The sequence below is a fragment of the Pleurodeles waltl genome, chromosome 5 (genome assembly GCF_031143425.1).
Source record: "Pleurodeles waltl isolate 20211129_DDA chromosome 5, aPleWal1.hap1.20221129, whole genome shotgun sequence".
NCBI classification, from domain to species: Eukaryota; Metazoa; Chordata; class Amphibia; order Caudata; family Salamandridae; genus Pleurodeles; species Pleurodeles waltl.
The window spans coordinates 1,858,691,271-1,858,835,449 of NC_090444.1; the positions used below are offsets into that span (position 1 = coordinate 1,858,691,271).

Sequence of the window (144,179 nt, forward strand, 5' to 3'; positions counted from 1 at the left end):
GCTGCATGACCATGGTTGGTGGTGGGGGCTCAGTCACAGTTCCTGGTCCAGGCTCCTTGCTCTTCCAGCCTGCTGGCCCAGGCTCCTTGATCTTCCTGCCTTCTGGTGAAGACTCCTTGCTCCTCCTGCCTGCTGGTGCGGGCACCTTGGGCTTTCGGGTGGCAGGTGCAGGCTCCTTGCCCTTCTTGCCTGCTGGGGCAGTCTCCCTCCCCTTTAGGCTGGGTGGTGCAGGCTCCTTCCCCCTCTGTGTATGTGGCCTGGATCCCTTTCCACCACGAGTGGGTGCGGTTAGGACTGGGCCCGTGGACTGTGTGGCTGAGGTTCTTTGCTGGGTTTGTTATACCCTGCCCATACGTGCAGGATGAGGAGGAGGGATAGGGAAAAGGTCAAGCGTGGATAGGAACAGTTTTTTAGGCACATATGGGTGGGAAGAGGGAGAAGGAATGGGAGTGGAGGATGAGGGAGTGGATGTTGGAGGTGTCTGTCTGCTGCTTTTGGGTGCAGGTGCATGGCCTGTATGCTGTTGTGAGGTGGATGGCTGTTGGGCGTCTGAGTGCTTGCGTTTGTATACTTTAGGAGGGGGGACAGACACAGTGGTAAAGGACACAGGGGATGTGTGCATGGCTGTTTTGGAGGTGTCTGCCAGTGAGGTGTGTGTTCTGCTTGGTGTGGTGATAATGCTGGTAGTGGATGATGATGTAGTGCATGCAGGTGTGAGTGTAGGCGTGGCTGGGAGGGAGGTGGGGGAGGGGGAGGAGAGAGAGACAGTGGAAATAGTGGATGTTGTTGTGCCTGCAACTGGATGGTGTTTGCAACAGTGCCTGTGGGATGAAGTGTGGTGCTTGCGTTTACCCGTGACACTTTTGGGTGTTGTCTTGTGTGCTTGGGATAGGTTGGGGTTGAGGAGAATGCGACTGAGCAGTGGACGTTGGAGGGGGGATGGTAGACAGAGGGACAATGGCTGCCATCAGAGAGGAGGCCAGAGCCTGAATCGATGACTGCCCTATAGAGATGGATCTCAGGAGGTCAATAGCCTCCTCACTCAGGGCAGCAGGGCTCACTGGGGCATGGCCTGAGGTGCCGGGGCGAAGGAGATGCCCACACTCCTGGGTGAGCGGGCACGGGCAAATCGCTGAGGGGCTGCTGGGAGGGCAGTGCTGGTACGGGGTGGCGGCTGTACCTGTAGCTGGGGTGGGCACAGAAGTGTCCACCACCACCAGGGAGCTTCCATCGGAGGAGGTATCTGTGTCAGAACTGTCCCCTCCAGTCTCTGCCATGGTGCTCCCCTCATTCTCCATCCCACTGGTGCCCTCAGCGTCGGTGGACTCTGCCTCCTGGGTCCTGTGGGATGCAACTCCCTCTGTCGCTGGTGCCTCTGCTCCTCCGCCAGATGTTGCTAATGCACATAAGGACAGGATGACAAAACAAAAAAGGGGGGAAGAGACAAAGCATACACTGGGTCAATGGCTGCGCCAACACCATCGTTGGAATACACAGCACCCTCACACACAGGGAACAGGCCTACGCAATATGCATTGCACTACCAGAGAAATGGTTAGCCACCAAGTCATGGGGAGGGGAACACACCGCCAAATGAAGCACACCTGGGACCCACGCAGCCCTGACCAGTAGTGGATGCCTACGAGCTAGGTAGCAAGATTTTCTCTACTGAACCCTAGCCACCAGGGGACCTACACTGCAAAGTCAGACCTGGCCTAGGGGCACCCACTGACACACATCCCCCTCCCAGATACCACCCAACCATGCGTAAATTGTAATGATGGGCATTGTACTCACCCCTTTGTGGCTGCAGTGATGCCCTCAAGCGCCCATCCAGCATAGGATAGGCCACCGCCAGTATGCTGGCCATCAGGGGGGTCAGGGTTCGACGGGCACCTCTTCCTCGTTGGGAGGCCATCCCCAGCTGGGCCTCTGTGGTCTTCTGTGCCCAGCATCTCAGGTCCTCCCACCATTTGTGACAGTGGGTGCTCCGACTGCCATAGACCCCCAAGGTCCGCACGCCATATGCCCTTCTTTTGATGGGCGCTGACCTCCAGAGGCAATACACACAGGAAAATAGAATTAAACAAACAGTCCTGCCTGTTACACATATGGATCACCATACCCCTTCACATCACCATTTACACACTCATGGCCCAGCAAACAACCTGTACTCCACCAAGAGGACATCCACCCATCCCCCTTACACGAGGCCTACACACACACAACTCCATGCATTCATGCTACATGCATCGTGCTCACAGTGTACTCACCTATTGGTCTGGAGGCCCATACATCACTTCGCACTGGGGTAGGACCCATCCACCAGTCTCTCCAACTCCTCCTAAGTGAAGGCTGGGGCCCTTTCCCCGGTTACACAGGCCATGGTAGGTTCCAGACACAGTTCACAGCAGCACATGCAGTGTAGGTCCTCTCCTATGGAAGGTCAGGTAGCAAGTGAGGAATATAATAGAAAATGGCAGTCACGTCCGTGGCGGTGCATACCGTCACTGCCGGCGTAGATCACCTTTGGCCACTGTAACCCATAGGGCCCAATGTGAGTTGCATGGTGGTTCCCGACCACCTCCTGCAACGGCGCACAATGTCAGCAGAATTACCTCATTTCCATCTGCCGCTCTACACAGGAGAGGCCGATGCCATTTCAGGGTGGGGGGGGCAGGCCCTGGAATAATGCTGCATCACAGGAGATATTAGCACATACTGGACAAATCACAATGACCCATTACATGTTTACAGGATGCAAAGTTCTGTTGTCGCTCCATTGTTCAGTTTGTGACCAGATCCTCACTCTTGTGTCCCTGAAATTCCTACCGCTGCAGATGAATAGGAGATGGAGACATACCCCAGTGTACAGACACCTGGTGGACTTGGCAACACTGGAGGACAGGCACATTATCCTCACCTACAGACTTGACAGGGCTACAATCACAGAGCTGTGTGACCAATTGGAGCCTGACCTGATATCTGCTATCCGTCACCCCACTGGAATCCCCCCTCTTGTGCAAGTGCTATCTGTACTCCATTTCCTGGCAACTGGTTCTTTCCAAGTTACAGTGGGCTTGGCAGCGGAATGTCACAGCCAGTGTCCACATTAGTGCTGACAAGAGTGTTGTCTGCCCTGATAAAACACATGTGCAGCTACATTATTTTCCCCCAGGTTGAAGATTTGACCACAGTGAAGGCTGAGTGTTATGCAATGGGACATATCCCCAACATAATTGGGGTGATTGATGGAACACATGTTGCATTTGTCCCCCCGCCAGAATGAACAGGTGTTCAGGAATCATAAGAGTTTCCACTCTATGAATGTGCAGATGGTTTGCTTGGCGGACCAGTGCATCTCCTTGTCAATGCTAAGTATCCTGGGTTGGTGCATGATGCCTTTGCCCTAAGGAATAGCAGCATCCCAAATGTGATGGCCCAACTACAGAGGCACAGGGTGTGGCTAATAGGTGAGCCTTGGTTCCAAGCCAGTATATGTTGGTGTATGGGTATGGTGTGGACCATATAGGGTAGTGTGTGGCTAAATATTGTCCCTCAATATTTGCAGGTGACTCTGGTTACCCAAACCTATCATGGCTGCTGACCCCTGTGAGGAATGCCAGGACAAGGGCAGAAGAACGTTATAATGAGGCACATGGGCGAACCAGAAAGGATAATTGAAAGGACCTTTGGCCTCCTGAAGGCCAGGTTCTGGTGTCTCCATCTAACAGGTGGATCCCTGTGCTGCTCACCAAAGAAGGTCTGCCAGATAGTGGTGGCATGCTGCATGTTGCATAACCTGGCCCTGAGACGCCATGTCCCATTCCTGCAGGAGGAGGAGGCTGGAGATCAGCAGCAGTAGACCCTGTGGACAGTGAGGATGAGGAGGCAGAGGATGAGGATGAGGATGAGGACAACAGAACATTTGTGATCCAACAATACTTCCAATGACACACAGGTAAGACAGTGTTACTTCACATTTCAATGACATTTGTTTTAATTTGTGTGTCAATGTCATGCTGATATTTTCAACTTCTATGTCCACTTACTGTTCCCTCTGGCACTTCATTTTGCAGATGTTGGTGACCTGACATATACTCCTGGTGTGATCACTACAGCCAGCTACACGTCATTAATCTATGCTCATTCTCTGTACAGTTGATTTGCAATGTTTGTACCTGTTACAATGAATACATATTTGATATACATGGCATACTCCGAAATTGTTTCTTTTCAAAGGGTGTTTTTTGAAGTGCTAATATATAGCGGGGCAAGTGCAATCAGATGGGGTGATGATGGAGGAAAGTCCAGGGTATTGTTTCAGTCTGTTTGTAGCACAGGTGCATTGCCCAAAGGGACATAGGAAGGGGAGCAATGGCAGTTCAAGGCAGACAGGGTGACAGAGTGGGACACAAGAATGACAATCAGGGGACCCTCATTTCCTGGGGGGTCTTCAATCAATCAATCAATCATTAAATTTATAAAGCGCGCTATGTACCCGTTAGGGTTTCAAGGCGCTGGGGGGGGGCGGGGAAGCTGCTATCGGTCGAAGAGCCATGTTTTGAGGAGTCTCCTGAAGGTGAGGAGGTCCTGGGTCTGGCGCAGGGAGGTCGGGAGTGAGTTCCAGGTCTTGGCGGCGAGGTAGGAGAAGGATCTGCCGCCGGAGGTCTTGCGTTGAATTCGGGGAACAATGGCGAGGGAGAGGTTGGCAGAGCGGAGTTGACGGGAGGGTACGTAGAAGTTGAGTCTGTTGTTCAGGTAGGAGGGTCCGGCGTCGTGTAGTGCTTTGTGTGTGTGGGTGAGAAGTTTAAAGGTGATCCTCTTGTCCACGGGGATCCAGTGGAGGTCCTTCAGGTGGTGGGAGATGTGGCATCGGCGGGGTATGTCGAGGATCAGGCTGGCGGATGCGTTCTGGATGCGTTGGAGTTGTTGGATGTCTTTTGCTGGGATGCCTGTGTAGAGTGCGTTGCCTTAGTCAAGTCTGCTACTGACGAGGGCCTGGGTCACCGTTTTTCTGGTTTCCGTCGGGATCCACTTGTAGATTCTACAGAGAATGCGGAGGGTGTTGAAGCAGGAGGAGGAGACTGCGTTGATCTGTTTGGACATGGTGAGAGCGGAGTCGAGGATGAAGCCGAGGTTGCGTGCGTGGTTGGCTGGAGTAGGTGGGCCACCAGGAGTCATCCCAGGCCGAGGGGGAGCGTCCGAGGATGAGGACTTCCGTCTTATCGGAGTTTAATTTCAGGTGGCTGTTTCTCATCCATTCGGCGATGGATTTCAGTCCCTCGTGGAGGTTGGCTTTGGCGGTGTGTGGATCTTTAGTAAGGGAGAGGATGAGCGGGGTGTCGTCGGCGTAGAAGAGGATGCTGAGGTTGTGCTGATGGGCCAGATGTGCGAGGGGTGCCATGTAGACGTTGAACAGCGTTGGGCTTAGCGAGGAGCCTTGGGGGACGCCGCAGATAAGGTTGGTTGCTTCGGAGCGGAAGGGTGAGAGTCGGACTCTCTGGGTTCTGCCAGAGAGAAAAGAGGAGATTCAGTTGAGGGCTTTGTCTTGTATTCCGGCTTCGTGGAGACAAGTTAGTAGGTGCGGTGGCAGACCGTATCGAAGGCGGCGGATAGGTCTAGGAGGATGAGGGCTGAAGTTTCGCCGTTGTCCATTTGCTGTCTGATGTCGTCTGTGGCGGCGAGGAGTGCAGTCTTGGTGCTGTGGTTGCGTCTGAATCCGGATTGGGAGGGGTCTAGGATGGAGTTGTCTTCGAGGTAGTGGGTGAGCTGTGCGTTGACGATCTTCTCGATGACCTTCGCTGGGAAGGGGAGGAGGGAGATCGGGCGAAAGTTTTTGAGGTCGTTGAGGTCAGCCTTGGGTTTCTTGAGGAGGGCTTGGATATCGGCGTGCTTCCAGCTGTCCGGAAGGGTTGCGGTGTCGAAGGATAGGTGTGGGCAGGGGTCAGAGGGGGATCCTAAGTGGATGGAGTTCATGGTCTTTCGGGTTTCGGCGTCATCAACGTGGGTCCAGGTGGTGAGGCGGTTGGGGGTGGGGTCTGGCGGGGGTGTGGTGTTGAGGCTGTCGTGGATGGCGGCGATTTTCTGGTAGAAAAAGGTGGAGAGTGCGTCGCAGAGTTTCTGGGATGGTAGGACGTCATTGACGTTGGCGCTGGGGTTGGAGAGCTCTTTCACGATGCAGAAGAGCTCCTTGCTGTCGTGTGCGTTGTTGTTTAGGCGTTCTGTGAAGTGGGAGCGTTTGGCGAATCAGATAAGTTGGTGGTGCTTGCGGGTGGCTTCCTTGTGGGTTTCTAGGCTGTCGGGTGTGCGCTCGAGAAGTCATTTTTTCTTGAGTTTCCGGCAGGTGCGTTTGGAGGTGATCAGTTCGTCTGTGAACCAGGCTGATTTTTTCTTTTCTTGGTTGACGGTGGGCCTCTTGAGTGGTGCAAGGGTGTTGGCGCAGTTGAGGATCCACTGTTGGAGGTTGATGGCGGCGGAGTCCGGGTCGGTGGGGTCGGTCGGCGGGTTCTTGGCGAGGGTGCTGGTTAGTTTGTTCTTCGGTGACTTTGCCCCAGCAGCGGTAATGGGGTGCGGTGGTGTTCAGTGTTTTTCTTGAATGTGAAGTGGACGCAGTGGTGGTTGGTCCAGTGGAGTTCGGAGGTGTGGCTGAAGGAGATGTGGTTGCTTGCAGTGAAGAGTGGGTCTAGGGTGTGACAGGCAATGTGGGTGGGTGTGTTGACCAGTTGTCTGAGTCCGAGGTTGGAGAGGTTGGTGGTCAGCGATGCGGTGTTGGCATCGTTGATGTTCTCCAGGTGGAAAATGAGGTCTCCAAGGAGGATGTAGTCCATTGAGGTGAGGGCGTGGGTGCTTGCGAGGTCGGAAATGGTGTCACTGAAGGGGGCTCTTGGTCCTGGAGGTCGGTATATGAGAGTTCCTCTGAGGGTAGTGTTGGGGTCCGTGTGGATCTGGAAGTGAAGGTGTTCAGCTGTTTTGAGGGTGTTGTCCGTGTGGGTGTGGATCTTGAGGGTGGATTTGTGGACGATGGCTATTCCTCCACCGATTCCGTTGGTGCGATCTCTTCTGGTGATCTTGTAGCCGTCAGGGATGGCGATGGTGATGTCTGGGGCCGAGGAGTCGTTCCACCAGGTTTCGGTCAGGAAGGCTACGTCTGGGGCGGTGGTGTCGAGCAGGTCCCAGAGCTCGATGGCGTGCTTTCATGCGGAGCGTGTGTTGAGGAGGATGCAGTGGAGGTGGTTGGTGTTGGTTGTTGCAGGCTTTGTTGTTCTGTTGCAGGTGAAGTTGCAGGTGCGGCAGGAGAAGGGTCCTTTGGTGTGCTTCGGAGTGGCCTGGAAGCAGGCTGTGGAGGAGCCAGGTTTAAGGGCGAGGAGTTCGCTGGCCGAGTAGCGAAGGCTGGTGGTGCAGGGGCGTGCGGACCAGGGGGGGTGGCGCTGGGCACGGTCCAGGTGCGGACGGGCGCAGACGGGCTTGCCTCTGGCGCGCCCGCTGCGCGGACGCGCACCGCCAGCCATTAAGAAGGGAGGGGGAGGGAGGAGCAGCTGGGAGGCGGGAGGCGGGAGGGAGCGGTGAATGGGGGCGTGAGGGGGTGGGGCCGTGGGAAGGCAGCGGCATGGAGAAAATGTCAAGGGGGAGCGCACAAGGGGTGAAAACCAGGAAAAACAAGGCACAATAACAAAAGTAAGGCACAAGTCAAAAACAGTCACAAAATACGATAAATGGCACAAAATACAATCGGAATACAGCAATCAGAAGGGGCACAAATGGGGGCAAGAGCGCAAGGAGGCAAGGCGCTGAAAAGTGGAAAAACACTTACAGATACGGCAAAAAGCGGCAGAGAACACACGGGTCTAGCGAAGCTTACCAGAGCCCACTAGACACCAGGGATGAGGCGCAGGAGGATGCCTGCGGGTGGAGGAGGGCCTCGAACACGCTAGCAGCAGCGTGGGCGGGGGTCAGGGGCACGAGACAGCAAGGTGGTGCTGCGGACGTGGGGGCGAGCTCTAGACCAAAACAGGTCAGAGGTAGCTCACTTGCGACGCACAGCGCCAGCCATTAAGAAGGGAGGGGGGAAGGAGGAGCAGCTGGGAGGTGGGAGGGAGCGGCGAATGGGGGCGGGAGGGGGGTGGGGCCGCGGGGAGGCAGCGGCAGGGAGAAAACGGCAAGGGGAGCGCACAAGGGGCGAAAACCAGGAAAAACAAGGTACAATAACAAAAGTAAGGCACAAGTCAAAAACAGTCACAAAATACGATAAATGGCACAAAATACAATCGGAATACAGCAATTTAGAAGGGGCACAAATGGGGGCAAGAGCGCAAGGAGGCAAGGCGCTGAAAATTGGAAAAACACTTACAGATACGGCGAAAAGCAGCAGAGAGCACACGGGTCTAGCGAAGCTTACCAGAGCCCACTAGACACCAGGGATGAGGCGCAGGAGGATGCCTGCGGGTGGAGGAGGGCCTCGAACACGCTAGCAGCAGCGTGGGCGGGGGTCAGGGGCACGAGACAGCAAGGTGGTGCTGCGGACGTGGGGGGCGAGCTCTAGACCAAAAACAGGTCAGAGGTCGCTCACTCGCGACGCGCAGCGCCACCCATTAAGAAGGGAGGGGGGAGGGAGGAGCAGCTGGGAGGCGGGAGGAGGGAGGGAGCGGCGAATGGGGGCGCGAGGGGGGCGGGGCAGCGGGGAGGCAGCGGCAGGGAGAAAACGGCAAGGGGGAGCGCACAAGGGGCGAAAACCAGGAAAAACAAGGCACAATAACAAAAGTAAGGCACAAGTCAAAAACAGTCACAAAATACGATAAATGGCACAAAATACAATCGGAATACAGCAATCAGAAGGGGCACAAATGGGGGCAAGAGCGCAAGGAGGCAAGGTGCTGAAAAGTGGAAAAACACTTACAGATAAGGCGAAAAACGGCAGAGAGCACACGGGTCTAGCGAAGCTTACCAGAGCCCACTAGACACCAGGGATGAGGCGCAGGAGGATGCCTGCGGGTGGAGGAGGGCCTCGAACACGCTAGCAGCAGCATGGGCGGGAGTCAGGGGCACGAGACAGGAAGGTGGTGCTGCGGACGTGGGGGAGAGCTCTAGACCAAAAAAAAGGTCAGAGGTCGCTCACTCGCGACGCGCAGCGCCAGCCATTAAGAAGGGAGGGGGGAAGGAGGAGCAGCGGGGAGGTGGGAGGGAGCGGCGAATGGGGGCGCGAGGGGGGTGGGCCGCGGGGAGGCTGCGGCAGGGAGAAAACCGCAAGGGGGAGCGCACAAGGGGCGAAAACCAGGAAAAACAAGGCACAATCACAAAAGTAAGGCACAAGTCAAAAACAGTCACAAAATACGATAAATGGCACAAAATACAATCGGAATACAGCAATCAGAAGGGGCACAAATGAGGGCAAGAGCGCAAGGAGGCAAGGTGCTGAAAAGTGGAAAAACACTTACAGATACGACGAAAAGCGGCAGAGAGCACACGGGTCTAGCGAAGCTTACAAGAGCCCACTAGACACCAGGGATGAGGCGCAGGAGGATGCCTGCGGGTGGAGGAGGGCCTCGAACACGCTAGCAGCAGCGTGGGCGGGGGTCAGGGGCACGAGACATCAAGGTGGTGCTGCGGACTTGGGGGGCGAGCTCTAGACCAAAAACAGGTCAGAGGTCGCTCACTCGCGACGCGCAGCGCCAGCCATTAAGAAGGGAGGGGGGAGGGAGGAGCAGCTGGGAGGTGGGAGAGAGCGACGAATGGGGGCGCGAGGGGGGCGGGCCACGGGGAGGCAGCGGCAGGGAGAAAACGGCAAGGGGGAGCGCACAAGGGGCGAAAACCAGGAAAAACAAGGCACAATAACAAAAGTAAGGCACAAGTCAAAAACAGTCACAAAATACGATAAATGGCACAAAATACATTTGGAATACAGCAATCAGAAGGGGCACAAATGGGGGCAAGAGCGCAAGGAGGCAAGGTGCTGAAAAGTTTAAAAACACTTACAGATACGACGAAAAGCGGCAGAGAGCACACGGGTCTAGCGAAGCTTACAAGAGCCCACTAGACACCAGGGATGAGGCGCAGGAGGATGCCTGCGGGTGGAGGAGGGCCTCGAACACGCTAGCAGCAGCGTGTCTTGGCAAGTGTCTCTGGCTTCTGTCTGGATCGTAGGGAACGTTTGTGGGGTGGTTCACCTTCTGCAGGGGCAGGGGTGCTAGTGGCCTATGAGTCCTGTGGCGGGGCCTCCTGGCCACTAGCGGCAGCGGAGGTGGAAGGCTGTTCAGATGTCTGGCTAGTAGCAGGGGCCCCTGGTGTGAGACTGCCTCCCTCATAATGTTGGCCATGTCTGCCAGCACCCCTGCAATGGAGATCAGGGTGTTGTTGATGGCCTGCAAGTCCTCCCTGATCCCCTGGTACTGTCCCTCCTGCAACCGCCTGTTTTCCTGCACATTGTCCAGGATCTGGCCCATTGTGTCCTGGGAATGTTGATAAGCTCCCAGGATCTCTGCGAGTGCCTCCTGGAGAGTAAGTTCCCTGGGCCTGTCCTCCCTCTGGCGCACAGCAGTCCTCCCAGTTTCCCTGTTAGTCTGTGCCTCTGTCCCCTGAACCGTGTGCCCACTGCCACTGACTCCAGGTCCCTGATTGTCTTGTGGGCGAGGTGCCTGGGGTCCCTGTAGAGGTGGACACACTGCTGATTGATGTGTCCTGGGGACAGAGGTATGGGTACGCTGGGTGGGTGCTGCGGTGGTGTTTCCTGATGGGGAAGGTGTGTGACTGGGCCTGGGTAACCGGTTGTCCAGAGGTCCCTGATGGGCAAGGTAGGTCATCCAGATCCTGAAGACCAGAGTTGCTGTCATCACTGTGGGCCTCTTCAGCTGAGGGACTGGACATTGCTGGCACCTCCTCTCCGGTGTCATTGGCTGGGGTACCTGTGGGGATATAAATGATGTTTTATGGTTTCTGTGTCTGACATATTGTACATCTGTGGCTTCCCCTCTTTGGTTGGATTTGCCCTGGCAGCTTTCACTTGTGTATGTTAGTGTATGCTGGGATAGTTAATTCTCTATAGTGTGCATGCTTTATTGGTGAGTGTCCCTGCAGGGCTGTGAGTGGTGTCCATGCATTGGTACAGCATGCAGGGCTTGGCATTGGGATGAGTGAGATGTGAAGGTGGGGTGTGTGGGAAGTGGTGGAATTATGGGAGTGAGGGTGAGGGTATGTGATGGCATGCAGGTATGGGGGTGATAATAATAGAGAGTTAACTTACCAGAGTCTAGTCCTCCTCCGACTCCGGCCAGGCTCTCATGATGCAGTATTGCCAAGACTTGCTCCTCCTATGCTGTGAGTTGTGGGGGAGGAGGTGGGGGTCCACCGACAGTCCTCTAGATCGCAAGCTGGTGTCTTGCTGCTACGGAACGTACCTTCCCCCGTAGGTCGTTCCACCTCTTCCTGATGCCATCCCTAGTTCTTGGGTGCTGTCCCACAGCGTTGACCCTGTCCACGATTCTCCACCATTTCCCCATCTTCCTTGCAATGGACATCTGCTGCACCTGTGCTCCAAACAGCTGTGGCTCTACCCTGACAGTTTCCTCCACCATGACCCTTAGCTCCTCCTCTGTGAAACAGGGGTGTCTTTGTGGTGCCATGGGTATTCTTTGAGGTGTGTTGGGTAATGTGTTGGGGTGTGTGATGTGTAGTGAATGAGTGGTGCATAGGTGTGAATAGTGGTGGCTCTAATTGTGTAAGTGGTCTTGGTGTCAATCTCCTGCCAGTAATTGATGTTTGTAAAGGGTTATGGGTAATATGGATGTGCGTTTTATAGTGGTTTGTGGGTGGGGTGTGTGTATGGGTGTCAGGTGTGTGTTGTTTGAATTGTCCAATGTGGTGCTGTTTTATATATGGGTGTCCATTGTGAGTGCTGAGGTATGTACCACCAATGGTTTACCACCGTTGAATGTCCGCCGTGGTGATTCGTGGGTCATAATGTGGTAGGCGTTGTTCTGTTGGCGTAACGGTGTGGGTTTTGATACCGCCAGTTTATCACTGACCTTTGATGTGGCAGATTTGTGTATGTGGCTGAAAATTGACGGATTGGTGTGTGTGTGTCATAATATGGTGAACGGATATCTGTCACGGAGGCAGTAAGTTGGCGGCTGTCAGCGTGGCGGTAAGTGGGATTTACTGCCAATGTCATAATGAGGGCCTAAGTTAATTGAGGAGAAGGTCAGCTTCTTTTAGCCTAACTTGCTGCACCTATCTATCTGCAGGGTGAACCATACCCAAAACGCTCTGGCCCATCCTCCTAAAACAATTGACATTGCATCATTATGAACTTTGCACTTGAACTCAAAAGAGATGCAAATTACAGCACTATTATGGTAATAGTAGACCTATTGACCAAACTTGGTCATTTCATGCAGTTGAACAAAATCAAACATTCTGGAACTTTGCAAGACTGTTGCTGTGATTCCTTGGTAAAATATGTATCATGTAATACCTGAACATATAGCCACGGATAAAGGTTCACAATTTGCCGCCAATGTATCTTACCCAGGGTTAAATAATGGCGCTAAGCAAGCTTAATGCCATTATTTGGGTCCACCTCCCACCTGTGCATCATTTTAGCATGGGGAGATAAATATGGGGCTATGGGGATAGCACAATTTTTTAGATGGGAATGCCTCCCTTTTATCTTGTTGACGCAAGGTGGGTTCACACATCCAAGAAATGGCATTAACTCCAATATTTTGACGATAGACATGTCTAGCGTCAAAATATGAATATGGAGTTAAGTTTGTGCCGCATTTGCATAAAAAAAATATATGCCCCCAAGTATGGCAGGTTTTTGGGAGGGAAGAGGATGTCAAGTCAGATTAATTCTCTGTGCTAGACCTGTATTAGGTGGCTGGATGGTAAAACAGTGGTGCTATTGCCAGAAATACACTGTAGAAGGTGTTTCAGTGTTGCCTTTTTGCCTGAGGTCACCTCTGCTCACAACAACTTAAAAGGTAATGGATGCCTCTCCGAAGGCACACATCCAATCCAGAAGTCAGGATATAACATACATCAAATTTGGGTATCAGGCAACAATAATGCATTTTGATCTGGAAGTCTGTTTAGGAGCATCTTCATACTCTGCAAGTTGTTTATTAGATGTATTTCAGTCTAACATTTTCATCGTGATTTCCAGATTCACATAGAATATCATAGCAGATGAACTTCATCTTGGCTGTATTTTTCCACAAGTGCTGTTAGTAATAAGCTGTGAGCCTTGAAAATAGCATTTGTGGTGAAAGAGAGTATATGCTCAATGGGCAATGATTTTCGTAGCCAATATAGAAAACAACTCACAGTTCACTATAAGAAAGACAATGCTACATAGTATTTCTTCAGTATCAGTCAGATGAGCAGATCTTATTCTTTGGCCACAAAAACCCTTAATCTGTATGTGTCAAAGCAAATTTTACCTTGTGCTTATTTAGAATAAATCTGGAGACTGAACTCATGCACTTCTTGTTTTTGAAAGGTGAAGCCTTTCACATAGTGGTACAGGTGCAAATTCTGTGGGTGCTTTGGAAGAGAGGCTAACACATATTGTGCTTACGTGTTTCCTGAAATGTGTTTTGCCAGATTGTAAGAGATGAAGTACAATGTTTATACTGAGATGGTGACATCCATGTTCAAACTAGTTTCTCAACCAAGAGGAGCCCAACTACAAGGGTTTAAAGTTCAGATACTACTGAGCACAGAATCCACTGGGTCATGAATCAGTGGGCTCTGTCTTGCAAATTACTTCCTCTTTTCATACTGTCTTATACCCCTTTGTTTAAGAGTGATTGAAAGGGAATTCAAGTCTCACTGCAACAATCACAGACTCAACACAACAAATTGAGATGTTGTATCATAAGGGACTTATTAAGAAATCTTGGAATTGTGTTTCTGTTCATGATACTGCTATTGGAAGGATGAAGACAAGTAATATATATGATTAAAGACAAATAGATAAAGAGTTGTAAAACCATGAAGAACCATGACTGACCAATGAACAATCCCTACTTTGTCTAATCCCAATGGGTCAAGGCCTGCCTTCAGTTCTACTGCAAGGAATTGCTCCCAAACTTTGCAGTTACTGAAGCGAGAAAGCTACTGTATGACAGTACTGGTTTGGTATATTGTGGGGTAAAAGAAGCAATAAAAAAATACATTCCCACACAAAAAGTAAACTAAAAAGAAAGGCCCATTGGAGTTCTGAGGAACTTGCTAAATGGGTTATCTCCTGGTGCAGTTACGGAACCTTGCGCTACATGTTGACAACCGAGAATTACTGTCTGATCAGTGTCTTTTATATTCCAGCTTTGGAATGGGTGAATACAAAGCACCGTACCTTTATTGGGTGTTTTATGAGCATGTACTGGAGCATTGGGTTCATGCTTCTGCCTTTGGTGGCGTACCTGATCCGGGACTGGCGCTGGCTTCTTGTTGCTGTAACGTCTCCCTATATTTTGGGAATCATCAGCATATGGTGAGTGAATAGCGCCGTAGCAGGACTACATTTGTTTTATAGATACCTTGCATATTCAGGACTGCAATCCCAGACAGGACTCTTCCAGCAGAACTAAATAGAAGCTTACGTCCACTATACCTCTTATGTTTTCTTAGCTTTTAACAGTGGTATCCCAGACACACCCAGTCAATGCATCTCAGTGAGATGAGTGTGGTCTCTCGTACTTTTTACGTGCTGTTATCTTGACAATTGTGCCCAGATCTATGACTTTTGTACCCATTGATACATCACAACTTCACATGCCAAAAGTCTTGTCAACATTGTCTCTGTCAAATTTCTCATGAACTTCCACAATCTCCATAATATCTTGTCCTCTTCAATCTAACTCTCTTCCTGTACTAGTCTTTCTCCTAAATATTTTTTCTCTCAAGATCTGAAACTGCAGTAATAGATACACACATACAAACACACACTTTATTCCTTCACTCCTTCAAACTAATCAGTCTGTAATGTTCAAAGGATAAAGTTTATTCCAACACAACAACTTTTGTCTGTTGGACCTAGCCCTTTTTACAGGGTCATCCCCAAACATTTTACCTCCTTTCTCCTATTTTTTTCTGACCAGTTTTTGTTGGTTTTAGGGCTCTGTGTACTTTACCAGTGCTAAAGTGCACATGCTCTCTGTGTAAATTGTATTGGTGATTGGTTTATCCCTGATTAGCATATTTGATTTACTAGTAAATCCCTAGTAAAGTGCACTAGAGGTGCCCAGGGCCTGCAACTCAAATGCTACTAGTGGGCCTGCAGCACTGGTTGTGCCATCCCCATAAGTAGCCCTGCAAACATAGCTCAGACCTGCCACTGCAGTGTTTGTGTGTGCAGTTTTTACCTGCCAATTTGACCTCACAAGTGTACCCACTTGCCAGGCCCAAATCGTCCCTTTTTATACATGTAAGCCACCCCTAAGGTAGGCCCTAAGTAGCCCCATGGGTGGGGTGCAGTGTGTGTTAAAGGTGGGACGTGTGCTGATGTGTTTTACATGTCCTAACAGTGAAATACCGCCAAATTCGGTTGTCCCCATTGCAAGACCTATCTCTCTCATAGGTTAACATGGGGACTGCCTTTAAATATCTTATAAGTACAGTTTCTCTTTGAGAACAGATAGAGTTTTGGGGTTTGGGGTCCCTGAACTCACAATTTAAAAATACATATTTTGGTGAAGTTGGTTTTTAAATAATCAGTTTGAAAATGCCACTTTTAGAAAATGGAGATATTCTTGTTTAAACCATTTTGTGACTCTGCCTGCTTGTGTATTCCCTCTCTGCATCAGACTGACAGTTGGGCTGCTTTTGAATCTCCACTAGACAGTGACACAAAAGGAGCTGGGGCGTAGTCTGCATACCCCGATAGGCCACTAGAGTGGAGGGAGGAGTGGTCACTTACACCTGAAAGAGCCATGCCTGCCCTCACACAATGCAGTCTCCAACCCCCTGGTGTGTGTCTGGGGCCAGGCCTGGGCAAGGCAGGATCTTTTAAACAAGAGACTTTCCTTTGAAGTTTGCCTACTTCAAAGGCAGAAAGGGGTATAAGTAGTAGACCCAAAACCCCAGATTTTTAGATTACTTCTGGAACCAAGAGGAACCTCTGCCAAGTAGAAGAGCGGAAGAGCAGAAGAGCTGGAGGAGGAGTACTGCCCCTTCGCCTGTAACTGTGCTTTGCTGGCTTGGCCTGCAGTTGCTGCTTCTGCCTGAATGAGGACAAAGACTGGACTTTGTGCTATATTCCGGCTTGTGAAGTGTCTCCAAGGGCTTGGACTGAGCTTGTCTCCTGTTCTGAAGTCTCACGGCCATCAAAGACTTCCTCTGCCACACTTGTACTCTCTTGAGAATCCTGCCCTGCCAAGTGATGCCCTAGCCAGTCCTTGAGCCCTTCAAAGGTGAAGCTGGTAGAGCAAGGAATTAAACCCACCTACAGGAAGCTGTGTAGGGAACATTTCAATGCACTACCTGCAGAGCGGTTGTAAAAGCGACACGCCACCCACCTTGTGGTTGAAATCGATGCATCACCTGCATCACAGCTGGAGAAATTAAGCAACACCCGCTTGCAGCGGTTTTTCTATCACCATGAAGCCGCATTTCTCACGCATTTTCACTGGGCGTCAAAGTTATTGCGATCCTGTGTGGATTCGAGGTACCCCATCCGGAAATTGAAGCATCACTTTCTTGTTTCCTAATGCCTAAACTATCTCAGGTACAAAAAGAAATTACTCCATCAAGATATGAAACATCTCATTCAACCCAATAATGTGATTACAGGAACTTCATGCAGCTGATTCTCTAGCTTTTCTTCAAAAACGTATCAACCTAGAACTCCATTCACATTATAATCCTGAATTACAAATAGTCTCTATTCATCTAAAAGTTCCATCCATTTGGCCCTATAATAAGGGGAAATAAAGACAATAACTCGACAAATTTTTTTTAGAAAATATTGCATAAATACTCAATTAAGAATCAAACTATTGCCTGATAAACTAGCCCAGTTTTTAAGTTCTTACATATTATCTGTGCATTAATAGACTAAGCTCCTTATCCGACCAGACAATAATAAATTAAGCCTTTTTATTCCTGTTTCAAATTGCCTACCTAAGGCAATGCAGGAGGTCTTACCCCAGAAGTGATTCCACACTGTTTCCAGACACTGTCTCAGACCTGAACAGTTTCTTAACTGAAAAATGTAAACACCTCAATATCTATATTCCATTGTAATTCAAATAAACTTAAACTAAAACAGTAGGGTTGTCCTCGTGATACAAATATCAATAAATCAAAAAATACAGCTAAAGCAGAATAGTCGATATATGAACCCTTTCCCTCATGGGTTTCGTGGTACAGTTATATTTCCTCTGTACTAAATCTCAATTGAATACTCTATGGCTTAAAGTGATCCACGGTATAATGCTTTGTCCAACTGGAATAGTTGGTGCTCACCCCCTAGAATAATTTATTTCCACTTCCTCGGGCATTAAGCATCGAATGAATCCATGAACAGCTGCCCAAAGGGCTAGGAAAAAACACAATGGGGCATATTTAAGAGCCTCTAGCCCCATTCTAATGCCACTTTAGTGTCATTTATTTTACTCTAATGTGGCGTTGGAGGACAAAAACGCCACGCCATATTTACAAAGTGGTGCAATGCATGCATTGCTCCACTTTGGAATCCTTTGCGCTACATTATTCCTGAGCCAGGCATAACGTATCCAAAGGGGCATTTCCCCCATTAGGAATGCCAAAACAATGGCTCAAAGAAATCTAAAAGATCATTTTGTCTGTACTTTTAATGCCTGCTCAGAGGAGGCATTAAAAGGAGGCTCCCATTGGTTACAATTGGCCTCTGGGTGCTTTGCAGGATTAGGGTAAAAAAATGTTTACGTTAATCCTGCAAAGTGCCGGACTAGCGTCAGAAATTCTGACGCTAGTCCCCGAACTACCTCCATGGTGCGCCATATTTTAAATACGCTGTACACATGGTGGCATTAAGGGGTGCTAAGGTGTGCAATACAAGTGGGTGTAGCACCACTTTTCCTAAATGTGCCCCAATATGCCTTCTGAAATGCGGATGTCATTTGAATAGAAAAGTCCAAATTTGTTGAGAACATGCATCATGGTTTCAGTATGTGTCCAGTCCAGTGCTTGCCGCCTATGGGCTGCCAAAGTCGCCACTCTCTGTGCAGAGAGAAGGCACCCACCAGTCCAGCTACTGGAGTTTAATCAGTGCAACATGTGCCTGTATATTGTTCACTCTCAAGCACCTGTGTCATTGGCAAGGTATGGATTCTGCATCACTGCAATTAGATGAGAACAGCATTCTGTTTGTTCCTTTCTTGGTGAATGGTGACATTCAGTGCAGAGGTTTGCCGCATTCTGCAAGTCACAACCTTTTGTTACCACCACTTTATAAATTTGCAATAATAGTTTTGTTTTGGATGGGAAAGGGGTGCAAGAATTGTCAGCCTTTACCAAAAAGCATTTTCAATGCATTAGGTCTCGCATTAGCAAGAGTTAGAGCTGGTGGAGTTATACATGACAATCTTGCCTTTGGGATCTTATAAGTATTGAGCCATGCAGCATGTTAAACCTTTATCAGAAATAAACTGTGTTTGTGCATTCCTTCCTACACTTGGCATTAGACTGTAATGGTCAGAACATCCCCTAGAGGGCACCACAATAAAAATAGCATTTGGAAGAAACATGGTCATGTAATTATTGCCAAAGGGTGTGCATTTAAAGAGCATGCACACATTGCGCAGCCTGTACAATGGCCTATGCACAATGCCCAAGTAAAGTCTTCTTGGATGAAGCGAGCAGGGCTGGACAATGGAGGAGTGAAGGCATCAAGGTCGCAGTGTTAGCTTGAGCGCAGGATGGGCGGTACATGGTCAGTGCAATGGGAGTGCTGCCGGCGAACAGTACAGAGTGAGAGGTGCAGCTGGAGTGCTCCAGTGCAACTTTGTGATATGATCTCTTGTCAAAGCCTGTGCCCTGCAAATGATATCAACTACTCGCAACTAATCCAAATTCACTCACTTTTGTTCAGCATTTTGTTACCGCACAGAGATGCTATAGTTTGTGGAATGCCCATAGGAGTCTTAAAGTAATGTAAATAGAATGTTTAAGCTGTATATAAAGTGTATTGTAGGAAAGTACCATCTTTCTTGGCATGCTACCTCCAATTTTACATGTATGACAGTATGTTTTTGCCTGTCTCACTGGGATCCTGCAAGCCAAGACCCCGGTGCTCATAGTTTGTGGCCTGAATGTGTGTACCTATGTAGTGCCTAACTGTGTCACTGAGGCACTGCTAATCAGAACCTCAGTGCTCATGCTCTCTCTGCCTTTGAATTTATCACTATAGGCTAGTGACTACATTTACCAATTTCGATTGGCACACTGGAACACCCTTATAAATCCCTAGTATATGGTACCTAGGTACCCAGGGTATTGGGGTTCCAGGAGATCCCTATGGGCTGCAGCATTTCTTTTGCCACCGATAGGAAGCTCGGACAAACCTTTACACAGGACTGCCACTGCAGCCTGCATGAAATAACGAACACTTATTTCACAGCCATTTTCACTGCACTTAAGTAACTTATAAGTCACCTATATGTCTAACCTTCACTTGCTAAAGGTTAGGTGGAAATTTACTAAGTGTGAGGGCACCCCTGCACTAGCCAAGGTGCCCCCACATAGTTCAGGGCCATTTCCCCAGACTTTGTGAGTGCAAGGACACCATTACACTTGTGCACTACATATAGGTCAATACCTATATGTAGCTTCACAAAGGTAACTCAGAATATGGCCATGTAACATGCCTAAGATCATGGAATGGTCCCCCCATTCCAAATCTGGTATTGGGGAGCCAATTCCATGCATCCTGGGGGCTCCACTATGGACCCCCAGTAATGCCAAACCAGCTCTCTGAGGTTTTCTCTGCAGCTACAGCTGCTGCCATCCCGCAGACAGGGTTCTGCCCTCCTGGTGTCTGGGCAGCCCAGGCCCAGGAAGGCAGAACAAAGCATTTCCTCTGGGAGCAGGGTGTTACACCCTCTCTCTATGGAAATAGGTGTTAAAGGCTGGGGAGGGGTAGCCTCTCCCAGCCTCTGGAAATGCTTTGAAGGGCACAGATGATGCCCTCCTTGCATAAGCCAGTCTACACCGGTTTAGGGAACCCTCAGTCCCTGTTCTGGCGTGAAACTGGATAAAGGAAAGGGGAGTGACCACTCCCCTGTCCATCACCACCCCAGGGGTGGTGCCCGGAGCTCCTCCAGTGTGTAACAGACCTCTGCCATCTTGTTTCCAGAGGTGTGAGGGCACTCTGGAGGCCTCTGAGTGACCAGTGCCAGCAGGTGACGTCAGAGACCTCCTCTGATAGCTACATACCTGACTAGGTGGCCAATCCTCCTCTGAGGGTTATTTAGGGTCTCTCCTGTGGGCTTTTCCTCAGATTATGACTTGCAAGAATCCAGCAGGACTCCTTGGCACTTCTCTCTTCGACTTCTGCCAAGGATCAACCACTGACTGCTCAAGGACGCCTGCAAAACTGCAACAAAGTAGCCAGAAGACTAGCAGCGACATTGTAGCGCCTAATCCTGCCGGCTTTCTCGACTGTTTCCTGGTAGTATATGCTCTGGAGGCTGCCTGCCTTCACCCTGCACTGGAAGCCACAAAGAAATCTCCAGTGGGTTGACGGAATCTTCCCCCTGCTTCAGCAGGCACCAAACTTCAGCTTCACCGGTACGCTGGGACCCCTCTCATCCTGATGTCGCGTAAGCTCTCATTATCCTAATGAGACTACTGGATCTTTGGGTAGCAGGGTCGTTCTCAGTGTGGGGGACTAAGTCTAACCCACGGAGAAGGACCCTTGTCACCCTCAATCCGGTTTTGCTCCAGCTAACTAGTAGTGCCTCATCTCTGACAAAGGGAAGGGATGATTGGGCAGCCGAGTGCATGGCATCTTAGAGCTTCTCAGGGAAGTCGTGGTCATTCAGATCCCAACCAATTCTCTCATACCAAGTGTGGTCTCATATACAAATGACAGTGGCAGTTTAAGTTTTACAGATTGATTTAATAAAACAACTGCATTTTAGATAACAATGCGTGTATAACCAGAACCACACTAAACAGTAGGATTGAAATAGTAAATGTATCCAGTGTAAAATGATTTAAGAATGTATTTGCTGTATTATTCCTTTCCAAATAAAAAAAAAAAAAAAAGGATTGATTTAAATAGTAACGAGGAGAGTGAAACATAGAAATAACGCTATCATAGTGTTACCAGATTACGTTCTCTCTTCTAAGTTCTATTTTGAGCACAGCATGTTAAGCTCTAAGCCTGCCTTTCAGATTCCCCGGGAGGACATCAACCCTCATACCTGAGCAAAGGCCTGTGATCTGGATCAGCATCTGCAACAGGGCAGTCAGCGTCTAGTTGTCGTTCCCTGGTCGGAATCTCCCTCTTACGTGTACTAGGACTAGGAAGTGTTTTTATAACTAGCACGCCGGTGTTCTAAGAAGCGTCCATACGTAAGAATGTGTGCTTTCTACGAACCCTAAAGAATAAACTCCTACCACGTCTATCGGCAATGTACCAGACTGTATCCTTGACTGAAGCACAGAGCGAGCAAGAATGTATTGTTTGAGAACTCCGGGGCTGAAGTAGGCTAAACAGCGTGATAGAAGAAAATAAAACAAGACCGTGAAACTGGTTATTGAAAAATAACAGTGCGAGGCTAAATAAAATGCATCTAGAACAAAGTGCACAGAGGCCTAATGCTTTAAGCAAACATGCAAAGGCTATATTTAAAATGGCTACACTACACTGACGAGCGTGGCCTCTGGAACACAGGTGGTGGACCCAAGTGACCCAGACGGTCCAGTGGTCCAACTGTCTGAATTTGGAGAAGGTAAGTCCTTGCCTCCCCTCCCCAGACAGTAATCCTATGCACTGTGTGATCTGCATCTACAAGGGTTTCTGTTCACATTTCCAAGAAATGCTGCATGCACAGCTGTGCCTTGGTCCCCAGCACTCCGTCCTGCGATGCTCAGCTCCCTTACTTGATCTCCGGTGTCGTGGGACCTCTCTTTGCAGTGTTGAGATGACCTCCATGTTCAGATTTCTTGAACCCATGTTCAAAGACTTCTGTGGGTGCTTCCTTCCTGTCCGAGGGCTCTCTACGTTGTTGAGGGCCCCCTCTGTCTCCTCTCCCAAGTGGCGACATCCTGGTTCTTCCTGGACCCAGGCAGCACCCTTTTTCTCCAACCGTGACTCTTGCAGCTAGCAAGGCTTGTTTGTGGTATTTTGCCAAGGAAACAACTCTGCATCCTCCAGCACGCAGTGGGACATCTTCTGCACACTTCCTACCTCCTGTCGTTGTTGCCAAACCTGCAGCTTCTTCCAACAGGAGGCACCTTCAGCTAGGGTTTAGTGTGCTCCTGCCCCCCCAGACACTTTAGCGACTCTTGGACTTGGTCCCCTTCTTTGGCAGGAGTTCAGGTCCAGGAATCCGTCTTCAGTGCTTTGCAGTCTGGGCCCCTATGCCACTTAAAAAAATAAATAAAAATACTTACCTCAACTTATCTGTACTTACCTGGGATGGGTCCCCCCCATCCATGGGTGTCCTCCTGGGGAGGGCAAGGGTGGCAAGGGGTGTCCCTGGGGGCAGGGAAGGGCACCTCTGGACTCCTTCCATGTTCATAGACCATGGAAGTGAGCCCACAGGTCCCTTAACACCTGCCCTGACCCAGGCGTTATAAAATGGTGCACATCAGGCTGTGCGCCGTTTTTTAAGGCCTGCCCCCTCCTGTTCGTCAAAATGATGCTGGAGTATAAATAAGGTGCACAGGCCTTAAAGTCATTTTTTGGGCGGGAACTCCTATCTTGCATGTCATTAACGCAAGGCTGTTTCTCGCATCCAAATAATGACTCACACAGAGGAATTTTGACGTCCGTGGGGTCGGGCAGCAAAGTTTAAATATGGGGCAAGGTTTGCGCCGAATGTGCTTCAAAAATGTTTACGCACATTCGGCGCAAACTGAGTATAAATATGCCCCTTAGTGTTTTCTTATACTCCCAGTGACCCTCTACACACTACACTAGCCTAGGGGTCCATTTGTGATCTGCATTCCACTTTCTTAGTATATGGTTTGTGTTGCCCCTAGGCCTATTGCATCCTATTGTATTCTACAGTGTTTGCACTACTTTCTGACTGTTTTACTTACCTGATTTGGTTAGTTGTGTATATTTTGTGTATGTTACTTACCTCCTAAAGTAGTATATACTCTGAGATATTTTTGGCACATTGTCACTAAAATAAAGTACCTTTATTTTTAGTAACGATGAGTATTGTCTTTCTTATGATATAGTACCTATATGATATAAGTGGTATTGCATGAGCTTTGCATGTCTCCTAGTTCAGCCTTGGCTGCTCTGCTATAGCTACCTCTATCAGCCTTAGCTGCTAGAACACTACTACACTCTATTAATAAGGGATAACTGGACCTGGCATAAGGTGTAAGTACCATTGGTACCCACTACAAGCCAGGCCAGCCTCCTACATGTATATATCCTAGTTCATATATATGGTACTGATGCCTTAAGCTACCCTTAGGCATAAAAAGGAAAATAATTCAGACAGCTTAACCTTTTGAGTGGCAGAACCAGGAGTGGTGGGATTCAAGGTATGATATATTTGCTAATGTGGCTGTTCTGGTGGGATGGTTTTTGGGTGACCCACACACTCCTAGGTTTGTCAGTCTTGCAAATAATTTTGGAAGTGCATGCTGGATTACTCTTGGCTTTAAAAGGTGGGAATGGGGAAGGAACATTCCCGTATTTATTTTGCGTGCAAAGGCAAATGCATTCACCACAAAAAACAACATTTTACTGCTTTAGGTTATAATGTTCAGCCTTCCAGTGCATTTAACGCAGCATTTTACGTTCAGATTTTTATCACGTGTGTAAATGTTTTGCAAGGTAGTATGAGAGGCCCAAATATCCTAGATTTCAAACAGAACTCCAGGAATCCTCGGTGGATACTGTTTCGAAATAGTAGTAAGCCAATTGTGTTTTAATTATGCACTTGGAACTTTGTAAATCATACCCTCCCCATTCTCAAAACAAAAATGAAATTTAGTTTTATGACTCTCTGGCCACACAGCAGGGTGCCTTTATAACTATTTTTTGTTTTCGTTGCAAACAATACATTTACTAAAAATCGCCCCGGGGTACAAGGACTCCTGAAATGATTGCTAATTAATTTGTGCTTGTTAGCATTCAGCGCTCTCCTACAGATTCACAACTGTCTCCACTCAGGAACTGGTGACAAACGCCATGTCTGGGTTCCCGTTCATTGCCGCTGCTTTTGTAGTGCCTCGAAGACAAAATGTAGCCCTACATGGATATTTGCTGTAAAGTGCAGAACACAGAAATGGCATGTTGCTGAATCTGCAACAAAAAGTGAGCTATGTAAACCCCAGCACGACCGTGCTGCGTTTTTGTTTCTTTTCATTTGTGTGGCAAGAAAAGTCCAGTTAGGAGTTTACAACGCTATTAGCTCTAACTCGAGCAAATGAGAGACCCGTTGAAATGTCTGATGTGGAGAGAAATAAGTGCCGGGCCTAAAACAAAAGCGACGGTATTCCCGATCGGCAACCACCCGCTCAAAGTAAGCACAGGAGTCAATGCTGCAAGTAGAATACAGCCACTCAATATGAGAGCGCATTTTCTTCCAGTTCCATCAGCTCTCATAAACACATGGATTGTGTTTTACCGATCAGCGCACACGGGGATGAAAGCAATAAGCTTTACAGCTCAACTCGCATAAACACATGGGTCGTGTTTTACCGTGACCTTTTAAAAATATGTACGAGAAACTGAATCATGTTTACACAACATAAAAAAACTGTGAGGGGAGAGCAAGTTGGCCCTGGAAAAGCCCCCCTCTGATTTTATTATGTTTGCAAAGGGAGCTAGTGGGGAGGAGGGACTGAACAAACACCCACAGTGTTGAAGTGAAACAGGCAAATGCTAAAAAAAAGTCCCTTACAGAACAGATAAACAGGACATAGCGTAATTACACAGTTCTTTGTGCTGCTCCCAAAGTGAAAAAAAGCAGGACAAAGAGGCAGAACTGGCCAGTATACAGCAGTCCGAACGCTAACGCTCGACCTAAAAAGATGAGCGTGACTCTGTATATTGTCCCCTGCTGCAGATGAAGCGCAGGGTTCCTGGTAACCACGCCGCACAGCGCCCAAATAGGATTAGAGTAAACATTGTGAAACATTTACGAAAAACCCGCAGATAATCTTCCCCTGGATGCCAATAGTTCTACGCACTCATTGAAACCGTAACCCCACATTAAAGAAATGAATACGGTCCACTGGAGATTTTAGCTACCACTTTCCTACCGATGTGGACTGATCTGCAGCGTGGAGTAAGCTAACTGTAAAACTATTGAGTCCGAGTTGACGGAAAGGCCATAATTGTGTTTTATCCGCATTATTAGAACATCCTGAAAGCATCAGGGGACGGGTTTCCCAGTGAGTTTTTGCAGCATCAGCTCTCCCACTGTGCAGGGAGAACCACTTGAATGTATAAGGTTCATTTACAGGATGCCAACCTTTGTGGAAACAGGAATGCCCCGCAAAACATTATGGGGTGAATTTCCCAGTTAATATTTTAGTATCAGCTCTCCCGCTGTGCAGAGAGAGACGCGTTTAGGATTTAATACCTTCCGATTGATTTCACGCTCCATGAAGCAACAAAAAAAAGAAAATGAACAGCAAAAACACACACATAAAACACAACATTTTCTGATTGTGTAAAGTAATGAACAAGAAAACGCAAACTCAGAAAACTAACCAGGCATGAGAACACAAGTGCTTACTCTCAGAGCCGAAGCAGGAAACAATTAACAAAAAGAGTTCCCCCAAACAACAGAAAAACATTCCAGGCGTAATTAAAATGCACTTGGCCGGTGCTCCTCAGCCAAGTACAGGAAGTGACGTATCAGATATCAAACCAGTCAGGAGTCAGCAAAACAAGAGCGACACTGCCTTCAACCTATAGTGAGCGGTAGGCAGCGGCAGGCAGGAGCAAAGTCCTATACTGATCCCAACAGGTCTCTAAGCTCGACCTAAAAAGGGAATTTTGTTGTTGCCAAGCAACATAAGATGGGAGGGGCACACAGTTATTTTCTCCTTTCCAAACAGTGATAAAAGAACCCGAACACACTCATGTGTGAATTATCAACTTATAAAAAAAGAGTGTTTAAAAATCTGTACTCCCTGGGAAAAATATGCACATTTTTGTACGTGTATAACCTGTACAATCTGTGCTAACAAGTCTTCTTTACAATCTAAGAAGTGTCACATTGTTCAAATCTCTGTTTGCTGTCCAAATCGTGCTTTACAAAGAATAGCACCAAACACCAATGTGATCCTTGTGTACTTTGTCAAGAATGCAGTGAGAGGTAAAGGAAAGAGTCTTTGTCCCAGAATCACATAAAAATGGTGCAGTGCTGCGACAAAATTGGCAGCGCTGTGCTGTGCCACTTTTGAAATGCAGGGATGCGTCATATTTACAGAAATTTGGAGCACCCCTGTGTTTCCCCCTGTGCTCAATTTAGCTGCCGGCACCAACACAGGCATTCTTGCATCATAGTGCAAGGGTGTGAAGTACTGGGTTTTTCAGAACCCAGTGGTGCCAGGGAACGCCCCCTAAGACTTCGAGTCCTTCCTGTTTCAGACTACAGAAACACAGAGTCTTCTTGGTGAAGTCAAAGATCTTGTTTATTGGCTGCAGCCAGTAACAGGTATCCTCGAAGTACAACACGGTGTATATTCTCAGGAGACTGCTCCTCTTGCAAAGCTAACCTTCTCTTTTATACAAAATATTATGCTTTAGGCAAACATTCTTATTTTACAGTTGACCATTCACATATTTTCACTACAAAGAAATAGCAGGGTTAATGATGACAAGTCATATTTCAGTTTGTCCGGCCCTCAATCAATTACCCAGCAAGGCTCAGTACTTTCATCAGATATCGACGGACCCCCAATATAAACAGGCACCTCCTCCTTGTAAAGCAAGTCATAAAGAAAGAAACAGGGACAGGTGTGTGTAAGATTAGGCATGGTTTGTGTGTGATTAAAGGTTTTATGATGTGTTGTGCCTTGATACTAATCTCATTCGGCCACTGGGAAAGAAAACTGGCAAACAGGTTTGGCTTCAGGCAGTGGAGTCAGCTTGCCCAGGTCACAGAGGAGTCAGCAAAGATGTACGTGTCCTTCAGACTCGTTTTCGGCATTAGTCATTGGCCTATGTGAGGGCAATCACAAAATGGCTGTCGTTTAAATGGAACCTCAGAGTTTCAGGACGGAAACTCTGATATTCGGGTGACTTCGTCACCTGAATATGAATACAATGCTTGTGCATACTATTCTAATCATTCTCGGTCTGCTGATACCAAAATCGTTGTGATACGACGATGTTTATAACACGGGTCCAGAATTTTTCAGTACCACAGACCCTCCTTTTGCCCTTACATAGGCAATAACCCATACTCACGCTAATCTGAGTCCAGGTCAATATTCATAAAGTTGTTGAGATGTTGCTGTAGCATCATCCTATTACTTAGCTCGTCTTTTGATACAGGTTTCCTTACACACGATGTAGCACAGAGGCCACATATTGCAGGAGCACAATGTACACACAAACAGGACAGGAAAAGAATGGCTAAGATTATCCCAATGACTACCAGAGTCTTCCATCCCCAGGCGGATATCAGCTCCCAGAACCACCCCATCAATGACCAATCTCCTTTATCCACGTGAATAGATTCGGAGATCTTATGCAGTTTGTAAATGGCCTGATAGACTGTTGGAGCGTTATCTGGGATGAAAACACAACAACTTGATTGGATCACTTTACATACCCCACCTCGGTCTGCAAGTATGACGTCTAATGCGACCCTGTTCTGAAGAGTCATAAGGCGATCCGACTGGAGCTCAGCAGTCAAATTACCAAGGGCACCGGCGGTTTCAACTACCGTGGATTCAACCACCCTTGTCAATTGCCTTATGTTCCTGCTGTTAACCATAGGACCCCAAAACGGCAGAAAACCCTTTACGAAATCTCCAAATTCTTGTCCTGTAGTGTCTTCTTTACTTATGATACCTCTAACTATCCTTGTCTTATGGTAATCTGCTGCGGCCGTGTAGGTGGGAGGTAACAGGAACGAAACAAAACATGTGCCTGAGAAGTCAGGGGGCAACCATGAATAGGCTCTATTATGGCAGATGAAATAGGTACCCTTAGCTGCTAATAACGAAGGAGAAGTCTGAGACGCAAAAACATATGGTTCAGTGCAGATACTTTTCCCTAACTGAGCTCTGGGATTTTTGCCATTACCTTGCAGACATAGGTGACCCTGATGGGGTACAATCCAAATCGGGGAGGATCTCTTTGCTCGCTGGTTTCCACTCAGAGTAACTCCATATCCTGTTATGTTCCATCCAATATATTCTAGTGTCTCATCTCTCGGGATAGTCTCATAGGAAATATCTTCCCTAATCATATCTACTATACCCTTAGCTAGAGCACTATTCTTAGGATTATCTTTCACAGAACGTAGGGGGTTGGCTTCATACGCGTATATGAACACCGTTCTATATGCCCACACAGAACCATTCTGGCTGAAAGGTAGGACCAGATAAGGGATACCTTTATCAGTAGTATGAGGCATAAGACCACACACCCAACAGTTAGTTGTGTTCACTACTAATTGGTTTTGGTGTAGAAGCTGAATGAATGAATTGTTGACAAATTCTAATCTTCTGGCAGACTCGTGTTCAGGCAGGGGGTGAAAAGAATGCGAGGAAACAGTAGAAGGAGGTATGGGCTGTGTAATGGGTGCAAATGTCACTTGAAAAGAGAATAAAACATATCCTATTAAAAACGTCATTACACTGAGCAACATGAAAATACATAATATCAAAAATCGTTTCTTTGTCATTATTATAGACATTCTGGCTTTAAAATCCATCTGTTTGGCAGGTCTCTCATTCTTGAAAAACTCCATCCTCTCTAATTGCTGCTCGCGGTGGTAGGGTGTTCTATGCTAGGGAATGCTTCTGTCAGTCCAGGGCAACTCCCTTAGACCGACCAGAACTGTCGACCTAACGTCTTCAGCTGCACTCCAAAGACTTGGACAACCACGACCCTACAGCTGAACCCGGATGGCGGTTCGAAAAGAAAAAAACAAAAATAAGAAAAGTTTCTCAGATGAGAGAGCCGCACTTTAAAAAAAAATAGCAAAGGAACGGGAAAATAATTATTTGTCCTTAGTTCTTGGTCTCAAATTATAACGGCTTTTTCCAGGTACTGTCTGGTTCTGGAACAAGAGTTCAGGTTCTGTAGTGCTCAATCGAATTGACGGTGGCACAGCTTCTTGCAAATTATTGTCACTTTCTTGTTCAGAAATTGTTCCTTTTACACGTGCATCGCTAAATGGCAAAAAACGAGGCACAGTCAGCGATCCCCTCCTGGACCCACCGGTCATACGGTAGAGGAAAAGGGACCCTCTTGCAGTGTACGCCGTGGATCCAGTTCTTTTTCCCTTCCACTCGAACAGCTGATCTTTTTGAGAGAAGGACGAGGTGGGGGCCAGTCCAACGGGGCTGGTCATTCTTTGTCCACTGGAAGTTCTTGACCAGCACCCATGATCCAGGATCGATAAGATGTCCTGGAGCTTCAGAGACCTGAGGCAGAGTATCGTGAACCTGTTGGTGTAGAACACGCAATTTAGCCGTCAATTCATACAAATAATCAAGCAGTACAGGGTGTTCGATCTCACTGAATTTTGTTGGTCTTGGCACTCCCCATATGTTGGCCGGGCGGCCGAACACAATTTCATAGGGACTACGTCCCACTCGCGAATGCACAATCATTCTTGTTGATAGGAGTGCTAAAGGCAGAGCGTCAGGCCATTTAAGACCAGAGCTCGCTTGTATCTTTGCCAACTTCAGTTTTAGCGTGCCATTATAGCACTCTACTAGTCCAGCTGATTGGGGGTGATATGCAGCGTGGAATTTTTGCTGGATACCTAGCCCCTCACATACTTTTTTCATCACTCGACCCACAAATTCACTCCCATTATCACTCCAGACCATTCTCGGCATTCCAAACCTAGGGAAGAATTCTTTGGCAAGGGCTTTAGCTGTGGATATGGCAGTGTTGTCTTTTAAGGGATATGCTTCTACCCATCTTGAAAAGGCACAAACAACAACGAGTACGTATTTCAGATTGTTGCACCTTTCCATGTGGATGAAATCTAGCTGCAAAACCTCGAACGGATACGTTGGAGGCGTAAAATGACCAGCTGGAGTTGGGGTTCCCCTACCAGGATTGTATTTCAGACACACCATGCAATTCTTGACCACATTCTCTGCACATTTAGGAATTCCAGCATTTTGCCATACTGGAGCCAACAACTTACAAATCCCTTTCACACTGATATGGGCCATTCCATGAGCCATTGTCACCACTGCAAGCACATACGCATCGGGTAACAACCATCGCTGATGTTCTGACAAGTCAACCCAACAACTATTTTCATCCAATTTACCCGTACTTTCTTTCCACACATTCAACTCTTTCTCTGAAGCTTCAGCTTGAAGAGACTTCACACCCTCTATCGTATCTTCACACATTCCAACGTCACCAACCCACCTTGCGGGGCCTGCAACATACATTCGATTCATCACATCTTTTGCTGTTTCTTTTGCAATTTCGTCAGCAAATGCATTGCCACGACCAACATCATCAGTAACCTTCTTGTGTGCACTGCATTTCACAATCGCAACTTGTAATGGCAAGGTCAGTGACTCAAGAAGCTCATTCACCAACTGACCATGCTGAATTTTAGTTCCATGCGAAGTCAGGAACCCACGTTCTTTCCACAATCGTCCAAAACTATGGGCCACACCAAACGCATACTGGCTGTCAGTATATATGGTCACTTTCATTCCTTTCGATAACGCACACGCTCTCGTAAGTGCAATCAGCTCTGCTGCTTGAGCTGAATTATGTGGTATACGTGCAGCTTCAACAATCGTATGTAAAGTTGTGACAGCATATGCTGCAGTCGTATCACCATTCGGAAGCTTGAAGCATGAAACATCCACCCATAAGGTACCATCACACTTTACAAGAGGAGTATCTTTAAGATCTACTCTCCCTTTCGTTTCTTCTTCTGTCCTAAGAAAACAATCATGTTGTTCAACATCATCCGTTTCTACTGAAATTGGCAATAACGTGGCTGGATTCAACGTATTGCACCTCTTTATGTGCACATGACTCGCTAACAGTGTCAACTCGTAACCTGACAATCGAGCACTAGTTAAATGCTGTGTCTTGGTCCTGTTTAACAACGTGTCCACTGCATGTGGAACCATCACAATCAACATATTATTCATCACTAACCCAGCAGACTGTCGAATAGAAACAGCTGCTGACGCTGTGGCTCTCAAGCAACTCGGCAATGCTTTAGCTACCCGATCCAAAGTCGACGAAAAATATGCGCATGGGCGCTGCTTGTCTCCAAAAGACTGTGTCAGCACTGAAAATGCACAACCCTCTCTCTCATGGACATACAGTGTAAAGGGCTTACTGTAGTCGGTGGTACCCAACACAGGAGCTGAACATAAGGCATTACGCAATTCGGAAAAACTTTTCTGACAATCTTCAGACCACGGAACGGGATTCGGTGTATCTTTATAGGTCAATGCTACCAAAGGTTTGGCCAGCAAAGAAAAATTCGGTATCCATTGTCTGCAGTATGATGTAATGCCCAAGAAAGCACATACTTCTCTCTGTGTCCTTGGCACACTCAATTTTGCAATTGCCTGAATTCTTTCTGAGGTCAGTTTCCTTCCCTCCTTCGATAAGAGATGACCTAAGTAGGTCACTTCTTGTCGACAATATTGCAGTTTTGAAAGGGAGACTTTGTGATGTAAATCAGACAAATGACGCATCAACAACAAGGTGGCTTCTTTACAAATCTCTTCAGTATCTGTAGCGACTAGCAAATCATCAATGTCCTGAATAAGGGTAGCGCCGTCAGGTAAAACAATTGCATCAAGCTGTGTTTTTAAAGCCTGACTATATATTGATGGACTTTCACAGTAGCCTTGAGGAGCGCGTTTGAAGCGGAAACTTCGGCCTCCTAAACTGAAGCCAAAAATATCCCTGCTCTCCTTGGCAATCGGGATGCTGAAGAAAGCATTCTTTAAGTCAATCACCGAGAACCAGGTGGCGGAAGCTGGAATCATAGTTAATATGGCAGTGATATCAGGAACAACTGGAAACTGTGGCACAACTATTTTATTTACCTCTCTAAGATCAATCACGAACCTGTAAACAGGTGGCTTAGAGGGGTCAGTACGTTTCAAAACAGGCAGAACAGGACTATTACAAACGTTGCCTCTTGTCTCTTCAATTACATCTTTTTCAATTAAATCATAAATGATCGCTAGCAACGCCATTTCACCTTCACTAGAGATCTTGTATTGTTGAATGCGTGGTAATTTAACATTGACTTTCAATGTCACAACATAAGGCGGTATTTCCAAAAGACCCACATCATTAGGACCAGTAGCCCAAATGATATCAGGAAGAAACGACAATTCGGTCGGAAGTTTATCCTTCGACAAATACATTGCAGAGACCATTTTCCTACCCAGTGTAAGTTGTACTCCCGAAGGAGAACAACATAATGTCGCATACAATCTTTTCAACAAATCAAATCCTAACAAGTTTTCACCACAACCTGTCGTCAGAATAAGGGGTGCTTCCAATTCACAAGGTCCAACAGAAAGGGACATAGGACTAGAAATCGGGTTCCTAACCGGGGCGCCAGAAAAACCTACTGAAACATTCATCTCGCCAGACAAAGGTGCGCAAGGGAGTTTTGAGTGCATAATAGAACTCTTTGTAGCACCAGTATCCAACAGAAAAGGCTCCGACACACCTGATGTAATCACCTTAACATAAGGTCCATTCTGATCTACTGGAACTAAAAAAAACTCCCTCTCTCCGTCTATGGCTGTCCTAGCAATTATTACCTTCCAGATTCTCATCTTCTGCATAGTAGTCGTCAGCATAGTACTGAGCCGTCCTACCAGACGCGTTATGTTGCTGGTCAAAACTATTCATTGAGTTTTGAGACGGAAAGGAACGCGTGTTCTTGGGGAAACTTCCACGTCCTCTACCTCTAGGAGCTTGTTGAACACCTCGACCTCTTGCGCCAGAAGCATCATTCGTACGCTGTAACAAAATAGGACAACTATACTTCAAATGACCCTCTCCTTTACAATATGAACACTGATTGGGACCTACAGGAACACATGGTTGAAAAAACTCGAACCTTTGCGAGTTTCTCTGGAACTGTTGAGGTTGCTGATAGTTATTCTGACCACCACGTGGCGGATACGCCTGTTGTAAAAGAACCTTCGTCTTTAATTCTTTAGTTTTCTTGTCTGCTCTATCCTTCTCATCTTTATCCCTATTTTCGTTGTACTGTGCAGTAGCCAATATTTGTGCTGAAGAGGAAACTGCCCAAGAACTCTCTGAATCCTTCAATTTCTTACACAGCTCGGCAAGCAAATTGTGCACAAACTTGTCGACGAACAACCGTTGACCACCTTCTGTACTCATATCTTGACCACTGTGGTCGATAAACGTTTCCTCAAACCTGGTGAAGAAATCAGACACTGTTTCATCTTTCTTCTGCTTACACGCAGACAATTTATCCCAATTCACACGCATTGCAGGCATTAAAGTCTTCATGTAAGTAATGATCCTAGCAGGCAGTTCTGCTACCAAAGGCTCAGGCTTGGCACCACCAACTTGACTATCATTTGCAGCACTAATATTAGCCCATGAGTCACCTAACTCTTGCGCATGAGCTGTATGGCGAATCAATCCCCACAAAGGCTGTGGAACAACATTCCCAAATAACATGTCTATGTCGGCTAAATTCATAATGCATGAGTCTGCAGTCTGTGATAATTCCTTATAATACCCTGCAGGGTTTTTACGGGGATCAGGCAAAGTGTGCATAAGGGCTAAAACTTCAGCTCGCTTCCACGGAACATGTATCCAAACACGCTGAAAATGAGCTGGTTCAGCATCAATTTGATTAGCAACATCAGCCTCAACGGCGTCCTTCCATACCGGAGGGACTTCTCTCATTGGGTACTGTCGCACCTTTTTTTTAACAGAGGAGTCATGTTCGAACAATGACTGAGAAGGATCCTTATTCCTAAAGGACAACAACGTCGCAACTGCTTTCTCAACATCCGAACCCACAATCGTGCCCTTTGCAAACTCAAACCGTACACGGCACAAATCAGGCGGATTTGTTTCCAAATCATTATCCTCCAATTCCTCACAAAGGAAAGCACACATTTTCTCAAAAACGTATCTTTGTTTCAGTGCTTCCCATTGACAGAAGACATCCATAACAGACTCTACATCGTATCTTGAAGGGTAAACAACCTATTTACGCGCCATACGGTCAAACGTTTCTCTCTCTCTCGAGAATTAGGCAGTTGACTACGCGACTGCTTACGCTCCGAAACCTTCCTACACATAAACAGCCATTTGTGGCCTTTTGTTCTTTCTATGTGTGCTGCAGAATGCAAAAAAGCAAAAAGGAGGAGGAATAAAAGTATTCCTCCTCGTTGTGCCATGCTAACGACACCCCTGGCATGGTTTTGGGCGCTGCCACAGATTTACGATTTCTTGTAAATCTGGGGCTGTGTCAAAAGCAATGGGTGTTGTGGTGGAACGCCCACAGCAACACCCATTGCACCCCCCTGTGCTACAGAAAACGTAGTCGGAGGGGCAAATATTTACAAGAAGGCGTTAAGCCACAAAAAGGTGGTGCAGTGAATAGCGCCACCGGAGCATCACTAAAACTGACCCTCCGGTGCCGCTAGGGTCTTGTAAATCTGGCCCTGTGTTTGGAAGAGAGTTGCAGGGCAGGTTAGTGGGAATCTATGTCTGCTGACATGATTGGCATACAGGGACAATCGGCTCTGAGAACCTACATTCTCGGATTGAAGGGTAGTCAGAATACTTCCGCTCCTGCCAGGCAGCTTTTGCTCTCTGAGAACTGCCTGCATGTGATTGCACAGTCCCCCTGGATGCATATTATCGAAACCACCTACTCTGTAAGAGCTGGTAAAGCTACATGGGAGCAGAGAAGACACAACTGGGATCTGCAGAGAGGTGGCAATCACCTCTCCCTTGATAACCAACCACAGGAGTATATTGAGGGCTGTGCCATGGGTAGTGTCTAGTGCTTAGGTAATAAGATATTTGGAGATGGCTCAAGCAGTAATGAAGACCCACTTGGGATTACAGCGTACTTCTCCACTTGACTAATAAGGTCAATCAGGATGGGCTCAGAAATCATGCTGTCCCCAGTGCTTTAAGTGGGAAAAATAAGTGCAGGTACACATTAAATTAACCTAGGGTTGTGGCTAGTGGGCGGGGTTAAATGCAGACTGAGACATGATGATAAAAATACACTTCTATTGAATATTCCATTTGCCCTTGCATTGGCCTTGAAAGGCGTCTCAAACTTCCCATATAACCTGCTGGGAACAGGCGCGAAATCATGATGGAAGGAACCTTTGAACCATTAATTCAGCCAAGCCATCAACAGCATTATTAGCACTTTCAGGCTAATAATCAGGTTGCCCAAGGACAAAACAGACTCTGGAATAGCAGCATTATTAATGAGTCCTATACTGGTTGCAGGACATAAAATGTGGGAAAAGTATAATTTTAAGCAAAAAGTGTTAACTTGTTACACAAATTGAATGCCAATACGTATATGTTTCTTTGTTTTGCAATATTTGCAGCTTCTTACTGTCATACTGTTTCTACTTGCTTGCCGTTGGCACACTACATACATATTTTTGAGTGCGCATGCATACACAGTTGCGGCTCTTAGGATGCAAAAGGGGCAGGCGGTGCGTGGAGGGGGGAATAAACATTAAACACCTGTGCCGCCGCCGCCTCCATCACCACCGCGCTGCTCATCTCCTGTAGACAGGCTGCATGCACAGGCTCCCAGCCTGCCCTGAGGCCAATCCTGACGCTGCTCAGAGCAATGCAGTGCCAGCCTGGAGTGAGCCTACTGCGCATGTGTGTTTGGCCGGTCCAAGATGGCCAGCCAAACACACATGTGTTCTGAGGGGGAGTGCACAGCACTCCCCCTCACTGCTTGTCACCCCCATGGCCCTGCCCCCACCCCTTTACAAGAAAACGATCATAAACCCAGTTTATTATCGTTTTCTTGCAAAGGTTTTGCAGCTGCCACTGCTGACAGGGGGCCGACACTCCTCCGCCCTAACAGAGGAGCCACCCCTGATACACACACAAACAAGCTGACTTGCGCACACAAGGCATTCCACAGATTACTTTGAAACTACCTCCTTAGAGTGTCCTTATTCCCTTCCTTGCTGATCTCTCTTTTTCACATACAAGCATGCACACAAGCAGGAAAACTCACACACGCACAAATACTCACATAAAAGGTTCACTTGGGATTAATGCTGCACTACTGCACGCCAGAAGTGTGAATGTGATTGACAGAGCACTGCCTGAATGGGGGCCTGCTCTAGCAAACACAGCAGGATGGGGAAGTTCCCAACACCTGGACATACCTTGCATAATGTAAATGAGCCCCATATGCTGAATGTTTCAGCAGTGGCTCAGCTAAGGGCTAGAGAGGAGCTCTGGCTGTCAGAGTGCTGTACAAACTGGCTCCACTCTGACAGTCTCGCGCTCAGCAGCACTAGCACCAATTAACTTACCTTTCAGGAGTACCGATACTCTCCTTGGCAGTGGAGAAGTGCTGGTACTGAGGTCGGAAAAAATAAGAAGTGTTGGTACTCAGTACCTGTGAATACTGGCCGATTTAAAGCACTGGCTAACCCCACGGTGACCTGCAGATATTGGCCCTTAATGTGAAAACCATATCAGGGCCATGCTGGGTAAACAGCTTTTAAAAGAACCACATCAGGTGCGAGGCAGGACAGACAGCAGGCTTGGCATCCACTTCCCGCTTGCAGGTCCTATTCAGACTACAATGAAAATGTAGTTAAATTAATCAATCAGTAATGACGCCTTTTAATAAAGAACCATCAGAATAATGCCTTTGAACAGTACAGCGAATAGTCCACATAACGTATGTTGGAACAACCTAGCAGCGCAAGCACCAGCTTTCTTAAAGAGGGGCCAATTTTGCAACAAACCTCTGCTTTCATTTTCTTTAGGAAGTCAAAGTAGTTTTTATAAACTGTAATTGGTAAAAACATCTCAAGCCCCCTCCCCGCTACAGAACCCCTCTCTGAGTCTCTGCGGCCATTTTCATCTGGGAATTTCTGTGTTTTAATTAAAAGAATGTGCAGAAACAGCATTAAAGCAAAACCGCTGACTGTGGTCCTGGAGCAGGCACTGCGCTAGCAAAGCCGGCACTGCAGCCATTGCATGGGCACTAAACAGGCAGTGCGTTCACTGAGATGTGAGAGTGGGCCCAACAGGGAACTCACTATAGGGGGACTATGGAGTGCTGAACAGGTGCTGTCAAAGGATGAATCAATGGAACACTGAGCAGACGCTATTCAGTGGGGACATACTGAGCAGGCGCTGTACATAGACTAAGGACTTGGAACTCCGCCCACCCGCTCGCGGAACTTTGCGGAATATCACTGAGTTTTTTCTGTAACTCCACGGAATTCCACGGAGGAAACCTCAGTGAACTCCATCAAGGTCTACTATAAATTACAAATCAAAGTGCGACCAACATTTCCATCAATTGTCAACCTGACTTGATAAATGTTAATGAGTTTAATATAATCTATGGCACCAAACTCAATATGAAAATAACCTTTTGTTCCTTAATTAATCATTAGTTGCTCTACACTATTCATTCCCAGTACACTACTGTCATCTTGAAATGATCATGATTAATTTATATCATTCCTTAATTCCAAATATATCAGCAATGTTCCACAAAAGACAACACAATTGATGAAATATGTTTGTACATGATTTATATTGTCATTATTTCAATATAAATACCACGATTGTGACCATTTCATGAAACAAAATGTCAACAATGTTTCGCAATAAACAAAACATTGATGAAAGTTGCATCTCTCTATTCACCAACTATCAATCATCCAATTTCCAAATCATAATACAATATAATCCAGCAATGGAAAAGGTTTCTTAAAAATGTTTCATTTATTGTGTATATCTTTAGAATTAAGGAATGATCTTTGTTAATTATGACAATTTCATGATGATAATGGCAATCTAATATCAATATCAAAGCAGGTTTTGTGATTAAACATTGGACTGAGACTGTGAAGTTCACAACAACTATTGATTATAAATCAAGGAATAGAGGGTTGTTATCAGATTAGATTTGGCCACAATAATCACATTGACCTTATCCACATAATAACATAAAGAGGTTTGGTAGGAAGTAGTGTACTGGGAAGGTGCAATGTACAACAACTCACAATGGTAAATTAAGGATTGGTTTCAATACTGAGTTTAGTCACATGGATTTCACTGAACTTGTTAACATTTAGCATGTCAGGTTGGTTGATTTGACTAAAGTTGGAAATGTTGGTTGCACTTTGATGCAACTAATCAGGTTGGACATTACAACGGTGATCACTTTTAGCCATTGGATATTTAATTGAGCTTCAGTAGAAATATACTAGACCTTTGCCATAAAGCACATGAGGTATGGGGTTTGAATATTGACTATTCTATTTTACAATTAATTTTTTACTTTTATTGACAATTTTATTTTGAGGATTATGTTACTGTTCTAGTTTGAATTTAAGTCAATTGCAATGGATTATAGACATTGAAGCCTCTTGATTTTTGAGTTAAGAAATTGTGCAGGTCTGAGAAGCAGTGCTAACCATCTGGAAACAGTGTGGAATGGCTTCTGGGGTCGTACCTTGTGTATTGTGCTTGTCAGGAAATTTGAGATGGGCATTAAAAGGGAGCTTGTATTGATGCTCAGTTTATTATTGTGTGGTCAGATCAGTACCTTATTCTATTGATGCATAGTTATTAGGTAATAACTAAAAACCGGGCAGCTTATCAGGCAATAGTTTGATTCCTAATTTGGAATTTTGGAAAACTTTTAAAAGTTTTTTTGTTATATTATTGTCTTATAGATTTCCTTAACACAGGGCCAAATGGCTAGATCTTTTAGGTGAATTGACATTATTTGAAATTCAGGATGGTAATGTGAATGGAATTTTAGGTTCGGGTGTTTGGTTTGGAAGAAAAGGCTGTTATTTTTAGGAACCTACAGATCGGGTGTAGATTCAGTTGTATGGATTTCTTGTAATCACTTTGTTGGGCTGTATGGGATGGTTGATGTCACAATGGAGTAATTGTTTATTTTATACCCAAGATATTTCGGGTGTTAGGAATCAGGAATTGGAGAATCATAACTTTAAATATACAAGTCATAAGAACTATTCTTCATCATAAAGGGAATTAAACACTTTGGATCATTTTTGCTAATTAAATAATAATGAAAATAACTAAGAACTTAAGGATGCATTTGACCTTCGTGCATTATTACTTTAGAAGTTTCAGATTATGAAAGTGGAAAGATCAATGAGGGGTTGGTCAAAAACTGATTTGGAAGTTTTCTGGATGAGCATGGATTTAGTGTTGTTGAGATTGTACAGGACTAGATTGAATGATTCCTGATGACAATTCTTGCATATTGGTGAATTTGCTCATATGAACCGATTGTCTTCACTTTGGATTTTTGCTACCAATTCTATTGGGGTTTATTTTTGATTGAATTGACTAAGTTTTGCTACAGGTATTATTAAAGAGTTAATTTGGTAAATGGGAGGGCTTTGCAATTATCTTTTCAGTGCATTGAACTCTATATTACAATGGAAATGTATTTTTATCAGAGAGTGACGCCTTTTATGGAGGTCTTTATTAGACATTTAGCAGCTAGTTATGACATGCATTTAAACTCAATAAAGGGAGTCACATGAAAGGAAAACCTCACATCTAAATGTAAAGCAAATTAATAACAGTAGGGTGGTGTTTAAGATGCACATAGTGCTTTTTGTGTTTTTTTTCTAATTGCCAACTTTATCAACACTTTTCTCTTTAAACTAAAAACGGTGTAACGCAGAGGGATGATTATCAATCATTATTTGATTATTAATTAATTAAAGAGAACCTGTTTATGTTAAGGTAAGTAACTATTTTATTCAATTCAAGTTATCATGTAAGATTATGATTTGTGTAAAGATTTATGTTGTTTTCATTTAGCAGCCCTGAAGAAGCTACAGTGTTGTGAAACGTGTTGGCTGTGATAACCATATAATACTAAATTGAAGAATGGCATTATGGCTATGTTTCAGATTGGAGACTGGTGTCTGAATGAAAACAAACGATTATTTTGAAGAAGTGTGCTTCACAGATCATAAAGACTGAATCTCCATATGAACAAAGCACAGGTTGAGTCACGGGTGACCTAAGAGTTAAGCAATGATCTAATCCTGTACCCAAATGAATTATTTTACCACTCTGTTACTTAAGTTTCCTCAATTCCAACAGGTGGATTCCAGAGTCTGTGAGGTGGCTGTTGACCAAAGGCAAGGTGAAGGAAGCATATGCTGTCTTGGTTCGATGCTCGTCAATGAACGGCCAGACACATTTACCCTCTAAAATAAACATTGAGGTGAGTGGAGTGCAGACATGGGAATGCATGGAACTGATTCTTTGTGAGGGTTCTTTTCTTAATCCCTGAGAGTTTTCTTGTTGAGTCTGCTGTGGGGATGAATGACCCATGCCTCCAAAGTGGCCTTGGAGATGCAGCAAGTGATTTGAGTGAGAACTGTTACTCATTGTGGACAATGACCACAATGAGTAACAGTTCTAGACCTTTGGTATCTTCTTGGACTGTGGAATCCAGCTATGTGGATAAAGAGAGTTCTGTAAGGCTGTAGCAAAAGAGGAGATGTTTCCTAACCATCTGCCATCGATGGTGGTGTGGAGAACTGTGAGAAGAACAAGGTGGCTTCATTGCAGCTAGCTTGATAGGGAGTGATTGAATGTATTTACCCTATACAATGGGGAGGATGGTTAAAAGGGAGGGTGTGCCATGAAGCAAGCAGTTTACACTACAGGGAATGGTAGAATGAGTTCTCTTTTCTTAGGGAAGAAAAGAATGACTTCTTAAAGGAAAGCCAAAACGAAAAAGTCAGTGCTGCATTACTCATGTGTCATCAATTTGATTAAACTGCTATGTTTTCTTTAACACTAGAGTCTCCAGTTTATATATAGATTTTCTACATGATATAGGCAGTTGCTTTTCATTTCCAGGACCTATAGAAATTTTAGGAGTATACTTCATGTTTTGGACTTTTATCACTGACAGATATTATTCCCTTTATTAGGCTAGGAAACAACGGAAATTTGTTGCCTTATAGATTGGGTTATAGGCCATTACACTGGCCCCTGTGTGATAACATGGCTCTCTTCTCTCCATGTAGTTTGTTATGCTGGACTTGCTCAAATCCCTGGTGTATACAATGAGTGTGAAGTGATGTTTGGATTCAAATGAGAAGGGGTCCCTAGTTTAGTGGTACTGCAGTATGTATTATCCCCAAAACTCTAGCATTTTTCTGAGGTTTAATTTTAGTCAGAAATCTGATATCTTTCATTTTTAGTCGTTTAGAAAGTTTGCCAAATAGGCAAGTTGTCAACTCCTTGTTTAGGCACATAAATATGCATTAAGCTCATACCTTAATTGTCAAGGTTGCTTCCTATACCAAGGCCCCTTTGTGTTGCTTGCTGGGCTGGACTGCAAAAACCCCAACAGCAGAGCTGCTCCGTCATGTGACTCAGGACAATGGCAGAGGCACAAATGGTTTGGTCAAGGAAAAGCCAACCTCCAAATGTGCTATTTTCATAATTGTGATTTAAAATCTGATTTCACCTTTACAGAGGGTTTTTATTATAATTATAATTCATTTGAATGCAACCGAGATATATCTACCTGTTCCCTATCCAAATCTAATAAGGTAACTCAGTGTTAGCCTATAGGAAACATAGGTCTTACAGCAGACAAAAATGACTTTAGGAGTTTTCCACTATCAGGACATGCAAAACTTATGTACAAATGTCCTAATTCTGAAATACCATGCACCCTGCCATAGGCGCTGTTAAGGCCTATCTTAACTTGACTTATAGGAACTAAAAAGTAATATTTAGGCCTGGCAAAAGCTTCCCTTTGCTATATTAAAATTGCAGTACAAAAGTGTACTACAGGCTTCTCTGGCAGACCTCAGCCATGTTTCAAATTGCTACTTAGTGGGTGGCACAACATGTACCACAGTCTCATTGATAGCATTTCATTTACATGCCATGGGTACATGTGTGAGACATTTTTACCATATTTTAGGGAGAGAACACCAGCACTGGTTAGCAGTGGTAAGGTGTACAAAATCCTAAAGCCTAGAAAAACAAGTTTAATAAACAGGAGTGGCAAAGTAAATGTTCGGGGGGAATGCCACGTCAAGGATGTCAGGTCTAACAATCAAAATAAAGGGCGTCATTATGAGTTTAACAGTCTTAAGACCACCATGTTTGTGGTGGCAGTTGTACTGCCAAAAGGTTGGCAGAGAAGACTGCTAAATTATGACCATGGCGGTATTCCCAACAGAATATAGCCAAACCACTGCCGGCACCACCATTGCTGGCAGGCTACCACGGACGATGGTACCCACCTGCAAAACAGCGGAGACTATGTTTCTGCCGGACAGATTACGAGGCTGCACACCGCCAACGTTTCCACCACAGTAGCACCACCATGAAAACCCAGGCAGAAACCAGCTGTATAAAAGGAAACACTCACCTCTAAGAAACCTTTCTCGTCCGGAGCCGCCATGGAACCAGAACTAGATGCCTTTCCGCTGCTCCTGCTCGCCCAGCGGCTTCAGAACCAATGACAATGATGTTGACAGCAACCCTGAGTACACACACTTACCTGTCACTGTTGTAAAATGTCAAAGTACCTATGCACACACAACATACAAATCGGGAATGGGTGGCGAGGGTGACATACACATAACCTAACACTGACACACACACTCACACACAGCCACATACACACCCGCACATACATAGGCCCTCATTACAACATTGGCGGCAAATGGCGCCTATTGCCACAGCGACGGCCGCCAACATACCGTCGCTGTTGCTACCAACTGTCCACCAAAATATGACCGTAGCTGGAATTCCGCCAGAAGGCTGGCGGAATTCCGGCTACGGTCATGGCTGCGGGCGGCCGTAAGGTGGCACTGCTGCCAGCAGCAGTGCCACGTCAGCAGAATGCCGCTGACCGTATCATGACACATGATAAGGCCTGGCGGTGTTCCGTTGGCGGATGCTGCTGCTGGCAGCAGCGCCGCATCCCGTCTCCTGCCTGAGGACCCCCTGCAAGCAGGTAAGTTGGGTCCTCCAACAGGGGATGGGGATGATTTTTTTGTGTGTGTGTGTGGGGGGGAGTGTGTGTGACTGTGTTTGTATGCGTGCATGCGGATATGAGGCTTGTGTAATGCGTGTGTGCAGGAATGGGTGTGAGTGAGCATGTATGTTGTGTTGTGTGATTGCGTGTGTGCCTGGATGTATGTTAGTGAGTGTTGCTATGTGTGTGTATGAATGTATGCATGCATGGGTGAATGTGGGTATGCGTGTGTGTATGAGTGTGTATGTATGAGGGTGTATGTCGGAGGGCGGTCTGGAGAGGGAGGGTGGAGGAGGTCTCTGGGGAGGCGGAAAGGGGTGGGTGAGACCCCTATCATGCCCAGGGAAGGAATTCCTTGGCACTGATAGTGCCAACTGCCATGGTTTTCGTGGCAGTACAGAAGCCACAGAAACCATGGTGGTGGGTGGGGTCATAATGCCATGGGCGGCCTAGTGACGGCCTCTGGGCTGGAGACTGTAGTCTCCAGCCCGGTGGTAGTTATCGCCGTGGCGGTCGGTGTGTTATATTGGTGTCATAATATGGCAGTATGTACTGACAGCCTGTTGCCGGTACTACCGCCAATATTGCACAGACCGCTGGGGTCATAATGACTCCATAGTACACATACTAAGGCCATCACACACACACACATCAAAAACACATACCAACCCCCAGATACACAGCAGTGGCACAGTAACACACAACAACACATAACACCACCAAACTACACTACTACACACAATCACAACACCAACAAAGCATTGGCATGCACCCACAATAGACACTACCCCCTGACAAATCATACATACAATACGACATACCAGGGAATGAACACACACTATCACACAACCATACAGTGCAGCAAACGACATATCCCGCAAACACACATCACAACTTATCTGACATACCATTCCTCACACCCACTCACACACACAGTCCAACCACACAAAGGCACACAACACTGCAACTAACACATGTCAACACAAACATCACTCAATACCATCACAACAACATGTCCCCAACATACACATGCCCATCACACAACACACACCCATCACTGGGGGACAAATGCTCTGCTTACAACCACACATGCTGACCAGACAAAATAGGTAACACAACCACCACTGACACACAAATGCTCATCATCAAACAATGTCAGCCAAGACCAAATCTGAAATAAATGCTGGCCAAAGATGTAACAAAGAAACCAACAACAGGTTGGTCCAAATATATAATATTTGTATACATATTGTTAAATTGTCAAAGGTCATACGCCAGTCCAAGAAAATATTGTGCAACATGCACACAAAGAACATCTGTGTGCCCCCAACTTGACTCCTGACTGCCGTGTAACCTCTTCAGGTAGGGGCATCAAGGGGGCAGGCACATCAGGGATTAGGGGGGGCGGTGGTGTCTGGACTTTTGATTGGGAGGGCTTAGAGAGGGTTGGGTACTCTTGGGAGAAGTTGACTTCTTGGCGGGGGAGGGGTATGGGTACTTGCAGGGGGGTCAGGGGAGGTCCTGGAGATAGAAGGGCCGGACTTGGGGAGGGACACAGATTGTTAAGGGGTATCACGGGGTGAGAGAGGAGTAGGAAAAAGGGCAAATGCCGAGAGGAAAGCTTTTTTTGACACACGGGGACAGTCATGGCAAAAGGGTTTGGGTGTGTTGTTGTGTATGTCTTCGGTGCATGTTTGTGCGATATATGTGGGTGGTTGGTGTCTGTTGGATGGGTGAGTGTGAGTGTTTATGTGTCTTGGGAGGAGGGGGTGGAGGTGCTGGGAAATGCCATGGTAAATGAGTGACTGTCTGTTGTGGTGGTGACTGCAGGTATGGTGGATGTGTTGTATGTAGGCGTGTCTGTGGTTGTGGTGTCTGCGGATGTGGTGACTGGGGTTGATGTCTGAGGGTCTGCTTTCATGATGTCTTTGGGTAAGATAGGTGTAGTGACTGGATCTCTGATTGTTGATGTGGGGTCTGCAGGTGTGTCAGGTGTTTTGTGTGTGATGCTGGGAGAGGTGGGGGTATGGGGGCAGGTTGTGAATGTTTATGCAATGTTTATGTGTCTGCAGGTGTATGTTGCTTGTGTGCATGCCGGGGGTGTGTCTTGTGGTGCTTATTTTTGCCTGCGCTACCCTTGGATGTTGAAGTGGATGCATGCTAGTCTGTTAGTGTGCTTTGGGTGAGCCGTGGAAGAGGGGTTTGGGATTGGGAAGAGGAAGGTGGAGGGGGGAGGGAAGACAAAGGGTGACTGGCTGCCATCAATGTGGAGGCCAGACCTGAAAGTATCTCTGTAGGCCAGCCAATGCACTGTGAATGCCCTCCAGGAAGGTATTACTCTGTTGGACTTGAGTTGCAAGTCCATGAATGGCATTCACGATGGTCGACTGACCCACAGAGTTCGACCTCAGGAGCTCAATAGCCTTCTCTCTGAGGGCAGCAGGGCTGACAAGGGCAGAGGGGCAGTGGCAAAGGAGACACCCACTCTCTTGGGATAGCGGGCACAGCCAACTGGGTGGGGGGCGAAAGGGAGGGTGGTGGTAGAAAAGGGGATGATGCACAATGATGGTGCTGGGGTGGCCCCAGATGGGTCTGCCACTGCCAGGGAGTCCACTGGTGGAGGATTCCGAGGACGTCAACCCTGTCTTCCCCGTGGCACTCCCCTCACCATCTGGGCCACTGGGTCCCTCACTGTCAGTGGTCTCAGCACTCCTGGTCCCGTGGCAGGCAGCTTCCCCACTCACCTATGCCCCATCTTCTTCACCTGCCGAAGCTGATGCACACAGAGAGAGAGGGAGGGAGAGAGAGGGTCATCACATTCTTCGCACACACACATTTCAACATGCACCTCTTTAGTTATACATTCCCTGCTAGGAAAGTCCCAGTTAGAAACCCTGCAGAGACTACATCTTGTCAAAATATGATACTTTCAACTACCCCATTTGTCATCTGTCTCACCAACATCATATGCCAACTATTTGAGCACTACTTGGCCATCCCATCAAATCACTGGTAACTCGAAGGCATCTGGCTCATCAAGGCCTGGTTAAAGCAAAGATTTTATCCCCATGCAGCTCATCACTGTCCATCATCATATCAGTCTAAGGAAATGCAGGTGACAGATGACACAATATCTTGCCTCCTCCAATTCTACACCTGACCAGTCCATCCACAAAAATCATTATCCATGAAAGGAAAGTCATCTCACTTAACGTACAACACAGCACCTTGCATTCTAATCACATGCCTGGCCACTCAACTATAGCTGTGTTTTGCTTTGGTTGCTATTGTGAGTGAGCCATTGCATTGCTGTCATTGCCATGTACCATTCCACACTAGAACAATATAGCTGGTGTAGCTCTTAAATTAGTTGTACATGTATTACATGTGATGTTTTGTACACATTCCAGGTTTTCACAATGATGGGTTAGTGCATTCTGGGAGTTGTAGTGATAAGATTAGCCAGTAGTTAACATGCCATTTCCAAGGGATGTGAGGGCAGTTGGTCTCAGTGGAGAAGTGGCATGCCAGAGAGGGGCATTTGGTGATTTGGAGAGAGGTGTAGTGGGTAAAATAGTTCATTAGGGTAGGTTTAGGTGGTGATGGAGTATGCAGGACAAGACAATTGTGTAACATTAATGTTGAGGGTACTTACCAGACTCCAGTCCAGCAGGTATGCCTGTCAGGCTCTCAGGATGCAGTATGTCCAAGACCTTCTCCTCCCAAGATGTGAAAGCAAGGGGAGCAGGTGGGGGCCCACCACCAGTCTTCTGTATGACTAGCTGGCACCTGGATGCCATGGAACACACCTTCCCCCCTAGGTCGTTCCACCTCTTCCAGATGTCTTTCCTTGTGCATAGATTACTGCCTACAGAATTGACCCTGTCAACTAGTCTTTGCCACAACTCAATTTTCCTGGCAATATATGTTTGTTGGACCTGTGTTCTGAACAGGTGTGGCCCTACCTCTACTATTTCATCCACCATGACCCTTAACTCGTCATCAGTGAAATGTGGGTGTTTTGTGGGCATATAGTAGTGGTTCTGTAGATGGTGTGTGGGGGTGTTGTGAGTGTAAGGGTGCTGTGTTTAGTAATTGGTGATGTGTGGGTGCTGCAATGTGAGTGGGAGATGATTGTAGCAGATTGTGTGAGCGGTGATTGTTCTGCTGATGTGAGGTGTGTGCTGAGTGAAATATGTATATCTGCCTATAGTGTACCAATACAAAATCTTATCTTTTAGGCTTCTCAGTTCATGTATATGATATTCTGGATGCATAGGATGGTGGGTTGTGTAGGGGTATGTTACATAGTGCAGTGAGTAGGTGTGTCTGGTGTATGGATGTGTGTTAGGTGTGGTATGTTCAAACTATCCAATATGGTGTTGTGTTCTGACAGAAGTGAGTTGAGATAGCTGCGTTTCAGCTGTGGCGATTTGTGGATCATAATTTGGTGGGTGGAATTTTGCCAAGCTGGCAGTGCCGGTGGTGGAACCATCTGTTTTCGGTCCTCCAGTGTCTTGGCGGTTTCAGAAATTTGCCAGTTTTTTTGACAGACTTCACAGTGTAACTCTTAATATGGCAGTTGGATTACTGTCGAAATGGCAATTTTTGGGGCGACCGCCACCACAGTGGTCTTTCCCAAAGACCACCAAACTTGTAATGAGGCCCATAGTGTTCTTTGAAGAGGTGAGTCTTCAACTGTTTCCTAAGTTGAAGCAGTACTGGTAGATTTTGGGGTGTTGTTCCTGATACCAGATGCACAGATGGAAAAGGCCTGGTGTCTTCATGCCCATAAATTATTTCAGCAGCATCTTTATTTGATTTAAGATTACAAATGATAACAAAATCTACTTCATGTACATCACTGAACTATGGCTTAGTACTTTCACAGTTGATCATTGACTCTCTACTACCAGCAGGATACAACATCATTAGAGCAGGCAGATTCACTAATATTGGGGTTGGTCTAGCCATAATTTTTAGAAACAAAGGAATCTGCAAATAAACATCAAAAAATTCACAGAATAACTATGCAAATACATCACCTAAAACCAAATAGTGTCTCACGTAAACATATTTATGAGTGATTTCACACAGATTGGTGAAACTATTGATTTAAATTATTTAGGGCTTTAGAGTGGTTACTCAAACTAAATAATTTTAAAACATACATAATTCAACTCAAACTACATAAAAGACTCCACCTTTAAAATAAATATAATAATTTCTATAATAAAATAGATAATTAAAATATCCCAACCTCACTACCATTCGACATGTATTTACTAATAAGTACATTTTCATTTCCTGCTGAAGTTACTGTTCATGTTCTTGGTCATGTTTCCATAGGAAATAGATTTTTCTGTTTGCTTATAACTTTGACACTGTTTGATGAATCTTCATGAAACTTTCCAAAATTGAAAAAGAAACCAAGGCAGACAGTGAAAAATCGTGACGGGGTTGTGCCTGGGGGCCACTGCACTGCCCATGCCAAGTGCGAGTCCCCTTACCACCTGCCTTTCCATGACGGTGTCTACCACTATGGACAGGCTGGCTGTAAGGGGAGTCAAAATCCCAAGGGCAGCGCTGCCCTGGCGGATTCTGACCGCTGGGACATCCATGGTGGTAAACCGCCGGTCCAGGCGGTGTGACCGCGGCAGTACCACCGCGGTCATAATATGGCATTTCGTACCGCCAGCCTGTTGTCGGTGACCGCCAGGGTTGTAATGAGGCTCAAATTCCTCAAGGCTAACAAATGGATCCGGAAGGGGGTATTCATGTCTTTGTCTCCTGATTACAATGATGTGCTAATCCCTTGGGCCTTTGCCCACTCTGCCAGAATTTTAAATGAAAATGGCAGCCAGCCCTATAATACTAAAAAATACATTTTTAGGATTTTGTCCCGAGGGAGAACCGTCCCAAAAGGCCTAAGAGTTCAGGACATCCCTCAAATAATGGATTAATGATTTATTGTGATCAAGACCAGGGAGTTCGAAACGTGTTGGTGTTAGCTGGTGGGGTTTTCTTGTACAAAATAAAAGAAGATTGAAGGAATCCTGTGAGTACGGCATCTTTAACTTTAGTGTTAAACTGGTATTAAAAAAAAATATATATATATATATATATATATACACACACACATATATATATAGAGAGAAAGAGCATCTTTTGTTTTGCTAATAACTTTGGCACTACTTGATGTAGCTGTTGTCTGGAAAGTTTCAGGGTGATCCAGCCAGGGGGTGAGGGGGTCCCAGAACACTTTTTTCCTATTCATTTTTCCATAGGAAACATTGAACAGTGATAGCGCCAAAACTACTGGATGGAATAACACCAAATGTGTCAGAAATGTAGGTCCTGGTCCGGAAAGTGACCTTTTTTTGTTTTGGTGTAAATCCATTCAGTATTTTTTGAGAAAGCATTCCACACAGTTGATGATAACTGCCTCCCAGAGTTACTTCAAAGCAGAGTGTGGCTTAGTTATACCTGAAGCTTTCCTCCCAGGAAGATATTACCCAGGTTGATGCCACTCTCAATGCCAATAAAATGACATGCTATGAAAACTGAATTCCTACCCTTATCCCCACCCCACAGTTTCCTCCAAGTACAAGAATGTATTAAACAGCTAGACGTCCCCCAGTGCAAACCAATCTTCATAAAACCAACCCTGGCCAAAATTCTCAACATGCAAGCACACATCAGCACATCTACACACATCCATTTTCCCCAACTGAACCTCTGTAAGATGATGAAACCCTTCATTCAGCCACCAGACTTCAAGATCACAGTTCAATCGCTAATTGTATCCTGACTGAACTAAGGGAGTGCAATTGTAATTGGTCCACTGAAATCAAGCACAGCACCTTTCAAGGCAACCCAAATGCCACACCCAGACTAATAACAGGTACAAGACATTTCAACCATATCACACCATATCACACCCTTTTTAAAGTCTCTCAATTGGCTCCACGTCAAAGTTATGATGCAACTGAAGATAGAGTGTATGACGGACAAAACCCTGCACCATGATGTACTGAGCCCTTTACAAACATGTTAAAGATCTCAGGTGACACCATTCTTTCTGGAACTATCTAAATCCTGAAAAAAGACCAAACCAGTTACTTTTCTGGTTCCGCCCTGGGAATGTTGAACTTTCCCCTTTTGGAAATCTGAACTAATTCACCTTCAAGAAAGAGGTTAAGAGGATTTTGCTAAGCAGATTCTTAACAAAGTGCTAACAACACAGACCATCTCAGGGACCCCTGGCCCACAGCACATTCCAACTAGCTGCAATTATCTGTAAGCACACTATCACTGTGCCAAGAGAGCGATTCTTGACACCAAACATTTTGCTGTGGTGCTTTTATGATTTATAATATAGGATACTACATGCTATGAAATGGAACTTGTGGGTTATTCTACACAGTGCTCGGATACCTTGGGACATGTTCACACTTTGTAAAACTGTCAAAATAAAAAAAGGTAGATAGATAGATAGATAGATAGATAGATAGATAGATAGATAGATAGATAGATAGATAGATAGATAGATAAATAGAGTTGTTATTGTACCATCCACTAGTGTGACATAAGAAAACATGGCTCTAGACCTCCGCTATGACTGTGGCAGTGCAACTTCATAAAATAACACTTTTTGACAGGTAAACACTTCCCTTTCTCAGATTAGTAAACCACCAGTATGTATTACTTGTAGTTCAGAAGGTAGCATGTATGGTATTTAGAAGTGAGACATGTAGAAAATGATTATCATAACTCTACATTGACAAAAGCTATTTTCATTGGAGCATGCCTAGCTGTCCTATGTAGTAAGCCGAAGTGCTGATTAAAATATTAATACCGCTAACTCCAGAAAGTAACTGTGAGAAAATAGCTTCCAACATGGTTAACCCCATTTGTGGCCTGTTTGTCAGTGTGTCTTGACTGTGTCACTGGGATCCGGCTAGTCACGACCCCAGTGCTCATGGTGTGTTCCCCACATGTCAGTATGTTTCTCTGTTTTTGTTGGGATTCTTAACTGTGTCGCTGGAGTCCTGCTAACCAGAAGTCCAGTGCTTATGCTCTCTCTGGTTCCAAATTTGTCCTTACATACTGGTAACCCAGTATTTCACTCCAGATTGGCATACTGGACCCCCCTTATAAGTCCCTAGTAAATGGTACCTAGGTACCCTGGGCATTAAGGTTCCAGGGGATCCTTATGGGCTGCAGCATTTCTTTTGCCCCCCAAAAGGATTCCATACAAAGGCCTCTACAGGACGGCTATTGCAGCCTGTTTAAAATAGTGCATGCACTATTTCACAGCCATTTTCACTGCACCAGGTCACTTATAAGTCACCTATATGTCAGGCCTTCAGACCCTGAAGGCTGGGTGCAAAGTACCTGTGTGTGAGGGCACCCCTGCACTAGCATAAGTGCCCCCACATCGTCCAAGCCCATTTTCCCGGATTTCGTGAGTGCGGGGGTGCCATTTTAAGTGTGCACTGCACATAGGTCAATACCTATTTACAGCATCACAATGGTAACTCCGAATATGGCCATGCAAGGTGTCTAACAACTGGGAATTGTGTCCCAATACTGATTCCAGTATTAGTTTTACAATTCCATGAACCCTGTGGTCTCCACCATGGACCCCCAGTACTGCTACACCAGCCCCCTGAGGTTTTCACTGCAGCCCCAGCTGCTGCCACCTCACAAACAGGCTTCTGCCCTCCTGGGGCTTGAGCAGCTCAATTCCAGGAAGGCAGAACAATGCATTTCCTTTAGGAGAGGTATGTTACATCCTCTCCCTTTGAAAATAGGTGTTACAGGCATGGGAGTGGTAGCCTCCTAGAGCATCAGGAAATGCTTTGAAGGGCACCGATGGGGCCCTCCTTGCATAATCCAGTCTACACAGGTTCAGGGACCCCCAGTCCCTGCTCTGGCGTGAAAGTGGAAGAAGGAAAGGGGAGTGACCACTTCCCTGTCCATCACCACCCCAGGTATGGTGCCCAGAGCTCCTCCAGAGTGTCCCTGGGTTCTGCCATCTTGTTTTCAGGGTAGTCAGGGAACTCTGGGAGCATCTGAGTGGCCAGTGCCAGCAGGTGACGTCAGAGACCCCTCCCGATAAGTGTTTACCTGGTTAGGTGACCACCCCCCTCTCAGGGCTATTTAGGGTCTCTCCTCTGGGTGTTTCTTCAGATTGCAAGACTCCATCCTCTTCATCTTCTATCAACGGATCAACCGATGACTGCTCCAGGAACTCTACAAAACTGTAACAAAGAAGAAAAGACGACTTCTGCAACATTGTAACATCAGCTCCTGCCAGCAACTGCAACAGTTTCCAGGTTGTGCACGCTTTGAGGACTGCCTGTCTTCAGCCTTCACCAGAAGAACCGAAGGAATCTCCGGTGGAGTGAAGGAGTCACTTTCCTGCTTCAGCAGGCACCCCTCTGCAGTGATGACCGGTGGCTTGGGTCCCCTCACCTGAAGAAGTGCGTGAATCCAGCAACACGTGTGGTGCACTGGAGTGGTCCCGATGATCCTGAAGTCCAGCTGTTCAACTTTGGTGGAGGTAAGGGCTTACCTCCCCATGCATGACAGTACCCCGTGCTCCACCTGATTTGCAGTTGCCAAAGCTTGTGTGCAATCTTCCACGAAGTTCTTCGTGCACAGCACATCTCCATCCCCCAGCACTTTATCTACAACATGCAGCTCCCTGAGCGACTCTCCCGCGGCATGGGATGCTATTGTGTCATGCTGCATGGGCCTCCATTTGCACCTTCTTTGTCCCTGTGCTGTGGGACTCCTGTGCATGCTGTCTGGTCTTCCTTGGGCCGTCTGGATTGCTGAGAGCACCCTCTGTCTCTCCCTTCTGGGTAGAGTCAACCTGGTCCTTCCTGGGCACGGGCAGGGCCATTTACCTCTAACAGCGAGCTTTGTGTTTACCAAGGCTTGTTTGTGGGATCCAGCGGCGCAAACCAGACTGCAATCATCCATCCGGCATGGGACATCATCTGCACCAACCAGGAACCCGCATCCATCTTTTTGGGTGCAGTACTGACTGTTGTTCTCCACCCGTGGTTCCACTTTTGCACCTTTATGTGGGTAAGCAGGGGCTCCTCTTCTTCCTGGACTTTTCTGGTTCTTGCACTATCTCCTTTTTCGTTTTTTTTGTGTGTTCTAGGAAAGTTCCTGAGATTTGCTCCTACTTTCCGGGGCTTTGGGGTGGGTTCTAATACTTACCTTTGGGGTTTTCTAACACTTCCTGCTCCCCTCTACATACTACCCTTGCCCAGGTGGGAAACTGACATTTGCATTCCATTTTTTTAGTATATGGTTTGTTTCTAACTATTGTGATTTTCACTATATGCACTGTTTTCTAACTGTTAACTTACCTGTTTTTGGATACTAGTGTATACATTGTGTATATTACTTACCTCCTAAAGGAGTATAGGCCCTCATTCTGACCTTGGCGGGCGGCGGAGGCCGCCCGCCAAAGTCCCGCCGTCAGGTTACCGTTCCGCGGTCGAAAGACCGCGGCGGTAATTCTGACTTTCCCGCTGGGCTGGCGGGCGGTCGCCTTCAGACCGCCAGCCAGCCCAGCGGGAAAGAGGCTTCCACGATGAAGCCGGCTCGGAATCGAGCCGGCGGAGTGGAAGCTGTGCGACGGGTGCAGTTGCACCCGTCGCGTATTTCACTGTCTGCACAGCAGACAGTGAAATACATGTAGGGGCCCTCTTACGGGGGCCCCTGCAATGCCCATGCCAGTGGCATGGGCACTGCAGGGGCCCCCAGGGGCCCCGCGACCCCCCCTACCGCCATCCGGATCTCGGCGGTCCGACCGCCGGGATCTGGATGGCGGTAGGGGGGGTCGGAATCCCCGCGGCGGTGCAGCAAGCTGCGCCGCCGCGGAGGATTCAATGGGGCCGTGGTACACTGGCGGGACCCCGCCAGTGGTGCCGGTCCGACCGCGGCTTTACCGCCGCGGTCGGAATCCCCATTGGAGCACCGCCGGCCTGTCGGCGGTGCTCCCGCGGTCCTCCGCCCTGGCGGTCAAAGACCGCCAGGGTCAGAATGACCACCATAGTCTCTAAGGTATATTTGGCAAGTGTGTCACCAAACTAAAGTACCTTTATTTTTGTACCACTGATTATTTTCTTTCATTTGTGTAAGTACTGTATGACTGTAATGATATTGCATTAGCTTGGCATGTCTCCTAGTTAAGCCTTATGGGGCTTTTTACAAAAGTTACTCCAAACTTATTTAAAGCTCCAGAACGTCTTCTTGAAGTCCCTCTTGTGGATTCAAAATGTCTAAAATACCAATCCCATGGTCTAGATGCTCTGAGATGGTCCTTGGAATGTTGGTACTACATTTCCCACCATGCACCGGATCAAATCCCTAAAAGTCCAGTGAACGCTGTCTAGATGGGCTCTTCTTGCAGGAGTTGATGCAGATGAGTCTTGTTAGCTCCTTTATACCTGTCACTTACGGGGACTCCACTCCTTCTTTTTTCAAAACAAGGCAAAGTCCTTTTAGGGTTGAAGATCAAAGTGTACAGCAGGTGCAGTTCTTAACAGTGCAGCCCTCTCTTGTGCAGTCCAAGGGTCCAGCAGGGCAGTCCTTCATCTCCTGTAGTTCTAGGCAGGGATCTCTTGTAGCTCTTTTGAACCTGTTGCTTTCAGGGAGCCCTTCCATAATCCCATTGAAGCAAGGCAAAGTCCTCTGGGCTTATTTCCAAAGTGCACAGCAGGTGCAATGCTTATGAATGCAGCTCTTTGGGTGCAGACCAGGGGTTCCAGTGGGGCAATCCTTCTTCTTTTTTTTTCCAGCCAGGGATCAGAAATGCTGGGCCACTCTCCCATTCATTATTGTTCAAGCATTTTGTGGAAATCCTTCTCTGTTCTATTCCAAATATTGAATAAATCATTAATATATCTTGTCCATAAAATTAGCTTTTCCAGAAACGTTTCATTTTCTCCTCCAAGGCTATTTCTTTTTCCACCATCCTACTATCAGGGTGGCGTAAAATGGAGAAAACAAAATGTCCATGGATGTTCTAAATCTTTGTATACTTGATGATTGAAGATGAAAATTATGTGGTTAAGACAGGTATCTACCATCGGTATTAACATCTTGGAATATTCACATTCTCCAATGTTGTTCTGTCTCAAAAACATTAGCAAGTTGTTGGATCTATTCTATCAGTTTGAGTCCAAGAAGGACAGTTTTAGCTCTTTTCTAGCAATAGTTATATTTTAATAAACTATTCCCATGTTAGCCTATGGAGCTAATGTACTACTATCAGGAAACATGAAACTTGCAGTTTTATCCTCACCAGGGCATATAAAACATAATGTACAAGTCCTGGGGCACTTAGGGGAGACCTTAGGGGTGATGTATATGTAAAAATAAGATAGTTAGAGACTTTGGAAGTATCTTTAATTCCAAAGCCGAATTTGCCTATAAATTTAATTTAAAAATAGCTTGCAAGTCATGCCTGGTGTTTAAATTGACAGCAAGCACCACAGCAGTGCACATTTAAGGTCAATAAATTTGCTGGGCATCTAAAGCCACATGTTCCACCATAGACTAGTTATCTACGGGGAGGTTGTCATGCCAACTATGAGTATGACTAATTTGCACATACTTTAGATCGGAGCACTGATTACCAGAGCCCAGGGTACCTTCTGAGTCAGAAAGTCAGCATCCAGTAGTCACAAATGGGGCAACAAGTGGGGGACACAGCTAAAAGCCCTGGTTGTTTACAATACTACTCATATTAGGCAACATAAACTATAAAGTGTCTATCAGTGTCTTAACAGTGTCAAGCATACATAAACAGACTCAGACATAGTTCTTATTTGTGCATGAGCAACAAGAAAAGAAGGGAGATGGCCACAGGTTCTGAGTATTCCTGCATGTTCTAGAATGCGAGGTTTATAATTCTATTCAGTGTTCTATCCGTGTTGTTGTGTGTGAGATGTAAAAAAGGAGTATGCATAATGTTGGCCCCCATCCTTGCCTTAAAATCTAAAGGTGAGCAGCACTCAAATAGGTTATGTCCAATTATTCATTATGACAAAATAAGAAGAAAATGCTAGAGCACTTTGAGCGTGCTTGGTCTTAATCACAGCATAAATGATAATCCTTTAACAATGTTTTCACTTCCTTCACTCCCTTCTTATCTGTTGCATGGCATATTGGGAGATGGAAAAAGTATTCATGCTTTTATTCCCCTTGTTGTTCTTCATTTATTTCTGTATTTTACTTATAGCACATCTAGTATATGCTTAAATTCAGATCTAATTCCAATATCAACTGAATATTGCCACATTTAACTGTTAGGACTTTCTATTGTTACATTCATTTGCATGCAAAGAACTTATATTGGTTTGCTGTTATTTATTTGTGAGTGAGAGATCTGTCTATTGTACTCATTTAAATCAAACATTTTAGAGTTTTTCACTAAATTCATATTGTTTAGTCAATTGGATATCCACATTTTTACGTGTACGTATACAGATACCAAAGCTAGGATGTCAAGCCTATGCCTAGGTAGTATTAATAATGTCTTCAGTATTTTGTATATCACTACAGTTCTCAATCTGTCTTTTTAGATGCAAACATGTAATTCCCCATAGTTGTTTGATCCACAAGATATGTGTGTTTGAAGCCTGATGTGTACCTGGGATTCCAAATTTATCAACACTCATATTCTGATCCCACCGTGTTTATTCTTGAATACTGTATCTATTCCATAGAAATTCATTGATCTACAATCCTCTGTGTATTCCTTCACGTAATGTTTAGCTCTTGAATATTTAGGTTTGTTTTTGTTGACTGCATTTACATGTAGAACATGTAGTATACCCCACACGTTTAATCCACACTTGCATTATAATATGTCTAACACAAATTGTGTGCTAAGATTTTCTTTACGATGTAGATCACTTGTTTTTCTATCTTAGATTTTTTTCATATTCTGTACTACTTTGCAACCTCTACATGTTTTACATCCAACGAACCCAAAGTGGGTTGTTGTTAGTTTTAATTTTATCTTTAAAGTGACTTTGAACATATATTCCTACAGTGCAGATGTTTTTTATTTTTAATGCAGCACAATCAGTTAAAAGAAAACCCCATTATGTGTAATTTGTAAACAAGCCTCAGGAACCATGGACTCCCTTCCCAGCCTCTACCTAATCATGTGTAAATAATAGTTTAGAGGTTCAGAGACTCATTTGGGTGATGAAAAAAATGTTTTTTGATTATAATTCATTACATGCCGTGCCAAGATATGCTCTGCAACACCTTTGTTTAGGTTAATGTTTGTTTGCCGTTCACAATGGCAGTCATAAATATACCAGCAATAAAATACCTTTGTGAAAAGCAAACATTCATACATTTAAACAAAAGTGTATGTTTCACTGTGTAAATCAGACCCGAAATATGCTGCTTCATCACGGCTGAGTATATTAAGAAGTACTGCATTTTATAGTAAAAGCAACAAAGAAATAATAATGTAGTATGCATGTTACAAATAGAGGGGCTGATTACGAACTTGGCGGAGGGGATTACTCTACCCCAGATGTGTCGGATATCCTCTCCACCATGTTACAAGTTCCAAGAGATATATTGAAACTTGTAATACAGCCGGCGAGATATCCATCACATTTGGGGTGGAGTAATCCCCTTGGCCAAAGTTGTAAGCAGGACCAAAATGTCTTCAGGAAAAATATGTCATGAGCGAGGTTTTCATAATTTTTATTAGTCAACATCCTCTTATTCAGAATTATTTATATGTCTTGGTTCAGTTTGAAATTCTTGTATTCAGGGAACATTTTGTTTAGGAGACATGATAACCCCTTCAGCTAATACCAGGTATTCTGCTGCTTTAAAATGTTTGCAAGTTTTTATGAATAATATGCTGATTTGTCTTCTATTAGGTCTCCAAAGTCCAGATCATTTTGGATAAGATGCCAATGTTATTGGAATATTTTTCTGACTTGATTATGTTCTTTGCTATAAGTTACAGTTATTCTAATTTTGTTGCCTTGAGCTGTAATGCTCTATTATTTTTTGTGAGTAGCATTTCCCCTCTTGTTCTCTTTACTAATATTTCAATGCCACATTTTGTATCATCCTTTTTAAAAATATTGCCTTTTTACCTCACAAATTGTCTTTGTTTCAATTATATTTGTAGAGTTCCGCTCCTCTTCAGCCTTAACCATTCTCAGTACAGAATATTGGTTATCAGTGATTTTTGATGGAAGCTTTCTCCATGTCTCACTGTGTTTGTTCATGGTTGTCTTCAATCCAATGTTACATTTTTCACATAAATAGGAATGCCCAAAAAATATATTTTTTCCTTTTTATACTATAGATACATGTTGCACCTCATTCATTATTGCTCAAGAATTTTGTGGAAATCCTTCTCTGTCCTATTCTATTGAATAAATCATCAATCTCTCTTGTCCATAAAATCAGCTTTTCTAGAAGCTTTTCATTTTCTCCTCTAAGGCTATTTCTTTTGCCCACCATCCTACTATCAGGTTGGCATAAAATGGAGAAAACATTGCCCATAGATGTTCTGCATCTTTGTATACATGATGATTGAAGAGGAAAATTATGTGGTTAAGACAGGTATCTACCATGTGTATTAACATCTTGGAATGTTGACATTCTCCAATGTTGTGATGTCTCAAAAATATCTGCATGCTTTTAGACCGATATCATGCTTTATCGATGTTGAGATAGAGACTTTGGGCCTGATTTAGCTCCTGGCAAAGGGGATACCAAGTCACAAATGTGACAGATATCCTGTCCACCTTATTATGATCTCATTATATCCTATGGAGATAATAATAAGGCAGATGGAATATCCTTAACATTTGTAGTGGAGTATTCCACCCACCAAGATCTAAATCAGGCCTTAAGTCAATTGTTACCAGATAAAAACTATTTTGCCAGTTTATGCCTACAATAGAGCTCTTGGATTTTTGATATAAGAACTGCAGCCAAATATTAGTCTACATATTGTGATGTTCTTCAAAAGAGTGAATTTCATGCCAACATTATTGGTCATCCAGGTGGTTTAGTCCAAAACAGATGTATTTTTGATAGGAAGAGTATGGTAGGTATCAATAGATATTATGTTTTTATATACTAATATTCATAATCAGTTATTAAGAATTGAGCTTTCCAAGTTTCCAAACATTCATCACATTGTTCTTTTATTTCTTTAATTGGCTTTCTGTTAATTTTTTACTAAGTATTATCGTTCATTTTTGTCATTGCTTCACCAACATAATATTCTTTGTTTATTTTTACAATATTTAAGCTTATATCAGCTTGTTGTATGACACTTTCATCATTTTGTAATATTTCTTTGATAGTCTGTCTGTTTTTCTTTTTTGTGATGTGTCTATTATTTTCTAAATAGGCGATATAGTGGAACATGCATTCATGAGAAATATCCTATATTTGTATCCATGATTATTGGTATTTAATGATAATTCTTGCAAACCTTACCTTTCTGTTATTGGTTGGAATATTCCTCATTAATTAATTCACATAAATTCATTAAATAAAGAATTAGTTCTATTATAAGATTGATTTAGCCTGTTGAATGTCCTGTCCTCCTGTTATTGATTTATTCTTATATGTTTTCCTATTGCATGCATTTTCACCAGGGGTGAGGCAAAAAATCCTCTCCGCTTGTGGAGTTCGATGTTTTTTTTGCATGCAGTTTGCCAATGTTAAGTTAGCCAAAGCAAGTGAGAATTTGTGACCCTTAGTGTAATTTTCAGGGGCTAGAACACCTCCAGCAAGATTTCTCAACAACAGCAGTCACAGCAGATCCCAACCTTTTTCGTTGAGAAAGCTGCTGATTGAGTAGAACATCTACTTGAGTGGCAGAAAGAAGGAACACCCTCCGGAGGGTCATGTGGTGCTATTCGTGCTGATTTTGCAGCCTGAACAAGCTCCCAGCACTAAAAATCAGCACGAGCAGGGCAGCATGCCTGAATTCCGCCTACGTGTAGAACTCAGCAGAATTTCATTGCGTTTTTATGTAACTCAGCAGAATTCTATGGAGTTAAACTTAGCAAGTTTCAGCCAGGCCTAATTTTCACCAGCTGAAGTGTTCTTATATATTTATATATGCCTATTCTGGTTTCTCTGTAGCCAACATGCTGTTCTGGGCAAAGCAAAAGTTCATTATTCAATAATAATTTTTCAACTTCCATATAGTTTGAGAAATTTACCAGAAAATTTACATTTTAAGTGTCTAGAACATTTTTTATTTAAGTTAGATGCGTAGATTAGATTTTTTTCTTTTTTGACTTCTGGTTTTCCTCTTCCTCTGGTTTTTGAAAGTCCCCATCCTCTTCCTCTAGTGTGCCTTCTGTATATATCTGTCTCATTTCCTCTATAAAAGACATATTTATTTGGTATTGGTATTAATTCTGCTTGTTGTCCCTTCAACCTTTTTTTACTTATTTTCTTCAAACACAGTATGTGCATGTTTAAATTAATATCTAGTTCCTTGATTAAGGGCCTTATTACAAATCTGGCGGTCACTAGACCGCCAGACTCACGGATGGCGGTCGGACCACCACATTACAACTCTGGCAGTCAGTACCACCGCCATGAAAATGCTAGCGGAGAAAGGGTGCAAGGGGCCCCAGGAGGGCCTGCAATGCCCATGTACTTTGCATGGACAGTGCAGGGGCCTCTCTGGTCAGCACCATTGCATTGCTCACTGTCTGCTTTGTAGACAGTGAACATTGAGAGGGTGCTGGTGCTTTGCTGATGGCTTGACTACGAGTCGGAGACAATGCTGCAGGGTGTTTCCCTCTAGGGTAGTGGCCGGAAATTCAGGTTTCTGCCCTCTGACCTAGCGAGAAACTCTTAATGTGTCCGACGGGGAGGTAGCCAGTATGGCGGCAACATCCCCGTCTGAAGTTCAGTCGACAGTGTAAACCATCCACCGAACTCATAATCAGCCCCTTAAAGTTTATGGCCACTGTAATCCGTTGGGACTTCCTATGGTTGCATTAAGTTGTTTGAACAGTCATTATATTGGTTTGTTGTATAGAAAGTCTTAGGGGCTTGACCAACCCTAGCTGGAATTTAGCTTTTAAGCTGTGATGTCTCCAGACCAGTAAGAGCTAGTAAGATGGCTCAAATGGATGCACAATCACAATGATCACTGGAAGTCAATGGGAGATAATCCCACTAGCAGGGAAATTAAGCAAATACCTCTTTGACCATCTAGGAATGGAGAGGTATGATATAGAAAACCAAAGGATACAATCCAGGTGGGGATGGTGCATGATCAGGGAATTAATGTGTCCCTGTCACTTCACGAGTGAGAAGGTACTTCGGGTCTTTTCTGCTTTTGGAGGACTTGTAATTGGTCACTTAGGTATGCAAAAACAATAAATATCGCTTAGCACTAATGTGCAAAACATTCCCTACAAATGTGCCAAAGTTTAGCAATTAAATATTTGATGTTTGAGCCACATTCAGGAAGGGCCAATCAAAGCATTACATTTTCAAAGTCAAACATCTTCAGCTTATCAGAAAGAAGTGTACCTTTCTCCTTTCTTAGACTATCAGTGTATGCTACTACAGGTCACAGCTATATTTCACACTAGTCAATTTAAGGATTTCTCAATAACTAGCATGTTTATTAGAACATGTTGGGTACTGGGTAAGAACTACAAAACTATTTGAAATAGTTATCAGTACAGTAATGAAAGCTTTAGAATGAGTACAGCAGTTATGGGAAATCCCTGATTATGCACCAGGTTGCAGTGAGCCTGTGCAAGTGTGTTGGGGCTACAATAAAATGACTTGATTGTATATCTTTGAAAATGAACAAGAGCTAGATTAAATCCTTTATCAGTGTGTAATCAGTGATCACAAAGCTGAGCTGCAGACACAGCAATGCAGACAAATGTACTTTGTTTAACTAAATACCACAAAATATGTGACTTCTTAATGTACTTCTTTGTTCTCAGGTACTCAATAAGTTAGCAGAAGAGGAGAACACTGGTATTAATTACACATTTATAGACTTATTCCGAACTCCAGTACTGAGGAAAGTCTGTATCTGTATAGGAGCTGTATGGTAAGGAAATTAAGTTTATGTTCTAAAATTTGTGATCATTCCTTGTTTTATGATACAGCAGAGTAATCAGGCATTTTCCAAGTAATTGCTTGTTACATCTTTTGTAGGTTTGGTGCTTTTATTTCTTACTATGGAATGAGCCTCAATATCATAGGCTTTGAGCTAGACATGTACATGACACAGTTCCTCTTCGGAGCCATTGAAATGCCATTTAAGCTGGTAACATATATCTCCTTGAAGAAGGGCGGCCAACGTCATGCACTGGCATGGAGCCTGCTGATCTTCGGCTTCTGCATGGCAATTAATATAGTCATTCCAGAATGTAAGTTTTTTTTAAGACCACACTTTTGTATAAATATCATTTTTCTTCAAAATATTTTTCCTTGTACTATTTATTACATTGATTTTAATAAAGAACAAAAACAGTTATTAGCCTAGTACTCTAACATGAAGGGTATCTATGATACTCGAGCAGGCCTAGAAATAAACTCACAGCTGAGTATATTCAGTGAGCTTTTCCAAAATACATGTAAAGTATCTAAAACAAAGTTTCACTTAATAGAACAAATTTTCAGTTCAGACCAAATTAAACATTTTTAAATCAACTCTCATAACATAAATATTCACTTTCAATTCTATAGAGTTATCTTCTCTATCATCAGAGTCTTCACTAATCATAATCTCCAACCTTATATCAATTTGTTTGTTAGAGGGATAGCGTTAGAAATAACCATGCTGTCACTAACTTGAAGATAAAACCATGAACCAAGGTGTCAAACAGATCCTCCTGGAAAGTCAACATAGGCCACATCAATAGAAAAATAAAATAAAACAGGCAATTTTCTCCAAGTCTCTAAAATAAATAAGAGCCAGTTTCCTGAAATTAATTGGAAAACAATTCATCTAGATGGCCTAAAATATGATTGAGCCCCCTTGCTAATATCCTTGATACCTCCACCGTTTGAGAAGCCTGCCCTTCTCCCAGCATGAATTATAAGTATGATAACTTGCTCTATGACTGTCTCAATGTATTGAGTGACTCACCGCTTTGTGCCCTGGCTCAGAGTACCGTGTGACAGCTCCACTGTGGCCTTACCCACTCTCTGGCTGACTGCCTCCGGCTCCATGGGAGGTCCACTTTCCCATCTCTGCATACAGCACTTGTAATATGGCAGACAGGATATCCTTCACATTTTGACATTTAACCAAAACAATTGTAAAGAATGAACACAGTACGGATGTTGTATACTATAGCCGACATGTTATCCATTCTGAAATATTCACATGAAGAAAGACTTTTATAGCTGGGAGATTTCAGCTTTTTTTTAAAAAAGTACCATTCAATGAATTATCTTAATGTCCAGTGAAATAGAGTTCCATTCTACAGCTGCACTTACAGAAAAGGATTATTTTTAATCTTTTGTATATTTTTATTATTGTGTTTTACTGGGTTTGTGCCTGCTCCCATAGGTGTGTTGTGCTCTCAAGATTATTCAGATGAAATAGTTTGGGTGACTAAAAAAGGTGGCCTTATGTTTGATGAAGTGCAGTTTAAATTGACTTGAATTAAATTGACTTTGAGTTGAAATTTAAATTCCAACTGCACAACTCACACAATTTTGGTAACTCCATATCATGCTTGTTGGGCAAATTTCCAAAAATCACTCCCTTAAGATACTTTATGGAATTATGTGCTATTCGTGGTACAGATTTACTGCTAATAGAGCAATTTGCTTTAATTTGTGATAAAAAATTACTGCAAACACACAGGATCCAGAATTTGATGTCAGGGTTCATTTCACACTAAAATACAGCTCAAAATGAATGACTGATTTGAATTTTGTGTAATTACATGTAATTTCACATTTCAGTAATTCTGTATAATTACATGAAGGCAAATTATACAGATTTCACAAACATCTGGTTAAAGATAGTCCTTTCTTTCTTGGGGAGCCACTTCAGAGAGACCAATTGGCTATCTGTGTTCAAAATGTCTTGTGCCCAACACCAACCTAGCAGGCTATTTGAGGGTAGCACGATTCAGTTTGCAAATCACAGTGTGTTGGGAGTTTCCATATTTAAGTCTCAACAGTAGTTTGTGTTGACATTCAACTGAGTCTATGAATGTGTAAACATTCAGATTTTTGTGCCAGCAGAAGCCAACTGTTTTTTTGGACTCCTTGATTGAAAATTGTGTTTTAAATGAGTTCAGCTTTAGGTGATGGAGTGAGGTCTAGACTTTAATGTTCTTAAGAACTTTGGTCATGAGTTCAAAATTATTAATAGATTAAATGTTCAGCCACAGTTGGATATCCTTTGTGTAAAAGTTGCCTGGCCTGAGAATAGATGTTTTATGTAAAGGTTGAAAAGCACAGGTACAGGAACAAACCCGAGCTGACTCCATACTGAGTTGTTGTAGGGTGAGAGATGCATAACAGTAGTAGAAAGAATTCTCACACACAGTCAAACAACTCTCACTTTCGCTCTCTGTTGATACATATACCTATAGTGGGATTTCTGTCTCCCTCTTGGTCATTATTGTATGACTTTCTTGTATGTCTCCGGTGAATGTTGTTGATTAGATGTCTTTCCACTCTGGAGCTTTTTCTTTTGACTAGGTTGATTTGAAACACTGGGAAGACCCTTATAGATTACCTTCCCAGTAGCCACAATGCTACCCAAAACCCCATTGAAATGTTCTGCCTGCTCATAACATGGCTAGCACTCGAGATTCACTGTACACCTAGTGAGGGTGCAGAGGACAGCCATGCCCCCAGATATAAAGGGTCTATAGGAGCAGCTGTCAAGAGCTGGGCACTTTCTTCAACATCTCCAAGTACTTCCTTCTTTGTGACAGTAATTTGATACTGGATTATGGCAACTCATTCTTAAGCAATCTACTTGAGTCGAGCATCTGTAGAAAAGAGGTTCAGAACTTCTACATAACTATCACACTAAACAATCACACACCTAAGATCTACAATCTCTATTTAGAAGTATGTATGAAAGTATAACATCTACATGGGATGGACTGGTACCCATCAAAGTGGAAATAAACAAAATTACCTCATGACTAACAGCATATGGCTCGACAAGGATTTTTCACATCTTATGAATCAATTATTTTTATTAAGGTCGAATGCTTGAATTAGTGCACAGTCACTCACCTACAACCCTGAAGGGCCAGCAGCATATTATACTAATCTCCAGAAATGGACGTAGCTAGGCACCTATAACCCAAATGCCGGCGTTATCAATAGTCTTCATGACCAAATAATTTACTGAACAATAATACAACTCCTCTCCCCCTTCCTTCCGTTAGAGAGATTCCATTTTATAGACTGGTGTTAGTCATGTCCTGCAACAGAGTGTTTATCATGTGTAGGCGGTCAATGGGATCCCTTCCTTGTGTTAATGTCCTATCCTGTGGGGGGGGGGTGGTTTCAACCTTAACAGCTTCAGATAGTTAGGGCAGGTCAGTTCTTTGAATTCAGTGGACAGGATGCATATAAAAAGGGCCCAGTCATTGGCGTACTCACCTGACTGTTGGCCCAGGCTGAGCAAAATCTTATCCATACCCAAGATAAACCACAGTCTGTGCAACCAGGATATGTATTGTGGGACTGTATTGGATCCCCATAGAGCCAGGATAACTTGGTGTGAAGCCCCAATGCTAGTGCCAAGTGTCGACCACTGTGGGAGTATAGGGGGGACGTCTAAGAATTATGGAGGCCAAGCAAAAAGTAGGCTGGAAAATGGGTAATCAAGGTCTCAAAGGCCCTGTCTATATCGTCAAGTACCTGTTAGCAGAACTGTGATAGTTTACGTCAGTGCCATAGCAGGTGAGTCAGTGTGCCCGTTACTCCACATCCCTTCTAGCATTCTTTAGAGTGTCCCTGAAGCCAAACTCCTACTCTAGTCGGGGTGAGGTACCAGTAGGACATTATCGTATAGGCTGTCTTCCCACTAGAAATATTATGTGTGGTGTGTCTAGCTCTGTAATATATGTCCTCCCACTCCGCATCAGACAAGGTCTGCCAAGTTTGTCTTCCCATCTCTGCTGTCCGTGCATCTGTGCCTTGATCTCCAATTTACTAAGAATGGCATATGACAGTGATTAAGCACTTGTCAGTATGTTTGAGAACTAGCCATTGCTCGAATAGTGTCAAAGGCCATTCTGTATGAGGTCGTATGGAAGGGTGTAAGATACAGTGTCACACTTGTAAGTATTGGACTTAGTCTGCCTCCGCCAAGTCATAGCCCGTTTTAAGCTGTTTGACATGAATGATCCCCTGTGGGTCAAACAGGGCCCCCATCCTTTTACAGCCCCCTACCTACCAGCGCTGGAATCACTCAGGCTGCAGCCCAGGCGTAAAGTATAGGTTGTGTAAGATTGGGGGTCATTGGGGAAGGTAAGGATGTTAACCCCCTTCTCATTGCAATTGCACCCCATACGTGAAGACCGCTCGTGTGACCGGTGAGGAATAGATACCCCGGGCTTGGTGCTTCTGGAGGAGTCATGGTTCATTCCATATATGGGAGCCCACTACTGCCTGGTCCATAAAGAACCAGCGTTTCTCTCTAAGTGGTCTCCTACATTACATCATGTATCTTAGATGTGAGGCCTGGAAATATGGAAATATAGCAGGAGGGAAGCACAGCAAGGCCCCACTCCCAAGTTGATTGATAGAGAAGTTTTTGCTGCAAGCGTGGTTTCTTTCCCCCAGTTGAATCAATTGATGGCAAGTTGTAGGGAGTGAATCGCGCATCTAGGTGCGGTTAGTGGTATGTATTCAATCCAGCAGAGTAATCGGTCCCCAAAGCCAAAATGTTCTAGTGTTTTAAATAAATAGGGCCAGTGCTCTTGAATGCTTTTTCTGCATCAATGGAGAATAGGAGACTCTCTGTCTTTGAGCGTGAGATTTAAATCATCAGGTGGTAAAGACGTCTGATGTTGTCACCCCCCTAGCACCTGGAACAAAACCATCCTGGTCCAGGAAAACCAGACCTGGCATGATTGGAATAAGACGATGTGCCAGCATGCCAGTGAACAGTTCACTGTTGATGTTGAGGAGAGATATGGGTCAGTAGGACCCACACCGGATGGGATATTTGTCTGACTTGTACATCACCACTATGGATGCCCCTAGCATAAATTTGGTAAGAGTACCCAAGGAAGCAAAGGAGTTAAATAGCCTTGTCAGTATAGGGGCCAAGTTGTGGCAAAATGTTTTGTAGAATAATGGGGAGAAACAGTCTGGGCCCGGGGACTTCATAGGTTTGAACTGGCAGATATTGCCTCCTCGATCTGTATGGGATGGTTGACTGTTTCTGCTGTGTGTGATGGGAAGTATGTCACTGAGTGGGGTGTGAGGTATGGCGAGGGTCCACTTCTGTTCCCTGTTCTTCAGCATACAGGATTTTGTTGACGGTCTTGAAGGCCTTAGCTATCTGTGTATCCGAGTACACTTCCAAAGTTGGAGTCTGTTTAATGACTTGGACATTTCCAGACTGTCTTTTGGCCTGCAAACAGTGCACGAGCAGGTTCCCGCATATGTTGCCCCCTAAGTAAAACTTGTGCTTTAGTCGGAGTAACGCAAATTCTGCCCTGTTTAGGTCTAGGTGCTTAAGTTGCATGCGTGTGCGCTCAAGCTCTCTTCAAATGTGGGGTAACCCAGTGCGTTTATGTATCTCCTAGAGTTCCAAGACTTTCTGTTCTATGGTCTGCTGATTTTCTTTGCTGAGGCAATTTTCGGAGGCTGAGATTACTATGAATTTGTCTCACAGAACTAACTTCAGGGCTTCCCAGAGGGAGAAAAGACTGGTCTGGTTGTCATTGTTGGTCTGTCTTATTGCTGCAATGTTTGTAGGTGGTTGTAGTAGGGAGTCTCTAAGGCGCCATTGTGGTGTAGTTGGGAGGGCATAGTCAAAATGCAGAGTGAGGATCAAGGGGGTGTGGTACCAGAGTGAGATTCAGAGCTATATCTGTGGCCTGGATCAAAGTCGTGATGGCCGGGGTGGCCAGAAAGTAGTCTGAGCATATGTTTTATGTGCTGCGGAGTAGTATGTATAGTTCCTGGTGGTGGGGTGTTGTGTCCTCCAAACATCAGTCAGTCATCAGTCCGCCAGCAAGCTATGACCCTGAAGGGATATATCTCCAGTCTGGCCACATTGTTGGGTCGATAGATCTAGGTCGTTATCCATGCCTAGATTTCGGTCGACTCAATCAGTATGGCTGTGTCTGGGGTTTGTAATAGGGGTTAAAGGGTGCACATAATAAATGGTTCCTGTCATTCATTGGGGGTGTAGATGATAGCTGATGTGAGCTGTAGTCTTTTCACTCCTATCCCATGGGCAAGGAATCGATCCCCTTATTTCCGTCACTTTCAAAATTATGTCGCCCTGAAGCAAAGAGGTGAATAGAATGACCACCCCTTCCTTTTTCATGGCATTTGTGGGCCACAGTTGATGTGGAAACCATCTTGTGTGCATGTGTTGTGTGTCTTTAGGTAGGAGGTGGGTCTCTTAAAGCAAGTAGATGTCGCTCCCAGAGCGTTCAAGGAGGAACAAGATCGATCTCCTCTTGCTGGGATTGTTGAGGCACCTGATATCAAGGCTCAGCACTTTGATCTCCACAGTCATCTAACTGCAGGTAAGCAGGACTGTAGAGGCTCCAAGTACCCGAATGTGTGGGCTGACAGTGGAAGGAAGTGTGCAGGGGCCACCAGAGTAGTTGGCCTATGCATGGGACAGTGTACCTAGACATGAGGAAGGAAGGGTAACCCCAAAAATATAAGTAATACCAAGAACCATTAACTTTCAACACTTTAAGAATGAGTCCATCTTCAGTGGCATTCAACCAAGTCGGGTGGGCCATGGGCCAATGGGACAGGAATGTGAGTGCAGTTCTCCTAGGTGTGCTGCTGAGCAGAACATCGAACTCCCTGGTCCCACCATTGGGGCATCTTCTCGTCTGGACATACCGGTTAAGCCTGTGGTGGTTCTTTGTCTTCAGCGCCCCTCAACTCCTTCCACGTGCTCTGAAAGTGCTTGAAGCAATGATTGCCTTTCTTTGGCCATAGCAGCGTAATCTGGGCTCTTGGTACCTTCGAAGTGTTACTGCGGGCAAGTCTTAAACGAGGTCTGGGGTATGATCACAGAATTGTATCAGGTGTTTCTCCAGGGCTTTGTGGAGAATATCCTCCTTCAGCTGGAAGTCATGAATACATTAATATGTCTCCTAGGGGTGCCCTGCCGGGTCTAGGAGGTCCCACCAGGAGGACATGATCCAATTTGAGCTCCATGTCATTGGTTGCATCCAGGATGTGTTGAAAGAGAGCCTTCACATATCAATCAAGGTCTTGGTTTTTTACTTTTGTCGGGCTCCTTGAATATGTATATTGTTCCTTCCGGGAACTGTTCTCCAGGTCCTCTGCGCTCAATGTGTTGGTCATGCAGGCGTGCAATTTCCTGGTGCATCCATTTGACCTTTTCATCTCTCCTGGTTTCACGATCTTCTACTGCAGAGCCTCTGTCACCTAGGTCCTCCAGGTTGTAGCGAACCTCCTGTAGGTCTGCTGATAGATCTCGCCTGCAAGTCCTCTTTAAGGGAGGAAAAAAAGGCCTCTAGAAATGATCTGGTAACCGGACCTGTTAAGTCTTTCGGCCTTGAGAGGAATGCCCGTGTTGTGCAGGGGTGCTCCAATCTCCCCATTTAGCCCTGTTGATCTTGTGAGCATGTCTTTGAGGGAGCGGTCCTTCTTAGCCTTAACTGCTTCCATGGTGGGGTGCCACTGGATCAATGGTCCTCGTGTAGTTTTTGCGGCACCCCTGCTCACCTTCACCTCTGCCCTTGTGCGCCTATACAGAGTATAAGCTTTTGGAGCGTGCTTTGGAAAGGGGGGCCCTCTGAACTCCACCAGAGTCCAAAAATGTTCCATGGCCCCCAGGTTCTCCTATTGCACACGAGGGCCGAAGAGTTGTGGCAGTATCCATGTTTTGTCCTGTTCTCCTCCAAAAAGTGACAAGTTGGTGGGAATCACAAAGAAGGTAACCATCTCACAGCGCAGGCCAGGCAATGCAACACTGTGGGGGTCATTCTGACCCTGGCGGTAAAAGGCGCTTACCGCCGGTCAGAAGACCGCCATTACACCGCCGCGGCCGCGGTAAACCGCCACGGTCATTCTGACCCACAACTGCCAAACCGCCAAAAACCCGACTTCCACTGAAGCCTGCCACATCAGCGGTCAGCGATAAACTGGAGATGACCAAACCTCCACCGTCACGCCAACACAAACACGCCCATGCCATTACGACCCACGAATCCACGCGGCGGTCTTACAACCGCGGTATTCCATTGGCGGTACACACCGCCGCGCTCAAAACACACACACCTTTACAAAACACAGCCACATTGGACAATGTGAAATACACACACCTGATACACATACAAACAACACACCCACACACCCATCACTATATAAAACACACACCCACATCACCCACAAACCCCCACAAATTGAAATTCAGAGACAAGGCGCAATACACAGAGAGAGAGCACAGGGAACGCAAACCACAACACACACAGGAACCCAACCTCATCACCCACACCACATCTACACACAAAACACCACACACCACCACACTCATCACCACAAACACCACCCCACACCTCATCCACACCACCCCATGGCACCCCAAAGACACCCCAGGTTCTCGGACCAAGAACTCAGGGTCATGGTGGAGGAAATAATTAGGGTAGAGCCCCAGCTCTTCGGCACACAGGTGCAGCACACCACAATAGCCAGGAAGGCGGAGCTATGGCAAAGGATCGTCGACAGGGTCAACGCTGTGGGACAGCATCCCAGAAATCGGGAAGACATCCGAAAGCGCTGGAACGACCTACGGGGGAAGGTGCGGTTGATGGTGTCAAGACACAACATCGCTGTGCAGAAGACTGGCAGCGGACCCCCACCCACTCCACCCGAATTCACAGCATGGGAGCAAGAGGTCTTTAACATCCTGCATCCTGAGGGCCTCGCTGGAGTAGGCGGAGGAATGGACTGTGGTAAGTCTAATCTCAACTACTTCACCCCCCCAACACACCCCCACCCTCACCCCCAACCCCCCAGCACACATCCTCCCTGTTAATGTCTCACCAGCACAACCCACCCAACCCAACACCAACCCCTGAATGCAAACACAAACCATGGACACCCATCACCTAAGCATGACCACTGCACATACCCATCCCCCCCCCCCAAACCACCCTCACAACTCCTCCCACAAGGGACTGCCAGCACTGGGGGACAAGGGCACCCACAAATTGCATGCCATGGCACACACAAAAGCAATAACCATACTCTTTTACCCCTGCAGGGCCCGAACGCTAACACACCGGCCAGGAGGGTCCAGATTTGTCCATCCCACCCCCAGAACAGGCCCCCAGTGATGACAGCAGCTCTGTCGACCTAGAACCTGATGACCAGCCCGGACCATCGGGGACCTCTGGACAGTCGGTTACCCTCAGTCAGCCACAGGCCACAGCAGACCTACCCCCCTCAGGAAAAACCAGCACAGCACCCACCCAGCGGGCCCATGCCTCTGTCTCCAGGACAGGTCAAGCAGCGGTGTGTCTACCAGTACAGGGCACCCAGGGTAACCCACCACCCCAACAACAACAGGGACCTGGGGGCAGTGGTAGTGGGCACACCGTCCAGGGGACAGAGGCCCAGGAACAAAGGGGAACTGGGAGGGCTGCTGTGCGACAGAGGGAGGACAGGCCTAGGGAACCCACTGTCCAAGAGGCCCTCACCACTATCATGGGAGCGTACCACCACTCGCAAGAGACGATGGCGACGGTCCTGGCCAGGTTGCAGGAGATCCTGCTTCTGCATGAGCAACAGAATATGGGGTTCCGGGAAGAACTGCGCAGCATCAGTTCCGCAATGGGTACAATGGTGGTGGCACTCAACCAGATTGTCACCACTTTACGGGACCATGTGGCCCCCCAAAGGACCCCTGCCACTAGCATGGAGGAAGAACAGCCCACCACCTCCGCCAGCGCTAGTGGTCAGGATGCCCCGACACAACAGCAACGGCAGACCAGGACCCCACCCCCTGCAGAACAAGAACCACCCCGCAAGAAAGGCCTGAGATCTAGGAAGAAGACAGAGTAGGATGTCAAGACCCCCGCCATGCACGGATCCCCCCGGATGTCATCCCACTGTCCCACTTGTTCACCCTGTCCAACCTTGAACTGCCCCAGCTCCACCTTCCACAGGCATATGGACAATGGACCTGTAGGAACGACAGTCTGGACTCTGCCATGGACATGCCTCCATCATCACCCATCACCCTTTTTGAACTATACACCTATTTTAAAACTTCAATAAACACAATTATTGCACAAAAACCAACTGGATTCTGCTATCTATTTATTTAAACCAAATGTATTCGATATAACCAACAACACATTTCTATTTACATTGTGATGACAACATACCAGTGTCACACAGCGGTAGTCCATGGGGAAAAAAACCAGAGGGCACTCCGTGGGGATCAGATCACTGAAATAGGAAGTGAAATACACAACTAAGTTACCATACATTGGGGTGAAAGGTCAGACAGTAGAGAGCCATCACAGTTACAGATATAATACAATGCAGGAGTAGATTCTTACCTGTGTGTTACTGGAAATACTGCAGTATCACTCTGTCCCTGTTGTCTGTGTCGTCCTCTTCGTCTTCCTCCTCTTCACTCTCCGCAGGCTCCACAGTGGCCACAACACCACCATCTGGACCATCCTCCTGCAGGAAAGGCACCTGGCGTCGCAAAGCCAGGTTGTGAAGCATGCAGCAGGCCACGATGATATGACACACCTTCTTTGGTGAGTACATTAGGGATCCACCAGTCATATGCAGGCACCTAAACCTGGCCTTCAGGAGGCCGAAGGTCCGCTCAATCACCCTCCTAGTACGCCCATGGGCCTCATTGTACTGTTCCTCTACCCTGGTCCTGGGATTCCTCACTGGGGTCAATAGCCAAGGCAGGTTTGGGTAACCAGAGTCACCAATTAGCCACACACGGTGTCTCTATAGCTGTTCCATCACATAAGGGATGCTGCTATTTCGCATGATGTACGCGTCATGCACTGACCCAGGGAACTTTCCATTTAAATGGGTGATGTACTGGTCAGCCAAACAGACCACCTGGACATTCATCGAATGATAATTTTTTCGGTTCCTGTTCACCTGTTCATTGTCTTTTGGGGGAACCAAAGCCACAAGGGTGCCATCAATGGCACCAATGATATTGGGAATGTGTCCAAGGACATAGAAATCACCCTTCACTGTAGGCAAGTCACCCACCTCAGGGAAAATGATGTAGCTCCGCATGTATTTCATCAGGGCAGACAACACTCTGGACAACACCTTTGAAAACATAGGCTGAGACATCCCAGATGAAATGGCCACTGTAGTTTGAAATGATCCACTGGCAAGAAAATGCAGTACTGACAGCACCTGCACTAGAGGCGGAATCCCTGTGGGTTGGTGGATGGGTGACATCAGGTCTGGCTCCAGCTGGGCACACAGTTCCTGTATAGTGGCACGGTTGAGTCTGTAGGTGAGTATGACGTGTCTTTCTTCCATTGTCGACAGGTCCACCAGCAGTCTGTACACGGGAAGATTCCTCCATCTCCTCGCAAGTCCCAGCGGACGGTGCCTAGGAAGGACAACATGGAGCACAGAGTCAATCAACCCACAGGTAAGTGCCCACAGCATGCACATAACACAAATCTCTCGGGATTGAATGGCTAGTATGAATGTCGGTGCAAGGCCTAGCCATGTGTGACGCAGTAGGAATTAAGCCATGTGGGCCCTCGAAATGGCGGCTGCCTGACCTGTGAAGTGTGACAATGTGAAGTAAGGTCATTGCGCTGGCGTGGCACACCGTGGCGGTAGGCGGTCGCAGTCCGCGGCGCAAAGCCGCATTGAACAACATTGAACCCTATGGGTTTCAGGAGCCAATGGCGATGAGCACCGGCGGTCACGGTACGCACCGCCGCGGCCGTAACCGCCATTTTCTCTATGCTTAATCACACCTGAGCATCCACAGGAGAGGACCCAAATTGCAAGTGCTGCTGTGACCTCGGTCTGGAAGTGACAATGGCTGCTGCGACTGGGGAAAGGGCCCCCACCTTCAGTTCCGAAGAGTTGGAGAAGCTCGTGGACGGGGTCCTCCCCCAGTATGCGCTACTCTACGGTCCTCCAGACCAACAGGTGAGTACACGGGGGGCAATGCATAGTGGGTATGCCTGTGATGAGTGGTGAGGATGTACGATGGAGGGGAGGGCAGCGACTGACGAATGCATGGCACGACAGATGAGAGCATGTGCCACAGGTCTAGTTTGGGGAGGGGGGGCCACTCACATCGAGCATGCAGAAAAGTGATGATTTTTCTCTTCCCCCCGTACATGTCACATAGGTCAGCGCCCATCAGAAGATCGACATTTGGCGTGCCATCGCCAAGGACGTCCGGGCCCTGGGGGTCCACAACAGACGGGGCACCCACTGCCGCAAGAGGTGGGAGGACATCCGCCGCGGGAGCAGGAAGACCGCCGAGGCTCTGCTGGGGATGGCCTCCCAACCTAGGAGGGGTGCCAGTCGTACCTTGACCCCCCTGATGTCCCGGATTCTGGCGGTGGCCTACCCCGATTTAGATGGGCGTTTGAGGACATCACAGCAGACACAAGGGGGTGAGTACCAGCACATTCAGCTATTTAGCGCGCAGTGGAGGTGCCTGGGTGGGGGAGGAGGGCTGTGGGTATCCCTAGGCCAGGGTGATTTCAGTAGGATAGGCCCCTCCGTGAGGTATGGTCCTGTGCCCCCGCCCCCCACCTCAGTAGGTTGCCTAGTAACGCGATTCATGGACCTGTGTATTCTGTGTGGGCAGTTGTCGCCCATAGGCTTGTAGGGCATGTCCCATGGAATGAGTTGTGTACCCCAAGTGCGCAGCGTAGTGCAGGGGGCTTCTGTGTCTGTCCTCTCCGCCAACGGTGTCCCCAATGCATGCACTCAACTTGTCTTTATGTTTTCCACCCCCCCCATTTTCTTTGTTTTTCTGTGATTGTGTGCATTAGCATCATCAGGCGGAGGAGAAGTGGCATCGGCGCAAGAGGGAGCTGCATCTCACATGGCCCCGGAGGGCCATGCAACGGACTCCGACATGACCAGTGAGACGGAGGGCGAGGGGGGCTCCACCACCACACCGACACGTCCTCGGATGGGAGCTCCCTTGCGGTGGCGGCAACATCTGTGCCCACCGATACTACAGGTACAGCCGCCACCCAGCGCACCAGCACCGCCCTCCCAGCAGCCCCTCGGCCTTCGGCCCGTGCCCACACGGTCAGGAAGCCAGCCATCTCCTTCGCCCCAGGCACCTCAGGCCCTGCCCCAGTCACCCCTGCTGCCCTCAGTGAGGAGGTCATTGACCTCCTGAGGACCATCATTGTTGGGCAGTCTACCCTTTTGAATGCCATCCAGGGTGTGGAGAGGGAGGTGCATCAAAGCAATGCATACCTCTGTGTCCCCCACCTCCTCGTCTCCCTCCTCCCTCCCTGTGACGTCTCCACTCACACCTGCAAGCACACCACCATCAGCCATTACACCCATCGCCAGCACACCCTCCAGTACAGTCCGCACACGTGCAGTCACCACCCCCACTGCCATGTACACGTCCCCTGTGTCCTCTCCCAGTGTGTCTGTCACCCCCGCTTCCAAACCAGACAAACGCAGGCAGGCACCCACCCAACAGCCATCCACCTCACGTCAGCCTCCAGCCCAAGCACCTGCACCCAAAGACAGCACACTTGACTCTCCTACAACCACATCCTCTTCCTACACTCCCATATCCACTCCAGCTACCCTTCCCATGGCTCCTAAAAAACTTTTCCTCTCTAAAGTGGACCTCTTTTCCTCACCTGACCCACCCCCTCCATCCCGTAAGAGTTCCACAAACACCTCAGCCACCACCAGCCCAGCAACTCCCAAGAACGTTGTGTCTGGTTTTTGGAGTCCGCCCTTTCCTTGGGCTGGGACATCGTCCAGCAGCAAAGGCACAGCCAGCCCCCCCCCTGGGAAGAGGAGCAAAAAACTGAAGGCCAGGCGCGACAGGCCTGATACGCCTGCCCCCAAGGAGGGTAGCCTTGCACCGTCACCTGCCACATCGGGTAGGGGAGCCAAGGGCCACGGAGAGTCTGCCAAGGAGGCCAAGGGCAGCAAAACAAAAAAGGCAGGGAGCAGCCGACCATGAGGGCCCCACCAGCCCCATTCCGGGGGTATCGGAAGAGACCCAGAGACCCAGGACTCCATCACAGGAGGGCCCTGCAACGGAAAGGTCCGATGCTGACTGAGCGGCAAGTATTGGCCAGGTGTGGTTCACTCGAAACACAAGACAGGCACCGCTGAACAGGGACCGCCGTGAGAAGCACCACTGAACAGGGCCCCGCCATGAGGAGCACCGCTGAACAGGGCCCTTCAAGACAAGCACCGCTGAACAGGGCCCGCCGTGAGAAGCACCGCTGAACAGGGCCCTCCTGTCAAGCACCGCTCCGCTGGGCCCTTCCTGTCAAGCACCGCTCCGCTGGGCCCTTCCTGTCAAGCACCGCTGGCCCATTGGCAGTCCTGGTTCTGTGTCGGGCAGGGCTTCACGGGGCACTCTGCCCACCATGCCTCCTCCATGACCAGTGGACTCTGTTATCCACCTGATGGACTGTGGCTTTGCACTCCCCAGGACGGTACAGTGGGCAACCCACCCACTGTAGAGACTTGTGAGACTGTGGCTTTGCACTCCCCAGGATGGCACAGTGGGCATGGAGGCCCTTCGTGGATCTGGCGTCGTGGACTCATGTGGCTGAGGTGCCCCCCCATCCCTTCCCCCTGAGGTGCCTGTTTTTAATTTTTGTGATGCCCCAGCAGTGTTCTCTCCAATGGACTTGATCTCGTGTGTGGGCTTTGCCCATGTGTTGCTGAACATTGGCCCACGGACATTTGAACTTTGCATAACTGTGCCGGACTTTTGCTACTTGTATGGATATGGTTCTAGATGTGTTACAATTCTTTATATATTGCTAAGATCGCTATATTTTATTGTTGCAATAATATAGTTCTAATTTTACAATCATTGCCTTTTGTCTTTACTTTTTTTTTGTGGGGGTTTGGGGGTGTCACTCTGACTTTTTAATCTGCATTGGTGTGTAGGTATATCGGTGGGGGTGGGAATGTGGCGTATGTGTGTGCCCGTAACCTTTCCTCCTCCCCCCTTCCCTGTGTCGTAGGTGCAGTACTCACCGTTGTCGTCTGCGGCGAGGTTCGTGATCCTGGAACAAGAGCAGGAAGGCAATGGCTGGGAGGATGTGGAGTTCCGGTTCCATGCTGTCCCGATTCCGAGTGGATTGTGTCGAGGTGAGCGTTTTCCATTGGAAATGTCTGATTCCACCGTGTTTTTATCGGCCGGGCTCCCGCCCCGGAAAAGGTGGCGGATTGGTGAGTCGTGATAGTGTGGGCGGTACATTGTCTGCCGCCTGCCTGTTGGCGGTGACCGCTGCGCTGTTTGTTTGTCCCGCCGTGGCGGTCGGAGTGTTAAAGTGGCGGTCTGTGTTGGCGGTTCCCGCCAGGGTCAGAATTCCATTTTTTTGACCGCCTGCCTGTTGGTGGGTTGGCCGCCGCTTTAACCCCGACCGCCAGGGTCAGAATGACCCCCTGTATCATGGAGCTTGGAAATTCTTCGTAAGTTGTCTGGTGATGGAACTAGGATCAGCCGCCACCACCATGCCCAGCGTCCACAGCGGGAGGTCGATGTGGCTGAATCAGCGAGTGTGCCAGCCCAGTCCCCCTACTTGGGGCCCATGTGCTTTGCATTTTAGTGTCCCATTATGTTCGCTCCAAGGCCGTTAGGGGCCGACCTCATGGGCTGCATTACAAACCGCCATAGGAGGGCTTGTGAAGTCCTCACGAGCCGTGCTCTGATCTTTCCTCTGAGACTCGCTTAACAGGTGGCATGATGTTCAGGGTCAGGTTAGTCCGCAACAGGCCTGATGGAAAACAATTGAGGCTTGTCTCGTCCCCCTCTGTCCACTGCTATGACTTGTATTAATTTGGGGGCCAGGGCCTCATCACTATGATGCCTCTGTTGGTGTCGGCCGCAGCCCCTCCACCTCTCCCCCACACACCGTCTCTTCCCCCATCGGGCGGAGGCCCAGCACCCCTCTCCACCAGGAGACCCAGCCAGACATGTGTGCTCAGGCAGGCTGCAGGCACAGAGGGCAGGAAAATGCCAACTTTTTAAAAGTGGTGTTTTCAAACTTATAATGATAAATTTGGCTCTACCATTAAGGAGGTTTTATCATTACAAGTTCATAGATACCTGACATGCCATATCTATCTCCTCATCTTTAGGAATTACATCTTATTAAATGTAATAAGGAATCTCCAATGGTATCCTACAGGAGGGGTAGGTTTCACAGTAGTGAAAAACGAATTTGCTGTTTTTTCACTGCTCTGGCATGTAAAACTTATAAGTACATCTCCTACCTTTTAATTACCCGGCACCATGGCATATGGGCCATCCAGGGCCTACCTTAGGGGTGACTTATATGTATTAAAAGGGGAGTTTAAGGCTTGGCAAGAGGTTTCAAATGCCAAGTCGACATAACAGTGGGGCACTGCATTTAGTCAGCTATGGCAGGCCTGGGACATGGTTTGAAGTGTTATTTATGTGGGTGGCACAATAAGTGATGCATGCCCACTAGTAGCATTTAATTTAAGGCCCTCTGGGTGTATGCCAATCAAACGTGGTTTAGGGGAGTGAACAGAGTCCTAAGGCTAACAGAGCAAATATCCAGGACAAAAATGGATGCAAGCAGACAAAATGTTTGGGAGGAGACTATCCTAAGGCTAACAGCTTTAACAGAATGTAACTGGATCAAACACAGTTCCGATGCTGGCAAGACAAAATGGAAAACAAATAGAAAGAACACCATAAAACAATCATAATTACAAAAAACATATTTTGTTAAACACATCACAAATGTGGCAGATTTCCCATCTGCCATATTACACACTGGATGGGATATCCGTCACATTTGTGAAGTACTATTTCCTTCCGCCAATACCTAAATCAGGCCCCTAATCAACCAATATTGGAATTTTCCTATTCCAGCTTTCAAACCAAAATATCGAAACAGTTCATGTCAAGAATTCTGATCTATTGGCCTCCATTCACCACTATCTCTTGTGACAGCAAATAAGCATTCTCGGATCTTTTGAAATTGGATAAAACTTTGAAACTGGCTAAAAAATTCAATGGCTTCTTGCCCCCAAGTAGATTTATGTACAGTATTGTGCACGCACCAGCTCTTCCCACTGCTGTTATCTTAAATTATTGTCAAAAAGTAAGGGTTTGAGCCTTTTTAAACACATAGATGTTGATTTAGCATTTGGTAATGGGGTACTCCATCACAAATGGCATAGAGTAAACTATCTGCCAAATAGAGCCTCCAGCTGCTATATGTAGGGTCCACCAGCTTTTCGTCAACAGAGCCATCATTCCCTCTGTTGAAGGAAAGCTTTCTGAGACATCCCACGGGATTACAGACCTGCATTTTTTTACAGATGATGTCACCGCCAAAGATAGCTTGGCTGGAGGGACAGGAAAAAAACAAAAAATTACCCTATATGCAGGAGGAAAACTCCTTGAGTATCAAGGTCAATATTTATTTGTTTTTTAACAACAACTCCCACTTTGGGAGTTTGCTTTTGAAAAATGAAAATGTTATTAAGGTTTTGTAGACAGGCATCAAAAAGGGCATCAGCCATCTACCAAATTTGTATTATGGGTCAAGGCACAGAGGTCAACGCTGAGCCAGTGGTTAGCTCTAAGTTTGACAGACAGTAGTCCTTTTAGTTGGCAGATGTAATAAGTCCCCCACCCTGACAGATGGAGTACTGGCCACCAAAATCTAGATAAGGCCCATAATCATCAGACCACCTCTTATGGAGTGAAAAGCAGATCCTCAATTTGAAACATACTAGAGATCACTATAAATGTTTTTTGCTTAGAAGCAACTATTCTAATAAAGGAACTCATTAACTTCTCTACATAGGCAAATACAGTTAGGTTGTCATGCCCATTCATATTTCTGACACTTATGACAGCTGGATTTGCCATTCTTCTCAAAAGACTCAATGTTTAGGTGAGTATAAGGCTATTTAAATTTTCAACCTAAGGTCTGTATGAATGGTGAATATAAAAAAGCAGAAAACCTTTTCAAACTAAATAAAAACACCAAATATTCATCAATTCCATAAACATATTATTATAGTTGCCATACATTACCAAAAAGTAATATGAGTCATCTTAGCCAAGAGATGCAAAATCTATCTCCATGTCTCAGTCATAAAATGTCTTCACTAGCTGTCTGTGTCTCAGTTTTAACCAAGTTATCACCACAACACCAGCAGGCACAAACACACCAGCACAAGCAAGAGTCTACTCACTGCTAAACTATAAAAACACATTCTTGGGCTCCAGTCACCTACCCAAGCCACCCACCCACGCTCTTCTACAATCCTACCTTCCCGTCAGATCAACCCATTTTCAAGAAATAGTCATCAGCAGCTGATCTATATAATTTGGGGCATGTTTAAGAGCCAATGCCATATTAGTATAATGTTTTCACCCTAATGTGGTTAGAAGCCCAAAAATGCTGCGTCATATTTACAAAGTGGTGCAATGCATGCAGTGCTCCACTTTGTAACCCTTTGCGCTACATTATGCCTGTGCCAGGCATAATGTATGCAAAGGTGGCGTTCCTCCGTTGGGGGGCAAAAAAGTGGCGCAATTACATTGTAATAATTGTATTATGCTTCTTCAGTGTAGTGTCCTCATTTCGTCATAACATTGTTTGATTAATTTGTTTATTATGTACTGAAGAATTGCATTCAAATCTATGATCCCTTCTAAAAAATATTATATAGAAAAAAGATTATTTTGTCTGGTGAGTTTTAACACATAAAATTAATTATTTGATGGTTGACCTACAATAAATGATGTTTTGTTGTCCCTTACAATTATATTTCCACAGGACCCCGCTTAACTTAAGCACAAATTATTTAAGCTCTTCACTCAGATGTTTAACTGTAATTAAATCCACATGTATAACTATTTCCTCCTCGCTTTCCTGCTCTTATTTAAATCTAGCTTTCGGGGTGCTGAGAACCACAATTGCAGTTTTGGGGAAAGGATTCTCAGGAGCCACCTTAACAATCCTCATCCTGTTTAGTGCTGAGCTCTTCCCCACTGTCATCAGGTATGCATAAACATTGCTTTCAGATATTCATAATTATTATTATGATGCATAGCAAAATCACAGCCATGTTGGCTGTTTCCAAAGAAGCAACTAAGAGGTTAAAGCAAGGTAATGAAATGGAAAAATCCAATCTTTTATAGTATTTTATATTGAACGGGATGGATTTCTCTACATGGCAGGGCTGATTCTCACACTGCATTTTTTAGAATGTGAAGTAGTTAAGAATTACTATAGTAGAACTACTTCCTGAACTACAACCTGCAATTCACAAACCTAGTGGTCTCTACCTTCCCCAGCTCCTCGGTTGTTAAAGTGGATATCAGTATGTTTTCTGTATCTACCGCTGATACTACCAGTTTTTGTCTGTTTCTACATTTATACAGGACATTTGCATACAGGTGATTATGGGTCCACTGAAGTCTTACAGGGACCGTCTTACTATAAGAAGAAAAATAATAATTGCATTTTCAAGGAAGCACTTGTGTGCCAATATTTCCCAGACTTCTCCTGCACAGAGTCTGTTCTCTTGTATGTTTAAGATGCTGGTCTGTGGCATATGTCAGACACCAGTTATTGACTGCCACCACCTCAAGGACCCTGTTTACTCAGGTGACATTATAGTTGGGTACGATGGTTAGATCTTAACTTACATTTAAAAAATAGAAAGTCAGTGAAAAAAAGATGATAGTTAATGTTGAAAAGAGTTACAAACATTAAAAATACTGCATTTTGCCAGTTATATTTGATGAGCTAACTAGAACTTCTGCCTTGCCATAAATTTCTTATTACATCACTCATAAAATATTAAATGACATTAATGATGACATTTTGAATGATATCAATGATGTTGTTACTCAATGAACGTGACAGATTGCTGTGCATTACTTCAATATGCTACACCTAGACCCAACTTTCTATCACCTCTGTAGTGGTGATGGCCATAACCTTTGGCAACATGCAGGATACGAAGCTTATCTGTGAAATCACACACATATAGGAGATACAATTGACAGTTTTTGGAAGTATTCAGGTGCATAATAAACCAAATTGTTATGTGAGCATTAATGCCTTCAGCAATTTATTAAACCTTGAATGCCATTCAAAAGAATGTTTGGTCATTATTTACCTTTATTACATGTACCTGTTAAATATCTAATCTGACATTTAATATTAAGTCAAGGGCTCCATAGCTATGCATTATCCACTGATTAGGCATGCTTGTTAAACTACTTTATAAATAATCGCCTATTGAGCAAAATGATTTACTCCATTAGACCAAGGCTTATATTCATACTGCGGCTTGAACCATTTTTACATAAATCACCCATACTTTATACATTACACTTACTATGCCTTATAAACAGTGTATATAGAAAATGTTGACAGCACTACATTACAACTCTTTAAAGTCAGCATGTGCACAGAAATTTACTGGTATTGTAACCTTAGCTTTGGTTTTTCTCACATATTTTGGCAACAGGCACTTAAGCCTCAACCTATTGGGAGCACACATCTGCAACTCACACTAGTTGTGGTCAGTTTAAATGAAGTAGTGTTTGGACTTAAAATGTTGCTATTAGTTAAACTGTGAACTATGTAACTTTTGTCATACTGAACTAGACTAGTACTCAGGACTACACAAATTGTACAACATGAACATACAGTTAAATCTTACCTGTGGGCCCTTTACTACTTGATTTGTTTTCTAAAACACATTACACAGTAATTTGAAGAGCAATAGCCTGGATGATGTCATCACTGATGTCTTTAGAGATATCATTAGTGGTGTCATCAAAGATATCATTTAAAATGTGAAGAGTGATGTTATGTGTGAGGTCGGAAGCAGTGCATGGTGGGATGGAAGTTATAGTTAGCTCACAGAACTAGAACTGGCAAATTTCAGTGGTCCTCGTCCTGCAAAAAGAGTAAAACAACATATAGGGGGCAGGGTAGGGGCACCCTGCCCCTCTGAGCGTGATGGGGGACAAAAACAAACTTTTTCTTTTTTTTCCAACTATTAACAATAAGGTACAGGCCAGGACCTGTGGAAGGGTTGGAGCATATATGACTTTTGGGAGGGGTGTGCAGCCCATTCCTAAGTTATTTTAATGCCCCAGGATCCCCATTCCCAGGTCCACTTTCACTATTATGGGAAGGGAATGTATGCCCCTCCATTCTAATTCTCTGTAGGGCCTCAGGGATCCCATTCCCGGAGCCTTTGCTTTTGTGGACAGGGGCAATTGGGCTTTTCTCTTCAAGCCATAGAATGGTGGCCTTCTGGACACCATGCCCCAAGGGACAAATTGAGACACTGTCATTTCCAAGGAGAGGGCCGGCTGGTATATAAGTCCAATTTGCTGCCCGTGGTTTCCTGGGCAGAGAGGGGGGGCATTGGGCCCTCCTCTTTAAACCATAGAATGGCCGTGGATGCCCCATATCCTATGGACCAAAGAGAGACAGTGTCCCAGGGACCCTTACTCCAGGACACTCTTGTTTTGTACCCGATAAAGGTCGGGCTGGGAATATAAGTCAAATTCCCTGCCTGTGTCTCCCGGGCAGGAAACACAGCTTTGTTCTTGCCGCTGGGAGTAGGATAAAAGCTGTGCCCTCTAGAAGAGAGCAAAGTAAAAGAACCTGCTCATGTCAGCACCCAGGATGGGTTCCCCGCTGAGGAGCTGACAAGGGCCGCTGGGCCTTGGGTCTTCTCCTGTGACCTAAATTTCTAAAAATTTTGTGAAGCATTCTGAATGAGACTGGGAACCCCTGTGATAAAAAAAAATGTGCCCACCACCTGCACAGCCCCACTAAATAGAGCTACTTGACGTGAGCTGGCAGGGCTGTGGGGGCCTTGGCCCTCTCCCTGTGGCCTCCAATAAGAAATATCTATGGGTGTACTGAATGCTTCTGGAAAAGATGCTCCTTAATGACCTTCATGGGCTTTTTTACATAGATTTTGCTGTATGGTTGTGCTCCAATCTGGGCACGGTCACTACCAGCATATTTTTAAAGTATTGTGATGGGCTGTAGGGAGTGCAGCCGCCCCTGACCCACCCCCCCCCCGACACCCAGAAATACTTAAAGAAAAATTCTTGGATCTATAGAATCCGACCCCAGGTGAAATTGGTAATATTTTTAAGAATTGCCAGGGCTGGTGCTTTTGCTCTCCAGCTTGCAAATGCAGATATCCATTGTGGTTGGCCATATGGCTGCATCATGTGACTTTAGTATAAAAGAAAGACTCTAGCATCTGTGCAATGTAGTTTTTATTACAAATGCTTTATTTAAATACTTTTTCACAGACACTGCAATGACCACTTGACAGAACCAATAGGACTGCCTTTTATATACTGACACTGATATATTAAAAAACAATTTAGAATTGAACTGAAAAGAGCAAAGTTTAAAGTGAAAGTTATAGCTAGGTATTTCAAACCACTTGAAAAGTCACTAAAACCAGAAAGGTTGAAGTGCTTTTATAATTAGGGAAAAATGGCAATTGCAAAATAACATTTTAAACTAAAAAACAGCTTATGACCTCACACATTGCATCACATATGACATATATTATGACATCATTGATAACATCACAGCAACATCTGAAATAACATAATTGATGATGGCAGTGTGAATGGAGTGGCACAAGTGATTGCCCCTATGAAAGGAGTCATCGGCATGGGCTGCAGGTGGGATTCTGACTCATTGATTGAAAACCCCTAGAGATTATATAAAAGTGAGATGTGTCCTCTGTGACTGTGATGAGCCCTCATTTGGCAGCCAGTCATTGAGGTATGGGAATTCATGTATCCCTGACCTGTGAAGATCATAACCGCCATCATCATCGTAAACACCCCAGGGGCTGATGTGAGGCCAAAGGATAAAAGAGTAAACTCAAAGGGGGCTAATCCCAAGCAGCATTTGGTAGTACAATAGTTCTACAGAATGCTAGTCACAAACCAACCAGTATAAATCTCCACCTCCACCCCTCTTGCTTTTCTATTAGGGAATCTTCACAAATGTAAGTTTATCATTTAGTAGTACGTTTGGGAGGGACCAGGGGGCGTGGCTGGAATGAAAGCCAGACTTACAACACAATGAGAGTGAGGCAGGAAGAGTAAGGAGAGCTTCATGAAGGGAAATTCACCCACCTACAAAAAAGTAGGCCCAATTATATTCACAAACTGCACTTCTGAATTGACTATATTACAAAAGTGATTCCAAAACAGTAGTAAACTATTCCAGTTCAGAGATGAAGTAGGTCTAGAAAAACACATAACCAATCACTGGTACTGCAACACCCTCTGATAGAACATAATTAGGATAGGATAGGTTACTTTTCCCCATACTCAGGGCCACTAGAATTATGCATCCGAAGAGGGCCAAATTATGCGGCAGCGTTGAGAAAATTGTGCTGCAAGAAAAAGCAAACTATGCGGCAAAATGCAGCACATTTTGGTATTGTTTTACTTCATTATTTGGTCATTTTAAAACTTGCTAACACTGTCTGGGCCTTGGTTGCACCTCATTTGCACCAACTTAATGCCCAACTATAACAACAAGGAAAAGAAAGGTAACCAGTCCAGCTTTGCACAGGCCCTTTCACCAATCAACAACACGTTTGAGCTAGAAACATATATTTTTTTTAAATCTGCAGATTATGTGGCATATGATGGATTATGTGGCAAATGCTGCAAATCTCTAACTATGCGACAATCACTGCGGCTGCACAATCGCATAATTCCAGTGGCCCTGCCTATACTTTATGTACTTTTCAGACTCCACAGTCAGTGGGGAGATCTCCCTACGATGAAGAGGATGGAGAAATATAAACTTTTTTGAAATAGATAACACATTAGTACACATATTTTATGGTTATCATGAATGCAAATTAATTGTCTATATTTAATATTTGTCCATTTTTATTAATATTATAAATAAAGAACAAAAATGTTGCAGCACTATTAACTTCATTTTGAATAAAATCTTTAATTAATTTAAATATATTAAATAATTAAATGAATTCTTCTGAACTTTAAATTAGAACAAAAATCCCACCTAATAAAATAATATGTTTTCTATTATGCATTAATAGTTATTTTTACACATCCTTAACAGCAATGTGTAGAACTTGTCAAAATAAATGTAATTATATTTTATTGCAAAGTATTAGCAGCATTCATTTATAAATACAATTAAAAAAAAAAAATCTTCTCAAACAATACATATATTTATTTTAGATACATTTAGCATTGCATTACATTTGTTTATATTTAAAATAAAATAATTAAAATTATCATTTCCTATGTGGTTTTATTTGAAGTCTCTTCATTCATAATGTTCTATGGAAGTGCGTTGCAGTATCAGTGGTTGGTCATTTGTGGTGCTGGACTCACTACTGTTTCTTTTCTGGCAGTAGAAACACTCAAACATGTGGCTCCACCCCCTTTTTCAGGGGAGGGAGACAAGTAAGGGCCTGATTACGGGTTTGGCGGAAAGGTCAAAACGGCTTTAGATTCCCTGTCCACTTAGTTGGCAGTCCTCCTGCTGCATTATGATGTTGGTGGGTTGCTGAATGAGAGACCGCTGGAGTCCCGCCAACTCTGCCAGCCATTCGCTGACCCCCTCGACGGTGCCGTGGGGAAACGCAACTATCAGAGGGTGGCACAACAAGGTTCCCTCCGACTTGCGAAGTGCCTTTGCGTCGATCAGACTCTGACAGGGAGACCACCTGCTTCAAGACAGCAGAATCAAAGGAATTGGGGTGCACCCTCACCCATTTCCTTCTTTTCCCCTCAATCTCCAATGTAGACCCCTTCATCCAGGGAATCCCGTCACAACAGCAACTTGACCCCAGAGAAAACGACCCCATGAGGGCCGAAATCCAGATAAGCTTATTTCGCACTTTTCGCCCATTGACTGGGCTGGGCACTTGTGGTCCGGACTCCAGCAATCGAAAGGTACTCATACAAGGTATTTTTTTCACATGTGTCATGCATATGAGTACATTTTACACTTATTGGGCCAGCTGTGACACTCAAGAGTTCTTGGTACCACAGCAGTGGCTGCATGCAGGTAAGACCAGCAAACTCTTAATCAGGCCCTAAATCTACACTTTTGAGTATCTTTACAATAAGATTTTGCAAATGGCTAAATGTGGTAAATTCACTCAAAAGCGTAAGATGAAATTACTCCTGGAGTGGCAAAATGGCTATGCTTCCTGTGGTACAAACTGAGGTCTGCCAAGACACCAAGAGTATTGTTCAAATATGCAGTTTTCCTGGTGGAAATGACAAGCCACACATAGCAAACCCAAAACTTTGGGCCATCACATTGATGTGTTTGAAGCATTCCAATGTAAAGCCAGCTTTTTTTTACCAGAGTGCCTTGAACCAGCAAATGATACATCCATATAGAACACATGCATATTCCCCAAAAACCTGTGACTTTGATTGTCTCAGCTAAAGATTTCACATATTCCCCATGAATGACCAGGAAGATTTTGCTAGCCATATTCCAAAGGACATTTGTATAACTTCTCGGCAGGCAGGTTCTTACAGACACTCAAAGCCAAAATCCTGGATGAAAAGACTCCAGTAGCTCCTTTGTGCCATAGTGTAAGTGTAGTCTTCGCTGTACTCAACATAGTTGCCGTGCAGGAAGGCATCCCTTCCTGCACAAAAACTATGCTTCAAGGCACTTACACACATGCAAAGAGGAAAAACCATGGGGAAATGAAAACATTTCTTCTCATTATACTGTGTCAGGAGGGACAGGAATTTGACACAATTCACAGTCTATAGTTCTTTGTAGACAAATCATGACTTGTGTTGGTTTGTAAATCCTAGCAGAATACTTTGTGTTGGGTTGTGTTAAAAAGTAATAGAGTCCCAAAACAAAATGTTTGCAAATCTGAGTCAAAATGTATTTCCATCAGTTTTGTATAGTATTCATTCCTTCAATTAGCGTGAAAAAATAAGTCATGCTAGTAATGCTGTGTCACTAATTTTACAATGTCATTGGTCATGCCTACACCTATTTTGCAGAAAGTAATCAACTGAATGCTGTACTTCGAATTCTATATAGGTTTTAATTAATATGTTAAAATGAAGGGACTGCTATGTATCAAGTTTCCATTATTACAGGTGCATAAACTTGCTGTCACTATCAAATAAACAATAACCATTGACATGCAGCCTCACACATGCCTACTTATTCCCACACCCTGCCATGTACCACACGCATGCCTTTATAAAGTCATATAAGTGCATAGACCATTGTTCACACACAGAAATCACAGATTCACACACAAAGAAATGAGCATAGACAAATATGCAGCCAATTCTAAACGTATACATGATACTAAACCATTATAATAAAAAGGATCATCTCAGCAATATTTTTCCACACTATAGGTACCTGTGGCCCTGGAGCCCACGGAGGCCCAGAGCTTTTATTCAGGTGGCCCGCGACTGCTTAGAAAATAAATAAAATTAACAGATTCATAAAATGTATATTAATAAAGGAGTAAGATTTAAAACTGAAAAATACAAAAAAAGTTCTGTAAATATGAAGAAAGTTGAAATTGCTGGGTAAAAATTAAGTTGTGATTGATTCGTAGGAGGACTGCAAGTACATCAAACAGGACAACAGGTGGCATTCTGAATTTAGAAAAGATCCATCCTTCTCAATAAAATTACAATTTAGGATTTTTAAAATGTTTGTTTGTTAATTAAATAATATATTTCATCGCGTGTATTTGTTTGATGAATGCTTATTTCAGTAATTCTGTATTCTGTTTTGCAATTCAGATCATTGAAATTGCTTGATGCCCGGTCCCCAGATTCCAAAAAATACCTCAGTGGGAGTTCTTGGAATCCAAAACTGATTCAGCAAGCATCGGCCGATTCTAATGATTAAGTTAAAGTCCAAGTAGTCAAAAGTAGAGTAGATAAACCACTGTTCTACACAAATAGTAGAAAAGGATGCACTCTCTAAGAGTGCCGGCAGTCCCAAAAATCCAGGTAAAAAGCATAGAGTGCTATCTCTGGTTCACCTTGCTCTCTCCAGAGGGGGGCTCTGGTATTTTTCTGATATTTCCAAAAACTGCCTATCTATCACAATACTTAACATAGATTAATTATTCCACTTGCAGCATCCAAAAAAATCTTGAGAAGTACACCTTTCACTTAATGAATATTGCTGTCATATCTAACCAGAAACATTTTTGATTCACCTTAAAAAAAACCTCCCTCTTTCTTTCTAATACTTTTCAGATATTATATCAGTGTATATTCCTTCTAATGAATATTACAAGAGAACATCACAGAAAAGAAACCAACTATGTTACTTCTATTTATTCAGTGTTAACAAAGACTGAACATAAAAATGCTGGCCAGGCTTATTGGCTTAACCACTGCTTGCTGGTGTCTGAATGGAGTCTGGCAGCAGCATAGCTAGTCCTCCAAACACTGCATTTTAATTCTAATTGGGTGAGAAAACGTGACTGAGTATGCTCCTGGAGTCTGAGTGAGGGTTGATGGCTTTATATTCTGACTGGAAGTAGTCCTTAGGAGGCCAATTTTGTTAGCTTGGCAATGCAGTCATTTAGGTTTAGATTCTTGATTATGACGAAGATGAGGGATTTTACATGTGAGACCAGACCGGGAAAAATGTCAAGAGGCTGTAATGAGGTGAACCCTATCTGCACTGGAGTTGGAAAGCAATTCAAGAATAGGCATATACAGTATATGCAGTTTTAGACAATGAGTGCATCCTTTTGGCTATTGTCTCTGAAAAGGTTTATTGAGTTGTTGAGATCTGAGAGACAAGGGTGAACCATACTACATCAGTGTAGGTGTATGGAACTGTGTCACAATATTGTGATAACAGCTTCCATTTATAGGTTCCATTGGTAGAGTGAGGGGAGGGAGCCTTGTAGAACATCAACTCTTATAGGATATATATCTGCATCAAAAGAAACTGATGTGAGAAATTAGGCCTTTGAAGAGCGGAATAGCTTAAAACAGTTTTGGATCAGTTTATAACAATATTGTTTACTCCCATCTCTCAGGATGTAAAGAAGTCATTGTTGATGCAGGGTGTTAATCCTTCCTGAAAAACTGAGAATACCTAAATATTAGGCATTGTGGCTTTGTCTGGTAGTTGTGGGGGCATCATCTATTTCTGTAATATATTTGGAATAGAAGCCAGACTGGCAGGAGTCTTGAAGATTGAGATTAAGTAGTTGGGTGACTATAGCTTTTGCATGAGTTTGCTAAAGAAATGTAGTTTTGAAACTGGTCTTAGGTTTGAAGATCATTTGGATTTAAGTTTGATAGTCTTGATGTATGGAGTGATTTGTGACTTTTTCAGTGCTGAAGGGAAGACCTCTTCTTCGAGGGAAGGATTTATAATTCTGAGTATTAGAAAAGAGTTATCAGTTTTCAACAGAGAAATAGGGATTGGGTAATTAGCAAAAAACAAAGGGGCAATGGAGGGTATGATCTGTATGAATTCTTGTAATTCAAGTTTGATAGGGAACGACCAGGATGCAATGATTTCTTCATGAATGATAGAGGTAAATGATTTATTAGATTTTTGATGAGTTTTCCCTATATTATGATTATTTTTTGGATAAAGAAATAAGCAATGTTGTGTGCACTGGTGTAAAAGTTGAGAATGTTTGCTGCATAGGGTTAGGACAGTGTTTCATTCAGTGTTTTGGGGTGGTTTTTAGCTTCATTTAGATTTGTCCTGAAGTAGGTGCTCTTTTTGCATATATGACATTTCTGTGATTTTTCCTTTGTTCTTTGCAGGGTACAAGAGCGTCTTCTGCTTTATCTCTCTATCATATCTTTTTCCGATTTCCTGACATTTTTTTGCTGAGATTGGAATGTTTAGTTTACCAAGGTGCACAGGGTTTCTACCATACAGATTTTTAAAATGTAATTCTACTACATTGTTTAAAAAATCTTTCTTAGATTCAATGGAATCGCTGTTGAGTCTAGTCTACATTAATCAGGATATTGTGAGCTGAGAAAATGTTTTTGAACTCTTTTGAAAGTGGTTGGAGGGGTATAAGTTGAATTATTTTCTCCAGCTTCTAAGAGTTTTGGTGGTATAGTCTCTTTCCTATTAGTTTTAGTTAGTGAGATAGTAAGATGGTGAGACCAATCAAGGGCCATTATGTAAGATGGCTTTTGGGTTAGAGAATATTCAATCAATAGAATTACTTTTCATTTGAGTGGGTTAGGAAAGTGAATGAATTAGGTCAATCCATGCACATGGCTTGTAGTGAGTAGATAGTTCAAAATATTTAATTGGATGTTGTAGTCCCAAAGAAAGATGTTTTTAGAGTGTTCCTTTTTCTTTAGCACAAAAAGATCTTCAACTTGCTTAGCAAATGCTTGGTTGGAGCCCAGGGGAAGATAAACATAAAAATTATAGGAGGGTAACTGAATAACAGGGTTTATTTCAGCAAAGGGTTCTGAGTGACATCAAACTCACAACCAGAGAGAAACTCTGAATATCAATGTCAATCTGATCCCTGAGGTGAGAAACATCCCCTTCTATGCAATATATGGTTCTTCTATTTCATCTCCCACTGCTGTCATCAGCTGTGTGGGAGCAGAGGAGGCATGGAGTGCAATGCATACCGTGGTCCCATTGCCCCTTTACCTGCATTAAGCCTAGTGTATGGCCACCTACCATCACTGCCCCCTTTTCTTGATATCACTTCTCTTTCCCACCCAAATGTCAACAATGGTACATGGCAACCTGCCAATCTCCCATACCAACTTCTGCATTACCCACCTTTCAAGATTAACCAATAGCAAGGTTCTTTGGCCCTTATTTTATCAGGATGGCCTGCTGTTCTGCCGTGGGGATGGAGTAAGTTACTCCTTCCCCATGATAAAGGCTCCACCCACCTAACATACAAGTGGCCACCAACCAGATGATAATTTATGAAAGCAAAGCCAGGAACCACCATCCAAATGGTTCCAGTCACTGACATGAATGCCACACTGCGGCATCAGCAAGGTGCAGCCCTGTACCACTGTGTATTCTATGTGTATTCTATTTCTTTACAAAATGAAAATCCTGAAAAAGCATTTTCTTTTTGTAAAGAAAAAAAGTAATGGTCCCCCTGCCGTAGGAGTCTTCTCCAATGGGAGGGGGCATTATTACTATTTTACTGTCCCTTACCACTAGGCTTTGCCTGACATTGAAAAGCAGTAAGAAAATGGCTACACGTCTGATCAATTGAATTGGGTGGGCAGACATGAAGCTATTTCCGCAATGGCCCTTCCACCCCAGGGCCTTTCAAAAATGTTTGGCCACACCAGAAGCAAAGTAATTTCCACTGTGGACATACTGAGGGTTCTTCCACATATAGATTGGGCGGCAGACCACTATGTTGGCCTGGTGGGACCTCTTTTTCGATGGATTTTCCTTCCTGCCAACATATAAATCTGGCCCTCAGTATCTTGCCACTCAACCCCACTCCCTACAGTATCCCCAACCTCATCCAAATTAAGAAAAAAAACTGATGCCCACTGTCAAATCTCCACATACCCAAATATTTAAAAACTACAGGGTCTTTGGCTACTTACCTACTTCATATGCCCCACAGACTAAAAGAGATAAAAATACTCAAACCACTACCCTCTCTTCGAACCACTTCTGCTAAATATGTAAAAAAACAAAACACCAGGGGTACATTGAAGAGCCCCTAGAACCTCCTGGCGCCACATTAGCGTCTTTTTTATGCTAATGTGGCCCAATGAGTCAAAATCGTGGCGCTATATTTACAAGTGGTGCAATGCATGCATGGTGGTGTCAGGGAGGCGCTAAGGGACGCAAGAAAAGTGGCATTGCACTGTGTACAGCACCACTTTGCTTTAATAGACCCCCAGGTATCCTGCCTCTAATCCTCATCATCCTCTATGCCCTATCTCCACCTCTCAGCCCAAAACTGTACTTTCTGCCGCCATCAAAGCTGAGAGCCAGGACCTCACTGATAAGCTCTCTGAGAGCCAAGTTAGCAAAGCCTGGGTTTTCTTTATACTGCAACAACAATGGGAAGCAACTTTTTTGTTTTTGCTGTTACCACATCAGAACAGTGAATAACTGTATTTATAATCTGGCATTCATACTAGAGGCTCTCACTGTGAGTTATACATAAAAGTTTGAAAACAGCATTTTATGCATTGGTTGTATAGACATAAGGAGTCTAAAAGAGAAGTGGAAGTGGAACTCTAAAGTGGAGAGTTTCCAGGAGTTGTTGTAGACAACAGCGGTGATTGGTAATTCTGGTTTCAGTTTCTCCTGGGGAGTCCATAAGCGTTCAAACAGGTGGATTTTCTTGCTGGCATAGCACACATTTGAAAAATTAACACGGATCTCACAATCCTTAGTGCACTGATAGCTCTTGTTACAAGCCAAGTCAGGATTAAAGTGACCAAGCAATGAGGCCCATAATGGAGGAACAATTCAAAACAGTCATGACTGAGGGGAACCTGTAGCATGTTTAAGAGAAGACATCTTCAATGAAAGAATAAAACATTTTGGTGAAAGGGGTTTGCGCCTCATGTCATTTCCTCCCTTGTTCCTCTATTCGAAGCAGAGGTTTGTGGATTTAATTTTCCCAAGATGTTTAAAGGGACCTGTTTCACGGCTTGCAAGTGGTTGGGATAGTAGATGGGCACTGACTATGATATCTCAGTCACTTGCTGGCAGTAATGTACAACCAGTAATGGGCTTCCCTTTAGAGTGAGTAGGAATGTCTTGCAGAAAGTGCTGCCGACACAGCAGGAGCACTTTTAGCACAATGGCCACATCATGGCAGCATGGCACACCAGGCAGCACTTTGTTTTCTTTTCCATAAACAAACCACCACATTGGGAAAATTAATTTCATTGGACAGGGATGATTATGATGTATATAAGAGATTGTGGTTGAGATGAGCAACTCTAATAAAATATTTTAAAATGTATGAGTACAGATTTTAATGTGTATTACTGTTTATCACCAACTAGGTCGGTACAAGTTTTTGTTTCTCTGTTCTTTGTATACCATTAATAGTATCTAGGCAATCTTTTAATAAAGCTGAATGAAGAGCTGCTCAAGCAACGAGGGCAGATGTAAACATTTGACATACTTTCTCAACAGTTTGCAAACAGCGAACTGGAAGAGTATAGGATGAGCCTTGTTCAGCTAAATAAGTAATATATCTAGACATTTTCAGCTGGTGTTCATGCTTCCACTGGATGTGGGAGGGTCCCTAAAGGAAGGTCATTACTATACCAGCTGCATGTTGGAGATTGGAGCAATGAGGAATAAGTGTTAGCCAGAAATAAACTTATTTTGAGAGTATATACTACTGCACTTGTTATTATACTATGGGGCAGATTTATAAAAAAGTGGCATTGCACCGAGTGCAGCACCACTTTTCTTGCGCCTCTTAGCGCCCCCATGTGCGTGTCGTATTTAAGATCCGGCGCACTATGGTGGTAGTCAGGGGAACCAGCGTCATACTTTTTTAGCTAGTTCGGCGCTTTGCAGGGCTATCATCAAAAATTGTGACGCTAATCCTGAAAAGCACCCAGAGGCCCCTTGATCACAATGGGAGTCTCTTTTTAACCCCTGCACTTAGCAGGCATTTAAAAATGCTGATAAATGTGGCGCAAAGTAATCTCGTAGCTCCCGTTGCATACATTATGGCTGGCGCAGGCAGAATGTGGCACAAGGGATTAAACAGCGGTGCAAGGCAAGCATTGCGCCACTTTCTAAATATGGTGTGGCGTATTTTCCCTTCCAATGTCACATTAGTGTAACAAAATGACACTAATGTGGCATTGGAATGGCGCTGGGCCACCATAAATCTGGGCCCATATGTCATAAGAATCAGAAAATGATGACAGGAAATTGTGTTTCAAAATGTAAAAAACAACAAGTGCAGCAAAGTGTGCATGTAAAAATGGAGAAATGGAGTAATGGGTTAGGCTAAAGAGACAAGAGTGGAAATGGTGAACTTAATACAACAAATGCAATATAAAGACTTTAACCCGGAAAGTTAATACAGTGTTTAAAATGGAGACCAGGGAAAATTGGGAGATATATTTGCAAAACCAACCACTTTTCTTGCCAGCGTTCTTTGCAAAAGATGTGCACAATATGACTGTTGCAGAGTATAAATAACTATTGATGTGAAAATCTAAAATAGTGTTGTGGAAGCTGATGATGTGTGAGATGCATTCATGTTTGAATATTGTTACAACACTGTATGACAAAAGCTGCCCCAGTCTGGACATGGATATCCTTGGCTTCAGGCCTTTCTTGAACTATGTTCTTCCAGGCACAATGGTTGTGGCTTCAGCTCATTACTTGGCCGCATCGGTGGATCTCTGGCTCCCCTTATTCTGCTCCTCGATGAAGTATGGAAACCTCTGCCGCAGGTCATCTGCTGCTCCGTGGCCGTTGCCAGCGGCTTGATAACTTATTGCCTTCATGAGACTCTCGACCTGCAGCTACCTGAGACAGTGAAGGATATTGAAAACCCAAGGTAAGCCTTGCCCATGTAATTGGTACGGGTTACTTTTTATAGGATGAACATCTATGGGTTTAATATCTTTGTGGGTCCCTAGAAAACATGCAAAATGTTTAAAAAACAATGTTGAGTCTCTCTTGGTGTGCTCTGGTGGTTTAGTATGAACTCTCCCATTCAATCCTCTCTCCCCTTTTTCTCTCTTTCTGTAATCCACCTGTCTTTTCCTGTGTACCTTGATATATATTTGATTTTTTTTATCCATGTCTTGTTTTTCTCCCAGTAATGGGTGCATTCTTTCTTCCCTTTTTTTATTTTTTTATTTTTTTTATTAATTTTATCATATCAAACATACAAAAAAAAGTAAAGCAACAGTCCCTTCAAAACCGCACATCTAAAGAGCAATAGCCAACCTCCGCAACATCAGCGTACATTTCGTATAGGAGAAATCAGACAGGTACACATTGATCATTCCAATCCAGTTTGTCCTTCTAAATTTCCCCATCCATTAATTGGGGACAAGATCCGTACCAAATTACCACGGGGCAGCTTTCTGGCAGTGATGCATTAGTAATAACATACAGCAGAAGAAGGGACATCAACAGATACAGACAGAAAAGGCAGGTGGGGGATACAGCCAGACATCAGCAGCCATTCACCTTTCCTGGCGTAGATGCCAACAGACAGAGGGGGCAGTAACTCAGTCCGGGCTTCTTTGGTTATATCACTCACTCGTCTTGGGCCGCTAAGAAGTTATTCAGCGGGGCCCAAATATCTTTGGGTCTAGCCCCTTCAGGCATCAAGCTCCAGAAGACCATAAGCTGATCATGACAAAAAGCAGCATCACTTAACCATTCAGAACGGCGCGGCACTCTCGTCCCGCCCCAGCACATAGCCACTCTACGCTTGGCTAACAACAATAGTAGGCCCACCAAGCGCCTATGTGTTGCCCGGATATCCTCCACGCACCCAAGCAGCGCGGTTCTAGGAGCGGGAGGAATTTCTATTTCGACCATTTCAGAGATTGCATTAAAAACTGCCACCCAAAAGGCGTATACATCCGCACACTCCCATGCCAAATGTAAAAAGCCAGCCTCCGGCTCCCGGCAGCGTACACAGCGCGCATCTTCACGCAACCCCAACGAATGCAGCCACACTGGGGTATAATATAGTCAGTGCAAAAATTTAAAGTGCAGCAGTCTAAGCCTGTAATTTGGTGTCAACGCTCTCATATGCACACAGCAGTCACGCCACAGAGCCTCCGAGATGGGCTCTCCCAGATCCGCTTCCCACGCGAGCCTAGACGGCTCCCGGAGATTATTCCTCTGCTCCTGCATACAGTTATATAATTTGGTGACCAGCCTATTAGGCGACCGCGCACAGCAAAGGACCTCAAGCGCACGGAACTCCACCGGGGCCTCAGCCGAACACCACAAGCGGTTCCGCAAAAAGAACGAACTCGGATCACATACATACGCTGAAGCGCCGTGCACTCGCGACCAGCCATTATCTCAGATACATCAAGCAAGCGACCATCCACCATCCAATCTCTCATCTCGGTCAGGCCAGCATCTCGGAGAAACCCACGTACTCCACCGTCACGGTACAACTGTCCATCGGCTATCGCCATGACCGGCAAAGAAGGAGCGCACGGGACCGCGACCCCGGACGGCCGCATCAACATACCCCACGCCCGCATCGTGCATGCCACCGTGTCAATCCCCCGCACCCGGGACGGAACACGTCCACCAAATGCCCTCGCCAGGTCGTCTGGCCACACAGAGTCGCTCTCAGGCGCCAAGTGCGGCAGATAACGGATAGGATTCAGCCAGTAATACGCAAAATGTGCCTGAGCGCATAGATAGTATAGCTCCATATCCGGCGCAGCGAGCCCACCTAGCTCGAACGTCAACCTCTCCCATGAAATGCGCGCACGTCGGCCCGCCCACACCAGGCAGATCAGTGCTGAGCGCAGACGTCTTAAGTAGCTTCTTGGGAGAGGGAGATTCACAAATAGGTACAAAAACTTCGGTAGAACCACCATCTTTGCAATAGCAATACGTCCAATCAATGATAACGGGAGGGCACGCCAGGTCTCCACCTTCCCCTCCAGCCACGCCAGAGCAGCGCCATAGTTAGCCAGCCACAACTCCTCCACATCGCAACTCAGCTGTATACCCAGATACCGCACCGGCCCATCCGCCCACACCAGAGGGTATCGAGAGTCATACCGCGGCACCTTGGGGGTCAAAGGTAGCACCACAGATTTAGACCAATTAATAGTAATACCTGAAAAGGTACCAAAACGCACGATCTCATCCAGTATTATATCCAGATTCTGGTCAGGATTCCGTACATATAATGCAATATCATCTACGTACAGAGATATCAAAATTGGTCGTTGCCGGAATTGCAATCCTCTATCGTTATATTTCTGTCGAAGCCGGGCCACCAGGGGCTCCATTGCCGCAGCAAAAAGGAGAGGGGACAGCGGGCATCCCTGGCGCGTGCCGCGCGCAACAGGGAACGGGGCAGACACGTTCCCATTGAGGCGCAATCTAGCAGTGGGCAACGTATACAACAATTTAATCCAGCGGAGAAAGCGCGCGCTAAGTCTCATCTGACCCAGCAGGGCGAACATGTAGTCCCATGTCAAGGAATCAAACGCTTTAGCAGCGTCCAGGAAAACAGCTGCTGCATTATCATCCTCTACTAGTGTACCCGCCACCGCGAAGAAGGTGCGCAAATTGTGGCCCGTAGACCTTCCCGGGACAAAACCCGACTTATCCGGAAGTACCAAACTAGGGAGGAGAGGCTGTAGTCTCACCGCAAACATTTTTGCTAGGATTTTGTTGTCAATATTTATTATGGAAAGCGGCGGTACGAGTCGCATCGAGTCGGATCCTTTCCAGGTTTCAGGATCGTCACTATCAGAGCCTCCCGGAGCGAGGTCGGGAGTGACCCAGTCTCCAGGGCTTCTGCATAGACCTCCAACAGCCGAGAGGCTAAAATATCCACATACTCTTTATAGAACGCAGAGGTCAGGCCATCCACACCAGGAGACTTCCCACCGGGCAAGCCACGTATGGCCGCAGCCACCTCCTCTACTGAGAATGGTTCGTCTAAGTATTTCCTGTGCACCTCATCAAACCATACTAGCGCAATATCCTCGAAGGGCATCTGTGCTTCAGTCGCGCTAGCTCCCGCCGGAGCCGCATAGAGCCCCGCATAGAACTCTGAACACCTGCATTATTCCACCCGATCCTGACCCACTCCCACCCTCACCATCCATGACCTCGGAGACATAGTCACTGGCCCAAGGTTTGCGAAGCAAAGCTGCCAACGTACGTCCTGCCCTTTCACCCTCCCCATACTGGCGAGCGCGAGCCTCCCTCCCGAGGAAGCAAATTTCCCTAAGAGAGACCTCCTCATACAGCGATACCTCTTGACGGATCTCCGCAAGAACTTCATTGGACCAGCGAGATACCAGTCGCCTTTCCAACTCAGCAAGCCGTGACTCAATTTCAGCCATCTCTCGCCTCAAAGTTTTTACTATACCGTATTGTTTCGAGAGACAAACCCCTCTGATAACAACTTTAAATACCTCCCAAAGGGTTCCTGGGGACCTCACCGATCCCTGATTCTCTGCAAAGTGCAGTCTAATCGCCTCCCGCAATTCCTCACGGAAGGCCGCATCTCGAAGCGCCCCCCTAGGCAGCCGCCACATAACCGATCTACCAAGTTCAGTCGGTATCTCCAATTCCAGACACACCGGCGAGTGATCTGACAACGTACGAGGGAGATGATCAACCGCTCTAGTCCAGGCCAGCATATCCCTGGAGCCCAGCCAGCCGTCAATTCGAGACCAGCTACCATGCACATAATTCAAACATGTACCCTCTCTTGCCTCTCCGTGCCGCTGCCGCCACAGGTCAACCAGCGCGCCATCTCGCATCATGGCCTCCAAGGCTTTAGCCACCGCAACATGCTGCATCCTGGCCCTGCTTTCCCTGTCCATCTTGGCGTCTAGTAGGACATTAAAATCTCCCCCCCAGAGCACCGCACACGGCCCCAGCGACTCCACCAGGCGCCACAGCTCCAAGAAGAAACCTGGATCATCAACATTCAGCCCATACACAGCGACTAGGCAACACGCTTTGTCCAGTAGCACACCACTCACCAGCACGTATCTGCCGTTTGGATCCACCATAACCTCTTTCGTGCACCACTGCAGATCCTTGCGAATAAGGACCGCAACTCCACAGGAGTAACCCGAGTACGTGGAGCAGTGCATCTCACCCACCCACCCAGATTTTAGTCTGCATATTGTGGACCTCACCAAGTGCGTCTCCTGAAGCATACAGACATCAATTGCATGTCTCTTAACATATGCAGCCACAAGTCGAGCTTTCCTACTATCATTAAGCCCTCGCACATTCCAAGTCAAACATCTGATCACAGACACTTCCTCACCCCTCGGCCCCATCGACAATCAGCCAGTAGTACACGCAAAGGCCAGCCACCACCTGCCTTGAATTTGGCAAAGGAACAGATAAAACATCCATACATAGAAGAAGGAACAATACCCCACGAACATGTGAGAAACCCCCCACCCACTCAGGCCCCCCAATCGGACCCAACCAATGACCCACCCATCTTGGCCCCACATCCCTCCTCAAAAACAAGAACAGTGAATAACAGGACTCATCCAAGGGGCTATGACTAGCCTAGTACCTCTCCGCCCAGCTGACACCGGGAGAGAGGGGCCCGTGGGCCAACTACAAGTCGCTAAACAGACGGGTCCGGTGAGGAGCAGCCAGCGCGCCCAAGCAGTTCCAACAATGAGTATCAGGTCGATCGGAGTATATTAGTCATTGTCACTCAGGGCAACGTCGTCATCGCCACGGCCCCGGCGCTCTGCGGTCTCCCGCCTCTTAGGCAGCTGCCGAGCAAATTTGGTCGCTTGTTTCAGATCCGTAAAGTAGAGCACCTTACCCTCATGGCGCACCCTCAGCTTATCACGGAGTATAGCAGGGCAAAGCTTACTCCCGCCTGAGACAACAGTCGCTTAACTGGCAGAAAGGCACGTCTCTGGGACTGCACACCAAGAGTATAGTCTGGGAAAAAAATTATTTCGGAGTTCTTATAAAGTAACGGACGTCTCTCCCTTGCCAGACGGAGTACAGCGTCACGATCACTGTAGTTCAGTAGACGCGCAATAATTGGGCGCGGGGGAGTCCCGGGCGGGGGACGGGGCCTCAACGATCTGTGAGCTCTCTCAACCACCAACATCCGAGAGAAGTCACCAGCAAACAAATCTGATAACATCTGCTCTATAAAGTCTTCCATTCGACCAATATCGGTCGCCTCCGGCAGCCCCACAATTCGAATGTTATTGTGGCGGGATCTTGATTCCAAGTCCTCGTTCTTGTTACGTATGACCTCAAAAATTCAGTCCATACGTGCAATCTGATCCCTGTCACCCTGTCGTGCGTCCTCTATCTCAGATGTGCGTGACTCCAGGGCCTCCAGCCTGGAGTCGTGATCGTCTACACGCGCCCTAATGCGATCAAGCTGTTCGGTTACATGGTCCAGCTTGGCGTCAATGCCAGCCAGGCTGGCCTTAAGGTCCAAGAACATGGACTTCACCGATGCCTCCGGGCTATCCTCTCCGTTCGGCTCCTCACAGGGCTGGGAGCTGGCAGCAGCGTTCTTTTTTTTCCCCACCTCAAAGGTAAGTTTGGCCTGGCGTTGATCAGCCTTACCCATCGTTCCACTCTGCACCAACACCTCCGACCAGGCCCAGGTAATTAGAACCAAGCAAAGGGAAGCCCAGACTCCAGGGATCCTCCAGTTAGCACAGAACTCACAGTGTGCCCCCACACCAGCAGCAGAGATCATCAAACAGCGGGTCCCCAGAACATCAGTCTGTCCTCACAGGTCCACTCGGCCTGCACTGCCCAGCCGGATAGTCGCCACTCGTTCACCCTCCTCGGGCCGCCACAATCACAGCCTTCACCGCCCTCCACCGGGCATTACTTTGTTTCTTCAAATTAGTGGCCCGGGGGGCCCGCCTAAATATTTCGGTCGGTTCCTCCCCAGAAGCCAAGTATGAGCAGCTACGAACCTCAAAGGCCCCCTGAGAGGCTTCACCTCGACGGCATGTCTCCGTTCGGGCCTCTTCCTCGCCCGTTCAAGCCGCCGGGCCCCAAGAGAGCCGCGGGGCCCATCAGTAACTCCCCGCGTCAGCGCCACCATAACCAAGCGTGTTGTAGGGCCGCGACACGACCACGTCGCCGAGTGGCCCCCAGGCGCAGTTCCACACCCGATCACACACCTCCGGGAGCGGCCGCGGGCCTCCACGTCCGCCCGCCCGCTCTGCACCCTGCACTGCTCCGCGTCCAGCCACACACCTCCAGAAGCTGCTGCGGGCCTCCACGTCCGCCCGCCCGCCCGCTCTGCGCTCTGCTCGCGCGGGCGCGACCGTCAGGAGGCCCGCCCGCGTCTCTTCACGGCTGCTCCGGTCGCTCCGCCGCTCCCGAGCCGCAAGTAGCAGCCCAGGGGCTCCTCTCAACAGAGCGCGCCAGGCTCGCACCTGCCAGCACCGTCGGATGAGACAGTAAACCGATAAACGGCCCCGGGCCAGGCAGAGCCTCACGTAGTGACGGCCATCTTGCCCGGCGGTCAGGCCACGCCCCCTTCTTTCTTCCCTTTTTGTGACATTTGTTGCTTTCAGTTCAAACCTGGCTGACCCATGGAGTCCTGCTGAAACTAAGGGTGCGAACGCTAGAATAGCAGACTATGATGCCTCAGCATGTTCCACTCTATATATTAAATAAACAGTAATGAAGGACTCCTTGACCGACTTTCATTTCACATAGAATATAATTGAAGCTCCCTGGCTCTGTACTTGCTAGTGTAGAAAGGAAGCTCTAGATACAGTGCTGATGCTTTTCATTCTATATGAAGAGGAGATCAGATTATTCAGAATGCCTTTATAATAGTCTTGCTTTTTTATGTCATGGAAACAAGAGCAGGACTGGCCTTTTTTCCTTGTCAAACATCTGGAGCCTGTTTATGTTTCCTAGATCAATGTGAATCTCTGTCCTCAGGCTATGAGATGATCACATCTCTGATTCTCCATAGAGGGTCTCTCTAATAAGATCTCATGGTGTGATGGATGGCAGACCGAAAAAAAAACAAGTTCTTGTTAGACATTCACACAGATAAACTTTCAGCTTGATTACGAGACAGAAGGAGCAGTATCCCTTAATGGGACATCACTCCACCTTAACTTGACCAGCCTGGTGTTCCCTCCTCTGTTTTACCTGAGTGTGACAACACCAGATCTGATTTAACAGGCCAGAGAAACAGAGTGATAAAGATACTTGAGGCTTTCTCTGCAATACTAGCTAAGCCACAGTCCATGTTGTTGCCAAATAATTATTTTCAGCATGGTAGGAGCCTGTAATGCTACGACCTTCCTGGGAATATTTTTGCCTTCCCATCTACTCTCTCAACCCCACTCCATCCATACCCACCCAGCACCCTCCCAACAGCTCCATGTAGGTGGAAAAAAGTAACATTGCCCCTTCAACTCTGACCTCCTTGTCCCAGCCCTAACGGTTTGAGGTGGTCCTGCCTCTGAAAGGATGCTCACCACTAATCTAAGCCGAAGAATCCCAAACATAGTCTATCTTCTATGTTAATTGACTCTTCTATACATATTCCTCCAACCTCCATTTGGCCTGTATTTTTATTCTAGCTCCGATGCACATTCTGTGAGTACACCACTATTAATTATGGCAATTATTGGTACTATGTTGTTTACTGTGTGTTAGAAATTGGAGTCTCTAGTTGTCCAAGTAGGGACCATATTCTTAGTCACAGTAAGTCAGATACACTCCCTAAATTTATCTGTACTCACCATTTGGTAGCTTGGCATAGAACAGTAAGGCTTAACTTAAGAGGCAATGTGTAAAGTATTTGTGCAAAAGTCACAACAGTAAAAGCAGTGAAAAATCCCCCCAAAATAATCCACACCATGTTAGAAAATTAGAACTAAATTTGATGGACAAAACAAGACCAAAAGGACGAAAACCCAATAAGTAGAAGTCAAGATTTGAGTTTTTAAAGAATAAATGTAAATGTAGTGCTTAAAAGCATAAGCTATCAACTGTGGCTATCTGGTCATGCTAGAGCGGGGTAAACCTAAAGATCAGGCCGACCATGATGGAGTGCGGGCCGGCTACAGACACTAACCTAGTCCCACTGAAAGATTATGTTGTATGTAGGGTTGCACCGATGTTGAGGGTCTGATGCAAGAAGCAAAGGGGATGATGCAAAGGCAATGTTTAATTTCTGATCCTCACTGTCAGGGGAGGCGTTGTCGTTGAGCTGCTCAGCTGTCGATCTTAGAGCAGTGGTGCAGCATCAAACCTTTCTGATGTAGGTGATAGGCCATTGTCGAGTTGTGCAACCTCCGACATGGAGATGATGTGCTGGGACTAATAGAGATGTGTTGATCCTGAGCTACTTACTCAGTGATGCAAAATCCTCACCCTCAATGGTGATGCATTGGTATCCTGGAGAGATGCTGTGGTTCTCATCATCACAGTGATGGCAATGCACAGATTTCTGTAGAACTAAGCTGCAGAACATACTTCCAAGGGCCCAGGACTGGCTTGGCACCACTTGGGCAGGTCAGACACATTTGGCAAAGTCCAGGAGCTGTAACAGAGTGGGGTGAAGTCTGTTCTGAGACTTCAGAACAGGAGGCACAACAGCAAGCCCTTGGAGTCACTTTGGTTATGGGAATGTAGAGATGCAGGTCCAGTCCTTCTCACTCCCAGACAAGGAGGGCAGCAGGGCAGGCACAGCAAGAATGTCCTCAGGTCCAGAAGTGTGCAGATTTGGTGGGGTTTGAGGTCCAGTAGTTATATCCAGTTGTGTCTTTGAAGCGGGGGACACCTAAAAAAGAGGCCTTTGAAGTGTACAAAGCCCCTGACCTTCCTTCCTTGGCTCCAAACAAACTACATGGGCTTATGCAGCTATTTATGTGGGGACAGGTACAGTCCTATTCAGGTGCAAGCTTCAGCTCTCCTCTCCCATCCAGCCCAGGGTGTAAATGGCCCGCCTCAGCCCCCTTTGTCTGTGACTGTCTAATGGGAATGCACAAGAGCCCAGCTGTTACCCACTAAGAAATATATTCAGAGACAGGCAGAGGCACTGAATGATTAAAGTAAGAAAATGCAAACTTTCTAAAAGTGGCATTTTAAGACTTACAACTTAAAATCCAATTTCACTATAAGTTGGGACTTTAAATTATGAGTCCAGAGACAACAAACTTGAAATATCTATCTGGTTCCAATTGGAAATTACACTTATAAAATGTAATAAATATAATAAGGCATTATCAATGTTAAGCTATTGGAGGAATAGGCTTTGATGCAGTGAAAAACATATTTAAGAGTTTTTCACTACTTGGGCATTTATGCCTAACAAAGAACATGCCCATCATGTTAAATACACTGCACCCTGCCCTTGGGGCTTTCCAGGGCCTACTTTAGGGTTGTCATATGTATTAAAAGGGAGGATTTGGGCCTGGCAAGTGGGTTAACTTACCAGGTCGACATGGCAGTTTAGAACTGCACCCACAGGCCTGCAATGTCAAGCCTGGGCCATGTTTAAAGGGCTACTAAAGTGACCACGGTAGTGTTCATTTCGTGCACCAGTCTTTTCAATGTTTCCCCATATGTGTGCAAGGCTGGGTTTGGGAGCAATATGGCACTGTTGACTAGGCCACTCGGACGTCTGTAGGCAGTAATCTGGTCTCATGGTCAGCACGCACATGCACATGTTTTTCATCAGAATGACTGCACTGATTTTCTTATTAGTGAGATATCACAAGAGCAGAGATCTTGTTACAAAGCAACTATAATGCCAAGAAGAAGCGGGACACATTTCTATCCTGTCAAGAAATCATGGAGGGCAGAAAGGTAGTGGTCAAACAGCACAATGCTGAGCCAGACAACCTGGTGGAGGAGGACATTTTTCACATTTCTGATGCTGATTTAAAGTCCCTTATGAAAGAAATTGTTGACACTGCTATAGCTGAGCCTCAAGCTAAATGCTCAAAGGATCAAGATGATAATTCTGAGGAAGAGCAAAAAAGCAAATATATACAACGGACACATGCATGAATCCTTGAGTCACATTAGAGAAACGCTGGGTTTTGAGGCAAAAGCTCAACTGGAAGAGGGCTTTTAGTCCCAATATACTACTAATTGTACAGATGATTTGCTTCTAAATGTTGGGATTAAAGACATTTTTGATAAAGAATGGAAAGATCCTGATAAGTCCTCTACACCCCGTTTTTTGAACAAACGCTATTTGATTTGGAATTTTGATCAGGACTATCCTCCAACTCCTAAAGTGAATACTATTTTGGCATTCATGGCATCAACTTCTTATTTGGCTTTACAAGATACCGTTCTGTTTGATGTTCTGGATAAAAAAATAGAAGTAACACTTAAAAGTTCCGATTTCATTCTGAGGGCAAACACCAATTCAGCATATGCTATGCAGGCTCAGCTCGAAGACTTCAGGACAATACTTATATTTTGGCTAACATGGAGCTGGTATCCAAATTCCTGACTGATGTCTCTTTTGATTGTTTATAAGCAGCTGCCTTTATACCCCGACAAAACATCTGCAGTACTCCAGAACAACCCCAAAAATGACTATCTGGAGGTGGGAGCAAGGCTCAGACTTTTTTTTTATCACTGGGAGGGGTATGTGTCAGATCATTGGGTTCTCTGCATCATAAAAGAGGGTTACAAAATGTATTTTTCCTTCTCTGCTCAAGAGACACATTTTGAATCTATGTTGTGTCCTAAGGATGATGCAAGGATTCAGGCAAATGCTTTGCAGGGTTAAAAGAGCTCTTACAGAACAATGCAGTTGTTCCAGTTCCAGAAGACCAGATGGGAAAAGGTTTTTCAATTCTGTTTTTGGTACCCAAGCACAACGGCAAACTGAGACCAGTGCTGAATCTGAGACAACTGATCCTGTATGTGCAAATAGAGACATTCAAGATGATTTCATTGCAGACGATTATTCCGCATTTGGCAAAGAACAAGTTTCTGGTGACACTGGATCTCCAAAACGCGTACCTTTGTCCCAATACATCATTCCAGTCAATGGTACTTTGTTTGGTGGTACAAGGTCAGCATTTGCAGTCTCTAGCCCTGTTGTTTGGACTGGCTACATCACCAAGGGACTTCACCCAGGTACTTGCTCCAGTTGTTGCACATCTCCGTATAGCTGATATCACATCTTTCCTTATCTTGATGATTGGCTGCTGCCTCCTTCTTCTTTTCCTAAGGCCCAGAAGAATCAAGAGATGGATATATCAGTCCTTCACTGTCTGAGGTTCATTGTCAATTACCAGAAAGTACAGTCTCCAACAATCGCAAGAAAAGCTGTTTCTTGGAGATCTCATCAACCGAAAGACCTGTGTTCTTTCCTGCTTCGATTATGGCGTCCATTCTCCAGAGCACCACTCATCTACTGGCTCAGTCATCCACATGAACTTGGTTGCGGTTTCAGGGTTTGCTAACAGCCACCTTGGCTATAGTTCCATGGGCTCAGTTTCACCTAAAACCAGTGGTGAATCATGGCTTGGTGGTTCCCAGCTTCAGGGGAATACAAGTCCCTCATCCCAGTAACTACAGAAATCAGACTGCAGTTAGGTTGGTGGTTGATGGAAAAGGACTCTGAGGAGGTTCCTTTTCAGTACTCAGTTCCTCTTATTGTGCCCACGGATGCCAGCCTTTGGGGCTGGAGTGCAGCTATGAGGGAGTTGGAGGCAAGTCGTCATTGGTCTCAGTGAGAGAGCTTCCACTCTTTTATTTAGAAGGAGCTTCAGCTGTCTGGAGAGCCCCGCTTGCATTTGCCTCTCGTCTGGAGGGAAACATTGTCCTGGTGAGAACAATCTAGTTGCAAGGTGTCATCTGATCCATCAGGGTGGTACAAAATGTTAGAGATTGAATCAGGTGGAAGAGTTGATATTTATGTGGGCAAACTCCCACCTCCTAGCTCTGGGAGCAGTATACATTCAGGGTCAATTGAATTTTCAGGCATATAGATTGAGTTGGAACCTTCTCTCATCAGAGTTCTACCATCTGTCCCCTCTGGAGTTACCTTTGGATAGGCATGTTTGTGTCCCCTCTCAATGCAATGCTGCCAGTGTTCTGTTCAGAGCTCCCATGTCCCCAGGCCTGGACATACACTCTTTTGGTTTTTTGGCCTCAGGGCATCACGCATACCTTATCTCCAATTCCCCTCCTCCCGAGGGTGCTTCAGAAAATGCAGGAGGAGAGGAGCACAGTGATACTGATTGCATTGTTTTGGGCTCAGAGACCTTGGTTTGCCCCTCTCTTGAGAATGTCCAAGGGGAGGTTCTAGCAGCTTTCCACTCACTCATCTCCTCTACAATCACCTCAGCTTCCAGTGTTGCAAATCAAATGTCTGAAGTTGATGGCTTGCTTCTTGAACAGCTAGGTCGGCAGGAGATGGGCTGTTCAGATTCAGTGGCCTTAGACATCCAACCCTCTAGAAAATCTTCCACATTTTGATCTTATAGGAAGCAATGGTCTTCTTTCCACAAATTGTGAGGGGCATATTTGCAAGTGGCTTGTGCTGCCGGTACATCTCTTTTTGTGACTCACTGGCAGCACAGGCTGCAGACCCATTTCTACACGTCTATGCAAACACACTTTGCGTGTCTTTTCATGGCCTTGTAGATATGGGGTAGGGCATTGCTGCGTGGCCTTTCTCTGCGTCAAAGACGCATTCCATGGGCATTGCAGTGGGTGTTCCTACGCCACACCTATGGATATTGACACATTCCCAGATTTGTAAACCCGGGAATGTGTCAAAAGCCTACGCCTCGCCTGGGGAGGCAAAATGAGGAGAAATAACTTTATTTCTCCTCATTGTTTCCTCTTCCTATGTGTGTTGAGGAGTAAAACACCTCCATTGATTGTTTTAGTGCAGGAAGGTATCCCTTCTTGCACAAAAGCAATTATTCCTACAATGCAGACACCCCTGCACCATGGTGCAAGAGTGCCTGCGTTGGTGCAAGGCAGCCAATTGTGCCACCACAGTTGAAGGGGACAGGAATGCGTCGCAGGTCATCAATACAATGCATTCTTCCAGTTTTCTTTTGACGCAGGGGAGCGCAGCAAGGCACTTCACATGAAAAAGTAATAAATAAGCCCCTGTCTTTCTAAGGGTTTTGTCACATCTGTAGATTCCTTCAAAATGTAGTTTTTTCTAAGGGAGGGCTTCTTGAAAGGTCTTGTTCATGCACCCTTAGCGGCGTAGAGGTCTGATATTTAAACCCTTTAAGTATGGGGGAATTGTTCTAAAGTTTCTCCGAAGGGGGGGTCAGGCTTTTGAAGAGTTTTTCTGTTGAAGAGATCTATTGTTAAGGGTCCAGTGCTGACGTGAGATCTGTCTGTTGTTCCTAAATGTCTACAACTCTCTCCTTTTGAGTCACTGGAGCAATCAGATCTTGCTTTTCTTTCTGCTAAGACTACATTTTTGGTAACATTCACTTTGATAAGAGAGTAGGGAAAACAGAGACTCTGGCAACTTCTTTCCCTTATTTGAGATTTTTTCCTGCTGGAGTCATTCTGAGACTTGATCCTAAATTAGACTAAAAATACAATCACATTTTCAATTATCTCAGGAGATTGTGCTTCCTGTGCTTTCTGATTCAGATTCAGACATTCCGTTATTGTTTGATGTAAAAAGAGTATTGACAATATATCTGGGTAAAACTAAGAATTTTTGTTTGTAATCCTCTTTTTTATCTTTTATGGATCTGTCCCAAATGTAGGAAGGCTACCTCTCAGGTCATTAACTGGAGGGTCAGACATGCTATTCTTCAGGCTTATGAATTGTCTGGGGAGATTTTGCCTCTTCAAATTCAGGGTTGCTCAACTAGCAAAGGGTGGGTAGTGCTTTGATTCAGGAAATTTGTTGTGCAGCAACCTGGACTTCACATTTAATGTTTGCAAATCATTACAATTTTGATTTTCATCTGTCTCTGATTAAAGTTTTGGTTCTGTCCTCTTGCATTCCTCAACGAAGTAATTGCTCATTGCTTTTTTGACTCCTGCACTTGCCAGTGCATTTTTGTGTCTTGGTAATTCCTCATAGCACTAGGACTGGGACAAAGAGGACACAGTTGAGGTAGTAATGATTCTTTTACTTACCAGGAATCTTCATTACCCTGATAAGTACTCCTTCTTCTCCTAGTCCGCTCCACTCCCTCCCCTGTGCACCTCTAGTCAACAGAGATAGATGATAGACTATATGTAGGAGCCTTCAGCGTAGAGTAGTGGTGAACTTTCTGTCAGAAGCAGGACCGCCTCCTACCATTAGGGATGAGGAGGACTACATATCAGAGTAATGAATATTACTGGTAAATAAATACATCATTTCCAGTGAAAAAGGGGAATATTGTGAGGAATACTGCATGGTAAGTCCTTGTTGGCACAGCTTTTATTCATTGCAAGGGGTTGTTCCACGAAGAGTAACTCATAATTTTATGGTACTGATAGGGTGCGGTGCTTCTGCGTGCAAAGTTTACACTCTCCCAGTAACCTCCAAAGTGTAATCAGTGCCACAATGCTAAAAACTTGCCATAGTACAAAGATCTGACTCTGAGAGTAAATCTGGGTTTTCACCACATTTACCTTCCCAGAGCACAGTTCGAGCACATGGGCTAAGTTTGTTTTTTGTATAGTTGCTCTAATTTGTTAACATGCTAGAGTATGCCCACAACATCTGTGCGTGACTGGTTCTACATCCATTAGCCTTGCTAGGGTGTTGCTTTCCAGGACTCCTCCGTCGAAACAGAAATATTAGATACAGAGTATACAGGGTGAAAATCAAATTTTAAGAACACGGAAAATCCTGTTTCAAAACTGACAATTACCCTGTTAGCAGAATTTATAACCGTTGGGTCAATAAAAGTGTTTTGTGAAGTTCTGTACAGAAGCTCAGATGGGAGCTTTGCAAATGTCCATTGAAGAACATACCCAATGAAAGCAGCACAGGATATTATGGATATACGTGAATATTGTGTAGATTCCCTTGAAAGGTCTGGGTAGAAGCCAACAATGCTGAAATTGAAGTTCCCAAGACTTCTGTCTTTGCATATGTTGATCATTACCTTTGTCTATGCCACATGAACATCACATGCGACCCTCTGAAACGGGGAACAATGCTGGAATTTACCACTTCAAACTATCATGAATAGAGAGACTCTTTGGGTCTAACACAAAACAAAAGGCTTTGGAGCAGGACTGAATGACTGCTGATTTTGCTAAGATGCAGTGCAGCTCCAGGTAAAACAGGACAGAAGTGCATTTCTAAAATTCTTGAAGGAATGTGTCCTTGGCTAGATAGCAGCAAGACCATCCCTGCTTGCGGCCTCTCCTATTTCACACATTAGTAGTTTTATGACCCCTGACAGACTGACACAGAGTTCTAGTAATAGATCTGAATAGGTGATAAAAAAAGTAGCTATAAAATGATCAGTGCCTGTTGATTGTCGATTAAGTGGTTGATGAAGAATGATAACTCCTAATGGTGTTTGAGTCTCACACTTTTTACATATTTCTTTTCAATAGGGATAACTCCATGAGCCCAGTGGTGGATCCAAAAGAGGTTGTTGAGATGCAGAAATTCTAGCGACTCTTGTGGTGCTCTGCAGCAGCCTGGTTTAAAAGGACATTAAGGATTCACTGATATATCACAAGACTAAATATTCAAGAATGCCAGATTTCAAACTATTCAACTGTTCCTTTGCTGTAACATTTGCTTTTTAGTAAATCACTAAATGATACCAACTGCTGATATGTGTTATATCTTTTACAAAGCACTGCTCAATACAAACCTTTATAGTTGCTTAGAAATAGCTGAGTATTGAAGTGTTTACTGCACTTAGAGGGGATGTGCAAGACAGATTTTGAAGATCTTGTGACGGTGGCCTGTGCTGGGCACTCCCCATCCCTACGATTCTCAAACAAATTCAGGCCCATATTTATACTTTTTGACGCTAAACTGCGCTAACGCAGTTTAGCGTCAAAAAGTTTTGCGCCGGCTAACGCCATTCTGAAGCGCCATGCGGGCGCCGTATTTATTGAATGGCGTTAGCCGGCGCAAGCAGACCGGCGCTGCCTGGTGTGCGCGAGAAAAACCACGTACACCAGGCAGCGCCGGCGTAGGGGGAAAATGGCGCATGGGCGTCTTAAAATGGGGCAAGTCAGGTTACGTCGAAAAAATCATCGTAACCCGACTTGCGCCATTTATTTTCGACGCCCATCCCCCATCAACATGACTCCTATCATTGTAAAGATAGGAGTCATGCCCCCTTGCCCAATGGCCATGCCCAGGGGACTTCTGTCCCCTGGGCATGGTCATTGGGCATAGTGGCATGTAGGGGGGCACAAATCAGGCCCCCCTATGCCACAAAAAAAAAAAAAAAAAATACTTACCTGAACTTACCTTAATGTCCATGGGATGGGTCCCTCCGTCCTTGGGTGTCCTCCTGGGGTGGGCAAGGGTGGCAGGGGGGGTCCCTGGGGGCAGGGGAGGGCACTCTGGGCTCATTTTGAGCCCACTTGTCCCTTAACGCCATGCCTGACCCAGGCGTTAAAAAGCGGCGCAAATGCGCCGTTTTTGGCCACGCCCACTCCCGGGCGTCATTTTTGCCCGGGAGTATAAATACCACGTAAAGGCCTGGGAGTCATTTTTTAAGACGGGAACGCCTCCCTTGCATATCATTAACGCAAGGAAGGGGTTCACGCTAAAAAATGACGCACACTCCGGGCACTTTGGCGCCCGAAGCGTCTAACGCCATAGTATAAATATGGCGTTAGTTGGCGTTAGTTTAGCGTCGAATTTGCGTCGAAAAAAACGACGCAAATTCGGCGCAACCAGAGTATAAATACGGCCCTCAGTCCCTGGTGTTCTTTTTGCCCCCTACGTGGGCACAGAAGAGGATAATTGACAGAAAGACTGGTTCCCTATTTTTATAGGGGTAGGTGTATTGTCAGTCCCCACCCCTACATTTTTAAAAATTAATCTGTGGTGTCTAATGGGTCTTCTGCCCCCCTACTCCTCGGAGGAAGATGGGAGTAATTGCCCCATCTGACCCCTTGGAAGAGAGAAAGACTGTTCCCCTTTTTATGGGGATGGGGGCATGGTCATACACATGCTAGACAATTCCTTCCCCAACAATTAAAAATAAAGTAATCCCTGGTGTCTAGTAGGCTTTCTGCCCCCCTATGGGGCAGATGAGGGTTACTGTCCTCATCTGCCTTCGGGGGCAGCAGAAAGACAAATCCCCATTTGTATGGATTAGGGCATTGCCATGCCAATCATGAGCAGCCCCCACCCTACAAATATATATATCAAAAAGTGATCCCTGGTGTCTAGTGGGCTTTTCTCTAACTGGGGGGCAGAAATACTACTTAAAATACAGGAAGGGGGAGCACAAGCCCTTGCCCAAGGGGCTGCTCTCCCTCTCCCTGGTGTCTACTGGGTGGATCCCTGCTTGGGAATCACCCCCCTTCAGGGATTCCCAAGCATGGATTTAATTGTGAATGGTGCTATTGGAAAGGGGAGATTCTCCCCTTTCGAATGACACCCCTCATCTGAATTCGTGATCAGAGGGCTGAGATATGTCCTCGAGCACTGTGAACACCAGTGGGATTTCCTGCCTCGGGTGCCAGGACGTCCTGTAGCCATCCTCGGCACACGAGGACCAATTTGAGGACGGCTTGGAGCCGTCCTCTGCACCAATTGGGTTATTCAGGTATATCAAATTCAACACACAAGGCACAATTGTTCCTAAGGTTTCCAGAAACATATCATGGAGACTTTGGCCAAAATTTGAGTTCTGGGCACATTGCTACATTTGATTAGGGAGCTGTACACAGATAGCTTTGCGAGAGTAGGGTGGGGAAGGGATGGAGAGCTATCTGACGAGTTTCCCCTGCAGAAAGGTGTTAGACAAGGATGTGTCTTAGTTCCAACCCTTTTCTTGCTTTTTATAAATGCATGTATCCCATACTTGCTTGATACTCAAAATGACGCACCAAAATTGGGTGGTATCAAGACACCATGCCTGCTGTTTGCTGATGACACCTTGCTCTTATCCCAAAGTGCCTCTGGATTATCTAGGCTTTTGGAAAAATTTGGGATTTTTGCAAGGACTACGGCCTACAAATAAACTGCACCAAAACTAAATGTATGATAGTTGGTGACCCAAAATTTAGGCAAAAAAAAAAAAAGTCCTCGATGATGAGGTCCTTTAATGTGTCAGTGATTTTGATTATTTGGGAATCAGGTTAGACAACTCCCATAACTGGACATCACACTTGTCAAAGTCCGTTATGTCCCTGAAACAAAAGACAGGAGGCATTTTGAGATTTGTGGCTAAAACACCTGCCTTTTCCATCACACCCACAATGGATATTTATAAAGTGCAAGCTAGAGCAGGTATTTTACATGGCACTGAGTTCTGGGGGCATGTCAAGTTTTATGATATAGGAAGAGCAGAAAATCTTTTTATTAAAGCCCTGTTAAAAGTTCCATCTAGTTCTTGCCCATCCGAATGGACCTAAATCTGCACTCAATTATGGATCTTGCAGCTTTGCGACCGCTCCAGTATTGGATTCGGATTTGGTCCTTAGTAGCGTTAGATCCCTATAGGACATGGCTAACAGCACTTTTACGAGATCCTCAGGTTGATAAAATCCCATGGTGCAAGTATGTAAAAAGGGTTTTTTTTTTAACTCGGGCTGAAGTCCTACTGGGTGGACCCCTTGCACCTTCCAAAAAATGCTCCCCAGATGTTGAAGGACACATATTGGGAAAATGTACATATGTTAACTCTAGCAGCTGTCCCGTCAGGTAGTATGACAGACAGCTTCTTATCTTTCAAGTGTCACTATGAGTTTGAGCATTTTTTAGACACTATTACACTCCCAGTGGCACGTGGACTTTATCTAAGACTTAGGCAGTCATTATGAACTTGGCAGTTCGGCCCCCCATGCTGGCAGTGGCGGCTAAAGCCGCCGGCCGGCATGGCGGGCCGAACCAGCCACATAATGAATAGGTTGACGGCCGCCAGCGGCAGGCGTCACCCACCGCCATGCTCCCGCCGCCAGGTAGCCTGGCAGCGGGATGAAACACCATCCGCCAGGGTAGCTGCTCTACCCTACGGATAATGTTTCAAATGCCGCCAGCCTTTTCCTGGTGGGATGTCCCGCCAGGAAAAGGCTGGCGGAGGGGGTGCCCCGGGGCACCACTCGGGGCCCCTGCACTGCCGATGCACTTTGCCTGGGCAGTGCAGGGGGCCCCTGTGCAGGCCCCCATTGCCCATGTCACTGCCCGATTTACGGGCGGTGACATGCACGACGGGTGCTGCTGCACCCGCCGCACACTAACATTGGCGGCGGCTCCTCATGGAGCCACCCTCAATGTTGCTCCCGTGTTCCCCGCCAGGCCCCACCAGCCTGGCGGGGAAATCATTATACGGCTGGTGGATTTTCCAGGAGGCTGGCGGTCGATGGAAAGACCGCCAGCCTCAACACGGCGGGAAATCCCGCCGTGTTCAAAATGACCGCCTTAGACTGGGATCTTTATCAGTGTGCGATCTTACCGCTAGATGGAACCAATCTAATAGCTTGTCAAATTCTTGCCCGATGGGATGTAACATTAGAGAAACTATAAGTCATCTTCCATTTTACTGTCCAGCATTTAAAACGTAAAGGCCCCGTTGGATAAGACCTCTTTGTAAGACATTGGGCATCAGAGACCATCATTCGGCCCTTAGGATTTGTAGTACAAATACCCATAGGCTGGTGGCGTGCGCTGTGGCAAAGTTTTTAACAGCTATCCGGCAGCACAGAGCAGGTTTCATAAATTGATAGAATATGTTCTTAAGGGTAGCGAATGTGTTTTCGATTGTTATTATTTCAATTTTCAGATTTAGATACATGTTTTTATTATACTAAACTTTTTAATATTGGGAGGAGATTCATAGGTTTTGTGAACTTTTATATGTATTTGCCCAAGTCTTATCTTGTGTTATTTGTTTGAGAATCTAACTTTGGTCTATCACCTAATATAGATTCTCAAATGATAAGTGAAGAAGCCTACTTATTCCCGATAGAGACTTCTGGCGTAGGATTTCTACATTTTGGATGTTGAAAACTTGGAATGTTTTTTAGCCTGAAGATCCCACCATTTTTTTTGTGATTATTTATTATTCCCTTTTTACATACGTTCTTGTGAACTTCTTCTTATGTTTGTATTTGTTGCTTTTATGGTACATGTGCCGAAATAAAGCTTGAATTGACATATCATGTGCTTTAGAATATATTCCAATGTTATATAGGCAAGCTTCTGAATATTGTTTGTCCTCTACCTATGCCATCAGGGCTATCTTTTGAAGCTTTTTCCCTAAGAAGACTGTACAGGAATTAGGTTCAGCTAAGAATTGCACCACAATATCTGAGGTGCCTTCCATACAGAGTCCGGAGTAGGACTCAAAGGAATGTTTTTAATAGCACATTATGTTTAACGGGTTGAAATGCCTATGGATTGTAAGAGAAAGTCTTGCAACACTGTGTAACGTTGCAACAATATAATAAAGAACAGGATTACCTGTCCAACTGAATTATGTTGAAGATTGCATTGCCAATAACCTAATTGATTTATTTTGGATTGTTTGCTAATTGTATACAGAATCATTTGCTAAACAAGCAGTGTTGTCAGTGCACACTGAGCACTCTATTTGAAAAACGTTGTTATTATAAGAGAAGGCAAATATTGCATACAGCATTTTTCTAGAAATATTAGAACTATTGTGCCTTCTGTGTTGAATTTGATATAGTTTATTCAGACAAATTGAGGGGATTGTTATGTAACCTCTCCCTAATTTACTTAAATTATATAAAAAGTATATCTGAGGGAACCACTATACATGTACACTGATAGACTTGTTCTAAGGAAAACAGGGTAAACCCATCGATTGTTCCAGCTTAGTGGTGATTTAAAGCCTACCACGATGGAGTGGTGGTATCATACACTAAGTGGGTCAAACTCATCAAGATTATTATCTTTGACTTGGGCCCTTATTTAAGTAAGCCATCAAAAACAGTGGTTCTACTGTCCTCCTCTATGAACTATTGTCCACAGTATTTGGATTTTAGCACTTCACCCGTCTGCTACCTCTGCCTCATTTCAGTATTTCTGTTGACTCTAGGACCTCAGAAAAATGGCGGACGTACCCTCAAGAAGCCAATACTTTGGGGGTGATTCTAACCCTAAAAAATGGAATTCTGACCCTGGCGGGAACCGCCAACACAGCCCGCCACATTAACACTCCGACCGCCACGGCCGGACAGACAAACAGCGCGGCGGTCACCGCCAACAGGCAGGCGGCAGACAATGTACCGCCCACACTATCATAACTCACCAATCCGCCACCTTTTCCGGGGCGGGAGCCCCGCCGATAAAAACACGGCGGAAACAGACTACGAACGGGAAAACGCTCACCAAAACACACTCCACGAGTACGGAGGACAGCATGGAACCCGAATTAAACATCCTACCTGCTCTCGTCTACATGCTCATCTACCACGAGTACGAACGCCGGCGCAGACGACAACGGTGAGTACTGCACCTACGACACACGGGAGGGGGGAGGAGGGAAGCTTACGGCACACACATATGCGACCCCCACCCCCCCAAACAATGTACACACCAATGCAGAGCAACAATGCACAGTGACACCACCCAAACCCCCCAGAAAAATGCAAAAACATAATTAAATTGTGAAGAAAAATTTATATAAGAAATAGGCTCTGATAAATATAGGTCAACTATGCAAAATATCCATACCAAAATAATACTATATACACTGCCATGGAGAACCGAGGCAATTAGTCCTCTACATCAAAATTAAATAGAACAGTCCGTGGGCCACAGTGTAGCGACACAAGGGCAAAGCCCACACAGGAGACCTGAGTCCTTTGGAGAGAACACTGCAGGGGCATCTGATGAAAAAACTACAGGCACCTCAGGGGGAAGGGAAGGGGGGGGGCACCACAGCCACATGAGTCCACGACGCTAGATCCACGAAGGGGCCACCATGCCCATTGATGTATCCTGGGGAGTGCAAAGCCACAGTCTCTCAAGTCTCTACAGTGGGTGGGCTGCCCACTGTGCCATCCTGGGGAGTGCAAAGCCACAGTCTCTCAAGTCTCTACAGTGGGTGGGCTGCCCACTGTGCCATCCTGGGGAGTGCAAAGCCACAGTCTCTCAAGTCTCTACAGTGGGTGGGCTGCCCACTGTGCCATCCTGGGGAGTGCAAAGCCACAGTCCATCAGGTGGATGACAGTCTCCACTGGTCAAGGAGGAGGCATGGTGGGCACAGTGAACCATAAACAATGCTTGACAGGAAGGGCCCAGCGGAGCGGTGCTTGAGAAGGCAGGGCCCAGCGGAGCGGTGCTTGAGACGGCGGTGCCCAGCGGAGCGGTGCTTGAGACGGCGGGGCCCAGCGGAGCGGTGCTTGACAGGAAGGGCCCAGCGGAGCGGTGCTTGAGACGGCGGTGCCCAGCGGAGCGGTGCTTGAGACGGCGGGGCCCAGCGGAGCGGTGCTTGACAGGAAGGGCCCAGCGGAGCGGTGCTTGACAGGAAGGGCCCAGCGGAGCGGTGCTTGAGACGGCGGGGCCCAGCGGAGCGGTGCTTGAGACGGCGGGGCCCAGCGGAGCGGTGCTTGAGACGGCGGTGCCCAGCGGAGCGGTGCTTGAGACGGCGGGGCCCAGCGGAGCGGTGCTCTTCTGCACGGCGGGCCCTCTTCAGCGGTGCCTATCTTCACGGCGGGGCCCTGTTCAGCGGTGCCTATCTTCACGGCGGGCCCTCTTCAGCGGTGCCTATCTTCACGGCGGGGCCCTGTTCAGCGGTGCTCTTCTGCACGGCGGGCCCTCTTCAGCGGTGCCTATCTTCACGGCGGGGCCCTGTTCAGCGGTGCTCTTCTGCACGGCGGGCCCTCTTCAGCGGTGCTCTTCTGCACGGCGGGGCCCTCTTCAGCGGTGCCTATCTTCACGGCGGGGCCCTGTTCAGCGGTGCCTATCTTCACGGCGGGCCCTCTTCAGCGGTGCCTATCTTCACGGGGGGGCCCTGTTCAGCGGTGCTCTTCTGCACGGCGGGCCCTCTTCAGCGGTGCCTATCTTCACGGCGGGGCCCTGTTCAGCGGTGCTCTTCTGCACGGCGGGCCCTCTTCAGCGGTGCCTATCTTCACGGCGGGGCTCTGTTCAGCGGTGCTCTTCTGCACAGCGGGCCCTCTTCAGCGGTGCCTATCTTCACGGTGGGGCCCTGTTCAGCGGTGCTCTTCTGCACGGCGGGCCCTCTTCAGCAGTGCACATCCAGTAGGTCAAGGGAGCCAGACCTGGGCTGGACTCCCTGCTCAGTCGCCCTCCGACCGTGATGTTTCTGGACCCTTCGGTGACGGAGTCCTGGGCCCTTTGGTGTCCTCCTTTACAGCTGGGATGTGGCATGTGGGGCCCACCTGCTCCGCGCTCCTGCTGGCTGACTTCTCCGCCCTGCTGCCCTTTCGCTCCTTAGATGGGGCTCTCGGGCCCTTGCCTCCCCTAGATGTTGTGGCTGGTGAAGTGGGCGAACTTTGCTCCTTGGGGGCAGCCGTGTCAGTCCTCGAACGGCGGCCCTTTTGTTTCCTGGTCCTCTTGCCGGGGGTGGGGCTGGATGTGTCCTTGCTGCTGATTGAGGTGTCACTGCTGGCAAAGGGTGGACTCCAGAACCCATGCACAACAGTGACACTCGAAGCTGGGCTGGTGGTGGCTGAGGTGCTCTTGGGACTCTTTGCAGATGGAGGGGGTAGGTCATCGGAGGGAAAGAGGTTAAGATTAGCCAGGAAAAGTTTTTTAGGGCCAAGGTAAAGGGTAGGAAAAGTGGTGATGGGAGTGGAGGAAGAGGATGTGGTTGTAGGAGAGTCAGGTGTGCTGTCATTGGGTGAAGGTGCTGGTGCTGTAGGCTGTCGTGAGGTGGATGTCTGTTGGGTGGGTGGCTGCCTGCGTTTGTGTGTCTTGGAAGAGGGGGTGACAGACACAGTGGGAGAGGACACAGGGGACGTGTAAATGGCAGTGGGGGTGGTGACTGCACGCATGCGGACTGTACAGGAGGGTGTGGTGGTGATGGAAGCACTGGCTGATGTTGGTGTGCATGCAGGTGTGAGTGGAGACGTCACAGGGAGGGAGGAGGGAGACGAGGAGGAGGGGGACACAGGGGTGGTAGTGACTGTTGGAATGTCTGCATCTGGGTGGTGCTTGGGTGAGTGTTTGTGGGATCTGTCGTGCTTGTGTCTGGATGAGCTGCCCTTGGGTGTTGAGGTGTGTGCAGGCTGGTCAGATGGTGTGGATGGGATAGGCTGAGGAACAGGAGACAGAGACAGGGTGGAGGCAGTCAGAAGAGGGAGGCTGGAAACAGGGACAATGGCTGCCGTCAGTGCTGAGGCCAGAGCAGTGAACGATCGTTGATGGGCAGCCTGACCCGAATGAATGCCCTCCAGGTAGGCATTGCTCCGATGCACCTCCCTTTCTACCCCCTGGATGGCATTCAAAAGGGTAGTCTGCCCAACAATGAGCGTCCTCACAAGGTCAATGAGCTCGGCACTGAGGGCAGCAGGGGTGACAGGGGCAGGGGCTGAGGTGCCTGGGGCGAAGGAGACGCCCGCCTTCCTGGGCGAGCGGGCACGGAGCGTAGGCTGAGGGGCTGCAGGGAGGGCGGGGCTGGTGCGCTGGGTGGCGGCTGTACCTGTAGAGGCGGGGGGCCCGGATGTTGCCGCCACCGCTAGGGAGCACCCATCCGAGGACGTGTCTGTGTCGCTGGTCTCACCACCGGTCCCCGTTGTGGTGCTCCCCTCGCCCTCCGGATCACTGGTGCCCTCGGTGTCTGTTCCTGGGCCCACCGGGGTCTTGTGACTTGCAGCTCCCTCGTGCTCCGATGCCAAATCTCCTCCGCCTGATGATGCTAATGCACACATGCACAAGAAGATGAAGAAGAAGGGTGGGGGAGAAAAAAGAAGACCAGGTTGAGTGCATGCAATGTCAACACCGTTGGCGGAGAGGACAGACACAGGAGCCTCATGCACTAAGCCGCGCATTCGGGGTACACTACTCAGTAATGACTAGGACAACAGGTCAAGAGACGACAAAGGCGCACATGTGTGAGGCTGGACCATCAATAGCTGTACTTGTCACCCTACAGAGGTGGGGCCCGGGAGCACAGGGCCATGCCTAAGGGAGAGGACTACACTACAGAAAGCGCCCTGGCCTAATGTCACCCACAACCCTCCTCCCCCACCCAGACGCCTCCACTGCGCAGAAAGATAGCAGAATGTGCTGATACTCACCCCCTTGTGTCTGCTGTGATGCTCTCAAGCGCCCATCCAAATCAGGGTAGGCCACCGCCAGGATCCGGGACATCAGGGGGGTCAGGGTACGACTGGCACCCCTCCTAGGTTGGGAGGCCATCCCCAGCAGTGACTCGGCGGTCTTTCTGGTCCTGCGGCAGATGTCCTCCCACCTCTTGCGGCAGTGGGTGCCCCGTCTGACGTGGACCCCCAGGGCCCGGACTTCCTTGGCGATGGCACGCCAAATCTCGACTTTCTGATGGGCGCTGACCTATGTGACATGTACAGGGTGGGAAGGAAACATTCATCAATTTACTGCATGTTAGATGTGATTGGCCCACCCTCCCCAACCTTGCCATATGGCACATGCTCTCATCTGTCGTGCGTTGCACTCCTCATTCGCCCCCCACCCCACCAACTTACATCCACCCCACTCCACACAGGCATCGCCCATTCCATGTGCACCCGGTGTACTTACCTGTTGGTCTGGAGGACCGTAGAGTAACGCATACTGGGGGAGGACCCCATCCACGAGCTTCTCCAACTCTTCAGACGTGAAGGCAGTGGCCCTTTCCCCAGTCGCAGCAGCCATTGTCACTTCCAGACCGAGGTCACAGCAGCACTTGCTGTATAGGTCCTCTCCTGTGGATGATCAGGTCTCGAGTGATTAAGCAGATAGAAAATGGCGGTCACGCCCGCGGCGGTGCGTACCGCGGCGGTGCGTACCGCGACCGCCGGCGCACATCGTCATTGGCTCCTGAAACCCATAGGCTTCAATGTTAACCAATGCGGCTTCGTATAGCGGTCTTCGACCGCCTACCGCCACGGTGTGCTCCGCCAGCGCATTTACCTCACATCCCATTGTCCCACTTCACAGGTCAGGCAGCCGCCATTTCAAGGGCCCACATGGCATAATTTCTACTGCGACACACAGGCCTAGGCCTTGCATTGCCACACATACACGCCTTTCAATACATAGATAACCGTGTGCTATGCAAGCTGTGGTGAACGTATCAGTGATTAGCTTGACTCTGTGCTCCATGTTGTCATTCCTAGGCACCGTCCGCTGGGACTTGCGAGGAGAAGGATGAATCCTCGCGTGTACCGACCGCTGGTGGACCTGTCGACAATGGAAGAACGCCACATCATACTACGATACCGACTTGACCGTGCCACTATCCATGAAATGTGTGCCCAGCTGGAGCCAGCCCTGATGTCCCCCATCCGCCAACCCACAGGAATTCCCCCTCTGGTGCAGGTGCTGTCAGTCCTCCATTTTCTTGCAAGTGGCTCATTCCAGACAACAGTGGCCATGTCATCTGGAATGTCTCAGCCCATGTTTTCAAAAGTTTTGTCTAGAGTGTTGTCTGCCCTGACGAAACACATGCGGAGTTACATTATATTCCCTGAGGAGGTTGATTTGGCCACTGTGAAGGGTGATTTTTATGCCCTTGGACATATTCCCAACATAATTGGTGCCATTGATGGGACCCATGTGGCCTTAGAACCCCCAAAAGACGATGAGCAGGTGTGCAGAAACAGGAAAAATTACCATTCTATGAACGTCCAGGTGGTCTGTTTGGCTGACCAGTACATCTCCCATGTGAATGCGAAGTTCCCTGGTTCAGTGCATGACGCGTATGTGATGCGTAACAGCAGCATCCCTTATGTGATGGAAGAGCTACAGAGACAACGTGTGTGGCTAATAGGTGACTCTGGTTACCCCAACCTGCCTTGGCTATTGACCCCAGTGAGGAATCCCCGGACCAGGGCAGAGGAACGGTACAATGAGGCCCATGGGCGAACTAGGAGGATCATAGAAAGGACCTTTGGCCTCCTAAAGGCCAGGTTTAGGTGCCTGCATATGACAGGGGGATCCCTGATGTACTCACCAAAGAAGGTGTGCCAGATCATCGTGGCCGGCTGTATGCTTCACAATCTGGCATTGCGACGTCAGGTGCCTTTCCTGCAGGAGGATGGTCCAGATGGTGGTGTTGAAGCAGCTGTGGAGCCTGCGGAGAGTGAAGAGGAGGAAGACTCAGAGGACAACACAGACAACAGGGACAGAGTTATCCAACAGTATTTTCAGTAGCACACAGGCAAGAATCACCCACGCCATTTTACTTTTCCTGAAAGCCTCCTGCTTCTCAACTTTGTCTATGACCCCCCAGTTCCTTTAAACTGATGTTTGATTTTCCCTTCCCTTTTCAGTGCTGTATGACCCACTGCGTGACTTCTGCTTGGTTAGCCCATGGACTAATGCTTATTGATCTCGGTATGTGTTCAGCACAAAGTTAACAGAACATAATTGATATGTAATGTGATATACATTTGTAAATAATACATCCTGACTCCTGATTGATTTCAGTGCATTGAGTGATTTATTTGTTGTGCTAGATAATGGTACATGATATTAACACGGTGATGGGTGGGGGTGGAGTAATGTCCATGGCAGAGTCCAGTTCTCAGTCTCACAGGTGCATTGTCCATATGCCTGTGGAAGGATGGAGCAGGGGCAGTTCAAGGTTGGACAGGGTGGCAATGTGGGACAGTGGGATGACTTCAGGGGATATCTCATGCTGGCGGGGGTCTTGACATCCTACTCTGTCTATTTTTTTGATCTCAGGCTCCTCTTGCGGGGTGGTTGTTCTTCAGCAGGAGGTGGGGTTCTGGTGGCCTGTCGTTGTGGTGGGGCCTCCTGTCCACTAGCGCCGGCGGAGGTGGTAGGCTGTTCCTGGTCCGGGCTAGTGACAGGGGCCCTGTGTGGTGCCACATGATCCCGCAACGTGTCTTCTATCCGGTTGAGGGCCTGGACTATGCTCCCCATAGCGGTAGAGATGTTGGTGAGTTGATTGGTGAACCACATGTAGCGTTCCTCCTGCTGTGCCTGGATCTCCTGGAACCTGGCCAGTACCGTCGCCATCGTCTCTTGGCAGTGGTGGTAGGCTGCCATGATGGTGGTGATGGCCTCTTGGAGAGTGGGTTCCCTGGGCCTGTCCTCCCCCCCCTGTCGCACAGCAGCCCTCCGAGTTGCCCTGTTTCCCCCGGCCTCTGTCCCCTGGACGGTGTGCCCACTAACACTGCCCCCAGGTCCCTGTTGTTGTTGGGGTGGTGGGTTAGCCTGGGTGCCCTGTAGTGGCAGACACACCGCTGATTGACCTGTCCTAGAGACAGAGGCATGGGCCCGCTGGGTGGGAGCTGTGCTGTTGTTCCCAGAGGGGGTTGGGTCTGCTGTGGCCTGTGTCTGTGTGTGGGGAACCCACTGTCCCGAGGTCCCCGATGGTCCGGGCTGGTCATCAGGTTCCAGGTCGACAGAGCTGCTGTCATCACTGGGGGCCTCTTCCGGGGGGGGGGATGGACATTTCTGGACCCTCCTGGCCGGGGTGTTGGCGTTCGGGTCCTGCATGGGGTAAGAGAGTATGGTTATTGTTTCTGTGTGTGCTATTGCGTGCGATTTATCCCCCAGTGCTGTCATTCCCTTGGGGGAGGTGTTGTGGGGGTGTTTGGGAGGGGGGTATGTGCAGTGGTCATGCTTGGGTGATGGGTGTCCATAGTTTGTGGTGGCATGCAGGGGTTGGTGTTGGGTGGGTTGTGCTGGAGAGACATTCTCAGGGAGGATGTGTGATGGGGGCTGGGGGTGAGGGTGGTGGTGGGGGTTAGCATGCTGGGGGGGGGTGAAGTAGTTGAGATTGTACTTACCAGAGTCCATTCCTCCGTGTACTCCAGCGAGGCCATCAGGATGCAGGATGTTTAGTACCTCTTGCTCCCATGCTGTGAATTCGGGTGGAGTGGGTGGGGGTCCCCCGCCAGTCTTCTGCACTGCGATGTTGTGTCGCGAGACCATCGAGCGCACCTTTCCCCGTAAGTCGTTCCAGCGTTTGCGGATATCGTCTCGATTTCTGGGATGCTGTCCCACCGCGTTGACCCTGTCCACGATCCGCTGCCATAGCTCCGCCTTCCTGGCTATAGTGGTGTGCTGCACCTGTGAGCCGAAGAGCTGGGGTTCAACTCTTATTATTTCCTCCACCATGACCCGGAGTTCTTGGTCCGAAAACCGTCGGTGCCTTTGGGGTGCCATGGGGTGGTGTGGATGAGGTGTGTGGTGGTGTATGTGGTGATGAATGTGTTGGTGTGTGGTGCTTTGTGCTTCTATGTGGTGTGTGTGATGGTGTAGTGTGCCTCTGTGTGATGTAGCTCTCTATTCTGTGATGTGTCTCTCTCTCCTTCGTCTCTGATCTTCGGTCGTAGGGGTTTGTGGGTGGTGTGGGTGTGTGTTTTATAGTTGATTGGATGTGTGGGAGTGTTGTTTGTATGTGTGTCAGGTGTGTGTATTTCACATTGTCCAATGTGGCTGTGTTTTGTAATGGTGTGTGTATTTTGAGCGCGGCGGTGTGTACCGCCAATGGAATACCGCGGTTGAAAGACCGCCGCGTGGATTCGTGGGTCAGAATGGCATGGGCGTGTTTGTGTTGGCGTGGCGGTGGAGGTTTGGTCATCTCCAGTTTTCCGCGCCCCGCTGATGAGGCGGCCTTCCTTGGATGTCGGGTTTTTGGCGGTTTCACAGTTGGTGGTCAAAATGACCGTGGCGGTTTACCGCGGCCGCGGCGGTAGTATGGCGGAGTTCTGACCGGCGGGATAGGCCTTTTACCGCCGAGGTCAGAATGACCCCCTTTGTCTGCTGTAAATAGAGCCTGTTATCTGCAGTGGAACCATGCTGGTCAATCACCATCATCAGTGCTATAGAAAACTAATATAGATATCCAGTCCCTGCCCACAATCCCCACACAACATACACAAACTGCAGGTCCCTGCTCCTACAATTTCTAGGAGTCTATCTTGCACTGGTAGAGAGCCAACTCCATAATGCAATAAAAAACATGCACACACAGTGTACAACTAAAAGCCCAATAGAAACCATAAATGTTATAAAATGTAAGTGTATGAACACCAAGCATAGCTAGCAGTAATCTCCCTTGTCTCCCTGTGTTCCCCAGTTGCTCATGTTACCCAGTCATATAAAGGGCCATATTTATACTCCGTTTGCGCCGAAATTGCGTCGTTTTTTTTGACGCAATTTCGACGCAAAACTAACGCCAACTAACGCCATATTTATACTATGGCGTTAGAGGCGAATAGCGCCAAAGTTCCCGGAATGTGCGTCATTTTTTAGCGTGAACCCCTTCCTTGCGTTAATGATATGCAAGGGAGGCGTTCCCGTCTAAAAAATGACTCCCAGGACTTTACGTGGTATTTATACTCCCGGGCAAAAGAGACGCCCGGGAGTTGGCGTGGCTAAAAACGGCGCATTTGCGCCACTTTTTAACGCCTGCTCAGGGCAGGCGTTAAGGGGCCTGTGGGCTCAAAATGAGCCCACAGGTGCCCTCCCATGCCCCCAGGGACCCCCCCTGCCACCCTTGCCCACCCCAGGAGGACCCCCAAGGATGGAGGGACCCACCCCAGGGACATTCAGGTAAGTTCAGGTAAGTTTTATTTTTTATTTTTTATATTTTTTTTTGGTGGCATAGGGGGGCCTTATTTGTGCCCCCCTACATGCCACTATGCCCAATGACCATGCCCAGGGGACAGAAGTCCCCTGGGCATGGCCATTGGGCAAGGGGGCATGACTCCTATCTTTCCAATGATAGGAGTCATGTTGATGGGGGATGGGCGTCGTTAAAAAATGGCGCAAGTCGGGTTAAGACGATTTTTTCGACGTAACCTGACTTGCCCCATTTTAAGACGCCCATGCGCCATTTTCCCCCTACGCCGGCGCTGTCTGGTCTACGTGGTTTCTTCCCACGCAAACCAGGCAGCGCCGGTCTGATTGCGCCGTCTAACGCCATTCCATAAATACGGCGCCCGCATGGCGCTTCAGAATGGCGTTAGACGGCGCAAAACTTTTTGACGCTAAACTGCGTTAGCGCAGTTTAGCGTCAAAAAGTATAAATATGGGCCAAAGTACTTGTGTGCTACAGTTGTACAATCTGACGAATCTGTAAGGTGGTGCAGAGTTTTTACAAATATATATGGACAGACAAAGAAATAATGCAAAGTCAATATAAGTAGCATGTTACTATCCACACCTGCAATGACTCTATGCATAAGTAGATAGTGTGTCAATCACAGCAAGCATGAGTCTATCCTAGGGATCTGTCTAGGCACTTACCTCACACTCCCATGCCATAGTAAACAGCCATGCTCCTCAAATATCCATTACCACGTGCCCCTAACTGCAATATTGTACATTACTCAAGGGCAGGTCTTAAACCCACACACCTTAGACTGCAAGCATAAAGATTACCTAGGGGTACATACAATTAATAAACTCCATATATTGAAAGGGAGCCCATTGCATAGCTCATATTGTGACCCTGGCAATCATGTTAAATAACTTATTGACACCAGCACTGTCCCATCATAGCATCATTTACAGTGTCATTTCCATATATGGGAGAAAGATTGAAAATGAAAAAAGTTACCCTGACTGTGCAATCCTAAGCCACCCCTGGGCTTTGGGTGAGGCACTGTGAGCTGAACAGGAACTGGGCCGAAAGCTTTTGATGATGTGAGAGGACCCAGTCTTCACGTTCTGAAGTTCTGTTGTCCTAATACGCAGTTCTATTATTATAGTAGGAACCATATAACAGTTTGAGCTGACAGTACGTGTTCTCAGCATATTGTGTCTGTCCATGCCCTCAGGCTGTTTTTTCTCTTCCAATTTTGGAAAAGCCTCTTTAATTCCAGGATTCCCTGGATTCAGGACTGGGCAAAGAGCAGCTGATGTGTCAGCGTTTGATGATGGCTGCCAAACCATCTTGTGACTGGGATTCAGGATCAGAGGATGTCCCCTGGACATGTTTTCACTTCTTCCATGCCAGCTCCTGCCCATTTATCAACTCTTCTAGCTATTGTGCCCCCTCCAGTGAATATTAGCCCAAATTCTTCACTGTTTCGCTGACTGCCCCACTAACAAAGTTTGTAATTCTGTGGCCGTTTTTGTCAGTGGGATTGCTCCTTAATAGCAGTGTCGGCTCCATGCATTTGAAAGCAGTGTGGGGACTGGGTTAATATTTCAACCCACTTACAGGTACTGTGAGAACACAGAGCTCTCAACTGTGGTCTGTTGTACACAGTGTTTACATGGGCCTCGAATGAGACTGAAAGCAGTCAAGTTTCTCACACTGCCTATCAATGGGTGAAAAACTAACTGTAAATTAAAGCAAAATGATGCACTTACCTACTTCTCTCCAGTTCCAAAGTTCGTGGCTCTAAGGCAGCTAGAGGTCTTAGAGCCAACTCCCCTAAGCAATCCAGACTTTGCTCTCATGCTGTTAAGTGGCATGAGAGAAGTGCAAGGACTAGTTGAAGTAGGCTGGCTCAGTGGTCCTACAGGCCCTCGAGGACTGTGTCTGCGGTCTGCTCACCACCCAGCCTTCTAGGACAGCTCAGGCTGGAGAGGTTTAAAGTGCGCATGTCAGGCTAGCAGTCCCAAGACAGCTGGCCAAGTGACATGAACACTTTAAACTGGAGTACTAGCCAACACTACTTCCTGCTGCCAATCAGCAGAAATTGCTCTGCCCTGACACTTGGCTTGGCCTGGCTGCGCTGAAAAATAAAATGATAATAATAACAACATATTTTTAGTGCCATGTTATTTTTGATGTTTGATGTGCTGGCAGTAGGGTGGGTGATGCTCCTCCGCCCTACTGGAGGAACTGCTGCTGTGCAATAGCCTCAATGTCATATTGTATAAGTCATGGATGGCTAAGCACATGGTGCGCATCCCATCGCCTCAGGTCCCACAGTATTGTTCAAATCTTTGGAGGTCCACTGTCATGAGAAAAAGCTGGGTAGCTATAGTTTCTAAAGGTGTTCTTGGCTCCAAGACAAAGGTGCCATAAGTAGGCCCAGAACAATTCCATACTGTTATTGTAATCACAAGCTATGTAAATGGTTTCCAATGAGTTTATCTGTATGTTCATTTACTTTATGTGAATTAATTTTTTACTGTTACTTTGGAAATTTAGATCCAGAGCACCTGAAGACCCAAAGTCAGTGGCTTCCATATCACTTACAATAATCTCTTCTAGTGTTTTTTCATAAAAGTTTCTTGAAGTTTAAGTGCAGAGGAGCGGAATTTGGTGGAGGGATTATTCCATCACAAACATGATGGATATCCCTCTGTTTTACAATTGTAATACGGTAGACAAGATATTTGTCACATTTGTGGTGGAGTAACCCCCACAGCCAAACTTTTAAATCAGGCCCTACGTTCCTAACATGTTATTTCTACTTAACCTACTTTTTGGCCATCTTGGTTGATCTGTTTGAAGTCGATGCGATGATAAAATATTTTGTAGCATGGTATCCACCTCCTCGATGGCAGAAACTCTTTGCAAATGTACCTTTCATGTGTAAAAGTGTACAAAATAGAAAATACCTCTACATATATATGACGCTATGGCATATCATGCCAAGTAGACTGAAAAGGATATAACCACACACATCCAGGGTGTGTTGGAGGGAGTATGGACTACAGGAAATGATGCAACATTTGGTGGTCTTGCCCCAGCATACAAATATTTTGGAAGGAAATACTTAGGCCCTCATCATGACATTGGTGGTAAATCCCGCTTACCGCTGTGGTGACGGCTGGCAACATACTGCTGCGGTGGTGAATATCCGTTCTTCATCTTATGACACACACTCGCCAATCAGACAGAATACTAAAACATATACAAATCTGCCAGCCCAAAGGTCAGTGCTAAAGTGTCAGTACCCACACCCATACCATTACGCCAACAGAACAACGCCCAACACATCTTGATCCACGAATCACCACAGTGAACATTCAATGGCGGTACACACTGGTGCGCTCAGAATGGACACCCAAATACTAAACTACACAACATTGGCCAATACCAAATACACACACCTGACACAGATACACACACCACACACACACACCTACAGCACTATACAACACACACCCACATTACCCACAACCCTTTATGAATACAAATTATTGCCACCAGACTGACACCAACACCATTGCAACAACTAGACTCACACACCACATACACCCATTCATCCCTCCCGCACCCCACTTCACACACCCAACCACAGTACATAACATGCACACACTTACACACACCACACAACACCCATGTCCCTACAAAGGCACCCCTGTTTCACAGATGAGGAGTTGCAGGTCATGGTAGAGGAAATAGTCAGGGTAAAGCCACAGCTGTTTGGAGCACAGGTACAGCAAATATCCATTGACAGCAAGATAGAGCTATGGTGGAGAATCGTGGACAGGGTGAACGCCGTGGGACAGCATCCAAGAACAAGGGACGACATCTGGAAGAGGTGGAACGACCTACGGGGAAAGGTACATTCAATGGCAGCAAGGCACCAGCTCCCTATACAGAGGACTGGCGGTAGATCCCCACCTCCTCCCCCACAGCTCACAGCATGGGAGGAGCAAGTCTTGGCATTACTGCATCCTGTGAGACTCACTGGAGTTGACAGAGGACTGGACACTGATGAGTCAACGTTTACTAATTATCACCCCCCATACCTGCATGCCATCTCACCCCTCCACAATGAGCCAGATCCTTAACAACATGCAGGAGAACAAGCGGCTGCAGGAGGAACACCATCAGGAGATCAGGGAGGACTTGCGGGCTCTCAACACCACCATGATCTCCATAGCAGGGGTGCTGGCAGACATGGCCAACATCATGAGGGAATGGACAGCGCACAGCGGGCCCCTACCACTAGCCAGTCTATTGACCAACCCTCCACTTCCGCTGCAGCTAGTGGGCAGGAGGCCCCATCACAGGACACACAGGCCACCAGCACCCCTCCCCCTGCAGAAGGTAAACCACCTCACAAACGTTCCCTGCGACCCAGACAGAAGCCAGAGTCACTTGCCAAGACCAAGACCACCATCAGGAAATGAGACTCTCCTGATTGCCCTCCTTGTGAACCACCTTGTCCACTTTGAACTGCCTTTGCTCACCTTCCTATGGCCCCTTGGCCACTGGACCTGTGTTACAAACAGACTGGAACAATACCCTGGACTTTCCTCTACCATCACCCCATTCTTTTGCACTTTTCCATCAATTATTTGCACTACAATAAACACCCTTGAACACAATTTGAGTGACACCGTTGAGTAAGTTGAGATGCAAAGGACGTGAATGCCTTCATGCTACAGCCTCGCAGAAAACATCAATAGTCAGGGTAATGGTCGGTTGCACTGTCTCACCTGTGTGTCATTGGAAGTATTGCCTTATAAGTGATGTTCTGTTGTCCACATTCTCTACCTCTTCATCCTCACTGTCCTCAGGGTCCACTGCTGCCACAGGTTTATCTCCAGCCCCCTCCTCCTGCAGAAAAGGCACATGTCGTCTGAGAGCCAGATGGTGCAACATGCAGCATGCCACTACTATCTGGCAGACCTTCTTGGGTGAGTAGCACAGGGATCCACCTGTCAGATGCAGGCATCTGAACCTGGCCTTCAGGAGGCCGAAGGTCCTCTCGATAATCCTCCTGGTTCTCCCATGTGCATCATTATAACGGTTCTCAGCTCCTGTCCTGGCATTCCTCACAGGGGTCAGGAGCCACTATAGGTTTGGGTAGCCAGAGTCACCTGAAAATATTGGGGGACAAAATTTAGCCTTACTCAATCCTATGGGGATAACACTTGAAGGCATACACTGACTTACCGTGGGTGGGGACTCTGGCTCACTATTAGCCACACCCTGTGCCTCTGTGGTTGGGCCATCACATTTGGGATGCTGCTTTTCCTCAGAACGAAAGCGTCATGCACCGACCCAGGATACTGGGCAGTTACGTGGGATATGTACTGGTCCGCCAGGCACACTATTTGCACATTCAGTGAGTGGAAACTCTTCTGATTCCTGAACACCTGTTCATTCTGGCAGGGGAGGGGGGGGCAAATGCAATATGTGTACCATCAATGGCCCCAATAATATTGGGTATATGTCCCATTGCATAGAATTCGGCCTTCACAGTGGCCAAATCTTCTACCTGGGGAAAGAAATGTAGCTGCACATGTGTTTCACCAAGGCAGACAATACCCTTGCCAGCACGAATGAGAACGTTGGCTGTGACATTCCTGCTGCTAAGCCCACTGTCACTTGGAAAGAACCAGTTGCCAGGAAATGTAGCACAGATAGAACTTGCACAAGAGGGGGGAACCCAGAGGGATGACGGATAACTTATATCAGGTCAGGCTCCAATTGTGCACACAGCTCTGTGATTGTGGCCATGCACAGTCTATGGGTGAGTATAATGTGCCTGTCCTCCATTGTAGCTAAGTCCACAAGTGGTCTGTACACAGGGGTTTGTCTTCTCCTATTCATCCACATTGGTAGGTATCTAAGGGACACAAGAGTGAGTAGGGAGTGACAATTTGAACAATGGAACCACCACTTCTGTGTGCATACAGCATTAATGTGATGGGACAGTGGGCATGGCAATGTATGTGCAATTGTTGGCAATGACGCAGTTATGGAAGATCTGATGGTAGTCCACCACTATGAAATGGTGACCGCCTGTCCTGTATCTAGGAACAGGTGGAAGTGAGGCAACTCCGCTGACGTTGGGCGTTGTTGTCGAAGACGGGCTTGCACTGCCGTGCAATTCCACATTGGCTAATATGGGGCTCTATTGAATACAGTGGCCAATGGGGATCAGTGGTGGCGGTGATGGTATACACTGCCATGGACGTGACCACCATTCTCTGCCTATAACCTCATTTGATTCCTGATTCACAGGTAAAAGTGAGATAACTCCGACGACGTTGGGCATTGTGGCGGAAGGCAGTCTTGCACTGCCGTGCAATTCCTCTTTGGCTAATATGGGGCTCTATTGAGTACAGTGGCCAATGGGGATCATCAGGGTGGTGACGGTATACACGCCACAGACATGCCCACCATTTTCTGTCTGTAACCTCACTTGATTCCTGACTTTCCACAGGACAACACCTACACTGCGTGGGCTGCTGCGACCTGTGTCTGGAACCTACCATGGCCAGTGTGTCTGGGGAAAGGGCCCCTGCCTTCACTTCGGAGGAGTTGGAACGCTTGGAGGATGGGGTCCTACCCCAGTATGGACAGCTGTATGGGCCTCCAGACCAACAGGCGAAGCGCATTGCTGGTTGCTCCAGGTGACGGGAGGTGGTCCTCAGGGCAGGAGCCCTTTAATTTCCATTTCGCGCTCCTGCCGTCGCGGGAAGCGCATTGCTCCAGGTGACGGGAGGCGGTCCTCAGGGCAGGAGCCCTTTAAATTCCATTTCGCGCTCCCGCCGTCGCGGGAAGCGCATTGCTGGTTGCTCCAGGTGACGGGAGGTGGTCCTCAGGGAAGGAGCCCTTTAAATTCCATTTCGCGCTCCCGCCGTTGCGGGAAGCGCATTGCTGGTTGCTCCAGGTGACTGGAGGCGGTCCTCAGGGCAGGAGCCCTTTAAATTCCATTTTGCGCTCCCGCCGTCACGGGACGTGCGCAGGCGGCGCCCGGGCCAAGGGTGGGCCCGTCCTTCGCCCGTCAGCGCCCGGAAGAGTCTGAGCTGGGCCCCCCTTCTTTCATCTGCATTGTGGTAGCTGCAGGTTTGCTAGTGCCTGGTCAGCGCCGCCAGTCCCAGGTACCCTTGTTCTTTTCCTATACCCAGGGGATCCGTGTGGGCTGGGTCATTATTATTCAATTTTCCTCTTGTTTTCGTCCTTGGGGGCTCCAGCCCTTCGATTGGACACATCGTAGCAAACAATGGGGAAGCGTAGAGCAGATGATGTCCCTGCACCACCGTCCGGCGCCAAAAAACACAGGAAACGAGTCGGTCGGAAACTTGATGACCCTTCTAAACCCATTAGGAACCAATTTTAAGCCATTGACTCCCTGTTTGAGGAAGTAGAGGCAATTTTGAGGAGTCCATCCGTCATCGCTCCTTCCATTCCTGCTACTTTGACTACTAGGAAGATCCCGGATCTATTTACCAAAAAACTACGGACACCTCTTCTGTCTGTGGAAGCTGCCACCACCCCCCCCCCCTTTATCTGAGGCTGCAATTCCCTAATCACCTATGAGGCTCACTTCAAGTATCGAAGTTGCAGAATGTAACCAATGTAGGGATTCTCCGAATTTGGGTCCTAAGTCTGTAGTTTCTAGTGATATTCTCTGCTCCAATAGATTTCAACTCCTATCTATTTCTAGGGAGAGCCCAGGTCGCTCTCAGCCTTTAATTTCTGCAGAACCTGATACAGAGGAACTGGTCTGGCAGGCTCAACGCAAGATGTCACTCGAACTGGAGAACGTTTCCCAGAAGCTGGACAATTTAAAATCTTTGGTAATTGTTATTTTGGGAAAAAATTCAGGACTATCCGAGACGAAGGTATTGTGTAATTGTCATTCATTTAGCAAGAATGACCACCTTCCTGGGTCTATTGGAGGGCCTAACGTGTTAGCTTCATTAGATACTGGGGACAACTTAGCCTCTCACCCTAAATATTCAAAGCAGGGGGCCAAGCCTACGAATATGGCAACAAATAAAAAGGGGAGTCGCCTCTTTCTATCCAATGACAACTCCATCTACTCCGGTCGTATGCCCGTTCCCGCCCCAACCAACTACGTTTTACGTTCTCCCTGTACAAATTTCGTGTCCATGGGAGCTATGGTTGGGAAGGATGTACGTGTGCCCGTAAGCCCACCCAGAATCCCACGTCAAGGTCAATCCAAATTCTTTAAGGCGACAGTTCCCAAGGTGAGAAATGATCATAGTAGGAGGGATGCACACATCTACATGACAAGGGTCCCTAGGTTATCTGCTGGGCAGAGAGAGTCTCATGATTCTCTCATTAATAAAGTTGTCTACTGGTTTCGCATTCAGAGGAAATGTCTGTCTATTATCCGTTCTGATATTTGGGAGGCACGTAGACATGCTCAACCAGACTCAGATTTTTATTATTTTTCAAACCTCTTTTTTGACACCTCTATGGTTGATAACCTTATGGCTTTCAACCTACGGACTCTTCCTCTGATATCTGGTAGAAATATCGGTATTGGCCTCTGCATGCTTTCTCCGGGGGGGGGAGCCACGAAGGACCGATAGACTTTTAAATACTCAAGAGGGAACGGCTCTGGGTCCACTAAATAGCAATCGACCAGCCTTGACTCAGACCCGCTCCCCCCGGTTATCTGATTTAGATTGACTAAACAACGTCTCTCCTTTAATACTCCCCACCTCAGATGCTATGGTTTATAGAGATAAACGATCCAGGGTTCTGAACCCAATCATATCCCCGAGAGTTAGTCCCACACCTGTGTCCTCTGTACTTAATATTGTATCTTGGAATGTAGCCGGAATAAGGAAAAAGTTGGGAGATCCTGGATGGGTAAATTTTATCTCTAAGCAAGACTTATGCCTTCTCCAGGAAACCTGGGCGGAAGAACTAATACATGTTGAGGGGTTTACAACTCATTTTGACGCAGCCCAGCCTGCCTCAGGAGGCTTTGGTAGGCCTATGGGTGGGCTCATGATTTTAGTAAACAAGAAACTACAATGTGACCACTTTGTACTACCCCTTAACTCATTAGATCTATTGGGTTAGAGACTTATATTTCACCCTGGTTTCACAGTGACCTTGGTCAACGTGTATGCAAGGTTCGTCCCCCCCAATATGGAATCAAGGACACTTGCCCAGCTAGATGAGCACATGGAATCCTTGCATCCTTCTAACCATCTGGTGATAGGGGGTGATATAAATTGTTCCTTTCTATTCAAGAACCTTGTAGGTAATCTAATTTCCGAAGAGGATGACTCCTGGGGTATTCCCCACGTGAAGGATGATTCTCTTAGTATTGGTTCTTGTGCGGCTACACAGATTGCCTCCCTCTGCCTACGCCATGGACTCAGGGAATGTAATGGTCGGACCAGATCTGATCTTAATCGTGCCCCCACTTTCAAGCGGGGATGTTCGTTCAGCACTATTGATTATTTCTTTGTTGACATCAGCCTTTGATCACATATTCTGGACATGAAGGTTGAACTCCGTTATGACAGCGATCACTATCCTCTATGTCTCACTCTCTTTAACAAAGCATTTGGGAGAACTCTACACCTAGAGACCACTGATGTTCCGACCCCTTCCCTAAACTCCAGGCAAACTCGTGTTAGTTGGCCAAAAGTTGTATCTAACCCATTTTTGGTTAAACAAATTTATTCCTCCTTTCTACAGTTGATCTCCGGTATTGAAAAGCAAGAGGTCGATAGTCTGCCAATCATGGAAATTCATGCTGAATTGATAAAATCTCTACAGAATGTTTTTTATAAAGAAACCACTGTGAGACACACTCCAGATGCTATCCGATCCAGGGAATGGTTCAACAATAATTGCGACCTTGCTAGGTTTAATCTTAAATTGGCCCTCCGCATGCACTCACAGGAGGAGATCAGGACCGCTAGAGTCAGTTACACTAAGGCCCTGAATCTAGCAAAGAAAAACTGGGAAATTGAGATCTGGCAAAAGCTGCTGGAGGCAGTCGAAAATCGAGACAAGAGCTCCTTTTGGAGGTTGCTGACCCACAGGTAACGAGAGGGTAATGTTATTCCTAATTTTCACATCCAGCCTGAAAGATGGGTGTCTCATTTTTCCGAGATCTATGCCTCATTTGAGCAACTACATCACGAGACCTATGCGGGTGGCAAATGTAGATCCCTATCTGAGGGGCCCCTGGAGGACATTGTTTTTACAATTGCTGAAACCACGGCAGCTATTAATTCCTTGAAACCTGCTAAGGCTCCCGGTCCTGACAAGATACCGGGGGACCTGTTTAAGTCTGAACCCGTTATTTGGGCGTGGTACATTAATACTTTATCAAATGCCATTGCAGCAGGTAGCCCCATTCCGGACTCGTGGCTCGGAGCTGAAATTATCCCTATTCACAAAAAAGGAGATGTGGGTCTGCCAGGCAATTATCGCCCAATTAGCCTCATTGATAATCTTCAAAAGATTTTCTCTAAGCAAGTCCTTGACAGGCTAATGGACTGGGTCCAAGCTAACCAGGTTCTTTCTCCCATTCAGGCTGGGTTTCGTTTAAAAATTAGCACTATGGACCAAGTTTTTTGATTCTTCTTGTTACTTTGGAAATACGCTACCCTGGCCAAACAAAATTTGTATGTTGCTTTTGTTGACCTTAAGTCCGCGTTTGATCTTGTTCCAAGGCAGAAATGGTGGGAAGTCTTAAAGAAAACTGGCGTCCCGTTGAATTTGGTGCATCTAATCCAAAGATTACACAAGAACACCTATGCTCGAGTAAGATGGGGCAGCCAGGGGGAACTCACTGATCGTATTAACATCAGACGGGGAGTACGCCAGGGCTGTATCCTGGCTCCTACCCTCTTCTTGTTGTTTATCAATGAAGTAGTGCAAGTTGTAACTGACTGTCAAAACAATGCCCCTACTTTGAATAATACAAAAGTTCCAATCCTTTTATTTTCTGAAGACTCCCTCCTGATCCCTAAAATACCTATGGGCCTTCAGGCCCTTCTGGATAGGTTTAGTGTGTTTTGTGCAGATCATGGATTGGAACTCAACTCTAGCAAAATAAAACTTATGATCTTTGGTCCTGGTAGCTCAAAACGATGTAACATTCTGTATAATGAGGGTCCCTTGAGTAAAGTATGCTCTATTGATTACTGAGGGGTAAGAATCAGTAATGATATGAACTGGCAGGCCCAGGTAGGGAAAAGCTCAGCCCTCTTAGCACATAGGGCAGGGGCAATTTTGCGTTTTCAAAAGTCTAATATTGAGAAAGTTGTTTCCCCTGCTATTAAAATTTATTTAGCTAAGGCTCAGAGTGCAGCGTTCTATGGTGCTGAGGTCTGGGGACTGCTCTAAATCCAGCAAGTTATCCGTGGGGGAAAATAATTTTGCAAGATCACTCTTGGCATGTCCTCGTAGTACGCCCCTGGGTCCAGTGTTTTTGGATCTAGGGTTCCCTCGCATTTCCTATGTAATAGCTTTAAGGCCTTTAATTTTTTGGGTTCGTATTTGGACTACCTCTGAATTAGACACTTACAAGGATTCCTTGCAAGATTTATTGGATAGACCAAACGTACTTTCTATCCCCTGGTTCAAGCACATTTCAGAATGGTTCCATACCTTGGGACTCGGTCACTTCTGGAGCCAGCCCAATAAGTTAAGGAGGGCTCACAAGGACCACCTGAAATCTGCTTATTGGTCCCATGTTAGGGAAAAAATATCTGCTTTGCACTTCACATGGTAGGCTGACGTCTCTCTTCCTCGACTACAAGTGGTTTCCCCAGTTCGAACCCTTTCTGGACTTAGTTACTGATCAACTAAGCAAGAGTTTGTATGCTCGACTTAGGTATGGATGTCTCCCTCTGAAGTCCTTTTCCAGTTCATGGAACTCCACCCTGTCATCCGATAAATGTCCTTGTTGTAATGACTCTGTGGAAACTGTAGTGCACTTTATGTTTATTTGTCCCGCCTATGGCATTGCCCGGTGAAAATGGCTTCGTCCCGTTTGTAGAAACATGGGGTTGAGAACATGTAGGGATGCCCTCAGGCTGATGTTGAGAGATTGCTCCTCTCCTTTAATTTGTGCGGTCAGCAAGTTCCTTGCGTCCGCTTGGCATATACGTACATACTTTTTAAAATAAAATAGGACTATAAGTGATTTGTTATTAATTGTTCCCTGATTTTACCTTATTTTACTTATTTGTTTTATTAATCGTACTTCTTATAAATTACCGATGTGGAAGTTAAAAGCAGTCAATAAAAGGATCTTTGATATTTCCTTTTTATCTACAGGCCGGGGCACATACCTGAAGATTTATCTGAATTTTTTCTCTTTGTACACTCGCAGATTCCTCATTTTTCAGTATTCTTATCTCATTTTTTATCACCTACCTTTTAACTTTGTTGTTATATATTTATTATGTATAGATCTTGATTTTATTGTTGTAAAGTTATTGCTTTGATGGTTATTTTGACCGAATAAAGCTTGCTTGAATTCAATTGAAATTGAATTGAAACATGTGAGTACACCTCGGGCATGATGCATGTGGGAACATTGCATGGAGATGTGTGTGCAAGTATCATGTCGTTTGGGGGGAATGTCTGTTGGTAGTGTACATGGTGGACGCCGGGCGATGTGTGTGCCAATGAAGTTGGAAACGGGTTTTGTGGGTCATATGTGTGACAGGCAGGATTGTATGTGTAATGGTGTCCTCCTGTCTGTATATCCTCTGCAGGTCAGTGCCCATCAAAAGAAGGGATTTTGGCATGCCATCGCCAAGGACATACGGACCCTGGGGGTCTACAGCAGGCAGAGCACCCACTGCAGGAAATGGTGGGAGGACCTGTGATGCTGGGCATGGAAGACTGCGGAGGCCCAGCTGGGGATGGCCTCCCAACGAGGAAGGGGTGCCCGTCAGAACCTGACCACTCTGATGGCCCGCATACTGGTGGTGGCCTACCAAGAGCTGGATGGGCACTTGAGTGCATCATAGCAACCTCAAGGGGTTGAGTACAGTGGGCGTTACTACAAAAATTGGTTGGTGGCATGGAATCCAGGTGGTGGGTGTGAGTTAGTGGGTGCCCCTTAATGCCAGGTCAGAGTTTGCAGTGTGATCCAGCTCAAGGGTAATGGGTGTCTAGCAAATTCAGGTAACCTAGCTCGGTTGCATTCCATGTCAGTCAGGGATTTGGGGGTCCCGGAGGGGTGCAGTTGGTGGTGCTTGGCCCTCATCTAGCCCATTGAATGCCAATGCAATGCATAGTGCTAATTCCTGATCCCTGTGTGTGACAGTAGTATGTATTCTAACTGTGGTGTTGGTGCTGTAATTGACCCAGTGCTCCGTTTCTCTCCCTCACCCCCCTTTCTCCTTTTGTCATCCTGTTCATGTGTGCATTAGCATCATCTGGTGGAGAAGAAGGGCCACCAGCGACAGAGGGAGCTGCATCCCACAGGACCCAGGAGGCAGAGTCCACAGATACAGAGGAAACCAGTGGGACTGAGGGCGAGGGGAGCACTACGGCGGAGACAGGAAGTGACAACACAGACTCTGATTCCTCCTCTGATGGAAGCTCCTTGGTGGTGGCGGACACCTCTGTGACCCCCCCCAGCTGCAGGTACAACCGCCACCCTGTACCAGCACTGCCCTCCCAGTAGCCCCTTACAGAGTTGCCTGTGCCCGCTCACCCATGAGGGTGGGCATCTCCTTCGCCCCAGGCTTCTATGGCCCTGCTCCAGTGTGCCCTGCTGCCCTGAGTGAGGAGGCTGTTCACCTCCTAGATCCATCTCTGTAGGGCAGTCAACCATTGCAAATGACATGCAGGGGCTGGCATCCCAGATGCAGCAATGCAATGCATTCCTGGAGGGCATTCACAGTGGATTGGCGGCCCAACAGAAATCGATTCAGGCTCTGGCCTCCTCTCTGATGGCAGCCATTGTCCCTGTTCCCACCGTCCCCCCTCCAACTACCACTGCCCAGTCCCAGTCTCCTCAACCCCAACCCATCCCATGCACACATACAGACAAGCATCCACACAAGACATCATAGAAGAGTGGCACAGTCAAACACAGGCCCCACGCTTCAGTCCACAAGCACTCACACAAACAGACAGTTGCACACACATCCACAACCACTGCCTCCACTGTCTCCCCCTCCTTCTCCTCCTCCTCCTCATCCACCTCCCGTGCAGTCACTTCCACACTCACACCTGCATGCACTGCTTCAACAGCCACCACCAGCATCACCACACCAAGCAGCACATACACCTTCCTAGCAGACACGTCCGCAACATTCGTCCATGCGTCCCCTGTGTCCTCTCCCACCCTGTCTGTCCCCCCCTTCCTAAAGGACACAAACACAGGCACTCAGACACCCAACAGCCATCCACCTCTCATCAGCACACTATTCATGCACCTGAACCCAAGTCCAGAAGACGTACTCCTCCAACAACCACTCCCTCAACCTCCACTCTCATCCATCCTCGCTCCTCCCACCTCACCGTCCCTAAGAAGCTTTTCCTTGCCCAACTTGACCTCTTTCCCCCTCCCCCATCCTGCCTATAAGAGCAGGGTCCCAACGACCCAGCCCAGCACCTCAGCCAATTAGTCCACTGGGACAGTGGAGACACCTACTAGTCGTGGAGGCAAGACAGTGAAGCATCCCACTCCACCAGCCAGGTAAGGGAAGGATCCCACTCCACCAGCCAGGAAAGGGGAGGATCCCACTCCACCAGCCAGGAAAGGGGAAGATCCCACTCCACCAGCCAGGAAAGGAAAGGATCCCACTCCACCAGCCAGGAAAGGGAAGGATCCCACTCCATTAGCCAGGAAAGGGAATGTTCCCATTCCATCATCGAGGAAAGGGAAGGATCCCAATGCACCAGCCAAGAGGGGTAAGGTTTCCACTCAACCACCAATGCAAGAAAAGGTTCCCACTCAACCACCAATCCAAGAAAAGATTCCCACTCAATCACCAATGACAGAAGAGGTTCCCACTGAACCACCAATGACAGGCAAGACGCCCTCACCTCCAACTGGGACACAACAGCCCTCACCTCCAACAGAGACTGCCCAGGAGACACCTCCCCCAGAAGAGACAATGCAGCCCTCACATCCAGCAGAGGCGGCCCAGGAGACACCTTCCCCAGCTGAGACACAGCAGCCCTCACCTCCAGCAGGGTACCAACACCATCACCACCAGTGGTTACAGAGCTTTCACCTCCAGCTGAGACACAGCAGCCCTCACCTCCAGCAGAGGGCATGTAGGCCACCCTTCAGTGACTGTTGTACAAGGAGCCCCCTCCAGGATCAGTGGGCATGTTCCCCACCCCAGAAAGAGTGGGCAAGTTCCCTACTTCAGCTGAGGTGCCCCCTCTTCCACCTGAGGTGCCTGTCCGCTTCCACAATGTTGCCACTGCACAGTTTTGTGCATAATTAGTCAGGATCAAGTTGGGGTTAGGACTGTGCCCTGTGGCCATGTGGACCTTATGGACTTTGGAATGGGCATTGGCCCTTTCTGGACAAATATTTATGTATCTCTGTTCTAAAATTATTTCATATGCTGGCTTTTGCCTTGCAATTACAATTTCAGTACTGCCGACCTCTAGTCCTTGCATTATTATTCCGTGTGCCCTGTGCCATTGATTTACATCTACAGCTGGTTGTGTGTATGGTGTGTGTGAATGGTGTGCGTTGTGTGTGTGTGTCACTCTCCTTTTCCTCCCTCCCTCCCTTATGTGCTAGGCGGCTGTACTCACCATTGTTGTCTTCGTCAGCATTGGTGTTCCAGGTGGAGCATCGCGTAGATGAGAATCGACAAGACTTGAAGTTCCGGTTACTTTGCAGCGTTGATCTTTTCTGTGTCTCTGTTGGTGAGTCATTGGTTTTCTGTGCAGTGTTTGTGCCAGGCTTTTGATGGCGTTGGTACTGCCCCGGAAATTGTGGTGGTCTGAGGTGTCATGATATGGCGGGCGGTACCTTGTCTTCCACCTGGCTGTTGATGGCTACCGCCATGGTGCCTGGTGTTAATGCCCTGGCGGATGGTGTGGTACATTAGCTGTTTATGGAAGTTATCACCACTATGGTCTTAATTTGGCGGTAATTACCGCCAGCCTGTTGGAGGTTATACCGCCACTTTAACAATCACCGCCAATGTCATAATTACCACCTTAGTCACCTAAGGATAGTGATGGGCTAAACAATAAAACTTGACCCTGCTATTATCTTTTTTCATTTAAGGCCACACAATTACATTATAAAGATATTGTTTGTCACTGACGAGTTCCATGACCATATAGAGGCACAAGGTCCCAGGCCAAGGTGTATTGCAATAACTTTACAATGTATAGGAGGACTATTGTATCCCTCCTTATAAAGACAAATTAAATGGTCATTTGTCAGGTGTGAC

At 46.5% G+C, this 144,179-nt stretch overlaps 1 protein-coding gene across 1 annotated transcript; it reads left to right on the plus strand.

Moving 5' to 3' along the window:
• The first annotated feature begins 53,175 nt into the window (after nucleotides 1-53,175).
• On the plus strand, nucleotides 53,176-112,571 carry LOC138297169 (solute carrier family 22 member 7-like). Its single transcript, XM_069236662.1, has 6 exons — nucleotides 53,176-53,211; nucleotides 62,669-62,778; nucleotides 62,886-63,100; nucleotides 82,039-82,147; nucleotides 96,501-96,707; nucleotides 112,397-112,571. Exons 1-6 carry the CDS (start codon nucleotides 53,176-53,178, stop codon nucleotides 112,455-112,457), a joined length of 738 nt encoding a protein of 245 aa, XP_069092763.1. The 3' UTR covers nucleotides 112,458-112,571.
• The last annotated feature ends 31,608 nt before the right edge of the window (nucleotides 112,572-144,179 follow it).

Excerpts from the sequence above, each read along its gene's own strand:
- LOC138297169 (XM_069236662.1), top strand. The coding sequence starts at position 53,176 with ATGATCCTGAAGTCCAGCTGTTCAACTTTGGTGGAG. Across the intron at positions 63,101-82,038 it reads TAATATAGTCATTCCAGAAT|CTTTCGGGGTGCTGAGAACC; the intron begins GTAAGTTTTTTT and ends ATTTAAATCTAG. Across the intron at positions 82,148-96,500 it reads CTCTTCCCCACTGTCATCAG|GCACAATGGTTGTGGCTTCA; the intron begins GTATGCATAAAC and ends ATGTTCTTCCAG.